Below are 144,179 nucleotides of genomic sequence, written 5' to 3'. Positions count from 1 at the left end.
TAGCCCGAAAGGGCTAGGACTTGTAATTATCCCTTCAAGTCAAGCCTAGAGGTAACAAAGGCATGGATGAGGGTTTCAGCAGCGGATGACCTGATGCGGGGGCAGAGACGGGCAATGTTACGATGTTAGTAATGTCGCAGATATGTGGTCGGAAGCTCATTTCAGGGTCAAATATGACACCAAGGTTGTGAACAGTGTGGTTCAGCCTCAGACAGATGTTAGGGAGAGGGATGGAGTCAGTGGCTAGGGAACGGAGTATGTGGCGGGGCCAGAAGACAATGGCTTCGGTCTTCCCAATATTTAATTGGAGAAAATTTCTGCTCATCCAGTACTGTATGTCGGACAAGCAGTCTGACAATTTAGAGACCGTGGAGGGGTCGCGAGAAGAGGTAGTGAGGTAGAGCTGGGTGTCGTCAGCATACATATGGAAACTGACGCTGTGTTTTCGGATGATGTCGCCAAGGGGCAGCATGTAGATAAGAAATAGGAAGGGGCCAAGGATAGATCCTTGGGGGACACCAGAGGTGACGATGCAGGAGCGGGAAGAGAAGCCTTTGCAGGTGATTCTCTGGCTACGATTAGATAGATAAGAATGGAACCAGGTGAGTGCAGTCTCTAAGGATAAGGGGTAAGCCATTTAGGACTGAGATGAGGAGGAATTTCTTCACCCAGAGAGTGGTGAACTTGTGGAATTCTCTACCACAGGAGGCAGTTGAGGCCAACTTATTAAATATATTCAAGAAGGAGTTAGATATATTTCTTAAGGCTAAAGGGATCAAGGGTTATGGGGAGAAAGCAGGGACAGGGTACTGAATTTGGATGATCAGCCATGATCTCATTAAATGGTGGAACAGGTTCGAGGGGCTGAATGGCCTACTCCTGCTCCTATCTTCTATGTTTCTATGTTTCACCCAGCTGGACGACGGTGGAGAGGCATTGGAGAAGGATGGAGTGTCAAAGGCCGCAGACAAGTCGAGAAGGATGAGGAGGGACAGTTTACCTTTGTCACAGTCACAAAGGATGTCCTTTGTGACTTTGATGAGAGCCGTTTCGGTACTGTGGCAATGTCGGAAACCTGATTGGAGGGATTCAAACATGGAGTTGTGGGAAAGATCGACACGGATTTGGGAGGCGACAGCACGTTCAAGGACTTTGGAGAGGAAAGGGAGGTTGGAGATGGGGCGGTAGTTTGCAAGGACGGAGGGGTCAAGTCTTGTTTTTTTGAGGAGAGGGGTGATGACGGCAGATTTCAGGGAGGGAGGGACAGTACCTGAGCAGAGAGAACCGTTAACAATGTCAGCTAACATGGGACCCAGAAAAGGAAGTTGGGTGGTCAGCAGTTTGGTGGGAATAGAGTCGAGGGAGCAGGAAGTGGATCTCATGGACAAGATGAGCGCAGAGAGGTCAGGAGGGGAGATCGGAGAGAAACTGGAGAAAGATGTGTGTTCAGGGCTAGGGCAGGGGGGATCCTTAGAGGAAGTTTGGCCAAGTGGGCTAGGGGAAGGAACAGAAGTGACAGAGGCAGCGGAACAGATGGTCTCAATCTTAGAAACAAAGAAGTCCATGAGCTCCTCACACTTGTCGGGGGTGAGAGTGGAGGTGACGGAGAGAGGGGTTTAAGTAGACAGCTAGCAGTAGAGAATAGAAGCCAGGGTTTATCTTTGCATTCCAGAATGATTCTGGAATCGTGAGCAATTTTGGCAGACAAGAACAGGACCCGATAATGCTTTATGTGGTCCAACCAGATCTGGCAGTAAATGGCTAAATCAGTTGTCCGCCATATCCGTTCAAGTCTGCGTCCCTTGGACTTAAGGGAGCGAAGATGAGGGCCATACCGGGGGAACAGCCAGGGTGAGAGAGAGTAATGGTTTTAATAGGGACTAGGGCATCAAAGGTGGTGGTGAGGGTGTGGTTGAGCAGATCGATAGCTGCAGAAAGGGGGATGTGGGTGGAGAGCGATACGAGAAAGTGGTCAGAGATGGCCTTATCTGCGATTGACACAATGGGAGTAGCGAGGCCTTGAGAGATGGCGAGGTCAAGAGGGTAGCCATGAATATGGGTTGGGGAGTTTATAGGGAGGGAGAGATGAAGGGAGGATAGGAGGCTAGTTAACTCAGAGGAGAGAGAGCATGATGAGTTGAGATGGAGGTTGAAATCACTGAGGATGAGAAGTCGCTCGGTGCGGAGGCTGAGGTAGGAAAGAAGTGAATATATCAAACCCATACACATAGACACACAAGCACATTTGCACACACACACAAGCACATTTGCGCACAAACCCACAAAGACACAAAGCCACATTTGCACACCCAGACACACACACGCAGACACACCTGCACATACCCACATGCACATCTGCACATACCCACAGACACGCACGCATATCTGCACACACATAAGTACATCTGCACACACCGACACACCCACACAACTGCACACAGATACACAAACACATCTGCACACATTCAGACACATAAGCACATCGACACACCCACACACAGAAGTGCATCTGCACACACCGACACATGCATAACTGCACACACAGACACACATGCACATCTGCACGCACAAGCAAACACATTTGACCACACACATATTTGACCACACATACACAAGTACATTTGCACACTCACCCACACAGATACAACGCCACATTTTCACACCCACGACAGACACACACACAGACAGATACACAAGCACATCTGCACACTCACACACCTGAACACTTTCCAGTACAGGTCACTGGACAGTGATCATGAGCAAGGACCCTTGCCGAATTTCCCCGCTCCCCGACCCAGGAGGCACTGAATGTAGCCCCACTACCGCCCACCCTGGTTGGGATCAACTAACTTAGCACAGGCGGGGATGGAGCCTGGGCCTTTTCTGCTCTGTATGGGGGGTGGCTCAGTACCACACCAGGTAAGATCAGCTAACTCAGCACAGGCCGGGGATGGAGCCTGGGTCTTTCCTGCTCTGTATGGGGGGTGGCTCAGTACCACACCAGGTAAGATCAGCTAACTCAGCACAGGCCGGGGATGGAGCCTGGGTCTTTCCTGCTCTGTATGGGGGGTGGCTCAGTACCACACCAGGTAAGATCAGCTAACTCAGCACAGGCCGGGGATGGAGCCTGGGTCTTTCCTGCTGTGAGAGCGTGGGGGGCTCAGTACCACCAGGTGAGATCGGCCTACTCCGCACAGGCCGGAACGGGAGTCTGGGCCATTTCTGCTGTATGTGTGTATGTGGGGGGCTCAATACCACCAGTTGAGATTGGCCAACTCCACACAGGCCGACTGGAGCCTGGGCCATTCCTGCTGTGTGTGTGTGTGTGTGTGTGTGTGTGTGTGTGTGTGGGTTTAGTACCACACTGGGTGAGATCGGCCAACCCCACACAGGCCGACTGCAGCCTGGGCCTTTCCTGCTCTGTGTGTGTGTGTGTGTGTGTGTGGGTTTAGTACCACACTGGGTGAGATCGGCCAACTCCACACAGGCCGACTGCAGCCTGGGCCTTTCCTGCTGTGTGTGTGTGTGTGGGTTTAGTACCACACTGGGTGAGATCGGCCAACTCCACACAGGCCGACTGCAGCCTGGGCCTTTCCTGCTCTGTGTGTGTGTGTGTGGGGGGGTTTAGTACCACACTGGGTGAGATCGGCCAACTCCACACAGGCCGACTGCAGCCTGGGCCTTTCCTGCTCTGTGTGTGTGTGTGTGTGTGTGTGTGTGGGGGTTTAGTACCACACTGGGTGAGATCGGCCAACTCCACGCAGGCCGACTGCAGCCTGGGCCTTTCCTGCTCTGTGTGTGTGTGTGTGTGTGTGTGTGTGTGTGTGTGTGTGTGTGTGTGTGTGTGGGTTTAGTACCACACTGGGTGAGATCGGCCAACTCCACACAGGCCGACTGCAGCCTGGGCCTTTCCTGCTCTGTGTGTGTGTGTGTGTGGGGGTTTAGTACCACACTGGGTGAGATCGGCCAACTCCACACAGGCCGACTGCAGCCTGGGCCTTTCCTGCTCTGTGTGTGTGTGTGTGTGGGGGTTTAGTACCACACTGGGTGAGATCGGCCAACTCCACACAGGCCGACTGCAGCCTGGGCCTTTCCTGCTCTGTGTGTGTGTGGGGGGGTTTAGTACCACACTGGGCGAGATCGGCCAACTCCACACAGGCCAACTGCAGCCTGGGCCTTTCCTGCTGTGTGTGTGTGGGGGGGTTTAGTACCACACTGGGCGAGATCGGCCAACTCCACACAGGCCAACTGCAGCCTGGGCCTTTCCTGCTGTGTGTGTGTGTGGGGGTTTAATACCACACTAGGTGAGATCGGCCAACTCCACACAGGCCGACTGCAGCCTGGGCCTTTCCTGCTCTGTGTGTGTGGGGCTCAGTACCACACTAGATGAGATCAGCTAACTCAGCACAAGCCCGGGATGGCGCCGAGGCCTTTCCTGCTGCATGCATCTGTGGGGTTCAGTACTGTTAAGTCTGTGTGTTCTAGTTGTAATTACTAACACAGACTACAAGATTAAAGTTCAACAGGTCTTTACTGGTTGGAGGTCAGGACTATACTAAATACAATATTACTACACAGTGCTTATATACCGGTGGGCACCACTGGTATTACGTATACAGCAGCCAGAGAAAGTAGTACATCTCTTAAGGTGGAACAGGCTTAAGTTCTCTTAAGGTGGAACAGGTTACATACACCACAATCCTCTCTTTTTAGCTTAACAGTCATATCCCCATTTAACATAACATAATAACATATATAACTTCAGGTATAAACAGTTCAAAGGTTCAGTCTCTCAGGAGGCCTGATTCGGTTTGGATAACGCCTTTCAGTGGTCTCTGATTCCTGTTGCTGAGGTGACTCCTCTAGTTGGTCTCCCATGCAATGGGTGTTACCATCATCAGGTACATTCCCTGCCGAGGTAGATGCTTCAGGTTCATTAAAGTCTTCCACAGTTGTCTCTGTCGCAACCATGGGTTCGACCCTTGCTCTCGATTCTACCAGTTGATCCGCATGACGCCTTATCACATTGTTACCAATATCTACTGTGTACATCAGAGGTCCTTGTCTGGCCCGAATTGTTCCGGACTGCCATTTTTCGTTTCCATAGCCCCTTGCCAACACTGGTTGTCCTACGTCGAAACTTCGAGTGGTCTTGTTATTAGTATGCCGGAACTGTTTGTTTTCCACTTCCCTCTGCACATTTGGTTTTAACAAGTCCAACCTGGACCGCAACCTCCTGTTATAAAACATCATGGCAGGCCTTTGGTTAGTCACTGCATGAGCGGCGTTTCGATATGCCATTAGGAAATTGTCCACCTTGTGCTGTAGCGGAATCTGATCATCGTTCATGGCCTTTATTGCCTTTTTGAATGTTTGGACAAATCTCTCGGCCAACCCGTTTGTCGCCGGATGATATGGGGCAGAGGTATAATGTTTCACCCCATTCTTCTTTAAGAATTTTTGGAATTCTTCCGACACGAACTGTGGTCCGTTGTCCGAACAGATCTGTTCTGGCAATCCGTTTCTTGCGAATATTGTTCTTAACACCGCAATTGTCTTTTCTGAAGTAATGGTATTCATCTTGATCACTTCTGGCCATTTGGAATGTGCGTCCACCGCAATTAGGAACATGGAGTCCATGAATGGACCAGCAAAGTCAATATGTACGCGTTGCCATGGGGCTGAAGGCCATTCCCATGGGTGTAGTGGTGCGATCGGAGGTGCATTTTGCACTTTTTGGCACCCAGCGCAGCTTTTCGTCAACTCCTCTATCTGTTGGCCAATACCCGGCCACCATACATAAGCCCTAGCAAGACTTTTCATCTTAACTCCCCCCAGATGACCTTCATGCAGTTCCTTTAGAACTCTTCCCCTTAACTTGGGAGGAATAATCACTCTTGTCCCGTACATCAAAGTACCATGGCAGACGGACAGCTGGTCTCGCCTTGCCGAGAATGCCGGTAACAGAGGATCACCACGTGTTGGCCATTCTTTCACTGTCACCTCGTAGACTCTGGACAGTATCGGGTCGTTCCTGGTTTCTCTTTCAATACTTGCATTGGTGACTGGTAAACACTCGATGATGGTCGAACGAAATAACTCAAAAGGGTCAACTTTCGTCGTTTCTTCTTCTTCAGGTAGTGGCAGGCGCGACAGCCCATCAGCATTGCCATGCTGCTTCGTACCTTTGAATTCTATTTGATATTGATGTGCCCCTAGGAAAAGGGACCACCTCTGGAGACGCCGTGCTGTCATCACTGAAACACACTTCTTAGGGTTAAAAATGGATACCAACGGCTGATGGTCTGTCAGAAGTGTGAATTTTTGACCCTGCAGGTAATGATTAAACTTCTTCACTCCCCATACAAGGCTGAGAGCCTCCCTATCGATCTGCGCATAGTTGCGCTCAGCGGAGGTCAATGATCTGGATGCAAACGCGACTGGCCTTTCCGTGCCATTTGGCAACTTGTGTGAGAGTACTGCCCCAATACCATATGGAGAAGCATCACAAGCCAACCGAATAGGCAGTGTCGGGTTGAAGTGAGCCAACACTTCCTCTGAGGTGATCAATTCTTTGCTTTTGCGAAATGCCTTCTTACAGTTTTCGCTCCATTCCCATGGTACCCCCTTCTGTAAAAGAGCGTTTAGCGGGTGCAGTACCGTGGATAGATTTGGTAGAAATTTATGGTAATAGTTAATCAATCCTAGAAACGACCTCAACTGAGAGACATTATCCGGAGCGGGAGCCTTTACAACTGCCTCTATCTTGTCAGGAGACTTATGAAGCCCCTCCCGGTCAATGCCATGACCACAGTACGAGATCCACTTCTGGAAGAACTCACATTTCTGCCGATTAACTCTAAGTCCATACTCTTTCAGTCTGTTGAGCACCAGTTCCAAGTTTGCGAGGTGTTCTTCATCACCATCACCTGTAATCAGAATATCGTCCAGGTAACATTGTGTGCCTGGAATTCCCTGTAATACCTGCTCCATGGCCCTCTGCCAAATTGCTGGAGCCGATGCCACTCCAAAAACCAGCCTATTGTACCGGTACAAACCTCGATGCGTGTTGATCGTGAGGTATTGGCGTGACTCTTCTTCAACCTCCATCTGCAAGTACGCCTGCGCCAGGTCTATCTTGGTGAAGTGTTTCCCGCCAGACAACGAAGCAAAAATATCCTCAATCCGCGGAAGCGGATACTGCACCGTGTGAAGCATCGGATTAACGGTGATTTTGAAATCTCCACAGATGCGAACCTTCCCTGGTTCTCCTGGCTTGTTGCTCGAAGGACGTTTCATAACGGGAACAATGGGCGTAGCCCACTCACTCCAATCTACCTTAGACAGTACACCTGAACGTTCTAGCGCTTCCAGTTCCGCTTCTACAGTAGGTCGTATTGCATAGGGTACCGGTCTGGCTTTAAAAAATTTTGGGTGTGCATGTTCATCAATCTTGATGTTTGCCGTAATTCCTCTCAGTGTTCCCAGTCCCTGCTGGAACACCTCTTTAGCATCATCCAATATTTTGGACAATCGTTTAGGTTTGACATCTGTTTCCCCGGAATCTACCGTTAGTGCCTTCAAGGAGTGCCAGTCCATATTCATTTTCCTAATCCACTCCCGTCCCAGTAGTGGTGGACCTCCTTCATGTAGCACATATAAGTCCATTACTTGGCTTTCTTCGCCCTTGTGGACCACTTTTACCTCTATCTTTCTGATGGGGTACACTCTTTGCCCCGTGTATGTTTTCAATATAATCTCCGTATCCCGTAGGGGAATATGTTGAAATAACCTTTTGTAATCTTTCTTATTCATGACCGTCAATGCCGATCCAGTGTCCAATTCCATCTTTACTTGGACTCCTGCTATCTGAAGGGTGACCCAAATTGTCTGGAGATCTGCATCCTTACCAACGTTGTGTACTCTTAAGCTACCCAGTTCATTACTGCTAGCGTCTGAATCTGACTTCTGTTCGGTCGAACTGTTCTTTGTCACCTTGTGTACCTTTATGTATTTTCCTTGCGGTGACTTTTTGTTGCTGGTCTTCTTTCCTGACCGGCATACTTTAGCTATGTGGCCAAGCCCGCCACACGTTCTGCATTCTTGGTTTTTAAACCAACACTGGTTCTGATCGTGTGTTGTCTTTCCACAACGATAACATTTTACAGTACTCAAACCCAATTTATTTGTACTGAGTTCCGGTGACCGTAGCTGCATTACTGCCGTGCTTCTCGCTGCGGCTTCGTGTGCTGCTGCCATAGTGATCGCTTTCTCAAGCGTCAGCTCATTCTCCTCGAGCAGTCGCTTTTGTGTATCTTCTTTTAATAAACCACACACAAATTTATCTCGTAGCGCCTCTGTCAGTCTCATTCCAAACTGACAGTACTTTGCTAGCTTACGCAATTCCATTAAATATTCAGCATTGCTTTCATCCTTCAGCTGCCTTCTGCTGTAAAATTTAAATCGTTCCGCTAGCATCTGCGGCGTGGGGTTTAGATGATTTTTCAGGACAGTAACAATCTCCTCGAACGTCTTATCCACCGGTTCATCTGGTGATAAAAGGTGTTTCAATTGCCCGTATGTCTTCGCACCCATTAAGTTTAATAATGTTAGTGCTTTCTCTTCATCTGGGATTTTATTTGCTTTACAATAATTTTGTATGCGTTCTACATACATGGCCCAATCTTCGATGTCGCTATCAAAGGTATTAATGTTCCCATGTTTAGGCATCGTTGCAATTTAATTTATTTTTATTTTTATCCAAGATGGTGGCTTCCCGCTCTTGTCTTCGTCCTCCGCCTACAAAATGGCGGTTTTCCCGCGCTTGGCGGTCTTCACCCGTCCCCCGACGCTGTCTCCGCTTCACCGCGGCTCTCGCGCCTTCAGTTGCCCCAGACGCTGCGCCTTTTTAGCCCGAATGCGGCCCGGCCCTTATCACCAGCCGCGATCGATGTCCCCACGCTGCGCCTTTCGACCCGAATGCGGCCCGGCCCTTATCTCCAGTCGCGATCGATCTCACCGCCCTTATTCCTCCGTCTTCCCTCCCCGTCTGTACAGCCAACGCGGCCGACTTTCTGGTCGCGTCGCTGCCCGGCTTACCCACCACCGAGGTAGAAAGAAGATAGCTGACAGCAGCTGATGGAGGCTTCGAGTTCAGGATGTCTTCTGCACTCTGGTTTCTCGATGTCTGCCGCGCGACGTGTCTTCCAGCAGGGTGATGAGGGTGGAAGCCTCTCTTCGACATCCGTTCTGTGGACGAAGCCGCCGTGGATATAAACTGCCGCAGGGTAAGAATCGGACTCGTCGCCACTGTTAAGTCTGTGTGTTCTAGTTGTAATTACTAACACAGACTACAAGATTAAAGTTCAACAGGTCTTTACTGGTTGGAGGTCAGGACTATACTAAATACAATATTACTACACAGTGCTTATATACTGGTGGCCACCACCGGTATTACGTATACAGCAGCCAGAGAAAGTAGTACATCTCTTAAGGTGGAACAGGCTTAAGTTCTCTTAAGGTGGAACAGGTTACATACACCACAAGTACCACACTGGTTGCGTTCAGCAAATTCCGCACAATCCGGGACTCACTCACTCACCGAATACTGCCCGACTGAGGGATCTGCTGGTGCCCATTCTCACCGGGTTAGCGCAATGTTACCAGAGCACTGAACTCCAGTGTCGTTGCTGTGCCGACAGTTATATTCGCCCCACGGTGTCGCAACACATCGATCGAGGCTCGACTTAGTCTCATCGCAGCGCACGTCATTTAACCAGATTGGGCCACTTGTCTGCCCAAAGGAGGCTCCGGTGGTGACCGAGATCGCCTTCCCACAGTTGAGCTGCCGGCACATGACCTCCACGTCGCGCAGGTCCCAGTAATCGCTGCAAACTGTTAACCAAACGGAACGGTGAAGGATCTCCACTCTCCCACGACACGCCATCACCATCTTCAAGTCTCACCAATTCCCCTCCTGGAACAGAACCAACACAAAGGTGCTCGTAACCTTCCACCCTTCAATTCCAACCTCCTCCTGTGTCAGCCGTGCCTCAGTGTCTCGCCTCGGGGTCAGGAGGTCATGGGCTCGAGATCCACTCCAGAGCCTTGAGCACAAAATCCAGGCCGACACTCCCGGTGCCAGTACTGAGGGAGCGCTGCACTGTCGGAGGGGCAGTACTGAGGGAGCGCTGCACTGTCGGAGGGGCAGTACTGAGGGAGTGCTGCACTGTCGGAGGGGCAGTACTGAGAGCACTGCACTGTTGGAGGGGCAGTACTGAGGGAGCGCTGTACTGTCAGAGGGACAGTACTGAGGGAGCGCTGCACTGTCAGAGGGACAGTACTGAGGGATCACTACACAGTTGGAGGGGCAGTACTGAGGGATCACTGCATTGTCGGAGGGGCAGTACTGAGGGATCACTGCACTGTCGGAGGGGCAGTACTGAGGGAGCGCTGCACTGTTGGAGGGGCAGTACTGAGGGAGCGCTGCACTGTTGGAGGGGCAGTACTGAGGGAGCACTGCACTGTCGGAGAGGCAGTACTGAGGAAGCGCTGCACTGATGAAGATGAGAATTGTAGGGCTGGAAGAGGTTACAAAGATAGGGAGAGTCAAGGGCCATGGAGGGATTCAAACAGAAGGATGGGACTTGTAGGGCTGGAGGCGGCTACAGAGATAGGGAGAGTTGAGGCCATGGAGGGATTTAGATTCAGATTCAGATTCAGATTAGATTTATTTGCCATATGTAACAAGTACAATGGAATGCTTGTTCCCCGTAGGGACGCGTCAGCTATACATACAGCGCCGCGTTCAGAGTCAATACAATGGCTTCCCGTGGCAGTGGGAGCACGATGTCCCTCAGCCGCTCCGTCCACCTCCTCACTGTTGCCGGCTCCACGTGTGGTGGCCTGCTTCTCCCGCTCTGGCCACCATGCCCGGCTCTCCTCCTCCCATCCGGACTGCGAGTTACCCGAAATGGAGCTGCCGGTCGGCGTGCTGCAGCTTGTCGTTGAGTCTGCTGCTGCTGCTCGTTGCGCTGCGCTCCTCTGCCCGACTCGCCGAACACATCGTCGGGATGTGAATGCTCCAATGCTCCAACACCAAGATGAGAATTGTAAGGCTGGAGAAGGTTATAGAGCCTGGGAGGCAAAAAAGTCATGAAGGGAATTTAACAGTAGGATGAGAATTGTAGGGTTGGAGCAGGTTACAGATATAGGAAGGGGGCAAGAGCCATGGATGGATTTGGGGACTAGGATGAGAATTTTTAAAAATCGAGGCATTGCTGGACCAGAAGCCAGCATAGGTACGCGAGCTCAAGGGGTGAGGGGTGAATTGGACTTGGTGCGAGAGGTGTGGAACAGCCAGTTGCATTATTACAAGAGTAATGAAAGCTACCAACTCACCTGATGCCATCCATAGATGCTTTATGTACACTGTAGGTTTTCTGAAATGGGAAATGCATGTGTTGTGGGATTATGGATAGCTAAATGCAGGGGATGGTTTGATTATGGAGAGTCAGAAAATTTTGCTCACCCAGAATTATGATACTTCAAGCAAGTTATAGTATCATCAGGGGGGACTGTAAGATTCGCAAAATTGAATATTGTATTATTAGGGTCGAATGGCAGAAGAGGCCATGATTTTAAAGACTTTTAAAAGAAGCCCAGAAAAAGGGGCATTCAAAATGGCCACCAGACCCCGTGACCAACTTATTGGGACATTTTAAAATTGTTCCTGCAGTCCTCAGACAGCTTTGTGGATTCAACCCACAGTAAGTTCTGGAAGCTGTTTCTGAGAAAACGAAACCAGACATGAACACATATACATATAGATTGGATGCAGATCCAACCAGATCGGCCTGTAGATAAAGGCCATCTAAATGTTTACACAGACAAAGGAAAATAGCTACACATACATGAGAAGAGCATCAAGGACCTGTTAAGGACATCAACAGGACATTAAAAACAATGAAGGTCATTCCAGACCAGAGATGGCCCTTTACCAGCCATCCCGAATGTACTTTAAATATAATAACTACCCCGTTGTGCAACCAGCCCGCCAAAATTAAAACAAAAGACTAACCTGATTTAGCGGGAGATAAGGTCTCGATTGAGAAGTATAACTGGGAGACACCCGGGGTAGAGAAGAAAAGAAAAGGGAAAAAGAAGACACGTAGCTTCTTGAACTTGACAGAGAGGTGCTGCTTTGAAGAGATCAGCGTGGCTCCATCATTGGAGAGGAAGAAGAAGAAAACAAGGCAGCCATCAAGAAGGTAGTCTGGATCCTGGCCCGGGGTAATCGTCGGGAGGTCATCGACCAACCCCGGACCGTTGAAGAGACAATAAAAACCTACAGAAGAAACCTTTTGAAATGGGGGCCAGCCCGAGGCTCCTCTAACCGGGATCGAGCAGATGATCCCCGACCCCGCCGACATCCAGGCCAGCCGGCGTCCAGCCGTCTCCGACCTCCACCTCAGGAGAGAGGTGTGGCGCAGCTGGCTGGGGCTCCACGAACCACATGGAGACAGGACGCCTGAAAGGATCAAAACGCAAGACTTCAAAACTCTATACGTTTCCAATTGGGCTGGTGAGCATGTTTCTGGCCCTTCACAATCAGATCTAGATAGGATTAAGGGGGTGGGCATTTTTGGTATAATTAACATGAGTTGTTGTCCCTCGAAGTTCCGTGTGTTTCCCTATTTCTTGATGACTCTTGTAAAGTATAATATGCCTGTATCCATTGTAGCTAGTACTGTATCGTTATGATTTGTTTTTCCCTCCCATGTACCCTCTTATTTGCTTGCATTTGATTTGTTTTTCCTTATGCAATAAAATTTCATTTCATTTTCATTAAACCTGGTCTATAAGAGTATTCTCTACATTGTAGTTCCTGCACCTAAGACCAGTGTCTAGAATCTAAGGGGCGCGTGGGTCGAACCACTCAGGGTTTTACTGTGCAAAAGTGAGAGAGAGAGAGAGAGAGAGGCCTCTGAGAGAGAGAAAAACCTCTGCGATCTGCGAATCTCTAGAGAGAGAAAACACCGTACAAGTTGTGTTACAGATATGTTTGGAAAGTCTTTGTTCGGGGCAGATTTCTTATGGACTGACCATTATTGTCAAGGCCCAGACAAAAATAATAGCCATTTGGGTGTGAAGTATTAGAGCTGTACCTGAAAAGGGTGGCGGAGCAGGCTCGAGGGGCCGTATGGCCTACTCCTGCGCTGTCGGAGGTGCCGTCTTTCGGATGATACGTTAAATCTAGGTCCCGTCTGCCCTCTCAGGTGGACATAAAAGATCGCATGGCACTATTTCGAAGAAGAGCTTGGAGTTTTCCCTGGTGTCCTGGCCAATATTTATCCCTCAACAAACATCACAAAAGGAGAGAATCTGTTCATTATCACATTGCTCTTTGTTGGAGCTTGCTGTGTGCAAGTTGGCTACCACATTTCCATCATTACAACAGTGACTGCACTTAAAACAAAACTTAATTGCCTGTGAAGCATTTTGGGATGACCTGAGCTCAGGAATGGCACCATATAAATTAATTTCTTGGTTGATCCATTGACTGCAAAACTCAGTGCATTGAGAAGAGAATGGGAGGGGCGAAAGCGGGAGCTGAAAATATACCATTGAAATACAGAATGTGTAAATAGGGGCGAAGGTTAATTGTTAATAATGGGCTGGAACTGAGCACGAGCCCCTGCTGTAAAAGGCGGACTGCAGACTCCACTCCCTGGTAACCAGTGACCAGAACAAGTCCTTTCAGTCTCACTGGATCTGGTGCTCGGATCTGCTGCACCTGAGCACCAATAAGCAGCTTCAGGCCAGAGTGGTGTTGAAAAGCACAAGAGATTAAGTTACTGTTCCAGCTGCTTCTCTCCTGGTTAATCAGTGCCCCGGGAGACTTTAGAACATGCTGCTTGTTGCTATACTAAACATTTACTGTGTGCCCACCGTCTCCTCTGGTAAGCAATTCAAACAGCTTATATCAGTGGGCAGTATTTCAGGGAACCCCGAGACTGACAGTATCACAAGATAGTGTCAAGCTGTCTCTGGGCTTGGAGCATTTCAATACCTTGAGTGTGTGAGCGATGCAGGGTAAGGATGATCCCTGTACTGGGGAGGGCACACTGTGAGAAGTTGTGTTACAGATATGTTTGGAAAGTCTTTGTTCGGGGCAGTTTTCTTATGGACTGACCATTATTGTCAAGGCCCAGACACAAATAATAGCCATTTGGGTGTGAAGTATTAGAGCTGTACCTGAAAAGGGAAGGGAAGGGACAGGGAAGAGGAGGGCAAGGAAGGGAAAGGAAAGGGTGGGGAATGGGAAAGAGTGGAGAATGGGAAAGGGTGGGGAATGGGAAAGGGTGGGGAATGGGAAAGGGAAGGGAAGACAAAGGGAAAGAGAAGGGAGTAAAAAACGTTACCAACACTTGCGCCTTTCCCTTGTCTGATATTGAAGTAAGATCCCATTTTTCCCTTTCACGTAACGGGCTAGATTGCCGTCTGAACTCCTGGACGTTAAGTATCACCTGGGCTGAGGGACAGAAAGGAAATCTGGTCGAAGGTGGTGGGGGGAGGTGGATTTCAATAGAAGGAAATGGCTCAGGTTCTGTTACTGACGTGTGATCCTCCTCTCCAGGTATTGCTCACCTGCGCTCCTCCCAGTTGATGCTGAACACTCAGGTGGTGGAGGTGAAAATCTGCCCCAATATTACTGGACCACAAACACGTTTGAACCTTACAGATATTGTGCTCTGGTCGATGTGTTCTTCCTCCTCCCTCACACCCCCATCCATTATCCTTGACAAGCCCCTTCGTCTCCTCCAGCTCCACAGAACTGACTTTAAGGTTTATTTCTTCACCTTGAAAGCCCTCCCTGGCCTCCACCCTTCCCACCTCTGCAATCTCCTCCCGTCTCATGTCCCTACATGCCGCTTCCAATCCTCCCACTCCAGCCTACATTTCCCCCTCCGCTGCCTCTGTACAACCACTGGTAGCCACTCCTTCAGTCTCTCATGCCCCAGCCCTCCGTAGCACTCTCCCTCAGCATGTCCACCTTCTCCCGTCCCTCCCTCCAGAAGGCTCCTGTAGCTCCTTCTGTCTGACTGTGTTATTTGCTCCGCTTAAACTCTCTTCCGGCTCTCCCTCCTGCTCACTGCTCTGAGGCATCTCTCTGTACATGGGGAGTGCTGTAGTAATGTACGCTGCTGTACACAGTCAAAGCTTCTCATAGGAACAGGAGGAGGAGGCCATTCAGCCCCTTGGGCCTGTTCCACCATTAAATTAGACCATGGCTGGCCTTTATCTTAACTCCATCTACCCGTCTTCGTTCCATAACTCTTCATACCCTTGCCTAACAAAAATCTACCAACCTCAGTTTTTAAATATTCAGTTGACCCCTTGGCCTCAACAATGTTTTTGGGGAGAGGTTTCCAGATTTCCACAACCCTTTGTGTGAAGAAGTGCTTCCTGACAACACCCCGGAACAGCCTGGCTCAAAATTCAAGATTATGTCCCCTTGTTCTGGACTCCCCCCACCAGAGGAAAGTTTCTCTCTATCTACCCTCTCAACTATCTGAATGACAGCACCCCTTAATTACTATACTTGAGGGAATACAAACCTCGTCTAAGCAACCTGTCCTCATATTTTAACTCGTTCAGCCCCGGTATCAAACTACTTCACAAAGTGAATGATGCTTCCTACATTATGCCACTGACTACTCTTCAAAAGTACTTCATTGGCTGTGAAGCTTTGGGGCGTCCTGAGGTTGTGAAAGGCGCTGTATAATGTAAATCCTTTCCGAACCTTCTTGTGCTACTTCAGCAGGGTGACACGGAAGTGGAAGCAGATTTGAGCTCTGCCCTCCGGACCCTCCTTCACCTCACAGAAACACCATGGACTTTGGCACTGTCCAATGTGCTGCTCGGACCCAAGAATCACTTTTATTTCTGAGCAAACACTGCCCGTTTATTATAGTCTCTGAGTGAGTCAAGGCCGACGTGAACTCTGTGTGTCCAATTATGGGGGAGAATTAGCTGCGACTCTTCAATACTTCAACTGGTGCCAGAGTCAAAAATACTGACTGTGTTGTTGATGTGACTGAATTAGCACCAAGCTGTGATGGGAGAATCACGGGTGAGGAATTTTCCAATGTGGGCTGCTGGTGTCCGCTCTGAGTGGAGGCAGAAAATCCTGGCCTCTGTTGTGTCCGTCAGTAATAAGACACAAAACTGCAGGAGAACGGTACAACAGGTGTTTACTCAACGTGGCTCACTCTGGAACTGAACTGTACAGGTTACTACTCAGTGCTATATACAGGTGTGGTCACTGCCGGTACTGCAGTATACATGAGCTGTAAAAAGTAGTTCCCCCCTTAAAGGTATATGCATTCTATATATACATTACAATTCCTCCCCTTTTAGATTAACAGTACCATAACACTCATTTAACAATTAAATATCAAACGAATTAAAATTAACACTTTTAACATACAACGTTATCTGAAAATAGTCCATTTATATATTCAGTCTTTGGGGAGGCTTCCTGATCCGTTCTGGATAACGCCTTTCCCGAGTGTCTCGCTCTTGGTGCGGAGGCTCATCAGCTTCCAATGCTACTGTTTCTGGGGTAGATGCTACCTGTATATCAGGTTCATCACCAGGTACGCGAGACCTGGGGTTGACTCGTTCCTGTGACTCTAGGATCTGGTCGACATGGCGTCTCACAATGTTCTCCCCAACATCCACTGTGTACATTAGTGGCCCCTGCCGTGTGCATATTGTTCCTGGTTGCCATTTCTCTGTTCGGTAGTCGCGGGCCAAGACTGGTTGCCCTACATTGAAGCTCCTTGTCGGCTTCTCATGGATGTGCTGGAATTGCTTACTCTCAACATCTCTTCGTACGTTTGGTCTGAGCAAATCCAGGCGAGATCTTAACCTTCGGTTAAAGAACATCATGGCCGGGACCTGATTGGTGACTGCATGTGTCGCATTCCGGTAGGCGAACAGGAAATTGTCCACCTAATGCTGCAGTGGAATGTTCTCATTGTACATAGCCTTCATTGCCTTCTTAAAGGTTTCTATGAACCTCTCAGCCAATCCATTTGTGGCTGGATGATGCGGGGCGGATGTGTAATGCCTTACCCTATTTTTCTTCATAAACCTCTGGAATTCTTCGGACACAAACTGTGGTCCGTTATCGGAGCAAATCTGTTCTGGCAAGCCGTTCCTGGCAAAAATGGTCCGTAGGACTACCATAGTTTTCTCCGTGGTGGTGGAGGACATTTTGATGACCTCAGGCCATTTCGAGTGCGCATCCACGGCTATTAAAAACATTGAGTCCATGAATGGACCAGCAAAATCAATATGCACCCGTTGCCATGGAGATGAGGGCCACTCCCATGGGTGTAGAGGGGCATGTGGTGGTGCATTTTGGACTTTCTGGCATCCTGAGCAGCTCTTGGTCAGGTCCTCGATTTGTTTATCGATTCCCGGCCACCACACATAAGCCCTGGCAAGGCTTTTCATTTTTACCCCTCCCAGATGACCCTCATGAAGATCATTGAGCACTCTATCCCTTAACTTGGGTGGAATTACCACTCGGGATCCACACATCAAGGTCCCCCGGCACACTGACAGCTGTTCTCTTCTTGGCGAGAATGCTGGCAACAGTGAGTCGCCATGTGCTGGCCATCCCTTCACCGTCAAATCATGTACCCGAGACAGTGTCGGGTCATTTTGTGTCTCCTTTTCTATACGAGCGTTAGTTACCGGTAGGTATTCAACTATAGTCGAATGAAATATTTCGACAGGATATACTGCTGGTGCTTCCTCCGCAGTAGGCAGTGGCAGGCGTGATAGCCCATCAGCATTTCCATGCTGTTTCGTGCCCTTATATTCAATCTCATAGTGGTGCGCCCCTAGAAAGAGTGACCATCTTTGTAGTCGTTGCGCAGTCATCACTGGAACGCCCTTCTTCGGATTAAAAATGGAGACAAGGGGCTGGTGGTCAGTCAGCAAGGTGAACTTCTGCCCGTGCAGATAGCGATTGAACTTTTTCACTCCCCACACTAGGCTGAGGGCCTCCCTGTCAATCTGGGTGTAGTTACGCTCGGCTGAGGTTAGTGATCGTGACGCAAAGGCTATTGGCCTCTCTGAGCCGTCCGAGAATTTGTGTGACAGCACCGCTCCAATGCTGTAGGGTGACGCATCACACGCCAACTGAATTGGTAGTGCTGGGTTGAAATGGGCCAATACCTCTTTCGATGTGATTAGTGTAAAATCTGTGTGTTATATTGCAAATTAGTACACAGACTACAAGAGTAAACTTAAACAGGACATTACTATTCGAAGGTCAGGGCGAATCTGCCCAATCACTCATTACACAGCACTTATATACCGGTGTGGTCACCACCGGTATTACAGTATACCGCAGCCAAGATAAAGTAGTGCAACACCTAAAATAGTTCTCTTAAAGGTGGACGGTTACATACAATAGTTCTCTTAAAGGTAGAATGGTTACATACACTACAATCCTCCCTTTTTAGCTTACAACATACTTATTCCCCATTAAACATAACATCATAACATATATCCAACTTCATGTAAAAACAGTTCACAGATGTAGTCTCTGCGGAAAACAGTTCACAGATTCAGTCTCTGCGGAAAACAGTTCACAGATTCAGTCTCTGTGGAAAACAGTTCACAGATTCAGTCTCTGTGGAGGCGCCTCCTGTGCTTCGTGACTCGGTCTGGACAATGCCTCGGTGGTATAGCAGTTCCCTGTGGTGTAGTCGGTTCACTTTGCTGGGGTGACTCATCCAATAGTCCTTCACTGGACTTAACAGCTTGAACTTCCGTCACTTCTGAACCAGCATTGCTGACTTCTAAAAGCTTGAGTACCTTGGGAAGTTTTTCTACTTCCAAACTGATTTGGTTCCGTTCGGAGGGACCACGTGCGTGATCTGGTAGGGGTGATAATGGTTCAGATGGGTCATCTTCTTCTGTTTCGTCTTTTCCTTTCCTGCTTCTTGGAGACTCTCTGTGCTCCGCTGCCAGCCGCATGCACAGTTCCTCCTCCTCTTTCTCCTGTTGCCTTAGCAGCGCCACCATCTCCCGGTGTTTCTTAGACTTTTTGTGATTCTTCAGGGTTTTTGCACTTCGGAAGATCTCCCCACAAGCTGGGCAGAACAGGTCATCGTTATATTCGGTGTCGTTCAACAGGACGTGGTAATAATCGGTGTCGTCCTGAGCTAGGCCAGCGAGAGGGTCTTTTATTTCCTCCATGCCCAGCTGGACGTTAGTCAGCTTTTGTTCCAATTCCAGACATCTCTCCTGAAGAGACTTCTTCATGTGTTCAGCTTCCTCCAGCTTTTTCTGGGCTTCCTGCAAGTCTTTTACTAATGACCTCATTCGTGATTTCAATACTTCAACTTCATTCGGAGATTGATTGATCATATTATTCAATCCCTCTACTGGAGCAGTTGTTTCAGCATTCTGTTGTTCAACATTGACGTGAGTCAGCGTACTTTTGGCATCCAAGGGTTGCTCTGCTGCCATCTTCTCAGTCTGTGTTGCAACCTCAGCTATTTCAATAACTTTTGAGAGCTCCAAACCCCTCTCCTTTGAAGATTTAAGCTCATGTTCAAATTGTTCCCATTTCAGAGTCTTGTCCCTCAGCATATGAAGGAGTTGGCTGACCGTTAACTCTTCTGACATCATCCATTTCCCAGTAGCTGCAGGGATGTTTATAACCTTGCCCTGGGGCTCCTTTGCTGTTTCTACTTCGCCATCATCCGCAGCCTCCACCATTCGAATTTCCACAAATGAATCGTCCGGTGATGCTGCACCCAACTTCAGTAGGAGCTCGGAATTCATGGTGACCAAATCAGCCTTTTCTGCCTGCAACCTGCTAACAAGCGCCTTCAGTTGCTGAACATCTTGCTCCACCAGATTAGAGCACGCACCTTCAGAAACCGAATCAGCTTTGATTCGTTTGGCCTCCTCGCGCAGACGGTTTGTGTGCTCCTGCTCCCTTTTCTCCATCAGCTGCTTCTGTTGTCTTTCCAGATTCTCCCACTCTGTGTCAAAGAACTTTTTCATTGCTTTCATCTCTTGCTCAAGACGGCAACTCAATTGTTCTAATTGCTGTTGTAATTTGAAATGGAGTTGAGTTTGAGCCCGGTGTTCCTCAGAATTGTGCATGTCTGTAAACTGGGCAGACTCAGAATTCTCTGTCAAACTATGTTGTTGTTGTTCAGTGGAATTCTGTTCTGAAACTTTGTTCTCCTCTGAAGCATAAGCATTTATGCACTCCTTCGTTTTTCCAACCTTAGTCAGCAAGTCCATTTTAGACTTGTCTTTCGCACCTGGGCTGGACTTATCGTCATCAGTTTCAGAGTCTGAGCTGATTGTCTTCACCAAGTTCTCACTCGTTATTGCTTTTAGGTAGTGCCATTCCATGTTTATTTCCCTGATCCACTCCCGTCCCAGAAGTGGTGGACCTCCCACAGGTAGTACATATAAGTCCATTCCTTGGTGTTCTTTGCCCTTGTCTCTCACCTTGACTTTTATCTTTCCGATGGGGTATACTTTATGCCCCGTGTATGTCTGCAATACGATCTTGGTATCTCTCAAGGGTATATGTGAGAATAGCCGGTTGTAATCCCTTCGATTTATGACTGATAGGGCTGATCCTGTGTCCAATTCCATTTTTACTTAGACTCCGGCTATTTTTAGCATGACCCAGATAGTTTGTAGGTCAGCTTCCTTACTCACATTGTGAATTCTCAGACTACCCAGTTCCTGGCCGTTTGGGTCTGAATCCGAATTCTTCTCAGCCACCTTGTGTACCTTGCTGTACTTTTCCTGCGGTGACTTTTTTTGTTGCTGGTCTTCTTTCCTGACCGGCATACTTTAGCTATGTGACCAAGCTTGCCACATTTTCTACATTCCTGGTTTTTAAACCAGCATTGGTTCTGGTCGTGTGTTGTCTTCCCACAACGATAACATTTCGTTGTACCCGAAGTCATTTGATCCACGCTGAGTACCGCTGCCTTCAGCTGCATTTCTGCAGTGCCTCTCGCTGCGGCTTCGTGCGATGCTGCAATAAGGACAGCCTTATCAAGTGTAAGATCGTTCTCTTCTAGCAGTCGATTTTGTGTTCCTTCCTTCGACAACCCGCACACGAACTTGTCTCTCAATTCCTCTGTCAGATTTTCCCCAAACTGACAGTATTTCGCTAATCTACGCAGTTCAACCAAGTATTCCGCGTTGCTTTCCTCTTTCCGTTGCGTCCTCGCATAAAATTTGAATCGTTCCGCCAACATCAGCGGTGTGGGGTTCAAATGATCCTTCAGGACAGCAACAATATTAGCGAAAGTCTGATCCACCGGTTTAGCTGGTGATAGAAGATGCTTCAATAGCCCGTATGTCTTCGCCCCCATTGAGTTTAGTAAGGTTAGAGCTTTATCATCATCTGCTATTTTATTGGCCTCACAATATATCTCGATGCCTTCTACATACGTGGCCCAATCTTCCACCTCGGAATTGAAGTCGTTGATGTTATCATGCTTAGGCATCTTCACTATCTTTCTGAGAAACAACAACGAATTTGTTCGTTACTTTTTTTTTCCAAAAATGGCAGTTTCCCGCGCTTGTCTTCTTTCCCGCCCACTTTCAAAATGGCGGTTTCCCGCTCCTGTCTTCTTCCCCGCCTACTGGCGGCTTCCCGCGTTTCTTCCCCTGGCGGGAGGGGTAAGCTTTGCTCTCGGGCGACGACCGCTGGCTTTCGGGGTTCGCAGCCTGCGCGCCGGCTTCAGTGCGTTCCTTGTTCCCTTTTCTCGGCAGGGCAACCGGCGCTGGGGACAACCCGTTGGCGGCGAACAGTTCCAGCCGCTGGGCGGAATCTCGCTCGGTCTCCCTCGCTCGGTCCCGTTCCCCCTCGCTCGGGCTCTGTCTCTCCCGCTCGCTCGGGCTCTGTCTCTCCCTCAGCGGCTTCCAATCGTGTCTCCCAGCCCTCTCGCAGTCCGGTCCTTTCCTCCCCCGGCTGCGGCTGAGTTCTCCGCGGTTTTATTTATTTATTTATTTATTTTCTTCCCGCGCCTTACGATCCCGGTCGCAGCGCCTCGCGGCCTTGGTAGCTGCCCGGCCTTTTTCGCCGGTCGCGGTCGAGCTGTCTCACGACGCTGTTGCGTCTCCCAGCCCGCTTGTAGCCCGGTCTCTCACACCGGCTGCGTTCCCGCTTGTAGCCCGGTCTCTCACACCGGCTGCGTTCCCGCTTGTACCGCAGCTTCCGTGCCCTACGCTGCCCCAGTCTCAGCGTCTCTGGCCCCGACTTCTGTCCGGCTCCTTTCCCCCGACCGTGGTCGAGTTCACCGCCCTTATCCTCCGTTTCTTTTTATTTCCCCCCTACTCACAGTCAACGTGGCCGACTTGCTTCTCGTGGCTGATCGGCTCACTCACCACCGTGACAGAAGGGACGATCACTGCCTGTTGCTGATGGAAGGCTTCGTGTCTGAATTCTTCCTTCTTCCTTGCTCTGCAGACTCGAGTCTTCTCTCAGCAGAACGACGAGGGCGGATGCCTCTTCTCAACGCTCGTTAACTGCTTCGGATGTATCGCTGCTGCAGGGTAAGATCGAACTCGTCGCCACTGTAAAATCTGTGTGTTATATTGCAAATTAGTACACAGACTACAAGAGTAAACTTTAACAGGACTTTACTATTCGAAGGTCAGGGCGAATCTGCCCAATCACTCATTACACAGCACTTATATACCGGTATTACAGTATACCGCAGCCAAGATAAAGTAGTGCAACACCTAAAATAGTTCTCTTAAAGGTGGACGGTTACATACAATAGTTCTCTTAAAGGTAGAACGGTTACATACACTACAATTAGTGTTTTGCTCTTCTGGAAAGCTCGTTTACATTCGTCACTCCATTTCCATGGCACCCCAGTTTGCAGCAGGGTGTTCAGTGGGTGTAGTATTGTAGACAAATTTGGCAAGAACTTATGGTAGTAGTTTACCAGCCCGAGGAACGACCTCAGTTGTGACACGTTTTCCGGTGCTGGAGCCTTGACTACTGCCTCAATCTTTTCTGGGGACTTATGTAACACCTCTTTATCGATAACGTGGCCACAATACGAGATCTGTTTTTTAAAAAACTCGCATTTGTGGCGGTTAGCTCGGAGCCCATATTCCTTCAATCTAGTGAGCACCTGCTCCAGGTTGGCGAGGTGATCACTGTCATTTTCGCCCGTGACCAGAATATCATCCAAATAGCAATGTGTCCCTGGGATCCCTTGCAGGACTTGTTCCATTCCCCTTTGCCAATAAGCCGGAGCTGATGCTACCCCGAATACCAGCCGGTTTTATTGGTAGAGACCTTTATGGGTGTTGATTGTGAGGTATTTTTTTGATGCTACTTCCACCTCCATTTGCAGATACGCCTGGGCCAGATCAATCTTAGTGAAGCGTTTCCCTCCTGATAGCGAGGCGAAAATATCTTCAATCCGCGGAAGTGGATATTGTACGGTGTGAAGGACTGGGTTCACTGTTACCTTAAAGTCCCCACAGATGCAAACCTTCCTTGGTTCCCCAGGCGTGCTGCTCAACGACTTTTTCATCACAGGGACGATGGGCGTAGCCCACTCGCCCCAGTCTACCTTGGACAGTACTCCTGAACGTTCCAAACTCTCCAGCTCTGCTTCGACGGCTGGGCGGATCGCATAAGGTACCGGTCTGGCCTTAAAACATTTTGGGCTTGCGTTTTCTTCGATTTTAATTGTTGCTGTCATGCCTTTTAGTGATCCGAGTCCTTGCTGGAACACTTCTTGCGCGTCGGTTAGGATCTTTGACAGTCGCCCAGGTGTGATGTTGTCATCCTTTTTGGCAGCCACAGTCAGTGCTTGTATGGAATGCCAATCTAGCTGTATTTTACGGATCCATTCACGTCCCAGTAATGGTGGTCCTCCATCTTGCAATACATACAGGTCTAGTTTTGGTGTTTCCTTACCGTTATATATAATGGTCACCCTTATTTTTCCTTTGGGGTAGACTTTGTGCCCCGTGTACATCTTCAAAATAATTTTTGTGTCTCTCAAGGGTATGTGTGAGAATAGCCGCTCGTAGTCCCATCGGTTTATGACTGTTAGGGCTGATCCTGTGTCCAATTCCATTTTTACCTGGACTCCTGCTATCTTGAGAGTGACCCAAATGGTTCGGTGATCCTCCGTTTTGATCACATTATGTAGTTTCAGACAACTCAGCTCCCTGCTTTCGGAGTCGATATCACTTTTTGTTCGTCTGAACTATTCTCCATCACCTTATGTACCTTCTTGTACTTTCCTTTTGGATATTTCTTATTGCTGGTTTTCTTTCCCGACCTGCAGACTCGTGCTATGTGTCCTACTTTTCCACACTGTCTGCACACTTTGTCTTTGACCCAGCAATCATTGTGGTCGTGTGTTGTTCTGCCGCAGCGATAGCACTTCTCTGTCTGTATGACATTTCATTTGTGCCATATTCTTACGGTCTCTGTTGTATCTCTGCAGCGCCCCATGCTGCTGCTTCATATGATACTGCAATGCTGAAAGCCTTGTCCAGCGTAAGGTCCTTTTCAGATAAAAGCCGTTTCTGGGTTCCTTCACTTTGAAGCCCACACACAAACTTGTCCCTTAAGGTGTCTGCCAGTCCTGTTCCAAACTGGCAGTGTTTCGATAGTTTGCGCAGTTCTGTTAAATGCTCAGCATTGCTTTCATCCTTATGCTGGTTCCGTTTGTGAAATTTGAATCTTTCTGCTATCAGCAGTGGTGTGGGGTTTAAATGTTCCTGTAGTATCATCACTATGTCTCCAAAACTCTTTTCCACTGGCTTTGCTGGGGTTACTAGATTTCGTAATAAGCCATATGTCTTTGCACCCATTAAGTTTAACAATACCAGCGCTTTCTTGTCATCTGGCACCTCATTTGCCTTGCAGTATACCTCTATTCGTTCGACATATGTAGTCCAATCTTCGACTTCATTGTCAAATGCGGTGATACTGCCACTCTTCAGCATTTTGGGTGTGGTTTAAAATGGCTTAAAATGGTGTCTCCCGCATTTTCCTTCCTCCCCCGCTGCTGCCAACGAGTTTTCCGTGGGCCTTCCTACGCTGCTGCCAACGCCGCTCTCGGCGGTCCTCGTGGCAATGGCGGTGCCTCGCGGGTTTCTGCGCGTCTCTCTCTCTCTCCTTGACGCTGCTCAGCCCCTGAACACCAGCTGCGCCCTGTGCGCTCTGCCCTCTCTCTCTCTCCCCCGTCGACGCTGCTCGGCCCTTTGCTGTGCCGCTCGGTCGGGCTCTAGCCTGCCGCTGTCCGGGAAGGGTCTGCGCACTACCTGTTGCCAGCCCGTTTCACTGGACCACCGCGACTGGAAAGCCAAGCCTGGCTCTCAACAGCCTCCCCCGCAATTCTCGAGTCTCTGCTGCTCTGATGGATGACTGGGCGGTTGCCCGTGGTCGACGCCCGTGTCTTTGGCCTTGACCTCCAATCTTCTGGTCTCCAGGAACGAATCCCTGGGAGGTGATGCAGAGTTGCAGGTAGGATCGAATTTTTCTCGTCGCCTATGTTGTGTCCATCAGTAATAAGACACAAGACTGCAGGAGAACAGTACAACAGGTGTTTACTCAACATGGCTCACTCTGGAACTGAACTGTACAGATTACTACTCAGTGCTATATACAGGTATGGTCACTGCCGGTACTGCAGTATACATGAGCTGTAAAAAGTAGTTCCCCCCTTAAAGGTATATACATTCTATATATACATTACAGCCTCCATATCCCAACATCCTTCTCCATTATAATAACCGCTCCAAATCGCTCCCTTTGCTCTTGTGGTGATGATGTTAATTTATGCCCTCCGGTTACTGACTCACCAAACAATGAGAAGCGTTGATTCTCTGTACTTTACCAAACCCCTGATAGTTTGGACCCCTCTATCAGATCCTCTCGGCCTTCTCTGTTCCAGTGAGAAGAATCCCGGTCTGTCCTCATAAAACAAGCCGCTCACACCCGGGAATTGTTGTGTCGGTACCTTTCTACCTAGACACAATTTAGGACTCAGAACTCAGAGATTCAAACATGAGTGCTTTATTGGAAGGAAAGGAAGTTCTGGCAAGTTCCGAACAAAGAGAGCTAAACTCAACCGAGAGAATACCCAACCATTTATCTCCTGTGACAGCGCCACCACAGGTGGGAGGAGAACACACAATAGAACACACAATACATAACATTTCCTCCCCTCTTGAATGGAAGGTCCACATTATTCCTCAATAGGTAAGTTACTTTCAATACACTCAACTAACCTAGGGTAGAGGTAGACTGTCTCAAACCCTGACTTTACCCTGGGGTTTATTCTGCCCCAGTCTTGTGGGTAAGTCACTAAGCCTACAGATCCAAGCGTCTTGGAGGCTGCCGCTCTCTGACAGGATACCGGCGGTCATCGCTGGCTTCCACAGCAGTAGGCATTGACACAGGCCTGGATGGAGAAGGTGCCTGTGTCAGTTGAAAATCAGGAGTTTGCACAGGTGGAACAGTCTCTTTGACTTCCTGTGTTGGAGAAGAGCACTGTGGCAAAGGATGCTGGTTTGCGGTATCATTCGGAAACAGTTCAGGCCAACCAGCCGTTGGAGCCTCTGTGGCTGTCTCTGCTCCTAGCCACAGTTTATCTGTGTGTCTTCTCCAGACGACGTCCTCAGCAGTCTCAACCGTGTAAGACACAGGGCCCGTCTGCGCGATCACCGTAGCAGGAACCCATTTCGGTCCAGTGTTGTAGTTTCGAGCTAGGACGTGCTGTCCCGAATGAATCCATCTCTCCTTGGCTCTTTTCTCTCTCTTTTCAACTTGAGCTTGTTGTTGACGATGGACAACCTGCTCTGCCCTTGGAGGTTTGAGTAAGTCAAAACTTGTCCGCAACTGCCTCTTCATCATGAGCGAAGTGGGGGAAGTTTTGGTTGTGGCATGCGGCTCGTTCCTGTAGGACAACAGGAAGCTGTTCAGACATTGGTGGGTTGAGCCCTGACCTTGCGATGCCTTCAAGGAGTGCTTCAAAGTTTGCACGAACCTTTCTGCCTGGCCGTTAGTAGAGGGATGATAGGGCGCAGACCTGATGTGTTGGACACCATTCACATGCAGGAAGGTTGCAAACTCCTGTGATACAAATTGTGGACCGTTGTCACTTACGAATTGTTCCGGTGAGCCATAACAGCTGAACATCTCACCAAGTTTCTCAATTGTTTTCTCTGCCGTGGTAGACCTCATCACAGCGACCTCCGGCCACTTGCTACGAGCGTCCACAACCACCATAAACATCTTCCCTTGGAAAGGACCGGCGAAGTCCACATGTACTCGCTGCCACACTTCTGCAGGCCAATCCCAGGGGTGTAGGGTTGCCAGCTGTGGAACATTCCGGACCCTTTGACATGGGGAACATGTTTTGGCTTTCTCCTCAATATTCCCATCGAGACCTGGCCACCAGAAGTAGCTTCTTGACATTTCCTTCATCCGAACCATCCCACTGTGGCTTGTATGAAGTTGTTGCAGTATAGGTTCCCTCAGAGGTGGCGGAATGATGACACGGCGTCCCCAAAGAAGACAACCTGCCTGGACGGAGAGCTCATTTCTTTTTGAAACGTAAGGTTTCAAACTAGGAGAATCTCCTATCGCTCTCCCTCGAATGACATCGTCCATTACCTCAGACAGGACTGGATCGTTGCGGGTGTACCTTCGCACCTGAACTGCAGTGACAGGTGCTCCCTCCACTTGTCTAAAGTAGAAGATGTCTATCTGACGAGGCTCTGGGGGAGTAACAGGCAAGGGTAGCCTCGAGAGACCGTCTGCGTTGCCGTGCAAGTCTGATTTGCGATATTTGATGTCGTATGTGTGTCCTGACAACAGTAAAGCCCACCTTTGCATCCTGCTTGCAACGAGAGACGGAATTCCGGTGTGGGACCCGAAGATTGAAGTCAATGGACGGTGGTCTGTCAGGAGTGTGAACCTTCTCCCAAACAGGTACTGATGAAATTTTTGAATTCCAAAAACGATTCCCAAGGCCTCGCGCTCGATCTGCGCTTAGTTACTCTTGGCCTTGTTCAAGGTGCGTGATGCGAAGGCGATAGGTTTCTCTTCACCCGAAGGCATGATGTGGGATATGACTGCTCCCACACCATATGGTGATGCATCACATGCTAGCTGCACGGGTAGCTTTGGGTCGAAGTGTGTCAGGACCTCCGAATTCAGCAATGCTTTCTTTGCTTGGGTGAAAGCTTCGTTGCACAGTTCAATCCATTTCCATGTTTTGCCTTGACATAGCAACTGATGTAACGGCTTCAGCAATGTTGCTAAGTCTGGAATAAACTTCCCATAGTAGTTAAGTAGCCCCAGAAATGAACGTAACTGGCTCACATTCTGGGGTGCTGGGGCCTCCACGATCGCCTTGACCTTTGGCGGCGCCTTATGCAGGCCAGTAGCATCAATCACATGCCCCAGGCACTCAACTGAAGACTGAAAGAATTCACATTTGTCTTTACAAACTCTAAGTCCGTACTCTTTCAGTTGTTGTAGTGTCGCATCCAAGTTCAGAAGATGATCCTCCTCATTTGTTCCAGTGACAAGGATGTCGTCCAGGTAGCACTGGACTCCTGGCAGTCCACTCAAAATCTGATCCATTGCCCTTTGGAATAGAGCAGGGGCCGACGTAATTCCAAACGGAAGGCGGCAGTATCTGTATAGCCCCTTGTGTGTCACAATTGTCAGCAGCTCCTCTGATTTGTCATCGACATGCATTTGTAGATAAGCCTGGCATAAGTCTATTTTGCTGAACTTTTGCCCTCCGGCCAGGCCCGTAAAAAGATCATCAATGAGGGGAAGAGGGTACTGTTCCACCGACAGCACCAGGTTAATAGTCACTTTAAAATCCCCGCAGATTCGAACAGATCCATCCTTTTTCAGGACAGGAACAATGGGTGTGGCCCATTTGCTCACGCTCACAGGCTCCAGGACTCCAGTCTCGACTAAGGCCTCCAAGTTAGCCTCAACTTTTGACCTAATTGCATAGGGTACAGGTCGGGCTTTGTGAAACTGCGGCTTGCTGTCAGGTTTAATGTCCAGTCTCACGCTGATCTTTTTCATGCTTCCAAGTTCCCCATTGAAGAGTTCTGCATGTTTGTTTAACACTGCAGTCAGACCTGACTCCCCTTTTGACATCATGCGGACTGCAGGCCAGTCCAGCGTGATTTTCTCTAGCCACGCACGTCCCCGTAGCGATGGGTAATTTCCCTTTACCACATATAGTGGCAGTTTTGCAGTCTGTCCGTTCAATTTAACTGTCACCTCAATGACGCCTCTCATGGCCACAGGTTTGCCGGTATACATCTTTAGCACAATGTTTGTTGGCTGAAGGGTAAGATGCTTTAGCATTTTGTTGTAGACAGTGTCTGAAACAAGAGACACAGCCGCGCCTGTGTCCACCTCCATCCGCACTGATTGTCCCTCCACCAGTGGTGACACCCAGTAGCCATTTGAACCACCTGCAACCGTCAGTATATGCACCTCTTCCTCCTCAGAGGTGTCGCTCCCCTCTGTTTTGCTTGTTCCATCATACTGCACTGAATGAACACTCTTTTTCCTCTCTTGTCAAAATACAGACATTTTGCTTCCATGCTTCCCAGCTCTGTCTGTTCTTTTTTTACCTCTACAGGCGCGTTCAATGTGACCCTTGTTAAGTCTGTGTGTTATATTGAGAATTACTACACAGACCACAAGAGTAAACTTTAACAGGTCTGTAAGAGCCATAAAAGCTTAAGAAAATACTTTAAAATAGTGGTTAAATGGCATAATACAGTTAATTTACCTGACCGACTTATCGTATTAAGAAACCCCCTATTTTCTTGCTCCAGTAGTATAGTCCGAGACACCCCCTTCATTCTTGCCACAATGGAACAGTCCCTAAGCCACACATGGGTGCAGCCATTTTACAGTTTAAACTGCACGTGGTTGAAGGAGGCAGAAGCTGTGAGGTTTGGAGCAGTACAGTTTTTGACCGTGTTCGTTTATACGTGTTTGCTTTGTAATTCCGTTTGTTAAGTGTTATAGTAAACAGTTTAAAAGACAAAGCTACGTTTGGGAACGTTTTATTTCGACACGCGTCTACTCGTTGTTAAAAACCCCACAGCTCCGTGGCTGCCTGTTTGGAAACTAAGAAGCGCCACTACATTAGTCAAAAACTTGTTCCCTAAGAAGGAAGGGACGGAATCGTTGGCGAACGTATACCCGAATGGTCACGGAGCCAGACGACAATATAAGAAAGCGAAGGTACAGTGACTGCTACTTGCTTTGTTCATTCTATTGAGAAGCTAAATAAGAGCTGCGGGTAAAATGGCCGAGGCCTTACGGAGCCAGGAGCTTCCATCAGCCAGAAAGATTGCTGGCCAAAAGAGGGAAATAAAGCTCACCCCAAAGGCAATGGAAGAGGTGTTACATAGAAGCATAGGTGCAAGGAAGGCTAAATTAGCTCAGGTAACTGGAAAAATGAAGATAATCGATCATCTCATGGAAGATAATGCTAATATTAAGAAAGCTGAAGACATGATGTATTACGATTTCTCCAAGCTGCATGAAGAATTTAATGTACTCAATGAAGATGTATTAGCACTTCTGCCTGAAGAAGAGGGAAACGCTGATCAGCACAACTGGTTTGATCTTAAATCAACCAGCATTAAGGACTATATCAAGGCCACGGAACAGTGGATGTTAAAGATTCGTCAAGACGCTGATACAGCAGAGACAGATAAAGTTGACGATGAAGTCGGACCAGACGATAGCATTTCAGAGACTTCCGCCAGACCGAGCAAAAATCGAAAAGAAGGTAGTTCTGTTTCTGGACGCAGGTCAGTCGCTTCTACCACAAGCTCGTCGCGACACATGAGAGCGGAGGCCGAACGGGCGGCGTTGATGGCGCGCGCAGCATCTTTAGCGGAGAAGCAAGCTCTTGAACGGGAAGAGGCCCAACTGCAGGCCCAACGGGCCCAGGTGCAGGCAAAGAAAGAACAGCTGGAGATAAAAACAGCTATTGAGGTCTCAGACGCCAGGTTGAGTGCGTACGAAGATTATGAAGGCTCACGGGACGGCGGGAGCCACTGCCAGTCAACGTCGTCACATAGAGTTGGATCCAGGGCACCTTCAAGAGTTACAACAGAGCCCGAAGGCAATCCCCTGGCATTACGGCGTGGAAGAGTGGCCTCTCCACTAACAGGAGCACGTGATGCTACCCCAGACGTCAGATGGTCTAGACTAGACCCTGCTGATGACCACTAGAGGCCTGAAGACACAGGGAGAAGCCTATACCGAGTGATGCAACGTCAGAACGAAATTACAGAGATGCTTGTAAAACAACAGAATCTGTTTCGACTCCCTCAAAGAGACATACCAGTGTTCCAAGGCGACCCACTCAAGTATAAGCCCTTCATCAGATCCTTTGAACAAGCCATTGACTCCAAAACAGAGAGCAGCAGTGATAAGTTGTACTACCTGGGACAGTACACCAGTGGTAAGCCACAAGACCTGGTCAGAAGCTGTGAACACATGAGACCGGACCGGGGATACATAGAAGCCAGGAAGTTGCTGCAGGAGCACTATGGTAACGAGCTGAAGATAGCCACTGCATATATCGAAAAGGCTACCAAGTGGCCACAGATCAGATCGGAGGACGGAGAGGCATTGAACGCATATGTTCTTTTCCTCATAGGATGTCGCAACACCATGGAGGATGTTGAATTCATGGAAGAGATGGACAATCCTATGATTATGAGAATCATCATCTCTAAGCTTCCTTACAGGATGAGAGAACAATGGAGAAGAACAGCCTTTGAGATAATGGAGAGACGGAAAAGTAGAGCCAGGTTTGCAGACTTAGTGAACTTCATAGACAAACAGGCTAAAATTGCTAGGGACCCATTGTTTGGAAACATCCAAGATGTCAGCCCGACCACCGATGGAAGAGTGAAAGCCAAGCCTGTTGAATCAAAGACTCTCAGGAAAGGTGGTTCCAGGGGAAGCAGCTTTGCAACTATCGTCACCCAGGCCGAGGAAGAAAGGCCCCAGAACTCATCTCCCAAAAAGAGCAGCACAGTGATGTCTGCTAATGCCTTTCAGAAGCCATGCTTATTCTGCCAGAAGAATCATACATTGGATTTCTGCAGCGACATCAAAGCACAGCCACACAAGGACAGAATCGAATTCCTGAAGTGCAACGGCCTATGCTTTGGATGTCCCTCTCAGGGGCACCTGAGTAGAAACTGTAAGCAAAGAACAACATGCAGAGAGTGCACTCGGAAACATCCCAGTCTGCTGCATATCCATAAAGAAGAACAAGTCTCTAAGAAGAGTGAAGAAAACAATACCGACGAGAAGGTTGTTTCAAATGCTCTGGTGTCGCTAGAACCAGAGACTTGTGGACTCACTGGGGCCGGTGACAGTGACTGTATTCTTGCCATCGTACCAGTAAAGATCAAGTCTAAGAGGAGCGAAAAGCTTGTGGAGACTTACGCCTTCATGGATCCAGGTAGCTCAGCAACGTTCTGCACAGAATCACTCATGCGACAGCTGAACGTTAGAGGCAGAAGAACAGAAATCCTATTACGCACCATGGGTCATGAGAAGTCAATGCAAAGTTATATCCTGTCAGACCTAGAAGTGTGTGGACTTGAAGAGAAGGACTTCATAGACCTGCCTAATGTTTTCACACAGAGGGAGATTCCTGTTAGAATAGGGAACCTAGCCCTGCAGAAGGATGTGGATAGATGGCCTTACCTAGAAAAGGTGCGTCTCCCATACATTGAAGCAGAAATTGGCCTATTAATTGGAACCAATGCCTACAAAACTATGGAGCCATGGCAGGTGATAAACAGGAAGGATGACGGACCCTACGCCGTCAGGACAGCCCTTGGATGGGTAGTCAATGGACCGGTAAGGAGAGATGATGGCCACAAGTCGAACAAGGAGGAACGACAAAACGTCAGTTAATCGCATCTCTATCGCAAGCATTGAAGAGCTGTTGATACAGCAGTTCAACGCAGACTTCTCAGAACGCAGCTGTGAGGAAAAGACAGAGATGTCACAAGAAGACCATCAGTTCATGGGTTTGATGACAAGGTCTACACAGTTCATTGATGGCCACTATCACATTGGTTTGCCACTGAGAAGACAGACCGCGAAGATGCCGAACAATCGCTGCATAGCAGAGCAACGCGCCATCAGTCTAAAGAGAAAGCTGAACAAGAACCCTGACTTTCACGAAGACTACAAAGACTTCATGAGAAACATCATAGCGAAAGGCTATGCTGTAAAGGTGCCCGAGGAACAGTTGAACAGAGACGATGGAAGGGTCTGGTACATTCCTCATCATGGGGTGTATCACCCAAAGAAGAAAAAGATCCGTGTAGTGTTTGACTGCGCCGCCTCATTCAGAGGAACTTCACTGAATGACCAGCTGCTTCAAGGTCCTGATCTTACTAATACCCTCATTGGCGTCTTGACTAGGTTTAGACAAGAGCTCGTTGCCACGATGGCAGACATAGAATCAATGTTCTACCAAGTTAGAATCCCTGATGAAGATGCTGATCTTCTGCGCTTCCTTTGGTGGCCAGATGACGACGTTAGTCAAGCGATGGTGGAATGTAGAATGGCCGTACACTTGTTCGGAGCCACATCATCTCCCAGCTGTGCAAGCTACGCTCTCAGAAAAACTGCAGAAGATGGCAAAGGCAAAGCACCATCAGAGGCTGTGGAGACAATCTTCAGAAACTTTTATGTCGACGACTGTCTGAAGTCCGTGTCAACAGAAGACGATGCCATCGCACTGTCAAGAGACCTTAGAACTCTGTGTTCGAATGGAGGATTCCATCTGACTAAGTGGATAAGCAACAGCAGAGCAGTTCTAGCTTCTATCCCAGAAAAGGAAAGAGCCACTGAAGTCAAAGATCTGGACCTGAGCCACGATGTCCTTCCTATCGAGAGAGCTCTTGGTGTACAATGGTGCATCGAGTCAGACACGTTCAACTTCAGGATAATGGTGAACGAAAGACCATCCACAAGACGAGGGATTCTCTCCGTGGTCAGTTCCATCTACGACCCTCTTGGATTCCTGGCACCACTCATTCTGCCGGTGAAGCTGATGCTACGAGAGCTGTGTAGAGACAAGAGAGGATGGGATGAAGTTTTCCCAGAAGGTCAAGCTCAGAGATGGCACAGATGGTTGACAGATTTGCAACAACTTTCTAGCTTCAACGTCAGTAGATGCATCAAGCCCGCGAGTTTTGGAGTTACAAAGACGGCTCAACTACATCATTTCTCGGACGCCAGTGAGGACGGCTATGGCACGGCTACTTACCTCTTGCTGACAAATCAACAGGGCCAGAAACATTGTGCCTTCCTCATGGGGAAATCCAGGGTGGCTCCGCTGAAGCAGGTCACCATCCCGAGACTGGAATTGACGGCAGCGGTTGTTGCAGTTAAAGTTGACCAGGTGATGCGGAAAGAGTTACAGCTCCCATTAGAAGAATCTGTCTTCTGGACGGATAGCACGACGGTGCTGAAGTATATAGAGAATGAGAAGATACGCTTCAAGACCTTCGTAGCAAACAGAATCTCATCCATTAGAGAAGCTACACAACCATCTCAATGGAGGTACGTAAACACCTCATTAAACCCAGCAGATCAAGCCTCACGAGGATTGAAGGCTGAAAACTTCATGAGGAGTGAAACTTGGATACAAGGCCCAAGTTATCTGCTGGAAACAGAGAGATCATGGCCAGAAAGACCAGATATGCCAAGTCAGATTGCTGAAGATGACGTCGAAGTCAAGAGATCAGTCACAGTAAATCTCATAAATACGAAAGAGAACTTTGACACAGTGAACAAGCTTGTTAACCATTTCTCAGGATGGCACCAGTTGAGGAAAGCAGTTGCATGGTTTCTAAGGTTGAAAGAGTTGCTGCTACACCTGAGCGGTAAGAGAAAAGAGCACCGAGCCACTATCAGTCAGTCTGAAAGTAACTCTGATAAGCAGAGAATGCTTCTACAGCAGTATACGCATCATCACAAGACCACATTGGGCAAGAATTCATTGACCGTGGAGGATTTGGCCAAGGCTGAGAAGGAGATAGTTCGCTTCAGTCAAAGACAAAGATACCCAGAAGAAATCGAAGCTCTACAGCGAAATACCCCAATCAAGAAAGGTAGTCATATCTACAAGCTGGACCCTACACTGCAAGATGGAGTACTGAGGGTGGGAGGGAGGCTAAACAAATCTGCTATGCCAGTGGAGGCCAAGCATCCTGCTATCCTTTCGAAGGACCTCCGGGTTGCTACCCTCATTCTTCAGCATATACACCAGAGTATTGGACACAGTGGGAGGAATCACGTGCTTGCGAAGCTAAGACAAAGATACTGGATTCCAGGAGCTAATTCCGTAATAAGAAAAATACTCTCTGAATGCATTGTTTGCAGATGGTTACACGCTAGAGCTGGGGAGCAGAAAATGGCAGACCTGCCTGAAGACCGTTTGTTACCAGACAAGCCCCCATTTACAAACGTAGGGGTGGACTATTTCGGGCCTTTCGAGGTAAAGCGAGGACGGAGCCTTGTCAAGAGATATGGTGTGCTTTTCACTTGTTTGACCATCAGAGCTGTTCATATTGAGGTGGCACACACGCTTGACACTGATTCCTGTATTAACACCTTGCGGCGCTTTGTCTGTAGAAGAGGACAGGTGTCCATTATGCGTTCTGATAATGGCACTAATTTCGTCGGAGCGGAGAGAGAACTACGGGAAGCTATTGAAGGTTGGAATCAGCTTAAAATACAGGAAGCCATGATGCAAACAGGAATTAAGTGGATCTTCAATCCTCCGGCTGCATCCCACCACAGAGGTGTCTGGGAAAGACAGATACGCACCGTAAGAAAACTACTCAGTTCTGTACTGAAGCAGCAAGCGCTTGACGACGAGGGACTCCAAACCGTTCTGTGCGAGGTCGAAGCCATCATTAATGACCGACCGATAACTAAGACATCAGATGATCCCAATGACCTCGAAGCCCTGACTCCGAACCACCTGTTGTTGTTGAAAACACAGCCAGCCATGCCCCCGGGAGTCTTCAAAAAGGAAGATCTGTATGCCCATCGGAAGTGGAGGCAAGTTCAGTATATGTCAGACCTTTTCTGGACCAGATGGACAAGAGAATACTTATCTCTGCTACAGGAGCGTCAAAAATGGTCCAAAATAAAGAGGAACTTCATTGTCGGAGACATTGTCTTAATTGTGGATGATTCAGCCCCTAGAAATTCTTGGTTGATGGGAAAAATAATTAAGACCATGCCAGACTCCAGAGGCGTCGTTCGTCGCGTTTGTTTGCAAACCAAGACCAGTACCCTGGAAAGACCGATCACAAAGCTCTGCCTGCTACAAGAAGCAGCGTGAAAGGTTCCCAAACGAAAAAAGTGGACACTTATATTGTAAATATGTTGAACTCATTAGTTTATGACTCTTAATGTTTGAGTAATTGATATGCTTCATGTGCCTAGTCAATTAGGGGCCGGAATGTAAGAGCCATAAAAGCTTAAGAAAATACTTTAAAATAGTGGTTAAATGGCATAATACAGTTAATTTACCTGACCGACTTATCGTATTAAGAAACCCCCTATTTTCTTGCTCCAGTAGTATAGTCTGAGACACCCCCTTCATTCTTGCCACAATGGAACAGTCCCTAAGCCACACATGGGTGCAGCCATTTTACAGTTTAAACTGCACGTGGTTGAAGGAGGCAGAAGCTGTGAGGTTTGGAGCAGTACAGTTTTTGACCGTATTCGTTTATACGTGTTTGCTTTGTAATTCCGTTTGTTAAGTGTTATAGTAAACAGTTTAAAAGACAAAGCTACGTTTGGGAACGTTTTATTTCGACACGCGTCTACTCGTTGTTAAAAACCCCACAGCTCAGTGGCTGCCTGTTTGGAAACTAAGAAGCGCCACTACAAGGTCTTTACTAGTTGAAGGTCAGGGCGGAACTGCCCAAGAAATTATTACACAGCACTTATATACCGGTGTGGTCACCACCGGTATTACAGTATACAGCAGCCAAGATAAAGTAGTGCAACCCTTAAAATAGTTCTCTTAGAGGTGGAACGGTTACATACACTACAATCCTCCCTTTTTAGCTTAACAGTATATATTCCCCATTAAACATAACATCATAACATATATACAACTTTATGTAAAACAGTTCACAGATTCAGTCTCTCTGGAGGCTTCCTGACTCGGTCCGGATAACGCCTCGGTGGTGTAGTAGTTTTCGGTGGTGTAGTAGGTTCTTTTGGCAAGGTCGATTCGGCTTGAATGCCAGTGTCGGGTTCATCTGATTCCAGTATCACCGGATCGGAGGTAGATACTATGGGTATCTCTGCTTCATCATTAGGCGTATAGAGTTGTGGAGTAGGTTGTCCCTTTTCGGATGACTCTATGATCTGGTCAACATGGCGCCTTATTATGCTTTCACCAATGTCCACGGTATACATCAGCGGTCCTAGTCGTTTGCAAATAGTTCCAGGCTGCCATTTCTCGGTACGGTAGTCCCGGGCCAAAACTTGTTGACCTATCTGGAAGGTTCTAGTTGGCCTTTCATTCATGCCTTGAAATTGCCGGTTCTCTACGTCCCTTCTGATGTTTGGCTTGATCAAATCCAGCCGGCATCTTAGTCTTCTATTGAAAAACATCATGGCGGGAGTTTGGTTTGTAACCGCATGTGTTGCATTCCTGTACGCCAACAAGAAGTTATCTACCTTATGTTGTAGATTTATGTCTTCATTACCCATGGCCTTTATGGCCTTCTTGAAGGTCTGGACAAACCTTTCAGCTAATCCATTGGTGGCAGGATGGTATGGGGCGGACGTGTAGTGCTTAACCCCATTGTTTTTTAAGAACTTCCTGAATTCTTCGGACACAAATTGCGGTCCATTATCAGAACAGATCTGTTCCGGCAGCCCATTCCTGGCAAATATGGTCCTTAATACTGTGATGTTTTTTTCCGTGGTGGTGGAGGACATCTTTATTACTTCCGTCCACTTGGAGTGTGCATCCACTGCGATTAAGAACATTGAGTCCATAAATGGACCAACAAAGTCGATATGTACCCTTTGCCATGGAGATGAGGGCCACTCCCATGGATGTAGAGGAGCTTGTGGTGGGGCGTTTTGGACCTTCTGGCATCCTAGACAGCTCTTGGTTATTTCTTCGATGTCTCCATCGATACCTGGCCACCACACAAATGCTCTGGCTAGGTTCTTCATTTTCACTCCACCCAGATGCCCCTCGTGAAGCTCCTTTAGCACTTTATGCTGGAGTTTGGGTGGAATCACCACTCTGGATCCACACATCAAAGTTCCTCGGCACACTGACAGCTGTTCTCTTCTTTGCGAGAATGCTGGCAACAGTGGTTCGCCATGTGCTGGCCATCCCTTCACCGTTAAATCGTAGACTCGTGAGAGAGTCGGGCCATTTCTTGTTTCCTTTTCGATCGTAGAATTTGTTAGCGGTAGACATTCCACTATGGTTGAGTGGAACATCTCCACTGGGTCCACTGTAGGCGCCTCTTCTACCATTGGCAACGGTAGGCGCGATAAACCGTCAGCATTCCCATGTTGTTTTGATCCTTTGTATTCTATGTCATATTGGTGTGCCCCTAGGAAGAGGGACCACCTCTGTAGCCTTTGCGCTGTCATAATGGAAACGCCCTTTTTAGGGTTGAATATGGATACCAACGGCTGGTGGTCTGTCAGCAGTGTAAACTTCCGGCCCTGCAGGTAATGGTTAAACTTCTTTACTCCCCACACCAGGCTGAGAGCCTCCCTATCTATCTGAGCATAGTTGCGCTCAGCGGAGGTCAATGATCGGGATGCAAATGCGACTGGCCTTTCCGAGCCATTTGGCAACTTGTGTGAGAGTACTGCTCCAATACCATAAGGAGAAGCATCACAAGCTAAACGAATAGGTAGCATTGGGTTGAAGTGAGCCAACACTTCCTCTGAGGTGATCAATGCCTTGCTTCTGTGAAAGGCCTTCTTACAGTCCTCGCTCCACTTCCATGGTACTTCTTTCTGCAAAAGAGCATTCAGCGGGTGCAGCACCGTGGATAGATTTGGCAGAAACTTATGGTAATAGTTAATCAACCCTAGGAACGACCTCAACTGGGATACATTTTCCGGAGCGGGAGCCTTCACAACAGCTTCGATCTCGTCAGGTGACTTGTGCAGCCCCTCCTGGTCAATGACATGACCACAGTACGAGATCTGTTTCTGAAAGAACTCACATTTCTGGCGATTAACTCGAAGGCCATATTCCTTCAACCTGGTGAGCACCAGTTTCAAATTTGCAAGGTGTTCCTCATCGTCATCTCCTGTAATCAGGATACCGTCCAAGTAACATTGAGTGCTTGGAATTCCCTGTAATACCTGCTCCATGGCCCTCTGCCAAATTGCTGGAGCCGAAGCCACTCCAAAAACCAGTCTATTATATCGATACAAGCCTCTGTGCGTGTTGATTGTGAGATACTGGCGCGACTCTTCCTCAACTTCCATCTGTAAGTACGCTTGCGCCAGGTCTATCTTGGTGAAGTGTTTCCCGCCAGACAATGAAGCAAAGATATCCTCAATCCGCGGAAGCGGATATTGCACCGTGTGAAGCACCGGATTAACTGTGATCTTGAAGTCTCCACAGATGCGGACCTTCCCCGGTTCCCCTGGCTTGTTACTTGATGAACGCTTCATGACGGGAACAATGGGTGTGGCCCACTCACTCCAGTCCACCTTAGACAGTACTCCCGGACGTTCAAGCCCTTCCAACTCAGCTTCCACAGCAGGTCGTATCGCATAAGGTACCGGTCTGGCTTTGAAAAATTTTGGGTTTGCGTGTTCTGCAATCTTGATTTTTGCCTTAATTCCTCTCAGTGTTCCCAGTCCCTGTTGGAACACCTCTTTAGCTTCATCCAATATTCTGGACAATCGTTCAGGTTTGACATCTTTGTTTCCGGAATCTACCGTTATTGCGTTTAGGGAGTGCCAGTCCATATTTATTTTTCTGATCCACTCCCGTGCCAGAAGTGGTGGACCTCCCTCAGGTAGTACATATAAGTCCATTCCTTGGTGTTCTTTGCCCTTGTGTATCACCTTGACTTTTATCTTTCTGGTGGGGTATACTTTTTGCCCCGTGTATGTCTGCAATACTATCTCCGTATCCCGTAGGGGAATATGTTTGAATAACTTTTTGTAATCTTGCTTATTCATGACCGTCAGCACCGATCCGGTGTCCAATTCCATCTTCACTTGGACTCCTGCTATCTGCAGTGTGACCCAGATAGTTTGTCGGTCAGCTTCCTTACTCACGTTGTGAATTCTCAGACTACCCAGTTCCTTGCTGTTGGAGTCTGAATCCAAATTCTGTTCATCCGAACTCTTCTCAGCCACCTTATGTACCTTTCTGCACTTTTCCTGTGGTGACTTTTTGTTGCTGGTCTTCTTTCCTGACCGGCATACTTTAGCTATGTGACCAAGCTTGCCACATTTTCTACATTCCTGGTTTTTAAACCAGCATTGTTTCTGATCGTGTGTTGTCTTCCCACAACGATAACATTTCATTGTACCCGAAGCCATTTGATCTACGCTGAGTACCGCTGCCTTCAGCTGCATTTCCGCGGTGCCTCTCGCTGCGGCTTCGTGCGATGCTGCAATAGTGACAGCCTTATCAAGTGTAAGATCATTCTCTTCAAGCAACCGCTTTTGTGTTCCTTCTTTCGACAATCCACACACGAATTTGTCTCTCAGTGCCTCTGTCAGGCTTTCCCCAAACTGACAGTATTTCGCTAGCTTACGCAGTTCAATTAAATACTCCGCGTTGCTTTCCGCTTTCAGTTGCGTTCTCGCTTAAAATTTAAATCGTTCCGCTAACATCAGCGGTGTGGGGTTCAAATGATTCTTCAGGACAGCAACAATATTAGTGAAAGTCTGATCCGCCGGTTTAGCTGGTGATAGAAGATGCTTCAATAGCCCGTATGTCTTCGCACCCATTGAGTTTAGTAAGGTTAGTGCTTTATCTTCATCTGATATTTTATTTGCCTTACAATATATCTCTATGCGTCCTACATACGTGGCCCAATCTTCAACATCGGGATCAAAATCGTTGATGTTACCACGCTTAGGCATCCTCGCGATCTTCTTGAGAAACAAAAGAATTATTTTTCTTTTTTTTTCTTTTACAAAATGGCGGTTTCCCGCGCTTGTCTTCTTCCCCCGCCTCCGAAAATGGTGGCTTCCCGCATTTACCTTTCTCCCCCGCTGGCTGTAATGGCGGTTGCCGTATTGCTGCGTTCGCCCTCCCCAGCGGTTTTCAATCGTGCCTCCCAGCCCCTCTTGCAGTCCGGTCCTTTCCCCCCGGCTGCGGCTGAGTTCTCCGCGGTTTTTTTTAAATTTTATTTTCTCCCGCGCCTTACGCTGACCCGGTCGCTGCGCCTCGCGGCCTCGGTAGCTGCCCAGCCTTTTTCACCGGTCGCGGTCGAGCTCTCGCTCGACGCTGTTGTGTCTCCCAGCCCGCCTGCAGCCCGGTCTTTCGCACCGGCTGCGTTTACAATCACCGCGGCTCCCGTGCCTTACGCTGCCCCAGTCTCAGCGCCTCTGGCCCCGACTTCTGTCCGGCTCTTTTCCCCGGCCGTGGTCGAGTTCTCCGCCCTTATATACTCCGTTTTTCCCTCCCCTACTTCACAGTCAACGGTTCCGACTGGCTTCTCGTCGCTGATCGGCTTACCCACCACCGTGATAGAAGGGATGATCACTGCCTGTTGCTGATGGAAGGCTTCGTGTCAGAATTCTTCCCTTGCTCTGCAGACCTGAGTCTTCTCTCAGCAGAATGATGAGGGCGGATGCCTCCTCTCGACGCCCGTTAAACTGCCTTGGATGTATCTCTGCCGCAGGGTAAGATCGTACTCATCGCCACTGTTAAGTCTGTGTGTTATATTGAGAATTACTACACAGGCCACAAGAGTAAACTTTAACAGGTCTTTACTAGTTGAAGGTCAGGGCGGAACTGCCCAAGAAATTATTACACAGCACTTATATACCGGTGTGGTCTCCACCGGTATTACAGTATACAGCAGCCAAGATAAAGTAGTGCAACCCTTAAAATAGTTCTCTTAAAGGTGGAACGGTTACATACACTACAACCCTTTTTGCCACAATTTCGGCATTCCAGCTCCGTACACCGGCAGTCATTAGTGTGATGGCCCGTTTTCCCACAGCGGTAACATGTGCCATTCCGCACACCTTTAGGCTCAGACGACACCTTGTAAACTCTCCCTGTTGAACTCAACTGGTGAGCCTCCTTTTCCGCCATCTCCATGGAGACACTAACTTCAATGGCCTTTTCAAGAGTAAGGTTGTCCTCAGTAAGAAGGCGCTTCAGTGTGGCTGCATTTTGCAGACCACACACAAGTCTGTCTCTAATGGTGTCATTCAGCACCTCCTTGAACTGGCAGTGTTCCGACAACCTTTTTAAAGCAGCAATAAACATCATCACTGATTCCCCCTCCTCTTGATTCCGTTTGTGAAATCTAAATCTGTCAGCAATAACCAGAGGTTTTGGTGAAAAATGTGCTCCAAGAATTTCCACTAGTTGCTTATATGTTTTAGTTCCTGGCTTTTCTGGCTGCACGAGGCTGCGAAGTAAATTGAAAGTCTTCGGCCCGATTACACTCAAAAAGGTAGGCACGACCTTTTCATTTGCCAGCGCATTCGCCAATACAAAATAGTCAAAACGTTCCGTATATGCGCTCCATTGCTCCACATTTTCATCAAAATCACCGATGTTTCCTAATATAGTAGCCATCTCACGTTTCAAATTAAATTTTCTGTTTACTCACTGCACCCGTAATGTAAGCAGATTCATCCGCTCCTCGTTGCCACTTGTTGTGTCGGTACCTTTCTACCTAGACACAATTTAGGACTCAGAACTCAGAGATTCAAACATGAAGTGCTTTATTGGAAGGAAAGGATGTTCTGGCAAGTTCCGAACAAAGGGAGCTAAACTTAACCGAGAGAATACCCAACCATTTATCTCCTGTGACAGCGCCACCACAGGTGGGAGGAGAACACACAATAGAACACACAATACATAACAGGAATCAGCCGAGCAAATCTCTTCCGCACCTTCTCCATGACCTTGACATCCCTCTTAACAAACAGTGTCCCTCATTGGACACAATATTCTAACTGTGATCTTTGGAATTCTCTACCCGAGAGAGCTGTGGATGCTCAGTCGATGAGTATATTCAAGACTGAGATCGATAGGTTGTTGGGCGCTAAGGGAATCAAGGGTTAGGGCGGGAAAGTGGAGTTGAGATAGAAGATCAGCTCTGATCTTATTGAATGGCGGAGCAGGCTCGAGGGGCCGTATGGCCTACTCCTGCGCTGTCGGAGGTGCCGTCTTTTGGATGAGACGTTAAACCTAGGTCCCGTCTGCCCTCTCAGGTGGACATAAAAGATCGCATGGCACTATTTTGAAGAAGAGCTTGGAGTTTTCCCCGGTGTCCTGGCCAATATTTATCCCTCAACCAACATCACTAAAGCAGAGAATCTGTTCATTATCACATTGCTCTTTGTGGGAGCTTGCTGTGTGCAAGTTGGCTACCACGTTTCCATCATTACAACAGTGACTGCACTTAAAACAAAACTTAATTGCCTGTGAAGCATTTTGGGATGACCTGTGGTCAGGAATGGCACCATATAAATTCATTTCTTGGTTGATCCATTGACTGCAAAAATCAGTGCATTGAGAAGAGAATGGGCGGGGTGAAAGGGGGAGCTGAAAATATACCATTGAAATACAGAAGGTGTAAATAGGGGCGCAGGTTAAGTGTTAATCACTGGCTGGGCCTGGGTACGAGCCCCTGCTGTAAAAGGCGGACTGCAGACTCCACTCCCTGGTAACCAGTGACCAGAACAAGTCCTTTCAGTCTCACTGGATCTGGTTCTCGGATCTGCTGCACCTGAGCACCAATAAGCAGCTTCAGGCCAGAGTGGTGTTGAAAAGCACAAGAGATTAAGTTACTGTTCCAGCTGCTTCTCTCCTGGTTAATCAGTGCCCCAGGAGGCTTTAGAACATGCTGCTTGTTGCTTTACTGAACGCTTACTGTGTGCTCACAGTCTCCTCTGGTAAGCAATTCAAACAGCTTATATCAGTGGGCAGTATTTGAGGGGACCCCGAGACTGATAGTATCACAAGATAGTGTTGAGCTGTCCCTGGGCTTGGAGCATTTCAATGCCTTGGGTGTGTGAGCGATTCAGAGTAAGGATGAGCCCTGTACTGGGGAGGGCACACTTGTAGTGTCCGCATATCAATAACACATGGACTGCAGGAGAATGGTAATAACAGGTGTTTACTGAACAGAGGGTATGCTGGAACTGAAAGTACAGAAGCCTGCTACGGCTTAATATACAGGTGTGGTCACTGCCGGTACTACAGTATAAAAGCAGTTCTCTCTTAAAGGTACATACACAACAATTCCTCCCCTTTTAGATAAACAGTACATAACATTCATTTAACAATTAAATAATAACTAATTACAATTACAATTTTCTTTGTACTATATACATCAGCTGAAAGTAATCATTTATAAATTCAGTCTTTGAGGAGGCTTCCTGATCCTGTCTGGATAGCGCCTTTCTCGAGTATCCTGTTCTTGCGGCGGAGTCGATTCTGGCTCATTGTCATTGGTTGGTTCGTCAGCTTCCAATACCACTGATTCTGAGGTAGACGCAATCTGTACTTCGGGTTCATCACCAGGTGCGCATGCTCGTGGTATGGGTTTGACTTGTTCCTGTGACTCTAGAATCTGGTCAGCATGGCGTCTCACGATGCTCTCTCCAATGTCCATTGTGTACATTAGTGGTCCCTGCCGTGTGCATATCGTTCCTGGCTGCCATTTTTCTGTTCGGTAGTCGCGGGCCAAGACTTGTTGCCCTATCTTGAAGCTCCTGGTTGGCTTCTCATTGATGCGCTGGAATTGCTTATTCTCAACATCTCGTCTTATGTTTGGTTTGAGCAAATCCAGGTGACATCTTAACCTTCGGTTAAAGAACATCATGGCTGGAGCTTGGTTGGTGACTGCATGTGTCGCATTCCGGTAAGCAAACAAGAAATTATCCACCTTGTGTTGCAGTGGTATGTGGTCGTTATACATCACCTTTATTGCTTTTTTAAAGGTTTGAACAAACCTCTCAGCCAATCCATTTGTGGCTGGATGATATGGGGCGGATGTGTAATGCTTTACCCCATTATTCCTCAAAAACCTCCGGAATTCCTCGGACACAAACTGTGGTCCATTGTCAGAGCAAATCTGTTCGGGCAAGCCATTCCTGGCGAAGATGGTCCGTAGGACTGCAATAGTTTTCTCCGTGTTGCTGGAGGATTTTATGATTACCTCTGGCCATTTCGAATGTGCATCCACGGCGATTAAAAACATTGAGCCCATAAATGGACCAGCAAAATCAATGTGTACCTGTTGCCAAGGAGATGAGGGCCACTCCCATGGGTGTAGCGGGGCCTGTGGTGGAGCGTTTTGGACTTTCTGGCATCCTGTGCATCTCTTGGTCATTTCCTCGATTTCATTATCGATTTCCGGCCACCACACAAACGCCCTGGCTAGGCTCTTCATTTTTACCCCTCCCAGATGACCCTCATGAAGCTCATTGAGCGCACTATCTCTCAACTTGGGTGGAATTACCACTCGGGATCCACACATCAAGGTCCCCCGGCACACTGACAGCTGTTCTCTCCTTGGCGAGAATGCTGGCAACAGTGAGTCGCCATGTGCTGGCCATCCCTTCACCGTCAAATCATAGACCCGAGAGAGTGTCGGGTCATTTCGGGTTTCCTTCTCTATACTTGAGTTTGTAACAGGTAGACATTCGACTGTGGTCGAATGGAATATCTCAGCAGGTTCCACTGCAGGTGCTTCCTCCACCGTAGGCAGCGGCAGGCGTGACAGCCCATCAGTGTTTCCATGCTGTTTCGTGCCCTTATACTCTATGTCGTATTGATGTGCCCCTAGAAAAAGGTACCATCTTTGCAGCCGTTGTGCCATCATCACCGGAACGCCGTTCTTGGGGTTACAAATGGAGACAAGAGGCTGGTGATCAGTCAGTAAGGTGAATTTCTGCCCGTGCAGATAGTGATTGAACTTCTTCACCCCCCACACCAGGCTGAGGGCCTCCCTGTCAATCTGGGCATAGTTACGCTCGGCTGAGGTTAACGAGCGTGACGCAAAGGCTATTGGCCTCTCTGAACCGTCAAGGAATTTGTGCGACAGCACCGCTCCAATGCTGTAGGGAGACGCATCACATGCCAACCGAATCGGTAGTGTTGGATTGTGGTGGGCCAATACTTCTTTTGAAGTGATTAGGCAATTACATTTCTGAAAGGCACGCTTACACTCATCACTCCATTTCCATGCTACTCCAGTTTGCAGCAGGGCGTTCAGTGGGTGCAGAATTGTAGACAAATTTGGCAAGAACTTATGGTAGTAGTTCACCAACCCGAGGAACGACCTCAGTTGCGACACATTTTCCGGTGCTGGAGCCTTGACTACTGCCTCAATCTTGTCTGGGGACTTATGTAACCCCTCTTCATCAATCACGTGGCCACAATACGAGATTTGTTTCCTGAAAAACTCGCATTTGGGGCGGTTGGCTCATAGCCCATATTCTTGTAATCTAGTGAGCACCTGCTCCAGGTTGGCAAGGTGTTCACTGTCTTTTTCGCCCATAACCAGGATGTCGTCCAAATAACACTGGGTACCCGGGATCCCTTGCAGGACTTGTTCCATCTCCCTCTGCCAAATAGCCGGAGCTGATGCTACCCCGAATACCAGTTGGTTGTACTGGTAAAGACCTTTGTGAGTGTTTATTGTGAGGTATTTTCTAGATGCTTCTTCTACCTCCATTTGTAGATACGATTGGGCCAGATTAATCTTCATAAAGCGTTTCCCTCCAGATAGTGAGGCGAAAATATCTTCTGTCCGCGGAAGTGGATATTGTACTGTGTGAAGGATTGGGTTCACAGTTACCTTAAAGTCCCCACAGATGCGAACCTTCCTCGGTTCCCCAGGCGTGCTGCTCAAGTATTTCTTCATTACAGGAACGATGGCTGTGGCCCACTCACTCCAGTCCACCTTGGACAGCACACCCGAATGCTCCAGACTCTCCAGCTCTGCTTCGACGGCTGGGCGGATCGCATACGGTAACGGTCTGGCCTTAAAAAATTTTGGGTTTGCGTTGTCTTCAATTTTTATCATTGCCGTTATGCCTTTTAGAGTCCCAAGCCCTTGCTGGAACACCTCTTTCGCGTCAGTTAGAATTTTTGACAGTCGTCCAGGTGTGACGTTGTCATCCTTTTTGTCAGCCACAGTTGGCGCCTGAATGGAATGCCAATCCAATTGTATTTTTTGGATCCATTCACGTCCCAATATTGGTGGTCCTCCATCTTGTAATATATATAGATACAGTTTCTGTGTTTCCTTGCCATTGTATTTAACGGGCACCCTTATTTTTCCTCTGGGGTAGACTTTTTGCCCCGTATATGTCTTCAAGACAATGGACGTGTCCTTCAAGGTTATGTGTGAGAATAGCCACTTGTAGTCTCGTCGATTGTCTGTCTGTGTGGAGTTTGCACATTCTCCCCGTGTTTGCGTGGGTTTCCTCTGGGTGCTCCGGTTTCCTCCCACAGTCCAAAGATGTGCGGGTTAGGTTGATTGGCTATGATAAATTGACCCTTAGTGTTAGGGGGATTAAATACGTGGGGTTACGGGGATAGGGTGGGATATGTGTTGGTGTAGGGGTTACGGGGATCGGGTGGGATATGTGTCGGTGCAGGCTCAATGGGCCGAAATGGCCTCTATCTGCACTGTGGGGTTTCTGTGATTTCTGTGATTTCTGTGATTCATGACTGTTAGGGCTGATCCTGTTTCCAATTCCATCCTTACTTGGGACCCTGCTATCATGAGGGTGACCCAAATGGTTCGGTGATCCTCCTTTGCGATCACGTTGTGTAACTTTAGACAACTTAGTCTCCTGCTCCCGGAGTCATTATCACTCTCCTGATCTTCTGAACTACTGTCCGTCATCTTTTGTACTTTCTTGTACTTTTCCTTAGTAGTTCTTTTAGTGTTGGTTTTCTTTCCCGACCTGCAGACTCGTGCTATGTGTCCCACTTTTCCACATTGCCTGCATACTTTGTCCTTAAACCAGCAATCCTTCTGGTCATGGGTTGTTCTGCCGCAGCGATAGCACTTTTCTGCTCCATATGCCATTTCATTGGTGCCATATTCTTGCGGTTTCTGTTGTATTTCCGCAGCTCCCCGTGCTGCTGCTTCGTAGGATACTGCAACGCTGAAAGCCTTTTCTAGCGTAAAGTCCTTTTCCGAAAGTAGTCGTTTCTGGGTTCCTTCACTCTGGAGCCCGCAGACAAACTTATCCCTTAAGGTATCTGTCAGTCCTGCTCTGAACTGGCAGTGTTTCGATAACTTGCATAGTTCCGTAAGATAGTCAGCATTACTCTCGTCTTTGTGCTGGTTTCTTTCATGGAACTTGAATCTTTCTGCTATCAGCAGCGGTGTAGGGTTTAGATGTTCCTTTAAGATATTGACAATCTCTTCAAAGCTTTTCTCCATTGGTTTAGCTGGGGTAATTAAATTCTGCAATAGGCCGTACGTTCTCGCGCCCATCAAATTCAATAATACCGACGCCTTCTTTTCATCGGCCACCTCATTTGCCTTGCAGTACACTTCAATTCTTTCCACATACGTGGTCCAGTCTTCTATTTCGTTGTCGAAAGCAGTGATGCTGCCACTCTTCGGCATCTTGGACGGTTTAAAATGGCACCTCCCGTGCTTTTCCTTCTTCCCCAATGGATTAAAATGGCGCCTCCCGCGCTTTTCCTTCTTCCCACTGCTGCCAATGCTGCTCCTAGCGTTCTAACTAGTAATGACGGCGCCCCGCGGCTTTCTGCGCGTCTCTCTTTTGTTAATTAATTTTCTTAGTTTTATTCTTCTTCGACGCTGTCCACTGCGTGTCTCTTTTCCTTCCCCTTATTTATTTTCTTTAACGCTGCCCGACTCTTGAGCACCGGCCGCACCCTGTGCGCTCCACCCTCTCTCTCTCTTTTTCTTCCCGATGACGCTGCTCGGCCCCCTTGCAGAGCTGCTTGATCGAGCTCTAGCCCGCCGCAGTCCGGGAAGGGTCAGCGCACTACCTGCTACCAGCCCGATTTGCTGGGACACCTTGATTGGAGAACCAAGCCCAGCTCTCCACAGCTTCCCCTGCGATTCTCTGAACTCCGATGGACCACTGGGCGGTTGCCCACGGTCGACGCCCATTGCTCTGGCTTTGACCTCCAAGAAGCCTCTTTTCAGGGATGGATCCCCGTGAGGTGATGCAGTACTGCAGGTGAGTTTGAACCTGCTCGTCGCCACTGTAGTGTCCGCGTATCAATAACACACGGACTGCAGGAGAACGGTAATAACAGGTGTTTACTGAACAGAGGTTATGCTGGAGCTGATAGTACAGAAGCCTGCTACGGCTTAATATACAGGTGTGGTCACTGCCGGTACTACAGTATAAAAGCAGTTCTCTCTTAAAGGTACATACACAACAACACTGTGAGAAGTTGTGTTACAGATATGTTTGGAAAGTCTTTGTTCGGGGCAGATTTCTTATGGACTGACCATTATTGTCAAGGCCCAGACACACATAAAAGCCATTTGGGTGTGAAGTATTAGAGCTGTACCTGAAAAGGGAAGGGAAGGGATAGGGAAGGGGAGGGGAAAGAAGGGAAAGGAAAGGGTGGGGAATGGGAAAGGCTGGGGAATGGGAAAGGGTGGGGAATGGGAAAGGGAAGGGAGGACAAAGGGAAAGAGAAGGGAGTAAAAAACGTTATCAACACTTGAGCCTTTCCCTTGGCTGATATTGAAGTAAGATTCCATTTTTCCCTTTCACGTAACGGGCTAGATTGCCGTCTGAGCTCCTGGACGTTAAGTATCACCTGGGCTGAGGGACAGAAAGGAAATCTGGTCGGGGAAGGTGGTGGGGGGAGGTGGATTTCAATAGAAGGAAATGGCTCAGGTTCTGTTACTGACGTGTGATCCTCCTCTCCAGGTTTTGCTCACCTGCGCTCCTCCCAGTTGATGTTGAACACTCAGGTGGTGGAGGTGAAAATCTGCCCCAATATTACTGGACCACAAACACGTTTGAACCTTACAGATATTGTGCTCTGGTCGATGTGTTCTTCCTCCTCCCTCACACCCCCATCCATTGTCCTTGCCAAACCCCTTCGGCTCCTCCAGCTCCACAGAACAGACTTTAAGGTTTATTTCTTCACCTTGAAAGCACTCCCTGGCCTCCACCCTTCCCACCTCTGCAATCTCCTCCCGTCTCATGTCCCTACATGCCGCTTCCAATCCTCCCACTCCAGCCTACATTTCCCCCTCCGCTGCCTCTGTACCACCACTGGTAGCCACTCCTTCAGTCTCTCATGACCCAGCCTTCCGTAGCACTCTCCCTCAGCATGTCCACCTTCTCCCGTCCCTCCCTCCAGAAGGCTCCTGTAGCTCCTTCTGTCAGACTGTGTTATTTGCTCCGCTTAAATTCTTTTCCGGCTCTCCCTCCTGCTCACTGCTCTGAGGCATCTCTCTGTACATGGGGAGTGCTGTAGTAATGTACGCTGCTGTACACAGTCAAAGCATCTCATAGGAGCAGGAGGAGGAGGCCATTCAGCCCCTTGGACCTATTCCACCATTAAATTAGACCATGGCTGGCCTTTATCTTAACTCCATCTACCCGTCTTCGTTCCATAACTCTTCATACCCTTGCCTAACAAAAATCTACCAACCTCAGTTTTTAAATGTTCAGTTGACCCCTTGGCCTCAATAATGTTTTTGGGGAGAGGTTTCCAGATTTCCACAACCCTTTGTGTGAAGAAGTGCTTCCTGACAGCACCCCGGAACAGCCTGGCTCTAAATTCAAGATTATGTCCCCTTGTTCTGGACTCCCCCCACCAGAGGAAAGTTCCTCTCTATCTACCCTCTCAACTATCTGAATGACAGCACCCCTTAATTACTATACCTGAGGGAATACAAACCTCGTCTAAGCAACCTGTCCTCATATTTTAACTCGTTCAGCCCCGGTATCAAACTACTTCACAAAGTGAATGATGTTTCCTACATTACGCCAGTGACTACTCTTCAAAAGTACTTCATTGGCTGTGAAGCTTTGGGACGTCCTGAGGTTGTGAAAGGCGCTGTATAATGTAAATCCTTCCCGAACCTTCTTGTGCTACTTCAGCAGGGTGACACTGAAGTGGAAGCAGATTTGAGCTCTGCCCTCCGGTCCCACCTTCACCTCACAGAAACACCATGGACTTTGGCACTGTCCAATGTGCTGCTCGGACCCAAGAATGACTTTTATTTCTGAGCAAACACTGCCCGTTTATTATAGTCTCTGAGTGAGTCAAGGCCGAAGTGAACTCTGTGTGTCCGATTATGGGGGAGAATTAGCTGCGACTCTTCAATACTTCAACTGGTGCCAGGGTCAAAAATACTGACTGTGTTGTTGATGTGACTGATTTAGCACCAAGCTGTGATGGGAGAATCACGGGTGAGGAATTTTCCAATGTGGGCTGCTGGTGTCCGCTCCGAGTGGAGGCAGAAAATCCCGGCCTCCATATCCCAACATCCCTCTCCATTATAATAACCGCTCCAAATCGCTCCCTTTGCTCTTGTGGTGATGATGTTAATTTATGCCCTCCGGTTACTGACTCACCAAACAATGAGAAGCGTTGATTCTCTGTACTTTACCAAACCCCTGATCGTTTGGGCCCCTCTTTCAGATCCCCTTGACCTTCTCTGTTCCAGTGAGAAATATCCCGGCCTGTCCTCATAAAACAAGCCGCTCACACCCGGGAATCAGCCGAGCAAATCTCTTCCGCACCTTCTCCATGACCTTGACATCCCTCTTAACAAACGGTGTCCCTCATTGGACACAATATTCTAACTGTGATCTTTGGAATTCTCTACCCGAGAGAGCTGTGGATGCTCAGTCGATGAGTATATTCAAGACTGCGATCGATAGGTTGTTGGGCGCTAAGGGAATCAAGGGTTAGGGCGGGAAAGTGGAGTTGAGGTAGAAGACCAGCTCTGATCTTATTGAATGGTGGAGCAGGCTCGAGGGGCCGTATGGCCTACTCCTGCACTGTCGGAGGTGCCGTCTTTCGGATGAGACGTTAAACCTAGGTCCCGTCTGCCCTCTCAGGTGGACATAAAAGATCGCATGGCACTATTTCGAAGAGGAGCTTGGAGTTTTCCCTGGTGTCCTGGTCAATATTTTTCCTCAACCAACATCGCTAAAGCAGATAATCTGTTCATTATCACATTGCTCTTTGAGGGAGCTTGCTGTGTGCAAGTTGGCTACCACATTCCCATCATTACAACAGTGACTGCACTTAAAACAAAACTTAATTGCCTGTGAAGCATTTTGGGATGACCTGAGCTCAGGAATGGCACCATATAAATTCATTTCTTGGTTGATCCATTGACTGCAAAAATCAGTGCATTGAGAAGAGAATGGGAGGGGCGAAAGCGGGAGCTGAAAATATACCATTGAAATACAGAAGGTGTAAATAGGGGCGAAGGTTAATTGTTAATAATGGGCTGGACCTGAGTACGAGCCCCTGCTGTAAAAGGCGGACTGCAGACTCCACTCCCTGGTAACCAGTGACCAGAACAAGTCCTTTCTGTCTCACTGGATCTGGTGCTCGGATCTGCTGCACCTGAGCACCAATAAGCAACTTCAGGCCAGAGTGGTGTTGAAAAGCACAAGAGATTAAGTTACTGTTCCAGCTGCTTCTCTCCTGGTTAATCAGTGCCCCGGGAGACTTTAGAACATGCTGCTTCTTGCTTTAATGAACGTTTACTGTGTGCCCACCGTCTCCTCCGGTAAGCAATTCAAACAGCTTATATCAGTGGGCAGTATTTGAGGGAACCCCGAGACTGACAGTATCACAAGATAGTGTTGAGCTGTCCCTGGGCTTGGAGTATTGCAATGCCTTGGGTGTGTGAGCGATTCAGAGTAAGGATGATCCCTGTACTGGGGAGCGCACACTGTGAGAAGTTGTGTTACAGATATGTTTGGAAAGTCTTTGTTCGGGGCAGATTTCTCATGGACTGATCATTATTGTCAAGGCCCAGACACAAATAATAGCTATTTGGGTGTGAAGTATTAGAGCTGTACCTGAAAAGGGAAGGGAAGGGACAGGGAAGAGGAGGGGAAGGAAGGGAAAGGAAAGGGTGGGGAATGGGAAAGGGTGGGGAATGGGAAAGGGTGGGGAATGGGAAAGGGTGGGGATTGGGAAAGGGTGGGGAATGGGAAAGGGAAGGGAAGACAAAGGGATGGAGAAGGGAGTAAAAACGTTACCAACACTTGAGCCTTTCCCTTGTCTGATATTGAAGTAAGATCCCATTTTTCCCTTTCACGTAACGGGCTAGATTGCCGTCTGAACTCCTGGATGTTAAGTATCACCTGGGCTGAGGGACAGAAAGGAAATCTGGTCGGAGGTGGTGGGGGGAGGTGGATTTCAATAGAAGGAAATGGCTCAGGTTCTGTTACTGACGTGTGATCCTCCTCTCCAGGTATTGCTCACCTGCGCTCCTCCCAGTTGATGCTGAACACTCAGGTGGTGGAGGTTAAAATCTGCCCCAATATTACTGGACCACAAACACGTTTGAACCTTACAGATATTGTGCTCTGGTCGATGTGTTCTTCCTCCTCCCTCACATCCCCATCCATTGTCCTTGCCAAACCCCTTCGGCTCCTCCAGCTCCACAGAACTGACTTTAAGGTTTATTTCTTCACCTTGAAAGCCCTCCCTGGCCTCCACCCTTCCCACCTCTGCAATCTCCTCCCATCTCATGTCCCTACATGCCGCTTCCAATCCTCCCACTCCAGCCTACATTTCCCCCTCCGCTGCCTCTGTACCACCACTGTTAGCCACTCCTTCAGTCTCTCATGACCCAGCCCTCCGTAGCACTCTCCCTCAGCATGTCCACCTTCTCCCGTCCCTCCCTCCAGAAGGCTCCTGTAGCTCCTTCTGCCTGACTGTGTTATTTGCTCTGCTTAAACTCTCTTCCGGCTCTCCCTCCTGCTCACTGCTCTGAGGCATCTCTCTGTACATGGGGAGTGCTGTAGTAATGTACGCTGCTGTACACAGTCAAAGCATCTCATAGGAACAGGAGGAGGAGGCCATTCAGCCCCTTGGGCCTGTTCCACCATTAAATTAGACCATGGCTGGCCTTTATCTTAACTCCATCGACCCGTCTTCGTTCCATAACTCTTCATACCCTTGCCTAACAAAAATCTACCAACCTCAGTTTTTAAATGTTCAGTTGACCCCTTGGCCTCAACAATGTTTTTGGGGAGAGGTTTCCAGATTTCCACAACCCTTTGTGTGAAGAAGTGCTTCCTGACAGCACCCCGGAACAGCCTGGCTCTAAATTCAAGATTATGTCCCCTTGTTCTGGACTCCCCCCACCAGAGGAAAGTTTCTCTCTATCTACCCTCTCAACTATCTGAATGACAGCACCCCTTAATTACTATACCTGAGGGAATACAAACCTCGTCTAAGCAACCTGTCCTCATATTTTAACTCGTTCAGCCCCGGTGTCAAACTACTTCACATAGTGAATGATGTTTCCTACATTACGCCAGTGACTACTCTTCAAAAGTACTTCATTGGCTGTGAAGCTTTGAGACGTCCTGAGGTTGCGAAAGGCGCTGTATAATGTAAATCCTTTCCGAACCTTCTTGTGCTACTTCAGCAGGGTGACACTGAAGTGGAAGCAGATTCGAACTCTGCCCTTCGGTCCCACCTTCACCTCACAGAAACACCATGGACTTTGGCACTGTCCAATGTGCTGCTCGGACCCAAGAATGACCTTTATTTCTCAGCAAGCACTGCCCGTTTATTATAGACTCTTGAATGAGTCAAGGCCGACGTGAACTCTGTTGGGCCGATTTTTCTGGAGCCATCACGCGGGCTTTCAGGCGTGTGGGGGGGGGAAATTGCAAAAATAGGGGTCGCGACCACCCCCCCGCGGCTGATTCCCCGCCCCGTCCAATTTTCACCCAGACGTTTCTGTCCAACCTGAATCAGTCCCGCACGCAGCAGACGGAAGTGATCTTCAGGCACCTTAATCACCAATAATTGGCATATATAATGCCATTTTAAGGGGCCCTTGCTATTTTCAGCCTTTTCCCACGTTAAACACGCCTGGTGGGAACCCCGCTGATGAAACCTGGCGTTAACAATATCGGATTGCTGACTATCAGCTGCAGGTCAATCAGGAAAGAAGAGATTTAATCAGACATCATTTGTAGGTTGCAGGACCTTGTTGTTTCAGGCTTGGGGCAACTTGTTCCAGGCTTAGGCACAGCTGTGGAAGGTTGGAGCCTCACACACTTCTCCAGTGTGAGCTCCTGGTAAGCCCCTCTCGCCACCCTCACTCAGCGCTTCCTCAACTGAGGCACCTACCAGAAGCATGGGAGGCCTTTTTTTCCTTCCCCTCTTGGCATTAGAGGGCCTCCAGCCCCATTCGCGAAATGACACATGCCACAACTGAAGAAGTTGCCATCAGAAATTTTATTTACAATAACCAGCTGATGGCATTTTTCAAATAAACACAACATTTCACCCAAGTGACTACCCTTGTGACTATTAGTGCTTTATTTTCCTCTTACGCGTACTCCCACGTAGTGCTTCCCCTGTGGCTTCAGCAGATGTGGAGGCCCCTTGCTCACTTTCCTGCTGCTCCTGTCTCAACACCTTTGGTGGGCGTCCTCTGGGATGGCGAGCCTGTGACGTTTCGCCAGCAGTCTGCTGCTCCTGCGGCTGTGCAGGGTTTGAGACCTCTATCTCCGTTGGGTGTGGACTCCGGCAGGGCTCTGACCGAGGGCTCTGCAGTGGCATGGAATTGTGAGCACTTGGAGAGGAGCCCCCACTTCCTTGAGGTTTGCCACCAACCTCCCTCTCATGGGTCAGGTCCCCCTCAGTGCCTGCAAGTGGCTTGAGAGCAGCTTGCTGCACATCAGGTGGGTCATGGGGACCCGTTTCTACAATGGCAGTCCTACTCAGAGGGCCTGCCATGAAGGTCTGGTTTCTCTGTTCAATAGCTGACCATCGCTCCCCCAGAGATGTCAGTCTATTCTGAACACTCACCATGTTTTCAACACTCTGGCAACTTAGCTCCTCCATGGCAACTTAGCTCCTCCATGGCCATAGCCATCTTCTCCTCTACTGTAGCCATCCTTTTCACGGAAGTTGCCCTCCTTTCCGTGGTGATGCGTTCATGCACCAATGACTCCACAAAGGCTCTGCTCATGTTTGCTATGGACTTCTCCATTCGCTCCACACTCGCAGCGACCCTGGAGACAAAACTTGCCAGAGACTCCTGCATCTGTGCATGGAGATCCATCACCTCTTCTCTTGCAGATGGACCCAGAGGCAGAGGGTCAACATGCAGCTGAGCTGAGCTGAGCTGGCAGAGTCTTGCGCCCTCCGACGAGGACTCTCCGCTGCTGTCCCTGTCTCCACCATCTGCTGATGCTCACTTGTGAGCTGTGATACACCAGGTGACAACACTACTCTATCTCGCAAAGGTCCCACCGAGGTGTGAGTGTCCGCGCTGGTGCTGGGTGCGCTGAATTCTGCTGACGCTGCACCCTCATAGGTTGGAGCTTCTTCTGAGGAGTCTGGCTGCTCAGCCTCTTCCTCCTCCGCAGTGGCGACGGGGGCTCTGGATGGTCCTGTGGGGGAGTAAAGGAAAGAGTTAGAGATGTGATGCCAAGGTTACATGCGCATTGGATTTTGCAGATGTTCATAAGTCCAAATGATGTAGCTTCAGAATCATAACAGCGACTCATGCTATGTCAATGAGAGAGATGGAAAACTATTCTGTCACCAGCTTGCGGGACTGCCCTGTCTCTCCTTCCCCAGCTTCCGCAGCCACATCAGCCCCGACAATTTCCAGCACTCCTTCCTCCCAGGGGGTCAGGGGGGCTATTGAGGGTGGGCCTCCTCCAGTCCTGGCTCGCTCTCTGTTGTTGTGAGCTCTCTTTTCCTGCAATGAGGGAGACAAGTGGAGTTTGAGTGAGAATGAAGGAGTGAGTGCAGAGATTGCATAGCATAGATACTTAGAGGAAGACAAAGATGGTGTGAGGCTGCAAGAACAAGGGCCCTCCCTGTGTGTTGTCAGTTGTGTTCAAAGCATCAGAATGAGAGGGAGTGTGAGGGCTGCATGGTGGAATAGTTATGTGAATGTGAGCATAGAGAGAGAGGGAATGGGTAAGAGTGCATGGATGTGACTGTGAAGTGGGATGTGGAGGAAGAGAGTGCTAAAGCTGAGTGCTGTTGGGGAAAGGCAATGGGGATCAGGTTGAGGGTGATGGAAACTTCATACTTACTTTTCCTGTACGGTGAAGGTCATGGAATTGTTTCCGACACTGTATCCAGGTTCTTCTGGTGACTCCCAGCGAGTTGACATCTGCTGACACCTGCATTCATGCAGCCTTGGTCTCAGTGGGAGGCCTCTTCCTCCCTGACCTAGGGAAGAGGACCTCCCTGTGGGCCCTCACCCCATCCAATAATGCCTGCAGCTCAGGATCTGGCACTGGCCACAGCTGCTGCAGGCTCCTCTGCCATCCTGTATGGTTCGTTGGGAAGCCTGCAGAGGTTGCAATGCTTGCTGTGGACCTTAAAAGCACCACGAATGATGACATCATACTGTGCGACTTTCTGACTGGAAATAGTCAATTAGCAAGGGTTCCCACACGCTGGAAATGAATTGGCCAATTGAGGGAAAATTGCATCAATCTGGCAGACCCATTTATATTCGTGTGGGAACCCCGACATTCGGGGAACCCGACAATTCCCCACACCTGCAGGAAAATCGGCCCGTGTGTCCGATTATGGGGGAGAATTAGCTGCGACTCTTCAATACTTCAACTGGTGTCAGAGGCAAAAATACTGACTGTGTTGTAGATATGACTGAATTAGACTAAATGGGCATATCTTGAGGAGGCTGAAGGGATGTAATCTGTCACCCCCGATCCTCTCTAACTTCTACCGCTGCACTATAGAGAGCATCCTGACAAACTGTATCACGGTATGGTACGGCAGCTGTAGCTCCCATGACCGGAAAGCCCTGCAGCGGGTAGTCAAAACTGCCCAACGCATTACCGGCACCCGGCTACCGACCATAGAACATATATATCAGAAACGCTGCCTACGGAGGGCACGGTCCATCATCAAAGACCCTACCCACCCCAGCCACAGTCTGTTCGCCCTCCTACCATCTGGAAGACGCTACAGATGCATTCGCACCCGTACGACCAGATTTAGGAACAGCTTCTTTCCCAGGGCTGTCATCCTACTGAACTCCACAAATAAACACTAAAGCCTGCACATCTGCCGATGCACTTTATTATGGTCATATTTATGCTAATATATATGTACAAATGTATGTTGAAATGTTTAAGTGTCCTAATCCAAATTGTACACTCTCGGGAGCCGCAAGCCTACATTTCGTTGTACTGCACTTGTGCACTAACAATGACAATAAAGTTGATTTGATTTGATTTTGATCGGAGGATTCCACTGCACCAAGCTGTGATGGGAGAATCACGGGTGAGGAATTTTCCAATGTGGGCTGCTGGTGTCTGCTCCAAGTGGAGGCAGAAAATCCCGGCCTCCATAGCCCAACATCCCTCTCCATTATAATAACCGCTCCAAATCGCTCCCTTTGCTCTTGTGGTGATGATGTTAATTTATGCCCTCCGGTTACTGACTCACCAAACAATGAGAAGCGTTGATTCTCTGTACTTTACCAAACCCCTGATAGTTTGGGCCCCTCTATCAGATCCCCTTGACCTTCTCTGTTCCAGTGAGAAGAATCCCGGTCTGTCCTCATAAAACAAGCCGCTCACACCCGGTAATCAGCCGAGCAAATCTCTTCCACACCTTCTCCATGACCTTGACATCCCTCTTAAGAAACGGTGTCCCTCATTGGACACAATATTCCAACTGTGATCTTTGGAATTCTCTACCCGAGAGAGCTGTGGATGCTCAGTCGATGAGTATATTCAAGACTGAGATCGATAGGTTTTTGGGCGGGAAAGTGGAGTTGAGGTAGAAGATCAGCCATGATCTTATTGAATGGTGGAGCAGGTTCGAGGGGCCGTTTGGCCTACTCCTGCTCCTATTTCTTATGTTTTTATGTTCTAACGAGGTTTAGCATTAACCGGTGTTATTTCCACATTGAGTTACTTTACAATCGCCGGCATATTTGAGACTGGCATCTGCTTGTGATCCAGCAGATTTTCACACTCTTGCATTTTACTACCTACTGAACCATGGCCTGGCTGAGCTGCCCGAGTACAGTTTGGTGGCGATGCTAGATGACTATCAGATAGCGTATTTCGACAGCACCCTGCCGCGGACTGTGCCCAGGCAGCAGTGGATGGCCGACTCCTTCCAGAGGGATCACTGGGACGCGATGACTATCACAATGGCCGGCTTCCATGGCCTCGTCAGAGGAAACGCTGAGATGTTTTACCGACAGCACCATGGTGCTTCAAGTAAGTGTCCTCACAGAGACCCTGTGACAGTAGGAAGGGATTAGTATCAGTACAGAGCTTTATGCTGTCTCTCAGAAACGGCCCGAACCATTTCACACCCAATAACTGACTAGGAATTTGCTGGTCATTGTCGCTTTCTAGGAGTAGCACGGCAGCCATTTGGTGCACAGCAGATAGCAATGAGTTGAGTGATTTGTTCAACTGCTGTTGTTGGTGTGCATTGAGGGAGAATTGTTGGCCATGAAATTGGGACCAATCGCTGGTGGGTTTTATTAGTGTTTAACTGAACAGACAGATGGGGCCTTGAATTAAGGTCGCATCTAAAAGACGGCATCTCCGACAGTGCAGCACTCCCTCAGTACTGCCCCTCCAACAGTGCCGCACTCTCTCAGTACTGCCCCTCCTACAGTGCGGCACTCCCTCAGTAATGCCCCTCCAACAGTGCAGCGCTCCCTCAGCACTGTCCCTCCGACAGTGCAGCACTCCCTCAGTCCTGCCCCTCGGACAGTGCAGCACTTCCTCAGTACTGCCCCTCCAACAGTGCAGCGCTCCCTCAGCACTGTCCCTCTGACAGTGCAGCACTCCCTCAGTACTGCCCCTCGGACAGTGCAGCACTTCCTCAGTACTGCCCCTCCAACAGTGCAGCGCTCCCTCAGTACTGCCCCTCCAACAGAGCAGATCTCCTTCAGTACTGCCCCTCCGACAGAGCAGATCTCCTTCAGTACTAACCCTCCGACAGTGTAGAGCTCCCTCAGTACTGCCCCTCCAAAACTGCAGCACTCCCTCAGTACTGCCCCCCAACAGTGCAGCACTCGCTCAGCACTGCCCCTCCGACAGTGCAGCACTCTCTCAATGCCACCCCTCCGACAGTGCAGCACTCCCTCAGCACTGCCCCTCCAACAGTGCAGCATTCCCTCAGTACTGCCCCTCTGACAGTGCAGCACTCCCTCAGTACTGCCCCTCCAACAGTGCCGCACTCTCTCAGTACTGCCCCTCCTACAGTGTGGCACTCCCTCAGTAATGCCCCTCCAACAGTGCAGCGCTCCCTCAGCACTGTCCCTCCGACAGTGCAGCACTCCCTCAGTCCTGCCCCTCGGACAGTGCAGCACTTCCTCAGTACTGCCCCTCCAAAACTGCAGCACTCCCTCAGTACTGCCCCCCAACAATGCAGCATTCGCTCAGCACTGCCCCTCCGACAGTGCAGCACTCTCTCAATGCCACCCCTCCGACAGTGCAGCACTCCCTCAGCACTGCCCCTCCAACAGTGCAGCATTCCCTCAGTACTGCCCCTCTGACAGTGCAGCACTCCCTCAGTACTGCCCCTCCAACAGTGCCGCACTCTCTCAGTACTGCCCCTCCTACAGTGTGGCACTCCCTCAGTAATGCCCCTCCAACAGTGCAGCGCTCCCTCAGCACTGTCCCTCCGACAGTGCAGCACTCCCTCAGTCCTGCCCCTCGGACAGTGCAGCACTTCCTCAGTACTGCCCCTCCAACAGTGCAGTGCGCCCTCAGTACTGCCCCTCCAACAGAGCAGATCTCCTTCAGTACTGCCCCTCCGACAGAGCAGATCTCCTTCAGTACTACCCCTCCGACAGTGTAGAGCTCCTTCAGTACTGCCCCTCCAAAACTGCAGCACTCCCTCATTACTGCCCCTCCGACAGTGCAGCACTCGCTCAGCACTGCCCCTCTGACAGTGCAGCACTCTCTCAATGCCACCCCTCTGACAGTGCAGCACTCCCTCAGTACTGCTCCTCCGACAGAGCAGCATTCCCTCAGTACTGCCCCTCCGACAGTGCAGCACTCCCTCAGTACTGTCCCTCTGACAGTGCAGTCAATTTTGGAAAACAAAATCTCTGGAAAATTCCTCTGTGTCCCCAGCAGGGAACTGAGGAAGGTGCAGGAGACAACAGTGGGTGTCATCACTGCTGCCCGTTAACCCCACACACCCTCTATAACTCAAGATATCGGCCAGCTCCCTTTCCAACACTTGCAGCCAATCCACACTCACTGCACATCCTGGCAACTTGTTCGCGAGATCCATGACTCTCTGTGAAAAGATGTTCCTCCTGGCACCTGACCTACTGCTAAGGTTAAAGTTCAGCAGAGCGGGTCATGAATGGAACCTCAACGTAACACAACTGGCTCACAACCCAGGAACTGGAGGAGGCCATTCAGCCCCTCGAGTCTGCTCCTCCATTCACCGAGATCATGGCTGATCTGTACCTCAACTCCATTTCCCCGCCTTTGCTCCATATCCTCGATACCCTCACCGAACACAAATCGATCGATCTCAGCCTTGAAAGCTCCAATTGACCCCCAGCACCCACAGACTTTTGGAGAGAGAGCTCCAGATTTCTACCACCCTCGATGTGAAAAAGTGCTTCCTGATTTCACTCCTGGGTGGCCAAGCTCTAACTTTAAGATAATGCCACCCTGCTCTTGATACCCCCACCAGAGGATATTGTTTCTTTGAAACTCCCTCCCTAATCCTCTCCGCCTCGCCGCCTCTCTTTCCTCCTTTAAGATGCTCCTGAAAACCTACCTCTTTGACCAAGCTTTTGGTCACCTGCCCTAATATCTACTCATGTAGCTCAGTGTCAAATGTTGTTTGATAATCGCTCCTGTGAAGCGCCTTGGGACAATTTACTGCGTTAAAGGCGCTGTATAAATACAAGTTATTGGACCTAGCTGATCGAATCCTTTTCACATTGTAAATTGATTTGAGTATTAATTTCCCCCCCAGGTGTTTTCTTTGTCCAGGGAATGTGTGGCTGTGAAGTGAACGGTGGTAATTCCACGGATGGGTTTATAAAGTTGGGATATGAGCAGGAGGATGCTTATGTTTTTGACAAGGACACAACGAGTTGGATGGCGCTGAACCCAGAGTTCCAGGCGTTAGCAGACCAGTGGAATGCCAACACCTTCATGAACAAGTACTTCAAGGCTCTGTTGGAGAAGGACTGCATCGAATGGCTGCTGATATACCTCGAGTGTGGGCGAGGAGCACTACTGAGGATAGGTGCGTTGTGGGAACGGCGACTGGAGGGGGGGGGGGAGCGCTCCCGATGGCTCGGGTGGTACAGACCAGGTTTTTATTCCCGGGTCTGTCCTGAGCCAGCTGTTCTTGGACAGGGTAGCAGTAAAGTGGCGCTGCAACTGGCTTCAGTACCCCTTGCTTCGGGGCAGGCGGGCGGGGCAGGGGAGGGGGTGGGGGTAGGAATTCAGGCAGGTGACCTAAATCCAATTACTTACCCTGTCACCTTGGCTGGAAAGTGCGTGCACGTTGACATCGGGCGATAGGATTAGAGTAAGCTGTAATACCCCCTTGGTTGAATAGCTTCCTCACTGTGTAGGCTCACCCGTGAACACTGGGTACTTGTGTGCGGTACAAGAGTGTGGCTTTACATAGAATTACGTAGAATGTGCTATTCGGCTCAACTGGTCTACGCCAGAGATTATGCTTCACACAAGCCTCCTCCCACCCCAATTCAGCGTATCCTTCTATTTCTTTCTCCCTCATGTGTTTATCCAGCTTCCCCTTAAAAGTATCTCTGTTATTTGCCTCAACCACTCCCTGTGGTAGCGAGTTCCACACTCTCACCACTCTCTGAGTAAAGAAGTTTCTCCTGAATTCCCGATTGGATTTATTAGTGACTGTCTTATATTGACGGCCCCTAGTTCTGGTCTTGCCCACTGGTGGAAACATCTTCTCCACGTCGACCCTATCAAACCCATTCCTAATTTTAATGCCCTCTATTAGGTCACCCCTCAGCCCTCTCTTTCCTTGTGCTGTATCTCCGCATCAGTCACCTGCCTTCAGCGGAGAAAGTTGATGGTGGGTGGGGAAAAAGATAAAAGAACAAATGGAGAGCTTCTCACGAATACAAAAGAAAAATACTGCTGATGCTGTAACTCTGAACTAAAAGGAGAAAAGGCTGGAAATACTCAGCAGCATCTGTGTAGAGAGAAAGAGATTTAACGTTTCAGGTCGCTGACCTTTCATCACAACTCGTCACTGATTTCAGTTTTTGTTTCACTCTCTCAGCCGCCCCTGAGGCGCTGATTGGGGATCGGAGTGACAGGGAGCGAGTGCTGAGGCTCTCCTGCCTTGTGACGGGCTTTTACCCACGGCCTATCGATGTGACGTGGCTGAGGAACGGCGAGGAGGTCCCCGACGTTGAATCCAGCGATGTGCTGCCCAACCAGGATGCGACGTTTCAGGTGATGAAAACGATTGAGCTAAGTGGAGACGACGGGGAGAGATACTCCTGTCGCATCGAGCACGCCAGCCTCCTGCAGGGGGTCGACGTACCCTGGGGTAAGTGGCAGGTGGAGAGGGCCGCGTGCTTCTCCCCCCCCCCCCACCCCCTGTGCCTCGGGATGCTCACTCAGTCCGCCCACTTGGAGCAGGAATTCCCTGGGTCCGAGGTAGCTGGTCTCACCTGTCATGGTCACACATGCTGCCATTATTTTTTTTAAAGGCGAGAGACTAGCAAATGTTGGTGTTCAGAAGGATTTGGGGGTCCTTGTACACAAATCACAGAAAGTTAGCATGCAGGTATAGCAAGCAATTAGGAAGGCAAATGGTATGTTGGAATTATTGCAAGGGGATTGGAGTATAAGAAACCTTGCTGCAATTATATAGGGCTTTGGTGAGACCACACCTGGAGTACTGTGTACAGTTTTGGTTTCCTTACCTGAGAAGGATATACTTGCCTGAGAGCGGGTGAAACAAAGGTTCCCTAGATTGATTCCTGGGATGAGAGGGCTGTCCTATGATGAGAGACTGTGTAGAATGGGCCGATACTCTCTGGAGTTTAGAAGAATGAGAGGTGATCTCATTGAAACATACAAGATTCTGAGAGGGATTGACAGGGTCGATGCTGAGAGGTTGTTTCCCCTGGCTGGAGTGTCTAGAACTAGGGGGCATAGTCTCAGGATAAGGGGTGGGCCATTTAAGACCGAGATGAGGAGGAATTTCTTCACTCAGAGGGTTGTGAATCTTTGGAGTTCTCTGCCCCAGAGGGCTGTGGATGCTGAGTCTTCGAGTGTATTCAAGGCTGAGATCGATAGATTTTTGGGCACTAAGGGATTCAAGGGATACGGAGATCGGGCGGGAAAGTGGAGTTGATGTAAATGTTCAGCCATGATCTTATTGAATGGCGGAGCAGGCTCGAGGGGCCTACTCCTGCTGCGATTTCTTATGTTCTTATGATTTGCTTGGGTGCTACAATGTAGACCATGTCCAGCTGTTTCACCTGGTCCACAACAGCAGAACGAGAGGACATGGCCTGTGCTTGAAGAGGGAATAAATTCAAAAGAGTCCTGCGGAAACAATATTTGAGTGAGCGAGCGATCAGTCTGTGGAAGAGGCTCCCCAGGGAGATGGTGGAATCTGATAGTGTTGATTCCTTCAAATGCAAATTGGAGAGATTTCATTCAAAAAATAACATTTTTGGGATACAGTGTGTGACTAATTTGAGACATGAGATGTGGTGAGTGTAGCAGGCTTGGGAAGGACAAGTGGGAGAGAAATTCGGTATCGCCCCATTTGGGGTGCACTTATCGGCCGGGCGCAAAGTTTAGCGCCTGGCAATAATTATCGCCTCTGACTGCAAACTTGGCTTCTAACGCCCCTAGAGGTGATTGGAGCGCTAAATCAGGCGCTACACATCTCTCTTAAGGCGCTAACGCTGAGGAGCAAGGCGCTACCTCAGAGCGCTGGCGAAGTTCATGTGATGTCAGTCAGCAATGGAACACAGACACAATGGCGCCGGCCAGTTCTTAAAGGGGAGGGTCGATCTTGCTCTCCATCCACATCCTGCTCATTGCAGCCTTGAATCTCGGCCTGGAGAGACCTGTTCATCAAATCTGCTGGAAAGAACAATGGAGAGGCCCAGGGAAAGAGCTCAGAGTGCAGCCCCCATAGTCTCTTCTAAATCGATACAAGGAAGGTCAAATCAAAATGAACCTGCAAAGTGCTGCTCAGTACCCAAAACTCCTTCACACAGCGTTGAATCTCTCCAGAAGTCTCTCTCACTCTTTCTCTCTCTCTCAGAATGTGTGCTGCAAAAATGTCGCTGACAAAAAAAGGCAGGAAGCGGTCGCCTTTAAATAGCGCTCATTTAGTCCCTTCCCAACTGCAAAACGCTCCCCTCTACCTGCCGTTGCTAGCGGCAGGTGGAAAGACAGGGGGCGCCACTCAATATCTGGTCCAGGGCGCTACCGGGGCGTTGCATGCTCAACTGACATCACGATCTGCAGGCGCAGGAGATCGTGGCGGTAGTGTTTAGCGCCGCCGCAAAATGTCTGGTCAATTTCACGAGCGGCGTAAACATCGCCGCGCCTGGGTGCTAGTTGCTTTGCGCCCCGTTAGTGCCCTAGGGAGCTAACGGGAGGTGCAAAGCAACCGAATTTTTCCCCCCACTGACTTTAAGACCTATGGTTCTCAAAGCTCTCCACCACAGGGATTTTCCTCACCTCATGTCTGGCTGTTAAAGAAAGAAATAAACAATTGCATTCATATATCGCCTTTCACAGTCTCAGGAGTTCACTTCTGAAGTGTAGTCACTGTTATAATGTAGGCAACACTGCAGCCAATTTAATGCGTAGCAAGATGCCACAAACAGCAATGACATAATGATCAGATAATTTGTTTTAGTGATATTGGTTGAGGAATGAGTATTGGCCACGACATGGGGAGAACTCTCAAGCTCCTTTTAGAAATAGTGCCATGGGATATTTTATGTCCACCTGAGAGGGCAGACGGCCTCAGTTTAACGTCTCATCCGAAAGTTCTCATCACCGACAGTGCAGCGCACACTCAATACTGCCTCTCCGACAGTGCAGCGCTCCCTCAGTACTGCCTCTCCGACAGTGCAGCGCTCCCTCAGTACTGCACCTCCGATAGTGCAGCGCTCCCTCAGTACTGCCCCTCCGACAGTGCAGCGCTCCCTCAGTACTGCCCCTCCGACAGTGCAGCGCTCCCTCAGTACTGCCTCTCCGACAGTGCAGCACTCCCTCAGTACTGCCCCTCCGACAGTGCAGCGCTCCCCCAGTACTGCCTCTCCGACAGTGCAGCGTTCCCTCAGTACTGCACCTCCGACAGTGCAGCGCTCCCTCAGTACTGCCCCTCCGACAGTGCAGCGCTCCCTCAGTACTGCCTCTCCAACAGTGCAGTGCTCACTCAGTACTGCCCCTCCGACAGTGCAGCGTTCCCTCAGTACTGCACCTCCGACAGTGCAGCGCTCCCTCAATACTGCACCTCCGACAGTGCAGCGCTCCCTCAGTACGGCCCCTCCAACAGTGCAGCCCTCCCTCAGTACTGCCCCTCCGACAGTGCAGTACTCCCTCAGCACTGACCCTCCGAGAGTGCAGCCCTCCCTCAGTACCGCCCCTCCGACAGTGCAGCGCCCCCTCAGTACCGCCCCTCCGACAGTGCAGCGTCCCCTCAGTACTGCCCCTCCGACAGTGCAGCGCCCCCTCAGTACTGCCCCTCCGACAGTGCAGCGCCCCCTCAGTACTGCCCCTCCGACAGTGCAGCGCCCCCTCAGTACAGCCCCTCCAACAGTGCAGCGCCCCCTCAGTGCCGCCCCTCCGACAGTGCCGCACTCCCTCAGTACCGCCCATCCGACAGTGCAGCGCCCCCTCAGTACCGCCCCTCCGACAGTGCCGCACTCCCTCAGTACCGCCCCTCCGACAGTGCAGCACCCCCTCAGTACCGCCCCTCCGACAGTGCCGCACTCCCTCAGTACCGCCCCTCCGACAGTGCAGCGCCCCCTCAGTACCGCCCCTCCGACAGTGCCGCACTCCCTCAGTACTGCCCATCCGACAGTGCAGCATTGTAGGCCACTTGGATAAGTCACTGGAGGGCGGCCAGCACCTTTGAATCACTTCACAACAGGGAGTCAGTGCCTTCAGATTATATTTGGCCAATCAGGTGACTGACACCAAACCTCGTCTCCAAAGTAAGTGACTGAGAAATCCACACGGGGTGAGTATCTGTGCCAAATATGGAGTCTGCAGTCTTTCCCTGCAAGGACAGCTGTCACTTACCCAAGTCCAGAGAGATTTGGTGCTGGTTACATAGAATGACATAGAATGTACAGCACAGAAACAGGCCATTCGGCCCAACTGGTCTCTGCCGGTGTTTATGTTCCACACGAGCCTCCTCCCACTCTCAGCCTATCAACATATCCTTCTATTCCCTTCTCGCTCATGTGTTTATCCTACTTCCCCTTAAATGCATCTATGCGATTCGCCTCAACCGCTCCATGTGGTAGCGAGTTCCACATTCTCACCACTCTCTGGGTAAAGACGTTTCTCCTGAATTCCTTGTTGGATTTATTAGTGACTATCTTATATTCATGGCCTCAAGTTCTGGACTCCCCCACAAGTGGAAACATCTTATCTACTTCTACCCTATCAAAACCCTTCAAAATTTTAAAGACCTCTATCAGGTCACCCCTCAGTCTTCTCTTTCATAGAGAAAAGAGCCCCAGCCTGTTCAGCCTTTCCTGATTGGTATAACCTCTCAGTTCTGATATCATTCTAGTAAATCTTTTTTTGCACCTTCTCCAGTGCCTCTATAATATATAGAAACATAGAAACATAGAAGATAGGAGCAGGAGTAGGCCATTCAGCCCCTCGAGCCTGCTCCGCCATTCAATGCGATCATGGCTGATCATCCAAATTCAGTACCCGGTCCCTGCTTTCTCCCCATATCCCTTGATCCCTTTAGCCTTAAGAAATATATCCAACTCCTTCTTGAATATATTTAATGAATTGGCATCTATTGCCTTCTGTGGTAGAGAATTCCACAGGTTCACCACTCTCTGGGTGAAGAAATTCCTCCTCATTTCTGTCCTAAATGGCTTACCCCTTATCCTTAGACTGTGACCCCTGGTTCTGGACTCCCCCGCCATCAGGAACATCCTTCCTGCATCTAGTCTGTCCAGTCCTGTCAGAATTTTATAAGTTTCAATGAGATCCCCTCTCATTCTTCTAAACTCCAGCGAGTAAAAGCCCAATCGACCCAATCTCCCCATATGCGTCATTCCTGCTATCCCAGGTATCAGCCTGGTGAATCTTCGCTGAAGTCCTTCCTTGGCAAGAACATCCTTCCTCAGATAAGGTGACCAAAACTGCACACAATACTCAAGATGTGGTCTCACCAAGGCCCTGTACAACTGCAGCAAGACATCCTTGTTCCTGTACTCAAACCCCCTCGCTACGAAGGCCAACATACCATTTGCCTTCTTAACCGCCTGCTGCACCTGCATGCTTACCTTCAACGACTGGTGCACAAGGACACCCAGGTCTCGTTGCACTTCCCCTTCTCCCAATCTATTGCCATTCAGATAATAATCTGCCTTCCTGTTTTTGCCACCTCACATTTATCCACGTTATATTGCATCTGCCATGCTTCTGCCCAATCACCCAACCTGTCCAAATCATCCTGGAGTTTCTCGGTATCCTCCTCACAGCACACATGCCCAGCCAGCTTTGTGTCATCTGCAAGTTTGGAGATATTACATCTAGTTCCCTTGTCTAGATCATTAATATATATTGTGAATAGCTGGGGTCCAAGGACCGATCCCTGCGGTACCCCACTAGTCACTGCCTGCCACTCGGAAAAAGACCCGTTTATTCCAACTCTTTGCTTTCTGTCTGCCAACCAGTTCTCTATCCAAGTCAATACCTTGCCCCCAATCCCATGTGCCTTAACTTTACATGCTAATCTCTTATGCGGGACCTTATCGAAGGCCTTCTGAAAGTCCAAATACACCACATCCACTGGTTCTCCCTTATCTATTTTACCAGTTACATCCTCAAAAAATTCCAGTAGATTAGTCAAGCACGATTTACCTTTTGTAAATCCATGTTGACTTTGTCCGATCCTGTCACTGTTTTCCAAGTGCTCTGCTATTACATCTTTTATAATGGACTCTAGCATTTTCCCCACTACTGATGTCAGGCTTACCGGTCTGTAATTCCCCGTTTTCTCTCTACCACCTTTTTTGAATAGTGGGGTAACATTAGCTACCCTCCAATCCATGGGTACTGTTCCAGATTCCATCGAATGTTGGAAGATGACCAGCAATGCATCTACTATTTCTAGGGCCACTTCCTTAAGTACCCTAGGATGTAGCTTATCAGGCCCTGGGGATTTATCTGCCTTCAATCCCATCAATTTCCCTAACACCATTTCCCTACAAATACTGATTTCTTTCAGTTCCTCCCTTTCATCAGACCCTATGTTCCTCGACATCTCTGGGAGGTTATTTGTGTCCTCCTTTGTGAAGACAGAACCAAAATATGTATTTAATTTTTATAACATGAGACCAGAAGTGTGGTTGACAGAGCTAAGGCTTAGGGAGCCCCAGGTCTGTGCAGGAACACTGGTGGAGTTTAACCAGCTAAAGCCACACAGTCTACCAACATTGAGCACTGGTAAGCTTCCTATTGCTTGGCCAGCCAGGGCAATCTCACCAGTTAAGCTCTTGGTCTGATTGGGAAGAATGGCCACACCCCTGTGACAGGTCTACTCTTGGATCAGTGACCAGGATGGCTGGTCGATAACCAACAGAGCCTGGAGCGCGATGGACACCCTGGTTCAGTTATCGGGTTACCGAGTCTGCCACTTGGTAACCAGCTTCCACCACTAGGAGCCACCTCGACCCAAAGAGGCTCCACAGACCTCAAACCGAGCCATAGTCACTAGCTGATGGTTAGACAACTGATTAACCTGGCCATGAGCTCTTGGGAGGTGAGGATTGAAGCAATTTGGTGAGCTGAACAGATGGATGTAAAAGACCCATGACACTATTCGAAAAAGAGCAGGGGTGTTCTCCCTGGTGTCCTGGGCCCATGTTTATCCCTCAGCCAACAGCACTAAAACAGATTATCTGCTCATTATTACATTGCTGTTTGTGCGATCTTGCTGTGCGCAAAATTAGCTGCTGTGTTTCCTACATTACAAGAGGGACTGCACTTCAAAAGTACTTCATTGATTGTAAAGTGCTTTGGGATGTCCTGAGGTCATGAAAGGCTCCATATAAATGCAAACCTTTCTTTCTCCTTTCCTTCTTTCAAAAGCTTATTCTTACCTCCCTTGTAAATGTTTCACTGTGTTACACTGAGGATAAGCCCTATCAATTGCCCATATAGCACAATTAGTAAGTGGACTGCCCAATCTGGAACTAAGGCATACAGACCAGAGGGTCCCAGGTTCAACCCCGGGCCTGCCCTGAGTCGGGGGTTTGAACTGGCCAGCCAGCCTTGTTCTTAAATAGAGAATATACAACAGGGCATGTTAGAATGGTGGCACAGAGAGGGTTACTCCACAGAAGGAGGCCATTTGGCCCATTGTGTCCGTGCTCCTTGTTCTGCATCAATCCCACACTAATCCCACTGCCCCACTCTCTCCATAGCCCTGTATCAATCCCAAACTAATCCCACTGCCCTGCTTTCTCCCCATTGCCCTGTATCAATCCCACTGCCCCACTCTCTCCATAGCCCTGCATTAATCCCACACTAATTCCACTGCCCCACTCTCTCCATAGCCCTGCATCAATCCCACACTAATCCCACTGCCCCACTCTCTCCATAGCCCTGTATCAATCCCACACTAATCCCACTGCCCCACTGTCTCCCCATAGTCCTGTATCAAGCCCACACTAATCCCACTGCCCCGCTCTCTCTATTGCCCTGTATCAATCCCAAACTAATCCCACTGCCCCATTCTCCCCATAGTCCTGTATCAATTGCAAACTAATCCTACTGTTACATTCTCCCCATACTCCTGTATTAATCCCACTGCCTCGCTCTCTCCCCATAGTCCTGTATCAATCCCACACTAATCCCACTGCCCCACTCTCTCCGTAGTCCTTCATCAATCCCACTGCCTCGCTCTCTCCATAGTCCTGTATCAATTGCAAACTAAGCCTACTACTACATTCTCCCCATAGTCCTGTATTAACATAGAAACATAGGAGCAGGAGTAGGCCATTCGGCCCCTCGAGCCTGCTCCGCCATTCAATGCGATCATGGCTGATCATCCAAATTCAGTACCCGGTCCCTGCTTTCTCCCCATACCCCTTGATCCCTTTAGCCTTAAGAAATATATCCAACTCCTTCTTAAATATATTTAATGAATTGGCCTCTACTGCCTTCTGTGGTAGAGAATTCCACAGGTTCACCACTCTCTGGGTGAAGAAATTCCTCCTCATCTCTGTCCTAAATGGCCTACCCCTTATCCTTAGACTGTGACCCCTGGTTCTGGACTCCCGACCATCGGGAACATCCTTCCTGCATCTAGCCTGTCCAGTCCTGTCAGAATTTTATAAGTTTCAATAAGATCCCCTCTCATTCTTCTAAACTCCAGCGAGTACAAGCCCAATCGTCCCAATCTCTCCTCATACCTCATTCCTGCCATCCCAGGTATCAGCCTAGTGAATCATCGCTGAACTCCTTCTGTAGTGTATGTAACCGTCTACCTTTAAGAGACTATGGCCTAGAAATTCAGTGCCCTTAGCGCCGATTTTGCGGCGCTAGAGGGCCTAGCGCTGCAATTGGCGCCGGCGCCGAAATTGCCTGGGGCCCTTCCGCCGCGGTAGACCGGTAGCGCTGCGCCGGCACCGATGACGTCATTGGTGTGCGCAGCGTCCCGGTTGCCATGCCAACGGGCCCCAGCGCCGAAATTCAGTTGCGGCCGCCTCGCCCGTGGCAGCCGCAACTAAGACTCTGGCAACAGAGTCTTACATGACTTTGCGCCGGCGCATTAAAGGCCCCACGGCGGCCGGCCGCTTTCCCGCCGGCCGCCTGGCCGCAGCTCCCTCCCCGGACTTCCCCCCCCCGGAACAGAAGCAAGCCCGGCACTTGTCCGAGGTGCCGGGCTCATTTTTAAAAAGATTTTCGCGGGCCGCGGCCGGGTGCAGGCAGCTCCTCCTTAAGGGAAGGAGGAGGCCTGCACTTCCCGAACCTGCCGCACCGCAGCGGGCGCCGCAGCGCCGGAATAGCGCCGATATTCAGCGCGTAGCGCCAGTTTTCAGGCGCAAACAGCTCTCAGCAGCGCCGGCAGCCGTTTGGGCGCAGAACTATTGAATTTTGGGCCCGACCAGCGCGACTTAGCTCCGGCACTAACTTCCGGCGCTAAAGCCCTGGCTGCGCCAAAACTCAATTTCTAGGCCTATGTATGTAACCGTTCACCTTTAAGAGAACTATTTTAGGTGTGGCACTACTTGTTTGGCTTCTGTATACGGTAATACCGACGGTGACCACACCGGTATATAAGTGCTGTGGCATGACTTATTGGGCAGATTCGCCCTGACCTTCGAATAGTAAAGTCCTGTTGTATGTTACTCCTGAAGTCTGTGTCGTAATTAACTGCACAACCCACAGACTTTACAGTGGCGACGAGTCCGATCGTACCCTGCGGCAACAATATTTTCAAGCAACGAAAGAGCGTCGAAAAGAGGCAACCGCCCTCGTCATTCGGCTGGGAGAAAACTCAAGGCTGCAGCAATAGAAAGGAGGAAGACTTTAGCGACAAAAACTTCCATCAGCAACAGGCACTGACTGTCCCTTCTGCCACGGTGACTGTGAGTAAGGGAAAGTGAAAAGAATAGCCGGAGGATAAGGGCTGGGCACTCGACCACGGTCGAGGGGGAAAAGGAGCCGGACAAAAAGTCGGGTCCAACGGCGTCGTGAGAGACCGCGACCGGCGGGAAAAGCCGGGCGGTGACCGAAGCCACGAAGCGCTGCGACCGGGAGTGTAGGCGCGGGAAGAGAGAAACTCAGCCGCAGCCGGGGAGAGAAGCACCGGACTGCGAGAGGGCTGGGAGGCGCGATTGGGGTCCGAGCGAGCGGGAGAGGCAGAGCCGACCAAGAGAGACTGCGCGAGAGCCAGTCCAGCGGCTGAACTGTACTCCGTCAACGGGGTGCAACCAGCACCAGTAGAGCCGAGCGAGCGGGAGAGAGGCAGAGCCGAGCAAGGGGAACTGTGCGAGAGCCAGTCCAGCGGCTGAACTGTCCTCCGTCAACGGGGTGTGCCCAGCGCCGGTAGAGCCGAGCGAGCGGGAGAGAGACAGAGCCGAGCAAGGGGAACTGTGCGAGAGCCAGCCCAGCGGCTGAACCTGTTCGCTGTCAACTGGGTACCCAGAGCCGGTCGCCCTGCCATAAAATAAAAAAATAAAAAGGGAAAGCCTTGAAGCCGACGCGCAGGCTGTGAACCTGAAAGCCAGCGGCCGTCGCCCGTGGGGAAAGTGTACCCCTCCCGCCAGGGAAGAAACGCGGGAAGCCGCCATTAGGCGGGGAAGAAGACAGAAGCGGGAAACCGCCATTGAAGTGGGCGGGGAGAGAAGATAAGAGCGAGAAACCACCATTTTCGCGGGAAAACCGCCATCTTAGAAAAAAAAAAGAAATAATAATTTAAAGAAATACTTGTGTTGTTCCCAAAGAGAGGAAGATGCCTAAGCGTGGTAACATCAATGATTTTAATTCCGAGGTAGAAGACTGGGCCACGTACGTGGAATGCATTGAGATCTATTGTGAGGCCAGTAAAATAGAAGAAGATGACAAAGCTATAACCTTGCTGAACTCGATGGGCGCAAAGACATACGGGCTCTTGAAGCATCTACTAGCACCAGCTAAACCAGCGGATCAGACTTTCGATGATATTGTGGCTGTCCTGAAGGACCACTTGAACCCTACACCGTTGATGTTGGCTGAACGATTCAAATTCTATGCGAGAACGCAATGGAAAGACGAAAGCAACGCAGAATACTTGGTTGAACTGCGGAGGCTAGCGAAAGACTGTCAGTTTAGGGACAACCTGGAAGAGGCACTGAGAGACAAATTCGTGTGCGGAATGTTGAAGGAAGAAACACAAAAACGACTGCTTGAAGAGAACGATCTTCCACTTGATAAGGCTGTCCTTATCGCAGCATCAAGCGAAGCCGCAGTGAAAGGAACTGCGGAAATGCAACTAAAGGCAGCGGCACTCAGGGTACAACAAATTACTTCGGGTACAACGAAATGCTATCGTTGTGGAAAGACAACACACGACCAGAACCAATGCTGGTTTAAAAACCAAGAATGTAGGAAATGTGGCAAGCTTGGTCACATAGCTAAGGTATGCCGGTCAGGAAAGGAGACCAACAATAATGAGTCACCATAAAAGTGGTACAGAAAGGTACATGAGGTGACTAGGAAGAGTCCGGAGGAACAGAAGTCGGGCTCACACTCCAACTGCAAAGGACTGGATAGTTTGAGAATTCACAATGTGAGTAATGAAGCTGACCGACAAACTATCTGGATCACACTACAGATTGCAAAAGTCCAAGTGAAAATGGAAGTGGACACCGGATCGGCGCTGACGGTCATGAATAAGCATGACTATAAAAAGTTATTCAAGCATATTCCACTACGGGATACGGAACTAGTACTACAGACATACACGGGGCACAAAGTATTCCCCATCGGAAAGATAGAAGTCAAGGTGAGATACAAGGATAAAGATTACCAAAGGATGGACCTGTATGTGCTGCCCAAGGGAGGTCCACCACTTCTGGGACGGGAGTGGATCCGGAAAATAAAGATAGACTGGCATTCACTAAACACCATGACGGTGGATTCCGGAAAGGAAGATGTCAAGCCTGAACGGTTGTCCAGAATATTGGACGAAGCTAAAGAGGTATTCCGGCAAGGACTGGGAACACTGCGAGGAATTAAAGCAAAGGTTAAGATTGCAGAACATGCAAGCCCAAAATTTTTCAAAGCCAGATCGGTACCTTATGCGATACGACCAGCTGTGGAGGCAGAACTGGAAGAACTTGAACGATCAGGGGTACTGTCAAAAGTGGACTGGAGTGAGTGGGCCACACCCATTGTTCCCGTCATGAAGTCTTCACCAAGTAATAAGCCAGGGGGACCGGGGAAGGTCCGCATCTGCGGAGACTTCAAGATCACAGTGAATCCGGTGCTTCACACGGTACAATACCCGCTTCCGCGGATTGAAGATATCTTTGCTTCGTTGGCTGGAGGGAAACACTTCACCAAGATAGGCCTGGCTCAGGCATACTTACAAATGGAAGTCGAGGAAGAGTCATGCCAGTACCTCACCATCAACACACACAGAGGATTGTATCGTTATAATAGACTGGTTTTTGGGGTAGCTTCGGCTCCAGCAATTTGGCAGAGGGCCATGGAGCAGGTATTACAAGGAATTCCAAGCACGCAGTGCTACTTAGACGATATCCTAATTACGGGAGAAGACGAGGAAGAACACCTCACAAATTTGAAACTGGTGCTCACCAGGTTGAAGGAATATGGCCTTCGAGTTAATCGCAAGAAGTGTGAGTTTTTCCAAAAACGGATCTCGTACTGCGGTCATGTCATTGACCGAGAGGGGCTGCACAAGTCACCTGACAAGATAGAAGCTGTCGTGAAGGCCCCCGCTCCAGAAAACGTATCACAGTTAAGATCATTCTTGGGGTTGATTAATTATTATCACAAGTTTCTGCCAAATCTATCCACGGTGCTGCATCCGCTGAATGCTCTGTTGCGGAAAGAAATACCATGGAAGTGGAGTGAGGAATGTAAAAAGGCTTTTCGCAGAAGCAAGGAGTTGATTACCTCTGAAGAAGTGTTGGCTCATTTCAACCCAACGTTACCCCTTCGTCTAGCTTGTGACGCTTCCCCTTATGGAATTGGAGCAGTACTTTCACACAAGTTACCAAATGGCTCGGAAAGGCCAGTGGCATTCGCGTCCCGATCATTGACCTCCGCGGAGCGAAATTATGCTCAAATAGATAGGGAGGCCCTCAGCCTTGTGTGGGGCGTGAAGAAATTCAAACATTACCTGCAAGGTAAGAAGTTCACATTACTGACAGACCACCAGCCGTTGGTGTCCATATTCAACCCAAACAAGGCCGTTTCCACCATGACAGCACAAAGGTTACAAAGGTGGTCCGTGTTACTTGGGGCACACCAATATGACATCGAATACAAAAGGCCCAAACAGCATGGAAATGCTGATGGATTATCGCGCTTGCCATTGCCGATAGTAGAAGAAGCGACTACATTGGACCCGGTAGAGATGTTCCACTCATCCATAGTGGAGTGTCTACCAATAACAAATTCGATGATCAAAAATGAAACAAGAAATGACCCGACTCTTTCACGAGTCTATGATTTAACGGTGGAGGGATGGCCAGCACAGGGCGAACCAACACTGCAAGCATTTTCACAGAGGAAAGAACAGCTGTCAGTGTGTAGAGGAACCCTGATGTGTGGATCTAGAGTGGTGATTCCACCCAAACTTCAAAAGAAGGTGTTAAAGGAGCTGCACGAGGGACATCTGGGTGGAGTGAAGATGAAGAACCTAGCAAGAGCGTTTGCATGGTGGCCAGGCATCGATGTAGACATCGAAGAAATCACTAAGAACTGCCTAGGATGTCAGAAGGTTCAGAACGCGCCACCACAGGCTCCGCTGCATCCATGGGAGTGGCCCTCATCTCCTTGGCAAAGGGTACACATCGACTTTGCTGGTCCATTTATGGACTCAATGTTCCTAATAGCGGTGGATGCACACTCCAAGTGGCCGGAGGTAATAAAGATGACCACCACCACCACGGAGAAAACCATCACAGTGTTAAGGACTATGTTTGCTAGGAATGGCCTGCCGGAACAGATCTGTTCTGATAATGGACCACAATTTGTGTCCGATGAATTCAAGAAATTCTTAAAGAGCAATGGGGTTAAGCACTACACGTCAGCCCCATACCATCCCGCCTCCAATGGATTGGCTGAAAGGTTTGTCCAGACCTTCAAGAAGGCCATCAAGGCCATGGGTAATGAAGACATTAATCTACAACATAAGGTGGATAGCTTCTTGTTGGCGTACAGGAATGCAACACATGCGGTCACAAATCAAACTCCCGCCATGATGTTTTTTAATAGACGACTAAGATGCCGGCTGGATTTGCTCAAGCCAAACGTCAGAAGGGACGTAGAGAACCGGCAATTCCAGGGCATGAATGAAAGGGCCACTAGATCTTTTCAGATAGGTCAACAAGTTTTGGCCCGGGACTACCGTACCGAGAAATGGCAGCCTGGAACTATTGGAAAAAGGCTAGGGCCGTTGATGTATACGGTGGATCTTGGGGACAGTATAATAAGGCGCCATGTTGACCAGATCATAGGGTCAGCCACAACTGGCCAACCTACTTCACCACCTTACCCGGTTACTGTTGAAACCGAGATACCCAGAACACCTACCTCCGATCTGGTAATACTGGAATCAGAGGAACCTGACACTGTCTTTCAAGCTGAATCGACTTTGTCAGAAGCACCTACTACCCCGCCAGGAATGACGACACCACTGAGGCGTTATCCGGACAGAGTCCGGAAACATCCAGAGAGACTGAATCTGTGAACTGTCTTGCATAAAGTTGTATATATGTTATACTGTATGTTTAATGGGAAATACGTATGCTGTAAGCTAAAAAGGGAGGATTGTAGTGTATGTAACCGTCTACCTTTAAGAGACTATGTATGTAACCGTTCACCTTTAAGAGAACTATTTTAGGTGTGGCACTACTTGTTTGGCTTCTGTATACGGTAATACCGACGGTGACCACACCGGTATATAAGTGCTGTGGCATGACTTATTGGGCAGATTCGCCCTGACCTTCGAATAGTAAAGTCCTGTTGTATGTTACTCCTGAAGTCTGTGTCGTAATTAACTGCACAAACCACAGACTTTACACCTTCCATGGCAAGAACATCCTTCCTCAGATAAGGTGACCAAAACTGCACACAATACTCAAGATGTGGTCTCACCAAGGCCCTGTACAACTGCAGCAAGACATCCTTGTTCCTGTACTCAAACCCTCTCGCTACGAAGGCCAACATACCATTTGCCTTCTTAACCACCTGCTGCACCTGCATGCTTACCTTCAGCGACTGGTGCACAAGGACAACCAGGTCTCGTTGCACTTCCCCTTCTCCCAATCTATTGCCATTCAGATAATAACCTGCCTTCCTGTTTTTGCCACCAAAGTGGATAACCTCACATTTATCCACGTTATATTGCATCTGCCATGCTTTTGCCCAATCACCCAACCTATCCAAATCATCCTGGAGTTTCTCGGCATCCTCCTCACAGCACACACGCCCACCCAGCTTTGTGTCTTCTGCAAATTTGGAGATATTACATCTAGTTCTCTTGTCCAGATCATTAATTAATGTATATATATACGGCCTCTGGAGGAAGAGGCAAAACGGCGAGACCGGTATTAATCCCACTGCCTTGCTCTCTCCCCATAGTCCCCATAGTCCTGTATCAATCCCACACTAATCCCACTGTCCCGCTCTCTCCATAGCCTTGTATCAAACCCACACTAATCCCACTGCCCCACTCTCTCCATAACCCTGTATCAATCCCACACTAATCCCACTGTCCCGCTCTCTCCATAGCCTTGTATCAAACCCGCACTAATCCCACTGCCCCACTCTCTCCATAACCCTGTATCAATCCCAAGCTAAACTGAGTTTGTGAAAGGCGCTACATAACTCTAAGACTTTCTTTATTTACTATCAGGCATGTACAGTGCTAGTTTGCATTTAATGAAATACATAATGAAATCATTAGGAAATTGTTATTGATCAGTATCATTTTAAACTACGTGTCAGCAGAGAGGGCGTCACACGGAAGCACGAAGGTCGGGATTATGATTGGAGCAGCAGCCGTCTCATTCACTCTTCTCGGCATCATCACTGGAATTGGCCTCTGGAGGAAGAGGCAAAATGGCGAGACCAGCAATAACCAGCAGAGACCAGCAGAGACTGGCAAAGACCAGCAGTGACCAGCAAATAACAACAGAGATCTGCAGCAACCAAGAGAGACCAGCAGTGACCAACAAAGACCAGCAGGTTCCTAACTGCAGTCTGACAATTTCCATTTTCAGTAGTTAATTCCGCGAATGATTTATTTTCTTCCATTCTCCTCACATATTCTCCTGAAGTTCTGAACTATTAATTGCGGTATGTGCCAGGACCCTCTAGAACAAACCATGTGCTCCTTTTTCAAATGTTTGATGGGACAGTATAGAGAGAGCTTTACTCTGTATCTAACCCGTGCTGTACCTGCCCTGGGAGTGTTTGATGGGACAGTGTAGAGGGAGCTTTACTCTGTATCTAACCCGTGCTGTACCTGCCCTGGGAGTGTCTGATGGGCAGTGTAGAGGGGGACGTACACTGTCTCTAATCAGTGCTGTACCTGCCCTGGGAGTGTTTGATGGGACAGTGTAGAGGGAGCTTTACTCTGTATCTAACCCGTGCTGTACCTGCCCTGGGAGTGTTTGATGGAACAGTGTAGAGGGAGCTTTACTCTGTATCTAACCCGTGCTGTACCTGCCATGGGAGTGTTTCATGGGACAATGTAGAGGGAGCTTTACTCTGTATCTAACCCATGCTGTACCTGCCCTGGGAGTGTTTCATGGGACAGTGTAGAGGGAGCTTTACTCTGTATCTAACCCGTGCTGTACCTGCCTTGGGAGTGTTTGATGGGACAGTGTGGAGGGAGCTTTACTCTGTAACTAACACATGCTGTACCTGCCCTGGGAGTGTTTGATGGGACAGTGTAGAGGGAGCTTTACTCTGTATCTAACCCGTGCTGTATCTGCCCTGGGAGTGTTTGATGGAACAGTGCAGAGGGAGCTTTACTCTGTATCTAACCCGTGCTGTACCTGCCCTGGGAGTGTTTGATGGAACAGTGTAGAGGGAGCTTTACTCTGTATCTAACCCGTGCTGTACCTGCCCTGGGAGTGTTTGATGGGACAGTGTAGAGGGAGCTTTACTCTGTATCTAACCCATGCTGTACCTGACCTGGGAGTGTTTGAAGGGACAATGTAGAGGGAGCTTTACTCTGTATCTAACCCGTGCTGTACCTGCCCTGGGAGTGTCTGATGGGCAGTGTAGAGGGAGATGTACACTGTCTCTAATCAGTGCTGTACCTGCCCTGGGAGTGTTTGATGGGACAGTGTAGAGGGAGCTTTACTCTGTATCTAACACGTGCTGTACCTGCCCTGGGAGTGTTTGATGGAACAGTGTAGAGGGAGCTTTACTCTGTATCTAACCCGTGCTGTACCTGCCCTGGGAGTGTTTGATGGGACAATGTAGAGGGAGCTTTACTCTGTATCTAACCCATGCTGTACCTGCCCTGGGAGTGTTTGATGGGACAGTGTAGAGGGAGCTTTACTCTGTATCTAACCCGTGCTGTACCTGCCTTGGGAGTGTTTGATGGGACAGTGTGGAGGGAGCTTTACTCTGTATCTAACCCATGCTATACCAGCCCTGGGAGTGTTTGATGGGACAGTGTAGAGGGAGCTTTACTCTGTATCTAACCCGTGCTGTATCTGCCCTGGGAGTGTTTGATGGAACAGTGTAGAGGGAGCTTTACTCTGTATCTAATCAGTGCTGTACCTGCCCTGGGAGTGTTTGATGGGACAGTGTAGAGGGTGCTTTACTCTGTATCTAACCCGTGCTGTACCTGCCCTGGGAGTGTTTGATGGAACAGTGTAGAGGGAGCTTTACTCTGTATCTAACCCGTGCTGTACCTGCCCTGGGAGTGTTTGATGGAACAGTGTAGAGGGAGCTTTACTCTCTATCTAACCCATGTTGTACCTGCCCTGGGAGTGTTTGATGGAACAGTGTAGAGGGAGCTTTACTCTGTATCTAACCCGTGCTGTACCTGACCTGGGAGTGTTTGATGGGACAGTGTAGAGGGAGCTTTACTCTGTATCTAACCCGTGCTGTACCTGCCCTGGGAGTGTTTGATGGGACAGTGTAGAGGGAGCTTTACTCTGTATCTAACCCATGCTGTACCTGACCTGGGAGTGTTTGATGGGACAATGTAGAGGGAGCTTTACTCTGTATCGAACCCGTGCTGTACCTGCCCTGGGAGTGTTTGATGGGACAGTGTAGAGGGAGCTTTACTCTGTACCTAACCCATGCTGTATCTGCACTGGGAGTGTTTGATGGAACAGTGTAGAGGGAGCTTTACTCTGTATCTAACCCGTGCTGTACCTGACCTGGGAGTGTTTAATGGAACAGTGTAGAGGGAGCTTTACTCTGTATCTAACCCGTGCTGTACCTGCCCTGGGAGTGTTTGATGGGACAGTGTAGAGGGAGCTTTACTCTGTATCTAACCCATGCTGTACCTGACCTGGGACTGTTTGATGGGACAATGTAGAGGGAGCTTTACTTTGTATCGAACCCGTGCTGTACCTGCCCTGGGAGTGTTTGATGGGACAGTGTAGAGGCAGCTTTACTTTGTATCTAACCCGTGCTGTACCTGCCCTGGGAGTGTTTGATGGGGCAGGGTAGAGGGAGCTTTACTCTGTACCTAACCCATGCTGTACCTGGTCTGGGAGTGTTTGATGGGACAGTGTAGAGGGAGCTTTACTCTGTATCAATCCCGTGCTGTACCTGCCCTGGGAGTGTTTGATGGGACAGTGTAGAGGGAGCTTTACTCTGTATCTAACCCATGCTGTACCTGGTCTGGGGGTGTTTGATGGGACAGTGTAGAGGGAGCTTTACTCTGTATCGAACCTGTGCCGTACCTGCCCTGGGAGTGTTTGATGGGACAGTGTACAGGGAGCTTTACTCTGTACCTAACCCATGCTGTACCTGGTCTGGGAGTGTTTGATGGGACAGTGTAGAGGGAGCTTTACTCTGTATCTAACCCGTGCTGTACCTGCCCTGGGAGTGTCTGATGGGCAGTGTTGAGGGAGCTTTACTCTGTATCTAACCCGTGCTGTACCTGCCCTGGGAGTGTTTGATGGGACAGTGTAGAGGGAGCTTTACTCTCTATCTAACCCGTGCTGTACCTGACCTGGGAGTGTTTGATGGGACAGTGTAGAGGGAGCTTTACTCTGTATCTAACCTGTGCTGTACCTGCCCTGGGAGTGTTTGATGGGATAGTGTAGAGGGAGCTTTACTCTGTATCTAACCCGTGCTGTACCTGCCCTGGGAGTGTTTGATGGGACAGTGTAGATGGAGCTTTACTCTGTATGTAACCCGTGCTGTACCTGACCTGGGAGTGTTTGATGGGACAGTGTAGAGGGAGCTTTACTCTGTATCTAACCCGTGCTGTACCTGACCTGGGAGTGTTTGATGGGACAGTGTAGAGGGAGCTTTACTCTGTATGTAACCCGTGCTGTACCTGACCTGGGAGTGTTTGATGGGCCAGTGTAGAGGGAGCTTTACTCTGTATGTAACCCGTGCTGTACCTGCCCTGGGAGTGTTTGATGGGACAGTGTAGAAGGAGTAAACAGAAGTCAGGAGGAACTGAGCAGTGGGAGTGACATTGTTGGCTTTCCATGTGTGGAAATGTCTACTGAGATCCATTCTCTGTGGGCAGCGTCTGTCTCTTTGACTCTGACTGTGCTTAGGGTGGGAAACCTGCTGCTTACAACATTTTCCAATCAGAGTTTTGCCCTTCTACTAGAATATCTTTCTTGAATTCTTGATCATCCGCTCAGTGGGAATAAGATGCCCTATAAACTTATCTAGAAATGGAGAAGCAGGAGCTGTTAGCTACAGCGAGACAGAGCTGGAGACTGGCTGTTGTTTGTATGGGAGGAATGCCTCTGCTTAGTTATAATCTCCCAGTGCTCCAGCTGAACGTCTAGAGTGGAGTTCAATCCTCAGTAAGCTGAAGACCCAATTGGAGCTGTTTCACCATTACCCCTGGAGACTCCTGCCCTTAGCTCCCTCCTCTTCTTCATCTACGTGCTGACCCCCTTCGATGACATCACCCGCACTGGGTTAGTTTCCACGTGTATGCTGGGGACACCCAGCTCTATCTGCCCACCAGCTTGCTCAGCCCCATGACCACATGGTGCTTTCTGACTGCCCGTCTGACGCCAAGTCACCACACTTTAGGAAGGATGTGAAGGCACTTGAGAGGGTGCAGAGGAGATTTACCAGAATGGTTCTGGGGATTGGGGGATCTTAGCTACAAGGACAGGTTGGAGAAGCTGGATTTGTTTTCATTAGAGCAAAGGAGGTTGAGGGGTGATTTGATAGAGGCGTACAAGATAATGACGGGTTTGATTAGGCTAGACAGGGAAAGGCTGTTCCCACTAATTGATGGTACAAGGACTAGGGGGCACAGATTTAAGGTTTTGGGCAAGAGATACAGGGGAGACGTGAGGAAAAACTTTTTTACACAGCGAGTGGTGATGACCTGGAACTCGCTGCCGACGGAAGTGGTGGAAGCGGAGACACTCAGGCCTAGAAAGTAGCGCCCCGGAAGACATCGCGGCCGCCCACCGCAAATTCAGTTTGCGCACCCCAGAGGGAAGCACGGCGCTACTCGAGGCGCCCCGCATCCCTCTCGGGGCACTGCAACTGAAGTTCGCAGCGCAACGTGCCGTAGTGCCACACGCTGCGGCACGGCGCGCTGCAGTACTGCAGGCCTTCCTCCCCTTCTTAAAGGGGAGGGGCCTGCTGCAGCACGCTCGAAGAGCGCGAGTGCCGGCAAAAGAGCCCGGCACCAAGGCGAAGTGCTGGGCTCTTGGGACACAGCCGGCACTCTGCGGGGTGGGTGGGGGGGTGCTTAGCAGGCCGGAGACGGTGGCGCGGAGAGATGCTGGCAGGCGACCAGCAAAAAAAATTGCTGTCCCGCACCTCAGCGCCTCTACCGCCGCAGGTAGGCCCCCCTGAGCCGGTCGCAAATTGCGACCGGCGTTAAAGCAGGGGGCGCTACCAAATTTCGCGATCGGGGTGGTAGCAGGGCGCTGCGCACACTGATGACATCATCGGTAGCGGCGCAGCGCTAACAGCTAGCGCCGCCATTAGCGTCCCGCTAAATTTAGCGGGAGCCATGGCCAGTGGCGTAAAACCCACTAAGTGCCCTCTTTGGGCACTAACGGGTGGTGCAGCCCACTGAATTTCTAGGCCTCAATGTTTTCAAGGGGAGACTGGATAGGCACATGAGGGAAATAAATTTGCAGGGTTAAAGGGATAGAGCGGGGAATGGGACTGACTGGATTGCTCTACAGAGAGCCAGCACGGACTCGATGGGCAGAATGGCCTCCTTCTGTGCCGATATGACTCTATGAATCTAAGTCATGAGTGAGACAAAACTTCCTTCAACTTGGAGCTGGGGAAGTCCGAGACCATCGTTTTCACCAGATGCCATTTTCGGAGTGTGACCCTCGTACTGGAGACTGATGGTGCCAACAAAGAAGGGGGCCATGGGTTGATGGTGGGCGGCATGTTGATGCTTACGCAGGCTGATGCGTGATAGACATTGCCTACCACAAGCCTCACATAACTCCCATCTCCCGGGGAGAGTTCTCCTGTTGATCCTCTGATGTTGCCTCTCGTGTCTTGCCTCCACAGTGGCACGGCCTTGTAACTCAAAGCCCTTCAGCACTCCTCTCCACCCAGCACACCATTGTCATCTGTCGATGGCCAGGGTTCCCCAAGAGTCAACGGCCATGCTGTACTCTTCCAGTGAGTCATCAGTGTGTCCCTGTAGCGCCTTCGTTCCCGCCCCTTACTGACTTCCACCAGCACTCCATAAAGCATCTGGTTTGGTAACCGTCCATCGCCCGTCCGAACCACCTGTCCAGCCCCACAGAGCTGAGCATTGATTATCACAGCCTCAGTGCTGGTGCCGCACCCTTGAAATCAGCGGGAATGTAAATTGAGTGCTTTCAATAACGCCCGGGGCGGCAAGTTGGGAATCTGCCCGTGTTTCCGCATATCATTTCTTTCTTCCAGTTGAGCGAGTTCAGACTGTTGCTGCATGAGGTGGTTTGTGTCTTTTTAAACAGAAAATGGCTGCTTAACAGACAAAGGGGTAGAGATTGCTCTTGCGCATCCCCGATTATCATCGCCCCACCATTGCCGGCTGTGCCTTCAGCTGCCACAGTCCCAAGCTCTGGAATTCCCTCCCTCAACCCCTCCAATTCGTGACCTCTCTCTCCTCCTATAAGACGCTCCTTAAAACCTACCTCTTTGTTGAAGTTTTTGGTCGCCTGTCCTAATTTCTCCTGATGTGGCTCGGTGTCAAATTTCAGTTTGATAACGCTCCTGTGAAGCACTTTGGGATGTTTTACTGCGTTAAAGGCACTGTATAAATACAAGCTGTTGTTGTGACCTGGAGACTCCCCCTGGGATTTCAGGACCCTGATGTTCTGGGGCCAAATAGTGTCATGTGACACCAACCTTCTGACCCCCCTCCCTTGACAATACAGCTCCTTAATCCCCATGCATTTCACACCTTGTACAGTTCACCTGCAGCTGTTGTGCGGAAATTGTGTCTCCACCCAGTTTAACTCCTGAATGAGGTGGTTTTGCTGTTTGGCAAGTTGTGGCGTGCTTGGGGTTCAACCAGCTGCTAATCCACGGGATTGGGAGACTGGTGTCGAGCGATACCATTCTGATTGAGAACGTCAGCTACTGATGTACCAGATATTGGTTACTGATTACTCAGCACTTTGCTAAAACTTAACACCGAGCTGTCTCAACTGGCTAGGTGGCTTGATGAGCACTCCTGTGAAACGCCTTGGGACGTTTTATTACTTTAATGGCACCATATAAATACAAGTTGATGATGTTGTTGTTGTACGATATCTTGTAAACTCACGCCGCTCAATTTCAGATTTAACACTGACGAAAGCATCAATTTTGAGTTTGCCATTGACCATTGCGATGCTGTGTGTGTGATCCTGTATTCAACTCTCGCCATTGCTGCACGGGCGCATTTTCTGGTGAAGTTTATAAAATAGCTAATTAATGTAACATTCATCACTCCCGGTGAGAGTTTACTCTGCATACCTCCTATCTCCTACCTTGAGTGCGGGAAGCATTATGCTAAAGAGGTTCCGGAGTTCATGCTGAAATACGCAGCTCTCCTGGTCAGTTTCACCACTGGTCAGTTTCACCTTCAATCAGCTTTACCTTCGGCCAGTTTCACCTTCGGTCAGGTTCCCCACTGGTCAGTTTCACCTTCGATCAATTTCACCTTTGGTCAGTTTCACCTTTGTTCAGTTTTGCCACTGGTCAGTTTCACCTTCGATCACTGTTGATCAGCTGGCTGATGTCTTCACCGCCATCTTCAATCTGTCATTGGCCCAGGCAGTAGTCCCTACATGCTTCAAGACCGCTACCATTATTCCTGTGCCAAAACAAACGGCTGTGATGTGCCTGAACAACTATCGACCTGTCGCACTCACACCCATCATAATGAAGTGTTTCGAGAGACTGGTCTTAGCCCACATCAAAGCCAGTGTTCCTGCCTCCCTTGACCAACACCAGTTTGCCTATCGTGCAAGCAGATCAACGGAGGATGCAATTACAACTGCTCTACACTCGGCCCTGAATCACCTAGATGGTGAGACCTACATCAGAATGCTGTTTATAGACTACAGCTCAACATTCAACACTATCGTCCCCAACAAGCTGGCCACCAAACTCCAAACTCTTGGCCTGAACACTTCCCTCTGCAACTGGACCCTGGACTTCCTAACAAACAGACCCCAGTCTGTCAAATTAGGTAACCACACCTCCCCCCCGACCCTGAACACGGGGGCCCCACAAGGATGTGTGCTGAGCCCCCTCCTCTACTCCCTCTTCACCCACGACTGTGTGGCTGTTCATGGTTCCAACACCATCATCAAGTTTGCGGATGACACCACGGTAGTAGGCCAGATCACCAACAACGATGAGTCAGCCTACAGGGAGGAGGTCCAGCATCTCGTGAAGTGGTGCGCCGATAACAGCCTGGCCCTTAACACCAAGAAAACAAAAGAAATCATTGTGGACTTCAGGAAGTCCAAAGGCGGTAGTCACACCCCCATCCACATCAATGGGGCTGTGGTGGAAAGGGTGGACAGCTTTAAGTTCCTCGGAGCCCACATCACGGAAGACCTCTCCTGGTCCCTCAACACCTCCTCTCTGGTGAAGAAGGCCCAGCAGCGCCTATATTTCTTAAGGAGGCTGAAGGGATGTAATCTGTCACCCCTGATCCTCTCTAACTTTTACCGCTGCACTATAGAGAGCATCCTGACAAAATGTATCACAGTATGGTATGGCAGCTGTAGCTACTATGACCGGAAAGCCCTGCAGCGGGTAGTCAAAACTGCCCAACGCATTACCGGCACCCGGCTACCGACCATAGAGCACATATACCAGAAACGCTGTCTACGGAGGTCACGGTCCATCATCAAAGACCCTACCCACCCCAGCCACAGTCTGTTTGCCCTCCTACCATCTGGGAGACGCTACAGATGCATTCGCACCCGTACGACCAGATTTAGGAACAGCTTCTTTCCCAGGGCTGTCACCCTACTGAACTCCACAAATAAACTCTAAAGCCTGCACATCTGCCAATGCACTTTATTATGGTCATATTTATGTTAATATACTACAAGCCAAATGTATGTTGAATGTTTAAATGTCTTAATCCAAATGTACACTCTCGGGAGCCGCAAGCCTACATTTCGTTGTACTGCACTTGTGCACTAACAATGACAATAAAAGTTGATTTGATTTGATTTTGATTTTGAATTTCACCTTCGGCCAGTTTCACCTTCGGTCAGGTTCACCACTGGTCAGTTTCATCTTCGGTCAGGTTCACCTTCGGTCAGTTTCACCTTTGGTCAGTTACACCTTCGATCAATTTCACTTCTGGTCAGTTTCACCTTCGGTCAGGTTCACCTCGGGTCAGTTTCACCTTCGGTCAGTTTCACCACCGATCAATTTCACCTTCGGCCAGTTTCACCATCGGTCAGGTTCACCTTCGGTCAGGTTCACCTCTGGTCAGGTTCACCTTTGGTCAGGTTCACCACTGGTCAGTTTCACCTTCGATCAATTTCACCTTCGGTCAGTTTCATCTTCGGTCAGGTTCACCTCTGGTCAGTTTGACCTTTGGCCATTTTCACCTTTGGCCAGTTTTAACTCTGGCCAGTTTTAACTCTGGCCAGTTTTACCTTCAGCCAGTTTCACCTCTACAGCAGGTAAATGTTTGTGAACAGCAATCACAGGAGTTCTGAAGGTCACGGGGCGGGGGCAGGAGGGGGTAAGGTGGGGTGACTAAAGGCGAAAGGGCTGCCTGAAAAGAGATTGACAGGTAATCGCAGAGGTGAGAACATCTGCTTGAACTGCCCGAAAGAGCTGGCCCACTTAATACGGTTTAAGCGGCGCTTTTGCAATCGACGCCTATGGCAATGGGAAATGGTCAGCAATATTTGCCCGACATAGGCCGATACACGGAGCTGGTGCGAGGGGTGGGGACTGTACCTGTGGAATCACATCACAAGTGCGGGGGAGAGGAGAAATCTGGGAAAAAATGACCACCGCAATTTGCATTGAAATAGCACCTATAATATAGAAAACAGACATCTCCTGGCACTTTACGGAGCAAGAAAGGTATGACACTGAGCCTTTGACGCAAGGCAAGGTGATGAACACATCGGTTACAGAGATGCGTTTTGAAAAGGCTTAACAATAACTCAATATTGGATATTGCCTCATGTGCAGTTAACAGGTTACAGGAGGCGATTGAATGAAACACAGCAGTTTGGTGTTTATCAGTGTTTATTGCATATTAAAATGTTTATTCACGGTAATGCTTATTTCATGGTATTCTATGTTTTACTGAATCTAAATAGTTCTATAAGGCATGCTAATGTTTGTACAGATATAGAATGTCGAGGGGCTGCTGTAATGGACCAAATCTTGCTGGAATGCGCCGTTAGTTAGACTTTTTCCAGCACACTTCAGCTCGAGTATAATTTGCGCCATAACTTGCTGGAAGTGCAAGCAGGTAATGGCGCGGGGAGGGCAACAGGGCATCTGGGATTTTAGTGAACGATGTCTTATCTCCTGAACCAATGAGATTTAAGGGTTGAGAAAGAGACAGAGGAACGACAGAGAAGGAAATGGGGTGAATTAGAGTCAAATCAAGTGCAGAGAGAGAAATAAAAAAGAGGGAAAGAAAGATTGGATTAAGAGAGAGAAAAAGAGACAGAAAGGAAAAGTAGGATAAACATTTAAAAATTAAAAACATTTTTAATTTTAAAAATCTCTAGGAAGAATTTACTACATGCAGGAATGAGACTCAACAGTTTCAATAGTTTCCTTTCTGGGCCGGAGAGCTTGATCGGCATTTGAGCATTAACAATTATCACGTGGTTAAAAAGATACTTATGTTGTTAAATTCCAGCCCTAACTTTCTGCGGTGCGCTTAACGGGCAATTAATGTTCAAATCCAGCAAGTCATTAAAAAATAACGGGGAGGCTAAGGGCGAGATACCGTTTGTGTGAAGCAAACTGCAGGGCGGAGTAAATCGACCCGCAAATTCTGGAGATCCGCAACTGACGGCGTATCTCTTAATCCCCTGGGCTTGCTGGTTGATTTGCACATTAGTAACGGCATGTGTCATGAACTCGCCTGTTATATCCGAGTAGTAAGGTCCAATTAATTGATATAAGTGAGACTTCAGGAACTCAAAACTTTACTTTTAATTTACACAGAATAAGGAGAGAACAGAGCTCTTACAAGCTACAGGCATGCACTTCTAATTCTACTGCACGATGCATCCAAGATGGATGATCCTATGAGTCATTCCCACAATGCAACATTACCTTAAAACACTGGTAAATGAACCTTTAACATTTGTCTCCCTCTGGTGGATAACTTAAGCATTACATCCGAGATTACTATATTGCTATTATTCTTTGAGCAAGATTTGGCCTAATTAACTCATCACAGTTTTAAATGGCACAGTTTGAGAGGTTCCACGTTTCTCTTACTTTTGTTCATCGAGGGGTTAAAGAAAGGGAACAGTTTGCCTTTGAAGGTGTCGGTGAAAGTGTAGAGATGGGACATGTCATCTGAGTTGTAAAATGACACCTGTCCTCCCTCGTAGTCCAGGTAGACTCCAATCTTCCTGGGCTTGGCGGTTAGCTTGAGGACAGTGGAGGGGGAAGTCAGGGCCCCATAGGTGTGCTCGTACCTCTGACATATGGTCCAGTACCCAATCGAGGGCATCAGCGTGATCTGCCCCTTCCTACTGGCTGTCTCCTGGGCCAGCCCCAAGTCCCAGTCGGTCTTGTTGGCCACCACCACCTCCCAGTAGTGTTTCCCTGAGGTGAACCCCTGGCTGCTCAGGACACAGGTGCAGGGCTCGAACCTCTCTCGGCCGTTCGGCAGATTTCTCCTCCGGTCACCGATGTGCACCGCGGTCAGGTCCTCGGACAGTACGAGCCTGGGCTGCGCGGTTCTGGGATCCAGGGTGAGCGAGGCCGGCACTTTTAACAACAAACAGGGAGAACATTATAAGCATGCAATGAATATAAGATAGTCACCAAGAAATCCAATCGGAGATTTAGAGGAAACTTCTTTACCCAGAGAGTGGTGAGAATATGGAACTCGCTACCACAGGGAGTGGTTGAAGCGAATAGTATAGATGCATTTAATGGGAGGCTGGACAAGCATATGAGGGAGAAGGGAATAGAGGGTTATGCTGATAGAGTTAGATGAGGAAAGACGGGAGGAGGCTTGAGTAGAGCATAAATGTCGGCATGTACTAGTTGGGCCGAATGGCCTGTTTTTGTGCTGTATATTCTAAGTAATATAACTGGAGCATGAAAATACTGAAATCCATGGCGATATATCAAGAAGGTGTTAAAGGCTTTGCATACAATAAGCACATCCTTCTTGTGACACATTTCACCTCACATTTTGTTGCTGACACCCCTCTTGTTACAAAATGACTCACCCTCCACAATGTCGCAGGGGCATTTTAAATTTTTTATCAATATTTTCTCTTCTCCCGATACAAGGGTATTGATTCCCTTCTCCGTTCTGGTTCCATGGAGCCCTAGTGCCTTCAGTATCATTCCCACATGGCCGACCTTCATATATCAGCCTGCACAGGGAGTGTTGGCAAGCTATTATTTGACTGCAGGAGGTGTCACAGCTCAGCCTTGAAGTGGGCCTCACCTGGTGTCCATACTGGTGAGTGATCAGGACCAGGAACCGAGGCTCAATGTCTGTCTCTCCCCAGCCTGAGACTGATTCGAGCTGAGACCAGACACAGACCGCAGAGTGGTTATACATGCCGCAGCACAGAGAGGGTCCAGGAAGCAAATCAAATGAATTGGGGCATATTTTCCTCTGTGTGTAAAGATACAGAAAGATTCTTCTATTAATAACTGGGGAGGCTTCTAAGAAAATTTGTCTTTCAAATACCGGACCCGAGTTCAAAACAATGCAGGGGTATTCGATATTCAGGAAAGATAGGCAAAAAGGAAAGGGAGGTGGGGTAGCATTGCTGGTTAAAGAAGGGATTAACACAATTGTAATGAAGGATATTAGCTCTGATGATGTGGAATCTGTTGGGTAGAATTGAGAAATACCAAGGGGAAAAAAACATTAGTGGGAGTGGTATATAGACCTCCAAACAGTAAGGCGGAGGTTGGGGATGGCATTAAAAGGGAAATTAAAGAAGTGTGCAATAAGGGCACAGCAGTCATCATGGGTGACTTTAATCTACATATAGATTGGGCCAACCAAATTAGTAACAATACTGTGGAGGAGGAATTCCTGGAGTGTTTACGGGATGGTTTCCTGGACCAATATGTTGAGGAACCAACCAGAGATCAGGCCATCTTAGACTGGGTATTATGTAACGAGAAAGGATTAATTAGCAATCTTGTTTTACGAGGCCCCTTGGGTCGGAGCGATGATAATATGATCGAATTCTTCATTAACATGGAGAATGAAGTAGTTGACTCAGAGACTAGGGTCCTCAATTTAAATAAAGGAAACTACGATGGTCTGAGGAGCGAGTTGGGTAGGATTGATTGGGGAATGGCACTCAAAGGGTTGACGGTGGATAGGCAATGGCAAACATTCAAAGACCGAATGGATGAGCTACAGAATTTGTTCATCCCAGTTTGGCATAAAAATAAAACAAAAAAGGTGACTCAACCGTGGCTAACAAGGGAAATTAGGGATAGCATAAGATCCAAGGAGAGGACATATAAATTGGCCAGAAAAAGCAATAATTCTGAGGATTGGGAGCAGTTTAGGATTCAACAAAGGAGGACAAAGGGATTAATTAAGAAAGGGAAAATAGAATATGACAGTAAGCTTGCAGGGAACATAAAAACAGACTGTAAAAGCTTTTATAGATATGTGAAGAGAAAAAGATTGGTGAAGTCAAGCGTAGGTCCCTTGCAGTCAGAATCAGGGGAATTTATAATGGGGAACAAAGAAATGGCAGACCAACTAAATACATATTTTGGTTCTGTCTTCACAAAGGAGGACACAAATAACCTCCCAGAGATGCTGGGGAACATAGGGTCTGAAGAAAGGGTGGAACTGAAAGAAATCAGTATTGTAGGGAAATGGTGTTAGGAAAATTGATGGGAGCGAAGGCCGATAAATCCCCAGGGCCTGATAATCTACATCCCATGGTACTTAAGGAAGTGGCCCTAGAAATAATAGATGCATTGCTGGTCATCTTTCAGAACTCGATAGACTCTGGAACAGTACCCATGGATTGGAGGGTAGCTAATGTTACTGCACTATTCAAAAAAGGTGGTAGAGAAAAAGCGGGGAATTATAGACCGGTAAGCCTGACATCGGTAGTGGGGAAAATGCTAGAGTCCATTATAAAAGATGTCATAGCAGAGCACTTGGAAAGCAGTGACAGGATCGGAGAGAGTCAACATGGATTTACAAAAGGTAAATCATGCTTGACTAATCTCCTGGAATTTTTTGAGGATGTAACTGGTAAAATAGATAGGGGAGAACCAGTGGATGTGGTGTATTTGGACTTTCAGAAGGCTTTCGATAAGGTCCCACATAAGAGATTAGCGTGCAAAATTAAGGCACATGGGATTGGGGGCAAGGTATTGACTTGGATAGAGAACTGGTTGGCGGACAGAAAGCAAAGAGTTGGAATAAACGGGTCATTTTCCGAGTGGCAGGCAGTGACTAGTGGGGTACCGCAAGGATCGGTCCTAGGACCCCAGCTGTTCACAATATATATTAATGATCTGAACGAGGGAATTGGATGTAATATCTCCAAATTTGCAGACGACACAAAGCTGGGTGGGAGGGTATGCTGTGAGGAGGATGTCGTGAAACTCCAGTACGACTTGGACAGGTTGGGTTATTGGGCAGAAACATGGCAAATGCACTATAATGTGGATAAATGTGAGGTTATCCACTTTGGTGGCAAAAAGAGGAAGGCAGATTATTATTTGAATGGCAATAGATTGGGAGAAGGGGAAGTGCAAAGAGACCTGGGTGTTATTGTGCACCAGTCACTGAATATAAGCATGCAGGTGCAGCAGGCGGTTAAGAAGGCAAATGGTATGTTGGCCTTCGTAGCAAGAGGGTTCGAGTACAGGAACAAGGATGTCTTGCTACAGTTGTCCAGGGCCTTGGTGAGACTGCACCTTGAGTACTGTGTGCAGTTTTGGTCGCCTTACCTGAGGAAGGACGTTCTTGCCATGGAAGGAGTGCAGCGAAGATTCACCAGGCTGATACCTGGGATGGCAGGAATGACGTATGAGGAGAGATTGTGTTGATTGGGCTTATACTTACTGGAGGTTAGAAGATTGAGAGGGGATCTCATCGAAACCTATAAAATTCTGTCAGGCCTGGACAGACTAGATGCAGGAAGGATGTTTCTGATGGCCGGGGAGTCCAGAACCGTGGATTGGCGGTTAGGATCAGGTCAGCCATGATCTTATTGAATGGCGGAGCAGGCTCGAGGGGCCGATTGGCCTACTCCTGCTCCTATTTCTTATGTTCTTATGTTCTTATGTTCTTAACCAGGGGTCATTGTCTAAGGATAAGGGGTAAGCCATTTAGGACTGAAATGAGGCGGAATTTCTTCACCCAGAGAGTGGTGAACCTGTGGAATTCTCTGCCACAGAGGGCGGTGGAGGCCAGTTCATTAAATATATTCAAGAAAGAGTTGGATATATTTCTTAAGGCTAAAGGGATCAAGGGATATGGGGAGAAGGCAGGGACAGGGTACTGAATTTGAATGATCAGCCATGATCTCATTGAATGGCGGAGCAGGCTCGAAGGGCTGAATGGCCTACTCCTGCTCCTATCTTTGATGTTTCTATGTGTCTATGAATGGTCTGTAAAGGTTTGACATCAGGTGAGTTCAGGGCCGTCTCAATGCAGTCGTTGCTAAATGTGGGCCCACAGCACAAAAATTGCTCTGAAATTGAATAGGGAATAGGAATTCATTGGGGAATGGGAATCGGTAGGGTCTGAATGGGGAATGGGAATCGGTAGGGTCTGAATGGGGAATGGGATTCAGTATCGGGATTGAGCTTTGATGCTGGTGTGTGTGATTGAGCTTTGATGCTGGTGTGTGTGATTGAGCTTTGATCCTGGTGTGCATGATTGAGGTTTGATCCTGGTGTGTGTGAGCTTTGCTGCTGGTGTGTGTGATTGAGCTTTGATCCTGGTGTGTGATTGAGCTTTGATGCTGGTGTGTGATTGTGCTTTGATCCTGGTGTGTGTGATTGAGCTTTGATCCTGGTGTGTGTGATTGAGCTTTGATCCTGGTGTGTGTGATTGAGCTTTGATCCTGGTGTGTGTGATTGAGCTTTGATCCTGGTGTGTGTGATTGAGCTTTGATGCTGGTGTGTGTGATTGAGCTTTGATCCTGGTGTGTGTGATTGAGCTTTGATCCTGGTGTGTGATTGAGCTTTGATGCTGGTGTGTGTGATTGAGCTTTGATCCTGGTGTGTGTGATTGAGCTTTGATCCAGGGCTGTGTGATTGAGCTTTGATCCTGGTGTGTGTGATTGAGCTTTGATCCTGGTGTGTGTGATTGAGCTTTGATCCTGGTGTGTGATTGAGCTTTGATGCTGGTGTGTGTGATTGAGGTTTGATGCTGGTGTGTGTGATTGAGCTTTGATCCTGGTGTGTGTGATTGAGCTTTGATGCTGGTGTGTGTGATTGAGCTTTGATCCTGGTGTGTGTGATTGAGCTTTGATCCTGGTGTGTGTGATTGAGGTTTGATGCTGGTGTGTGTGATTGAGCTTTGATCCTGGTGTGTGTGATTGAGGTTTGATGCTGGTGTGTGTGATTGAGGTTTGATGCTGGTGTGTGTGATTGAGGTTTGATGCTGGTGTGTGTGATTGTGCTTTGATCCTGGTGTGTGTGATTGTGCTTTGCTGCTGGTGTGTGATTGAGCTTTGATCCTGATGTGTGTGATTGAGCTTTGATCCAGGGATGTGTGATTGAGCTTTGATCCTGGTGTGTGTGATTGAGCTTTGACACTGGTGTGTGTGATTGAGGTTTGATCCTGATGTGTGTGATTGAGGTTTGATGCTGGTGTGTGTGATTGAGGTTTGATGCTGGTGTGTGATTGAGCTTTGACACTGGTGTGTGTGATTGAGGTTTGATACTGGTGTGTGTGATTGAGGTTTGATGCTGGTGTGTGTGATTGAGCTTTGATCCTGGTGTGTGTGATTGAGCTTTGATCCTGGTGTGTGTGATTGAGCTTTGATCCTGGTGTGTGTGATTGAGGTTTGATGCTGGTGTGTGTGATTGAGCTTTGATCCTGGTGTGTGTGATTGAGGTTTGATGCTGGTGTGTGTGATTGAGGTTTGATGCTGGTGTGTGTGATTGAGGTTTGATGCTGGTGTGTGTGATTGTGCTTTGATCCTGGTGTGTGTGATTGTGCTTTGCTGCTGGTGTGTGATTGAGCTTTGATCCTGGTGTGTGTGATTGTGCTTTGCTGCTGGTGTGTGATTGAGCTTTGATCCTGATGTGTGTGATTGAGCTTTGATCCAGGGATGTGTGATTGAGCTTTGATCCTGGTGTGTGTGATTGAGCTTTGACACTGGTGTGTGTGATTGAGGTTTGATCCTGATGTGTGTGATTGAGGTTTGATGCTGGTGTGTGTGATTGAGGTTTGATGCTGGTGTGTGATTGAGCTTTGATCCTGGTGTGTGATTGAGCTTTGATCCAGGGATGTGTGATTGAGCTTTGATCCTGGTGTGTGTGATTGAGGTTTGATGCTGGTGTGTGATTGAGCTTTGATCCTGGTGTGTGATTGAGCTTTGATCCAGGGATGTGTGATTGAGCTTTGATCCTGGTGTGTGATTGAGCTTTGATCCAGGGATGTGTGATTGAGCTTTGATCCTGGTGTGTGTGATTGAGCTTTGACACTGGTGTGTGTGATTGAGTTTTGATCCTGATGTGTGTGATTGAGCTTTGATCCTGGTGTGTGTGATTGAGGTTTGATGCTGGTGTGTGATTGAGCTTTGACACTGGTGTGTGTGATTGAGGTTTGATACTGGTGTGTGTGATTGAGGTTTGATGCTGGTGTGTGTGATTGAGCTTTGATACTGGTGTGTGATTGAGCTTTGATCCTGGTGTGTGCATTTCTAGATGGTTTGTGGCATTGAAAAGTGGAGTGGAATGTTCAGAGTCCCTGCTCCACTGACGAGCCTCACCGGCAGTGTCAGATTATCAGAAAATGTCTGGTCCACTGCTCGCCCTTGTCCATTCATTAATGTCAATGGAGCAAGAGTTGTGGGCAGTGCACCCTACCTCGTTCCCATTAACTGCACGCTGCGTGCAAGGCCATGCCAATGGCTGAGGGCTTCGAAAAACTGAGCTCAACAGGTCTGTGTTCCTTCTGAGCTTCAGGTCTCTCAGCTGTTTGAGACTGGACCAAGGGTTCGGAATTCCCGGGTTTGAATCCCAACAGTGTCCACTCAACATTTCAACTGTCTGAGGTGTGTGAAGTGAATATCACATCGCAGGGCGTAGGGAGAAATCTGGAGACTGCTCACAGTACTTCCCATTGCCACTGTAGCTGCGCCAGACACTCCCGGCTCCTCTATGAATACTGAAACAATAGATATTTGTGTCTAATGGACATTGTGGCTGATTCAAACAGATCAAGGATGGAACATGAAACTTTCCTGGTCTGTGGGGCACGACTTCCTATTTATTAAAGTCACGGCACCATCAGGGCAGCTACAGACAGCACCGGTAACATCATGGTGAATCTGTGGAATTCTCTACCACAGAAGGCGGTGGAGGCCAATTCATTAAATATATTCAAGAAGGAGTTGGATATATTTCTTAAGGCTAAAGGGATCAAGGGTAATGGGGAGAAGGCAGGGATGGGGTACTGAGTTTGGATGATCAGCCATGATCTCATTAAATGGCGGAGCAGGCTCGAGGAGCCGAATGGCCTACTCCTGCTCCTATCTTCTATGTTTCTATAAAAAGCTCACATGGTCAATCTATCGCTGTTTACCATGAGAGAGGATTACGGTAAATCTATCGGTGCTCACCGGGAGAGAGGATTACAGTAAATCTATCGTAGCGCACCGGGAGAGATGATTATGATAAATCTATCGGAGCACACCAGGAGAGAGGATTACGATAAATCTATCAGTGCTTACCGGGAGAGAGGATTACGGTATATCTATCAGTGCTCACTGGGAGAGAGGATTACAGTAAATCTATCGATGTTTACCGGGAGAGAGGATTACAGTAAATCTATCGGTGCTCACCAGGAGTGAGGATTATGGTAAGTCTATCGATGTTTACCGGGAGAGATGACTATGACAAATCTATTGGTGCTCACCAGGAGAGAGGATTACAGTAAATCTATCGATGTTTACCGGGAGAGTGGATTACAGTAAATCTATCGGTGCTCACCAGGAGTGAGGATTATGGTAAACCTATCGCAGCGCACCGGGAGACATGATGATGATAAATCTATCGGCGCTCACCAGGAGAGATGATTACGGTAAATCTATCAGAGCACACCAGGATAGAGGATTACGGTAAATCTATCGGTGCTCACCGGAAGAGATGATTACGGTAAATCTATCAGAGCACACCGGGATAGAGGATTATGGTAAATCTATCGGTGTTTACCGGGATAGAGGATTACGGTAAATCTATTGGTGCTCACCAGGAGTGAGGATTACGGTAAATCTATCGTAGCGCACCGGGAGAGATGACTATGATAAATCAATCGGTGCTCACCAGGAGGGATGATTACGGTAAATCTATCAGAGCACACCAGGATAGAGGATTACGGTAAATCTATCGGTGCTCACCAGGAGAGATGATTACGGTAAATCTATCAGAGCACACCAGGATAGAGGATTACGGTAAATCTATCAGTGCTCACCGGAAGAGATGACTACGGTAAATCTATCAGAGCACACCGGGATAGAGGATTATGGTAAATCTATCGGTGTTTACCGGGATAGAGGATTACGGTAAATCTATTGATGCTCACCAGGAGTGAGGATTACGGTAAATCTATCATAGCGCACCGGGAGAGATGACTATGACAAATCTATTGGTGCTCACCAGGAGAGATGATTACGGTAAATCTATCAGAGCACACCAGGATAGAGGATTACGGTAAATCTATCGGTGCTCACCGGAAGAGATGATTACGGTAAATCTATCAGAGCACACCGGGATAGAGGATTATGGTAAATCTATTGGTGTTTACCGGGATAGAGGATTACGGTAAATCTATTGGTGCTCACCGGGAGAGATGATTACGGTAAATCTATCAGAGCGCACCATGACAGATGATTATGGTAAATCTATTGGAGCGCACCAGGAGTGAGGATTACGGTAAATCTATCTGTGCTCACTGGGAGAGAGGATTACAGTAAATCTATCGATGTTTACCGGGAGAGAGGATTACAGTAAATCGATCGATGTTTACCAGGAGAGAGGATTACAGTAAATCTATCAGTGCTCACCAGGAGTGAGGATTACGGTAAATCTATCATAGCGCACCGGGAGAGATGATTACCGTAAATCTATCAGAGCACACCGGGAGTGATGATTATGGTAAATCTATCAGAGCGCACCAGGAGAGATGATTATGGTAAATCTATCGGTATTTACCGGGATAGAGGATTACGGTAAATCTATCGATGTTTACCGGGAGAGAGGATTACAGTAAATCTATCGATGTTTACCAGGAGAGAGGATTACAGTAAATCTATCGGTGCTCACCAGGAGTGAGGATTACGGTAAATCTATCGTAGCGCACCGGGAGAGATGATTATGATAAATCTATCGGTGCTCACCAGGAGAGATGATTACAGTAAATCTATCAGAGCACACCAGGATAGAGGATTATGGTAAATCTATTGGTGTTTACCGGGATAGAGGATTACGGTAAATCTATTGGTGCTCACCGGGAGAGATGATTACGGTAAATCTATCAGAGCGCACCATGACAGATGATTATGGTAAATCTATTGGAGCGCACCAGGAGTGAGGATTACGGTAAATCTATCTGTGCTCACTGGGAGAGAGGATTACAGTAAATCTATCGATGTTTACCGGGAGAGAGGATTACAGTAAATCGATCGATGTTTACCAGGAGAGAGGATTACAGTAAATCTATCAGTGCTCACCAGGAGTGAGGATTACGGTAAATCTATCATAGCGCACCGGGAGAGATGATTACCGTAAATCTATCAGAGCACACCGGGAGTGATGATTATGGTAAATCTATCAGAGCGCACCAGGAGAGATGATTATGGTAAATCTATCGGTATTTACCGGGATAGAGGATTACGGTAAATCTATCGATGTTTACCGGGAGAGAGGATTACAGTAAATCTATCGATGTTTACCAGGAGAGAGGATTACAGTAAATCTATCGGTGCTCACCAGGAGTGAGGATTACGGTAAATCTATCGTAGCGCACCGGGAGAGATGATTATGATAAATCTATCGGTGCTCACCAGGAGAGATGATTACAGTAAATCTATCAGAGCACACCAGGATAGAGGATTACGGTAAATCTATCGGTGTTTACCGGGATAGAGGATTACGGTAAATCTATCGGTGCTCACCGGGAGAGATGATTATGGTAAATCTATCAGAGCACACCGGGAGAGATGATTATGGTAAATCTATCAGAGTGCACCGGGAGAGATGATTATGGTAAATCTATCAGAGCACACCGGGAGAGATGATTACGGTAAATCTATCAGAGCGCACCGGGAGAGATGATTACGGTAAATCTATCGGAGCGCACCCTGACAGATGATTACAGTAAATCTATCGGTGCTCACCGGGAGAGATGATTACGGTAAATCTATCAGAGCGCACCGGGAGAGATGATTACGGTATATCTATCGGTGCTCACTAGGAGAGAGGATTACGGTAAATCTATTGATGCTCATCGGGAGAGAGGATTACAGTAAATCTATCGGAGTGCACCAGGAGAGAGGATTACGGTAAATCTATCGGAGCTCACCGGGAGAGATGATTACGGTAAGTCTATCGGTGCTCACCGGGAGAGACGATTATGATAAATCGATCGGTGATCACTGGGAGAGGGGATTATGGTAAATCTATCGATGTTTACCGGGAGAGAGGATTACATTAAATCTATCGGTGCTCACCAGGAGTGAGGATTATGGTAAATCTATCGGTGCTCACTGGGAGAGGTGATTATGGTAAATCTATCAGTGCTCACCGGGAGAGAGGATTATGGTAAATCCATCGGTGCTCACCAGAAGAGAAGATTATGGTAAATCTATCAGTGATCACCGGGAGAGATGATTATGGTAAATCTATTGGTGCTCACCGGGGGAGAGGATTACAGTAAAGCTATCGGTGCTCACCAGGAGCGAGGATTATGGTAAATCTATCAGTGCTCACTGGGAGAGTGGATTGTGGTAAATCTATCGGTGCTCACCAGGAGCGAGGATTATGGTAAATCTATCAGTGCTCACTGGGAGAGTGGATTGTGGTAAATCTATCGATGCTCACCAGGAGAGAGGATTATGGTAAATCTATCGGTGCTCACTGGGAGAGAGGATTGTGGTAAACCTATTGGTGCTCACCAGGAGAGAGGATTACGATATATCTATCGATGTTTACCGGGAGAGGGGATTACGGGAAATCTATCGGTGTTTACCGGGAGGGAGGATTGTGGTAAATGTATCAGTGCTCCCTGGGAGAGAGGATTATGGTAAATCTATTGGTGTTTACCAGGAGAGATGATTACGGTAAAACTATAGGAGCTCACTGGGAAAGAGGATTGCGGTAAGTCTATCGGTGTTTACTGGGAGAGAGGATTACAGTAAATCTATCGGTGTTTACTGGGAGAAAGTATTATGGTAAAATTATCAGTGCTCACCGGGATAGAGGATTATGGTAAAACTATCAGTGCTCACCGGGAGAGAGTATTACGGTAAATCTATTGGTGCTCACCAGGATAGAGGATTATGGTAAAACTATCGGTGCTCACCGGGAGAGAGTATTAGGGTAAATCTATTGGTGTTTACCGGGAGAGAGGATTACAGTAAATCTTTTGGTGCTTACCGGGAGAGAGGATTTGTTGCATTTCTTTCCAGGCTGTGTATTGTAAGGGTCCCCTAAACACACCCAACTCCAGACTGCTGCTCACCACACAATCTCTGTCGTTTACACTCTTTTCCTGGAACCTGTGGAAGTGGTTCATTAACAGGTTTGTCTGAATCATTAAATGGAGGGTTTAAAAATAAATAGATGGTGTATGAATGTGCAAGACATGGTTTAAAATGCACACTCACCTCTGCTTCAGTCCATTCAGCTCCTGCGTACAATCAATAAAACAACAGTTAACAATTAGTGAACCATTTTACCACACACAATCTGCCTTTTGCATTGAAGTGAAAATCACATCTCCCCGATGGCCAATAGTTCCAGGCATCACCCGGTGTCGTACACAGCCACAATGACCCAGAGAGCTCATCACCCTGCTCAGTCAGCTGATCTCTGCTGAGAGAGCAATGGGGCTCAGTGCCCTGGGCTGCAGAGAGGTTGATTAAAGGATGAGGCTCAGCTGTGATAGCTTCCCGATTCTCACATACGAAAAGTGGCCACCTGCGCAACGTACTGGCGGGCTGCCTATACTATGAGGGAGGGGGAAGATGAAGCCAATTATGCACATAGACATGTTTGTTCTATTGTAGAAAGGGCGGTATTGCACCGGCTGCCTGTTATATGCTCCGCCCAATATTCAGTTGTCTTGCAGTCAATGGAATGGAGTATCAGGCGGGAAGTAGAAAAGGCGGCAGATCTGATAGCGGCCATTTTGTGCTAAGGCCCCAAGACCCATTTCGACCCCACAGAATGATCACAAGAGAGACTTGGTTTAACTGCCTCCACCTCTGTAGCGACTTCAAATCAGCTGCTCATGTGATAAACAGACTGACCTGTATCAAAAATAACCGGCACTTACCTACCACTCTGTAATGATCAGTAACATGTCATTCTAGAATGGTGCACTAGGTGGAGCTGTATGTTTAGTAAGGGGCTACCCACAAGGCAGTAGTCAAGATGGATGCCTGTACACTAGTCCACATGGCTGAATAAATGACTAGCTCAAGCTAGCTGTTCATAATGAAAACGTCTATTTATTTATGAACATAACATGGTACCAGGATTGGTAATATCTGCTGAATATTGTGAAACGCGACATGGAGAATTTGAAGCCACCGGAGGGTTTGAAACTCACGGGGAATGTCGACTGCAATTGGCGGACTTTCAAACAACAATTCAAACTCTACATTGCTGCCATCGGGTTCGGTATGAAGCCAGATGCAAGGAAAATAGCGTTACTGCTCACGGTTGCAGGCCCGCAGGCGATAGAGGTATTTAGTACGTTTGTATTTGATCAAGAGGAGGACAGAGAAAAAATGGACGATGTGCTAAAGAAGTTTGATACACATTGTTCTCCCAAAAAGAACGAGACCTATGAGAGGTACGTGTTCCGTTCACGGACACAGCAGCAAAATGAGACTTTTGATAGCTTTGTGACCGATCTGAAACTGAAAGCACAGACATGTAATTTCTCTGAACTGAAATCATCCATGATTCATGACCAGATTGTGTTTGGTATTCATGATAAAAAAAAGGTCAGGAAACGTTTGTTGAGAGAAACCGAACTAACATTGGAGGATGCTGTGAAAATATGCCATGCCAATGAGCTAGCTCAGCAGCACGCAAAGACTTTCAGTGAAATTAATAATGATGCGACTGTAATGAGTGACTGTGCTGCTGTCGGTGCCGTGTCCTACAAGGGGAAGAAACGTGGGCAGAACAGAAATGCAAAGCAATCGGAGGATGGAACTTTTAATTGTAAATGCTGTGGTTACCAGCACCAGTCAAGACAATGCCCAGCGTTTGGGAAAATGTGCACAAAATGTAATGGAAAGAATCACTTTGCCAAACAATGCTTTTCAAAAGTAAAAACAAAGAAAGGGCAAAAAGTCAATGTGATTGAGGACACTGATTTAAGCGAGACATTTTTTGTAGGAATGGTGTCATGTGACAATATAGAAAAGGATACACCTGCGTGACTGGCTCAAGAAAGAACTGGACAGAATGACCACACTAGGAGTCATCAGGAAAGTTGAAGAGCCAACAGACTGGGTTAACTCCATGATATGTGTAAAGAAAAAGAACAATGATCTAAGAGTATGCATGGATCCAAAGGACTTCAATGCAAACATAAAACGTGAACACTACCAGATTCCCAAGCGAGAAGAAATCACCAGTGAAATGTCAGCTGCCAGATACTTCACAAAGCTCGATGCCTCACAAGGATTTTGGCAACTAAAACTGGATGAAGAGAGCACCAAATACTGTACCTTCAACACGCCATTTGGCAGGTATTGTTTCCTCAGAATGCCTTTCAGGATAATATCTGCATCTGAAATCTTTCATAGACCAATGGAACACATAATTGAAGGTCTGGAAGGAGTTCGGGTCTATGTTGATGACATCATCATCTGGGGCTCCACACTGAAAGAACACAATGAGAGACTGACTAAAGTGCTACAGAGCATACGCCGGAATGGACTGAAGCTCAACAAAGCCAAGTGTCAGTTTGGCGTCCAGGAAGTCACTTTCCTAGGAGATAATCTATCTGGTAAAGGAATAGAGCCAGATATGGAAAAAGTAAACGCCATACTTAAAATGCCCCGACCCACTGACAAAAAAGGAGTGCTACGCATCAGGGGGATGATAAACTTCATTGGAAAGTTCATTCCTAACTTGTCAGCCAAGACAGCCTGTCTGCAAGACCTGCTACATAAAACAAATGAGTTCGCATGGACAGAAAGACATGAACAAGAGTGGATGAACCTCAAATAGTGCTGACAACCACACCTGTACTCACCTTCTTTGAACCAACAAAGAGAATCAAAGTGTCAATGGATGCATGAAAAGATGGCCTTGGCGTGGTCTTGCTACAAGCAGAGGGTGAAGATTGGAAGCCTGTTGCCTATGCCTCCAGGTCTATGACTGATTCTGAGTGTCGATACGCCCAGATTGAAAAGGAATGTCTAGGCTTGGTAGTTGGACTAGAAAAGTTCCATGGCTACATATATGGACTTCCCACCTTCACAGTTGAGACAGACCACTGCCCACTGGTTGCCATCATAAAAAAAAAATCTGAATGAGATGTCTCCAAGGATTCAACGACTCATGCTGAAGCTGCAAAGATATGACTTTGAACTGATCTACACACCAGGCAAACACATAGGGCTAGATTTTCAGTTGCTTGCGCCAGCAGTTAGCGCCTTAAGAGAAGTGATTTTCGGGCGCTATGCGTGTAGCGCCCGGGCGCAGCGCAGTTTGCACCCCGCCCCAAATTAAGTTGCCCGTTAGCGCCGGCGCAAAGTTTAGCGGCCGCCCGGATGCGCGCGCAGAAAATGACGTCACATCCTCGTGCAACGCCCTTTGGCCGCCCCGAATCCAAACTTCAGTCGGACCGCCCCATTGTGCGGCTGGCATCCAGAGCGTTTGTAAAATGGAACGCAACACACCCTGGGGAGCGCAAATTAAAGGGCACCCCTCCTGCACTATAAAAGGCAGTCTGCATGTGTTGTGTGGAAGGATCCAGTGTGTTGTTGTGAACGGTGTATTTATATTTCCGGCCACCACCACCACCACCACCACCTCCTCCTCCTCCTCCTCCTCCTCCTCCTCCTGCCTTTGAAAAAAACACATGCACCCTTCCCCTTTAAGAGCTCACTGGCACCAGAGTGTCTGCCGTGCGCTGCGCCCGAGCTCGGGTGTTGCGCTCTGCACCGCCGGCTTAGCGCCTAAAGATAGTAGTGGAACGCCTCTTTTAGCATTCCACCAACCTCTTAGGGCGAAGCCACTGAATTTCTGGCAACGGGGCACTACTTTGGGGTGGACGCTAACTTCGGGCGGGCGCTAAGGTTAGCGCCCCAAAACTGTCTATACTGAAAATCTAGCCCACAGTGTTTTAAAAGCAACTTTTTTTTTAAGTCGCAGAATACGAGAAAAAGAAATGAAAAGTTTGGAATCAAGATGGCGGCGACTCACCTCGGTTCAGAACGATAAGGCCCGCCCACACACGCACCAATTGGACGACCGTCGGGTCGCTCGACCGTACGATTGGTCGACCTCGATGTCACTCAATGCTAATGAGCAGATAATGAGCGGAATTTTGAGCGTTTTTCAGATACCGCGGGCACAATTTTTGTCTCACCGAAACGTAAATATGCTTACGACCGTTCTGGAATCGTAAGCTTTCTTTGGATGTAACACACGTGTAGGTACGCTCTATACCTTTCGATTGTATAGCCGGACAGAGAGACAGAAAGACAGACAGAGAGACATACCGTTTTATATATATAGATAGATAAATAGATGAACTGGCCTCCACCGCCCTCTGTGGCAGAGAATTCCACAGGTTCACCACTCTCTGGGTGAAGAAATTCCTCCTCATTTCAGTCCTAAATGGCTTACCCCTTATCCTTAGACTATGACCCCTGGTTCGGGACTCCCCGGCCATCATAAACATCCTTCCTGCATCTAGTCTGTCCAGGCCTGACAGAATTTTATAGGTTTCGATGAGATCCCCTCTCAATCTTCTAAACTCCAGTGAGTATAAGCCCAATCGACACAATCTCTCCTCATACATCATTCCTGCCATCCCAGGTATCAGCCTGGTGAATCTTCACTGCACTCCTTCAATGGCAAGAACGTCCTTCCTCAGGTAAGGCGACCAAAACTGCACACAATACTCAAGGTGCGGTCTCACCAAGGCCCTGTACAACTGTAGCAAGACATCCTTGTTCCTGTACTCGAACCCTCTTGCTACGAAGGCCAACATAGCATTTGCCTTCTTAACTGCCTGCTGCACCTGCATGCTTACCTTCAGCGACTGGTGTACAAGAACACCCAGGTCTCTCTGCACTTCCCCTTCTCCCAATCTATTGCCATTCAAATAATAATCTGCCTTCCTCTTTTTGCCACCAAAGTGGATAACCTCACATTTATCCACATTATAGTGCATTTGCCATGTTTCTGCCCAATCACCCAATCTGTCCAAATCGTACTGGAGTTTCTCGACATCCTCCTCACAGCTTACCCTCCCACCCAGCTTTGTGTCATCTGCAAATTTGGAGATATTACATCCAATTCCCTCGTCCAGATCATTAATATATATTGTGAACAGCTGGGGTCCTAGGACCGATCCTTGCGGTACCCCACTAGTCACTGCCTGCCACTCGGAAAACGACCCATTTATTCCAACTCTCTGCCTTCTGTCCGCCAACCAGTTCTCTATCCAAGTCAATACCTTGCCCCCAATCCCATGTGCCTTAATTTTGCACGCTAATCTCTTATGTGGGACCTTATCGAAAGCCTTCTGAAAGTCCAAATACACCACATCCACTGGTTCTCCCTTATCTATTTTACCAGTTACATCCTCAAAAAATTCCAGTAGATTAGTCAAGCATGATTTACCTTTTGTAAATCCATGTTGACTTTGTCCGATCCTGTCACTGCTTACCAAGTGCTCTGCTATTATATCTTTTATAATAGATTCTAGCATTTTCCCTACTACCGATATCAGGCTTACCGGTCTATAATTCCCCGCTTTTTCTCTACCACGTTTTTTGAATAGTGGGGTAACATTAGCTACCCTCCAATCCATGGGTACTGTTCCAGAGTCTATCGAGTTCTGGAAGATGACCAGCAATGCATCTACTATTTCTAGGGCCACTTCCTTAAGTACCCTGGGATGTAGATTATCAGGCCCTGGGGATTTATCGGCCTTCAGTCCCATCAATTTTCCTAACACCATTTCCCTACAAATACTGATTTCTTTCAGTTCCACCTTTTCATCAGGCCCTATGTTCCCCGGCATCTCTGGGAGGTTATTTGTGTCCTCCTTTTTGAAGACAGAGCCAAAGTATGAATTTAGTTGGGGATGCCATTTCTTTGTTTCCCATTATAAATTCCCCTGATTCTAACTGCAAGGAACCTACGCTTGACTTCACCAATCTTTTTCTCTTCACATATCTATAAAAGCTTTTACAGTCAGTTTTTATGTTCCCTGATAGCTTACTCTCATATTCTATTTTCCCTTTCTTAATTAATCCCTTTGTCCTCCTTTGTTGAATCCTAAACTGCTCCCAATCCTCAGGATTATTGCTTTTTCTGGCCAATTTATATGTCGTCTCCTTGGATCTTATGCTATCCCTAATTTCCCTTGTTAGCCACGGTTGAGTCACCTTTTTTGTTTTATTTTTATGCCAAACTGGGATGAACAAATTCTGTAGCTCATCCATTCGGTCTTTGAATGTTTGCCATTGCCTATCCACCGTCAACCCTTTGAGTGCCATTCCCCAATCAATCCTACCCAACTCGCTCCTCAGACCATCGTAGTTTCCTTTATTTAAATTGAGGACCCTAGTCTCTGAGTCAACTACTTCATTCTCCATCTTAATGAAGAATTCGATCGTATTATGATCGCTCAGACCCAAGGGGCCTCGTACAGCAAGATTGCTAATTAATCCTTTCTCGTTACATAATACCCAGTCTAAGATGGCCTGATCTCTGGTTGGTTCCTCGACATATTGGTCCAGGAAGCCATCCCGTAAACACTCCAGGAATTCCTCCTCCACAGTATTGTTACTAATTTGGTTGGCCCAATCTATATGTAGATTAAAGTCACCCATGATGACTGCTGTGCCCTTATTGCATGCTTCTTTAATTTCCCTTTTTATGCCATCCCCAACCTCCGCCTTACTGTTGGGAGGTCTATATACCACTCCCACTAATGTTCTTTTCCCCTTAGTATTTCTCAATTCTACCCATACAGATTTCACATCATCAGAGCTAATATCCTTCATTACAATTGTATTAATCCCTTCTTTAACCAGTAATGCTACCCCACCTCCCTTTCCTTTTTGCCTATCTTTCCTGAATATCGAATACCCCTGGATGTTGAGTTCCCAGTCTTGGCCAACCTTGAGCCACATTTCCGTAATCCCAACCAAATCATATTCGTTTACCTCTATTTGTGCAGCCAATTTGTCCACCTTATTACAAATGCTCCTCGCATTAAGACACAAAGCCTTCAGGCTTGTTTTTTTAACGCTCTTAGACCTATTCGAATTATTATTTACTGTGGCCACGTTTGATTTAAACCGTTGATTTCTCTGACTGCCACTTTTGTTTTTCTCCTTCCTATCTTTTGCTTTTATCCCTGTTTCCCTTTCCTCTGTCTCCCTGCTCAGGTTCCCAGCCCCCTGCCATTTTAGTTTAAACCCCCCCGAACAGTGCTAGCAAACCTCCCCGCAAGGATATTTGTCCCGCTCTGGTTCAGATGCAACCCGTCCGCCTTGTACAAGTCCCACCTTCCCCAGAAGCAGGCCCAGTGATCCAGGAAACTAAAGCCCTCCCTCCTGCACCAACTCTTTAGCCGCGCATTCATCTGCTCTATCCTTCTATTCCTATACTAACTAGCACGTGGCACCGGGAGTATTCCAGAGATTACAACCTTTGAGGTCCTGCTCTTTAATCTGCTACCTAGCTCCCTAAATTCTTGCTGCAGGACCTCATCTCTCTTCCTACCCATGTCATTGGTCCCAATGTGAACCACGACCTCTGACTGTTCACCCTCCCCCTTCAGAATGCCCTGCAGCCGTTCAGTGACATCCTTGACCCTGGCACCAGGGAGGCAACAAACCATCCTCGAGTCACGTCTACGGCCACAGAAACGCCTATCTGTTCCCCTTACGATAGAATCCCCTACCACTATTGCTCTCCCACACTTTTTCCTCCCTTCCTGAGCAGCAGAAGCACCCCTGGTGCTGGGAAGTTGGCGGCTGCTGCTGCCTTCCTCTGGTAAGTCATCCCCCTCAACAGTATCCAAATCGGTATACCTGTTTGAGAGGGGGATGGCCACAGGGGTCCCCTGCACTACCTGCCTGCCTCTACTGCTCTGCCTGATGGTCACCCATTTCCCTTCTGCCTGTGCCGCCCTTACCTGCGGTGTGACCTCCTCATCAAACATGTTATCCACGACCCTCTCAGCATTGTGAATGCTCCAATGCAGCGAGTGTCTCACCTCCTGACTCCCCAAAGCCTTTCCACCATCTACAAGTCACAAGTAAGGAGTGTGATGGAATACTCTCCACCTGCCTGGATGAGTGCAGCTCCAACAACACTCAAGAAGCTCGACACCATCCAGGACAAAGCAGCCCGTTTGTTTGGCACCCCATCCACCACCTTAAACATTCACTCCCTCCACCACCGGTGTACCGTGGCTACAGTGGGAACCATCTACAAGATGCACTGCAGCAACTCGCCAAGGCTTCTTCGGCAGCACCTCCCAAACCCGCGACCTCTTCCACCTAGAAGGACAAGGGCAGCAGGCGCATGGGAACACCACCACCTCCAAGTTCCCCTCCAAGTCACACACCATCCTGACTTGGAAATATATCGCCATTCCTTCATCGTCGCTGTCAAAATCCTGGAACTCCCTCCCTAACAGTACTGTGGGAGTACCTTCGCCACACGGACTGCAGCAGTTCAAGAAGGTGGCTCACCACCACCTTCTCAAGGGCAATTAGGGATGGGCAATAAATGCTGGGCTTGCCAGCAGCGCCCACATCCCGCGAACGAATGAAAAAAGTCTCATTTACAATGAGCAATGGCGCGGGAGATCTGCCAATTTATATAAAACGTTGGACAGCATCTGTCACACCGATGTCACAAAGAAACGTAAAATGAGAGAGAATCCTGTAATTTTTCTGAATCTGAGACAAGTCTCAGAGGTTGTGGCGGGCCTCTGTCAATCTAGAAAAACTTGCTACAACAACCATTATTTCATATTTATCTCACGACATCTTGCCGGAAAAATATAAATGATTGAAGGCAAGTTTAATTAACGGAAATTCGGCCCCAGCAGGCTGAAGGAAAATAGGGCTATTATGTGACACCTTGGTAAAGACCACACAGAGAAGAATGGATCGCCATAGCAACTTGCCACACAACCTGGCTCCAGATCGGTTGGTGGCTTATTTAATTTGGCTGCAGGAAAGACACTGAAAGAAGACAAATGGAGTGTCAATCATTCCTGGGTTTGTACTTGAAGAAGCAACCACAGCTGGCAAGAAACCCCCTCTCAGAGGTGTAGTTCAAAATAAGAACATAAATAGGAGCAGGAGTAGGACATTCGGCCCCTCGAGCCTGCTCCGCCATTCAATAAGATCATGGCTGATCTTCTGCCTCATCTCCACTTTCCTGCACTATCCCCATATCCCTTGATTCCCTTAATATTCAAAAATCTATCGATCTCTGTCTTGAATATACTCAACCACTGAGCCTCTGGTGTAGAGAATTCCAAAGATTCACCACCCTCTGAGTGAAGATATTTCTCCTCATCTCAGTCCTAAATGGCAGTCCCCTTATTCTGAGACTATAACTCCTGGTTCTAGACTCCCAGCCAGGGGAAACATCCTCCCTGCATCTACCCTGTCAAGCCCTGTTAGAATTTTGTATGTTTCAATGAGATTACCTCGAATTCTTCTAAACTCTAGAGAATATAGGCCTAGAATACTCAATCTCTCCTCATAGAACAATCCCCCCATCCCAGGAACCAGTCTGGTGAACCTTCGTTGCACTCCCCCTATGGCAAGTATATCCTTCCTTAGGTAAGGAGACCAAAACTGTACACAATACTCCAGGTGTGGTCTCACCAGGGCCCGATATAATTGCAGTACGACGTCTTTAGTTTATACTCAAATCCTCTTGTAATACAGGCCAATATACCATTTGCTTTCCTAGTTGCTTGCTGTACCTGCATGTTAACTTTCAATGATTCGTGTACAAGGACACCCAGGTCCCTCTGAACACCAACATTTCCCAATCTCTCACCATTTAAAAAATACTCTGCTTTTCTATTTTTGCTACCAAAGTGGATAACTTCACATTTCTCCACATTATATTCCATTTGCCATGTTCTTGCCCATTCACTTAGCCTGTCTATATCCCCTTGAAGCCTCTTTGCATCCTCCTCACAACTTGAATGGGAAAAGACGACAAACCCAACCATGTAAAGGAAGGGTTCGCTTCCTTGCTGCTCCGAGCTACCTCACTGCATTCTGCATGGATGCAGCCTTACAGATTACGTCTGGGACGGCCAACGTGACTACAAGAGAAAACCGTGTGGTGAATCACGACTCAACAACACCAGCAGCTTTCACTTATATAGCACCTTTACGTAGTAAAACATCCCAAGGTGCTTACCAGGAGCGTAATCAGGCAATATTTGACACCGAGCCACATAAGCAGATATTAGGACAGATGACCAAAAGCTTGGTCAAAGGGGTAGGTTTTTAGGATCGTCTTAAATGAGAAGAGCGAGGTAGAGAGGCGGCGTTTAGGGAGCGAATTCCAGAGTATACCTCAGGCAGCAGAAAGCCAATGGTGGAGCGATTAAAACAGGGGATGTGCAAGAGGCCAGAAATGGAGGAGTGCAGAGTTCTTGCAGGGTTGTAGGGCTGGAGGAGATTACAGAGATAGGGAGGGGCGAGGCCTTGGAGGGATTTGAAAACAAGGATGGGAATTTTAGAATCGAGGCTTTGCTGAACTGAGAGCCAATGTAGGTCAGCGAGCACAGGGGTTGAGGGGCGAATGGGACTTGGTGCGAGTTAGGACAAGGGCAGCAGAGTTTTGGATGAGCTCAAGTTTATGGAGGGTGGAACGTGGGAGGCCGGCTAGAAGAGCATCGGAGTAGTCGAGTCTAGAGGTAACAAAGGCATGGATGAGGGTTTCAGTAACAGGTGTGCTGAGGAACGGGCGGAGTTGGGCGATGTTACTGAGGTGGAAATGGGCGGTCTTAGTGATGGCACAGATATGTGGTTGGAAGCTCACCTCGGGGTCAAATAGGACACCAAGATTGCAAACGGTCTGGTTCAGCATCAGACATTTGCCAGGGAGAGGGATGGAGTCGATGTCAAGCAAGATATCTAGAGGGTCTCGACAAGTCTGAGAAAAACCGTAAGTGCATATAAAATGTCGTTTAGGCATTTGTCTAAGATAGACTTTTGTTTTCCAAAAGGGTATGCATTTTGGGAAGTCAGAAGGTGCATTTTTAAAATCGGTATTAAAGCAATTCTAAATCGTGCATGAAACAAAGATGTTGTTTGATTCTAGTGTTGATTTTCCAGTATTTAATAAGTGATTGTACTCATTACAAAGTCATTGTTTGTGCCTGAAGTTTCATTAGGGTAAAGAGCTCGTTAAGTTCAATACATAATTAAAATGTTTGGCGATAAGAAGGCATTTCCCCAAATTAAAGAATAACACATTGTACCTTTTGGGGGAAAAATTCGGTTGCTTTGTGCCTCCCGTTAGCACCCTAAGAGGGCAGTAATGGGGCGCAAAGCAACTAGCGCCCAGGGGGAACGATGTTTGCGCCGCTCGCGATATTGACCAGACATTTTGCGGCGGCGCTAAACACTACCGCCACGATCTCCTGCGCCCGCAGATTGTGCCTTCAGTCGAGCGTGCAACGCCCTGGTAGCGCCCCGGACCGGATATTGAGTGGCGCCCCCTGCCTTACCGCCTGCCACTAGCAACGACAGGTTGAGGGGAGCGTTTTGTAGTCGGGAAGGGACTGGGGGAGCGCAATTTAAAGGCAACCACTTCCTGCCTTTTTTTGTTGCTGACATTTATGCACCACGCATTCTGAGACAGAGAGAGAGAGAGAGGCTTCTGGAGAGATTCAACGCTGTGTGAAGGAGTTTTGGGTACTGAGCAGCACTTTGTAGGTTCATTTTGATTTGACCTTCCTTGCATCGATTTAAAAGAGACTATGGGGGCTGCACTCTGAGCTCTTTCCCTGGGCCTCTCCATTGTTCTTTCCAGCAGATTTGATGAACAGGTCTCTCCAGGCCGAGATTCAAGGCTGCAATGAGCAGGATGTGGATGGAGAGCAAGATCGACCCTCCCCTTTAAGAACTGGCCGGCGCCAGTGTGTCTGTGTTCCATTGCTGACTGACATCACATGAGCTTCGCCAGCGCTCTGAGGTAGCGCCTCACTCCTCGGTGTTAGCGCCTTAAGAGAGGTGTGTAGCGCCTGATTTAGTGCGCCAATCACTTCCAGGGGCGATAGAAGCCAAGTTCACAGTCGGTGGCGATAATTAGCGCCAGGCGCTAAACTTTGCGCCTGGCCAATAATTGCACCCCAAACGGGGTGATACCGAATTTCTCCCCCTAAAACCTTCGGATCACTCTCTCACAGGAGTCACCCGAGAAACCTTCTCAAAGGCACAGAGTCAGGTTGGTAACGAAACATTGCTGGTGTCACGCTGTACACAAAAGTGATAGCACTGGGTTCAATTGTTTACATCTACACCACCCAGAAATCTTCATTAGTGACAAGTGTGTGACACAAGTCTCACACGTGTTATATACACAGATTACATACATTTTATTATAGTTAGTGGGAAATGTGCAGGTAGTGTGATGATTTGAAGAATTATATTCAAGTCCTTTTCAGTTCTGTACAGTTCGTAGTAAGAGGGGACGTTTTAATTGTGAAATAGGTTTATGTTTCACGAAAAAGGCATCTCAGTGACTTCTACAAGAGGTTTAATCTCATTTTTCTTTTATGAATGAGTGCAGAAAAGAAATTCAGCCTGAGATCTGGAATCGTAGTTTGATCCCGTTTGTCACACAGAAAATATAACAAACTGGGTTCTGGCATCGTAGCCTGTTATCACAGAGAATTCGCTGTTTGCAATTTGTGTAACAATTTATGGTGTTATTGATTATTTATGTATATAAATACAGACATAGGAACGTCAGCGTATGAAGTTTCATCTGTCAAAAATTACTGACAGATGAATTGTCATCATTTGACAGCTCTGTGAAGCTGTCAAACACTGACATTCTCTGTAGTTTGATGAGTTATTGTATTCAAGACCTCATCAAACCTCTTTCTTTTGCAGAAATTAGATGGTTGCTGCATTGGAGAATGCGAGACTCTCCGCATCCCCACCGATTGAAGCCTGCAGGGAGAGACTAAGGTAAGTAAACTTTTTCGAACACTTTCCACTTACCTCACCTACTCACCTCTCCACACTTGCACCCATCACCTACCTCCACAGCGCTCTTTTTCACCCCGCAGACCCACTACTTGTCTCGGTGACCCTGGCAGGTTTCGGAGCCTTCGGGAAGCCCGCACTTGTGTAGGTAAAATGGGGATAGTCCTATTTTCTGCCTGTTAACTACCTGTTAACAGGCAGTTCAGTGGCTGTAATCCCTTCCCACCTCCAAGGAGATGGGACTCGGCCCGGGACGGCTACCCGCCTCCCGGCAAGATGGCACGGAGGCGGGTTGGGCACCTGCCCCAGGATTCTGCCATTTTCCCGGCAGTCCCGCCTCCACACCCGCCTCCGCAGGGCTGGCAAAATCCAGCCCTAAGTTTCTAAAATATTGAAATGGTTCACTGGACCTGATGTCAATGATAAGGAAAATCAGACGGAATTTATAATAGGCGGTAGAGCCACTATCGCCCGTTCTGTGCCCCACTCGGAGTTGAATTTTACCCTGTGTCTCTGGGGGTAATTTTCACTTTAAGCGATGGTGTGAAACTGGCGATAGCGAGTCTGCAGCCCGTTTTATCTCTCTCCCGATTTTTAATTTCCATTCACATCATCGTCACCTCTGTGACAAACATACAAACACAATGCTTGGATAAACACATATGATTGAGACTTACCACTTGTTGCTCTTGATCAGGATCTTGCTGAAAGGCAGGCAGGGAATGCATCAGTGCTATGGTAACAAAGGCTGTCATGGAAATGTCGCTTTCTAGTTCACCAATTCCACCCTAAAATAAATAAATCAAAAGACCAACAGTGAGGTAATTAGTTTGGGCAAGACGTCGCTCTCACTATTCGATAAAAAAAAAAATTTGCGTCACCAGTGCGCTACTGTTACATAGAAACATAGAAGATAGGAGCAGGAGTAGGCCATTCGGTGCCTCAAGCCTGCTCCGCCATTTGATGAGATCATGGCTGATCATCCAAACTCAGTACCCTGTCCCTGCTTTCTCCCCATATCCCTTGATACCTTTAGCTCTAAGAAATATATCGAACTCCTTCTTGAATATATTTAAAGACTTGGCCTCAACCGCCTTCTGTGGTAGAGAATTCCATAGGTTCACCACTCTCTGGGTGAAGAAATTCTTCATCTCTGTCCTAAATGGTTTACCCCTTATCCTTAGACTATGACCCCTGGTTCTGGACTCTCCTTCCATCAGGAACATTCTACCTGCACCTAGTTTGTCCAGACCTGTCAGAATTTTATAAGTTTCGATGAGATCCCGTCTCATTCTTCTAAACTCCAGCGAGTATAAGCCCAATCGACCCAATCTCTCCTCATACGTCATTCCTGCCATCCCAGGGATCAGCCTTGTGAATCTTCGCAGAATTCCTTCCATGGCAGTTGTTCTTCTGGCAAATGAATTGCACACTGGGTTGGCAGCGCACATTTTTCCACTGCGGAGAAATGAATTTTCTCCTTTCGTGGCCAATGTGATGTTTCGCTTCAGGGCAACTCATGTGCTCAGTGCCTGGGAAACGTCAATGAAGTGGACATGTTAGCATCCCAGCCATGATCACATTTATTCTTGTGATATCTGAGTGGTAAGGTGAGAAACTGAGAGAAGCGAGATATTAGGAACAAAACCCAACTGTTTATTTACATGGTGTAGCAGAGAGACATAGCTCTTACCAGCTGGATGCAAGGCACATAATTCTTACTGCATGAGCCAAGATGGAGGATCCACCTCTGAGTCATACCCATAATGCAATGCCACATTACCATATTAACTGGTGTACCAGGACATTGAATACATGACCCATTACCTTAAATACTGGTGAATGTGAACCGTTAATATTTGGCTCCATCTGGTGGATAACTTAAACATTACATCCCAGATTACTATATCCCTCCCCTCTTAAGTTGAACATTAATTTCTAAGCAACATCCTTAAAAAGTCCCATAAGGAAACTCCTTTAATGATAGTCCATACTGAACGAATCTAGCAGGTCGTTATCAATCTCTCTGGTGGCTTGTGAGCCCTTGGTGAATGTCTTACAGTCAAGTCCCTGCTTGGTTGTGGTAGAGCCACCTGCTGCTCCTGAGCAGTACTCAGAGTATCTGACTCTGCTACGATGGTTTCCTCTTGACGAAGGAGTCCAGGTGTAAATGGCTCTGTTCGTAGTGGTGGTACCACCGAAGCATTTGGATAACTGGGGGCCAACTTGTCCTCCGACATCTCCTCTGGAACCTCCATTTTGATTTCCCCTTGCCTGGTCAGTATCTGATCTACATGTCTGCGTACTACCTGACCAGTTCCCACCATGACCGTATATGATACTGGACCGGTCATGGAGTCTATGATGCCAGGAATCCATTTTGGACAATAACTGAAATTCCTGGTAAGGACCACATCTCCTTCTCCAAAACTGCAGCTCTTTGTCCTTCTGTCATGGCTCTCCTTTTGTTTGATTTGTCGGTTTTCCGCCTTCCTTTTTAGATCTGGGTGGACCAGGTCAAGAGTGGAGTGTAGTCGACGTCCTAACAACAGCTCAGCAGGAGACAGTCCTGTGGTAGATTGAGGTGTTATTCTGTAGCTGAACAGAACTTGTGACACCTTGGCTGCCAAACTCCCTTCCGCACTTTTTTTCATCATCTCCTTAAATGTTTGTACGGCTCTCTCCGCAAGTCCTTTTGAAGATGGATGATATGGAGCTGAGGTCATGTGCACTATGCTATTGTTTCTCATGAACTCTTTTGTCTCTCTACTCACAAAACACGTGGCATTGTCACTTACTACGATCTCCGGTAGCCCTTGATTACTAAAACTCCTACACAGGCAGTCTATAGTAATAGCAGATGAAGCAGAATTTACAGGATAAACATCCATCCATTTGGAATGGGCATCAATGATTATGAGGAACATCTTTCCCATGAATGGACCCGCATAATCTGCATGTAATCTTCTCCATGGTTTATCCGGCCACTCCCAGGGGTGGAGAGGAGCCGCTGCTGGTGCCTTCCTGTGTACTTGACAAGTGCTGCATGTCTTGACTAGATTTTCTATCTCCACATCTAGCTTTGGCCACCACAAGTAACTCCTTGCCAAGGCTTTCATATGCGAAACTCCAGGATGGCACTGATGTAGTTGCCCTAGGATAGACTGTCGTGCTGGCTGTGGAATAATCACTCGTGCTCCCCACAACACGCAACCATCCTGCACACCCAGCTCCGTCTTCCTGACACTGTAAGGTGTGAAATCAGTCCCTTCCGGATGCTGTGGCCAACCCCTCATCACATATTCTCGGACTCTAGACAGTATGGATCTTTACAGGTCCATGTCCTTACTTGTTCTGCGGTCACAATTGCCGTGTCCGTGTCCTCCAACATCAAAACTCTGTCCTCTGGAGCTGCACGGATAGGTGTACCTGGCAATGGAAGACGGCTCAAGGCATTTGCGTTCCCATGATACTTGCCCGCCTTGTAAACAATGACATTGTGGCGGTACCACTGGTTGTCCCTTACATTGAGACACATAATTCCCTTTAACTTACCTTAATGTATGTTTAACTTACCTTTTAACACAACCAGCAGGCTGAAGGGCTGGTGCGTCGTCGGCGGAGAAGGAGTCGTCGGTGTTCACGAGGGATGTGTCCTCGTGCGCGAGGAGTGCGTCCTCGTGTTTTGCGGGGGTGAGTCCTCGTGGTATCCCCGCGGGGCGTGCTCCGATTTTGTGGGCCCGAACATGCTGTACCCCGCGCTTGGAGAGATGTATACTTGCTGTCGCTGTGGATGTAGAGGCGGACGATCCGTGTGGCGGTAGAAGAGTCGAATACGGAGACCGTGAGCACGTGCGTGGTCTGTGCCGCATCGATGTTCTCGGCGAACAGGGCTTCTTCCTTCATAAAGCACGAGGGAGACCGTGGCTCCCTAGATTGCGGTAGCGACAGCAGAATAGCTGATGCTTCCATAGCGTGCTTCGTTTGTGAAAGACGTTCACAAACCCACCAATTGTAGCGCTGGTGGATGACGGTTGCCGTTGGTCATGCTCTACCTCTGTGAAATCATTCGTGAAAAATGGGCTCACCTCCAAGCTGTGCTTCCATTGCGAAGACGTTCGCAAAGACGGGGTCGCTTGTGGTGGAATCGGTGTTAGGCGGTTGCTGTTCCGTGGTTGTTCGTCGGTTGCGCGTTGGTCGTCTTGTGGGAAGACGAGGGTCAGGCTGCGCGTTGCTACCATGACAATCGTTCACGGATACGGGTTCACCAATTGTAGCGTTGGAATTGATGAACTCCTGTACTCACGTCGTTGGGTCATCAATGTAGCGGTTCATGTAGATCGCCACTAAATAAGAGAGTTTGACTTCGGCGAACTATAAATAAGTTGTTTATTTACAGGAACAGGCTAATTACAGCAGGTAAGATAGTAGGTAAGATGGCTGACTGTAGGAGCACCGTGGTGTAGGTCTTGTCCCAGCGGGGACTCCACGAGGACTGAGTTCACAGTCCTGTGGGGAGCGTGATGACGGCATCGCATTTGTGTTGTGGCGTCATCACGTTGTTCGCATTTCCCGCGCTTAGGACGTCACGTGACGTGCGTCGTTGCGTCGCTGGCCATTGAGGCCGAAGTCGGGAGGCCGGGCTGTGCCGGTGCTTGCCGCGGGAGCGGAAGATCGCGTCACTCCCGTCGGCTGGCCATTGAGGCCGAAGATGCTAGGCCGGGCTATGCCGGTGCTTGCCGCGGGAGCGGAAGATCGCGTCGCTCCCGTCGGCTGGCCGTTGAGGCCGAAGACGCTAGTCCGGGCTGTGCTGGCGCACGCACATCACGTTGTACGTGACGTCAGCGCACTAGGGCGCGTCTTAAAGGGGCAATGGCCCCAACAGGTAAGTTAAAAGGGCAACGGCCCCAAAAGGAAAGTTAAACATACATTAAGGTAAGTTAAAGGGAATTATGTGTCTCAATGTAAGGGACAACCAGTGGTACCACCACAACATACTCATATGCCCTCAACGTCACTGCCCACCTCTGGATCCGGGGTGACACCATTTGTGGCACTGCTTTCATTTCATTAAAAAGAGATAGAAGAGGTTTATGATCGGTGCATATGGTGAATTTCCTGCCATATATGTACTTGTGAAACCTCTGTAACCCAAACATTACTGCTAACCCCTCTTTATCTAACTGGGAATAGTTTTTTTCTGCTGGTGTCAGAATTCGAGACATAAACCCTATTGGTCTTTCTGTGCCATCTTCCAAGCTGTGTGAAAGAACCGCCCCCACCCCGTAAGGTGAAGCATCACAAGAGAGAATTATGTTTTTCTCTGCATTGTAGTGAACCAGCACATCCGAGGACAGCATCAGTTTCTTTGACTGTTCAAATGAATCCCTCTGTTCCACTTCCCACTGCCACTGTGTCTCCTTGTGTAGAAGTTTGAACATAAGAACATAAGAAATAGGAGCAGGAGTAGGCCAATCGGCCCCTCGAGCCTGCTCCGCCATTCAATAAGATCATGGTTGATCTGATCCTAAACGCCAATCTCTATCACAGAGCTATCTCCTGAAACTAACAGAATTAGACACACGAACTAGGAGCAGGATCAGGCTACATGGCCCCTGGGCCCACTCCGCTACCCACAGGGCCATGACTGATCCAAACCTAAACTCATGTCCAAATTCCTGCCCGCTCCCCGTAACCCTTAATTCCCTTTACTTCTAGGAAACTGTCTATTTCTGTTTTAAATTTATGTAATGATGTAGCTACTACAGCCTTTTGGGGCAGCATATTCCATGGACCTACCACCCTCTGAGTGAAGTAGTTCCTCCTCATCTCAGTTTTGAAAAAGCAGCCCCTTATTCTATGCCCCCTAGTTCTAGCTTCACCCATCATCAGGAACATCCTCCCCGCATCCACCCGATCCAACCCCTTCACAATCTTATATGTTTCAATAAGATCGCCTCTCATTCTTCTGAACTCCAATGAGTAGAGTCCCAATCTACTCAACCTCTCCTCATATGTCCATCCCCTCATCCCCGGGATTAACCGAGTGAACCTTCTTTGTACTGACTCGAGAGCAAGTATGTCTTTTCTTAAATATGGACACCAAAACTGTATGCAGTATTCCAGGTGCAGTCTCACCTTGTACAACTGAAGCAATACCTCCCTGTATTTATATTCTATCCCCCTAGCAATGAAAGCCAACATTCCATTGGCCTTCTTAATCACTTGCTGCACCTGCATACTAACCTTTTGAGTTTCGTGCACCAGGACCCCCAGATCCCTTTGTACTTCAGTACTTTCCAGTTTCTTGCCATTAAGATAATAACTTGCTCTACGATTTTTCCTGCCCAAGTGCATAACCTCACACTTTCCAGTATTGTATTCCATCTGCCAAATCTCTGCCCACTTACTGAGCCTGTCTATGTCCCCTTGCAGGTTTTTTATGTCCTGCTCACTCACTACTTTCCCTCCCATCTTAGTATCATCTGCAAACTTTGATATGTTACACTCGGTCCCCTACTCCAAATCGTTAATATAGATTGTCAAGAGTTGGGGACCCAGCACGGACCCCTGCGGAACACCACTAGTTACTGATTGCCAGTCTGAGAATGAACCACTTATCCCAACTCTCTGCCTTCTGTTAGATAGCCAATTCTCTATCCATGCCAGAATATTACCCCCAATCCCGTGATTTTTTATCTTAAGCAATAATATTTTGTGTGGCGCCTTGTCAAATGCCTTTTGGAAGTCTAAATACACTACGTCCACTGGTTCCCCTTTATCCACCCTATATGTTACTTCCTCAAAGAACTCCAGCAAATTTGTCAAGCATGATTTCCCCTTCATAAAACCATGCTGACTTTGTCCTATTAAATTATGATTATCCAAATGTCCTGTTACTGTCTCCTTAATAATGGACTCCAAAATTTTACCTACCACAGATGTTAGGCTAACCGGTCTATAGTTTCCAGCCTTCTGTCTACTGCCCTTTTTAAATAAGGGTGTTACATTAGCAGTTTTCCAGTCTGCCGGGACCTTTGCTGAATCCAGGGAGTTTTGGAAAATTATTACCAATGCATCCACAATCCCGACCGCCACTTCCCTCAAGACCCTAGGATGTAAGCCATCAGGTCCAGGTGATTTATCCGCCTTGAGTCCCATTATTTTACCGAGTACCACTTCCTTAGTGATTTTGATCGTGTTTAGCTCCTCCCCCCCCATAGCCCCCTGTTTGTCCAGTGTTGGGATATTCTTAGTGTCCTCTATTGTAAAGACTGATACAAAATATTCATTCAGTGTTTTTGCCATCTCCATATTTCCCACCATTAATTTCACGGTCCCATCCTCTAAGGGACCAACATAAACTTTAGCCACCCTTTTTCTTTTTATATAACTATAAAAACTCTTACTATCTGTTTTTATATTTTTTGCTAATTTACTTTCATAATCTTCCCTTTCTTAATCAATCTTTTTGTTATTTGTTGCTGTCTTTTAAAGTTTTCCCAATCCTCTATCCTCCCACTAGATTTGGCTACCTTATATGCCCTTGTTTTTAGTTGAATACTATCCTTAATGTCTTTACTTAGCCACGGATGGCTGTCTTTTCTTTTACACCCTTTTCTTCTCAGTGGAATATATATTTTTTGGAAGTTGTAAAATAACTCCTTAAATGTACACCACTGATCATGTATCGTCTTACCCTTTAATCTATTTTCCCAATCCACTCTACTCAATTCCACTCTCATACCTTCATAGTCTCCTTTATTCAAGCTTAGCATGCTTGTTTGAGATCCAACCTTCTCACCCTCAAATTGAATATGGAATTCAATCATGTTATGGTCACTCATTCCAAGGGGATCCTTTACAAGGACATTTTTAATTAATCCTGTCTCGTTACACAGGACCAGATCTAAGGTTGCTTTCCCCCTGGTCGGTTCAGTTACATACTGCTCAAGAAACCCATCCCTAATACACTCAATGAACTCATCCTCAAGGCAGCCCTGCCCAATTTGATTTGTCCAATTAATATGATAGTTAAAATCCCCCATAATTATAGATGTTCCCTTATTACAAGCCTCAACTATTTCCTGATTGATACTCCATCCAACAGAGTTGCAACTGTTCGGAGGCCTGTAGACTACGCCCACTAATGTTTTTTTCCCCTTATTATTCCTTACCTCCACCCAAACTGTTTCATTATCCTGATCTTTTGACCCAATATCATTTCTCTGTATTACAGTGATTCCTTCCTTTATTAACATAGCCACCCCTCCTCCCCTTCCTTCCTGCCTGTCCTTCCTGATCGTTAAATAACCTGGTATGTTTAATTCCCAGGCATTGTCACCCTGCAGCCATGTTTCTGTAATGGCCACAAGATCATACCCATATGTGGTTATTTGTGCCATTAACTCGTCTATTTTGTTATGAATGCTACGTGCATTCAGATAGGGAACTTTCAAATATGTTTTGTGACACTTAGTTCCTGCTTTTGCCCTTTTTATTACTTTACCTTTTACTCCATACCTTCTGCCCCTTCCTGACATGCTCTGGTTTTTAATTTCCCCACTGCTACCTAAGTCTATGACCTTCTCTGTTGTCATTTTTATTATTTGCTCTATAGGAACCTCCCCCCCACTATTTAGTTTAAAGCCCTCTCTACAGCCCTAGTTATATGATCCGCCAGGACTCTAGTCCCAGCACTGGCCAAGTGAAGCCCGTCCAAATGGAACAGCTCCCTCCTGCCCCAGTACTGGTGCCAGTGTCCCAGGAAGCAAAACCCATTTCTCCCAAACCAGTCTTTGAGCCACGCATTTAACTCTCTAATTTTATTTGTCCTAGCCAAATTCGCTCATGGCTCAGGTAATAATGAGATTATTACCCTTGAGGTGCTAACACTGTTGCAAAGTTTGGTAAAAATCTGTTATAATATTTTAGCAGTCCCAGGTAAGCTTTTAACTCAGTCACATTGATAGGAGCTGGGGCCTCCTGCAGTGCTTGTACCTTCTCCTTGATTGGATGGAGCCCGGTGGCATCCACTCTGTGTCCCAGGAACACGGCCTCATTCCCCAGGAAAGTGCACTTACTCCTCTTGAGCCGGAACCCAGCCTTATCCAATCTTTGTAGTACCTCTCTCAGAGTGCTCAGATGCTCCTGGTCGGTTCTTCCCGTTACCAGAATGTCATCCAGATAGATTGAAACATGTGGGATCCCTTGCAGTACACCCTCGATAGTCCTCTGGAAAATAGCTGGACTAGATGAGACACCGAATGGTAAGCGGTTATAGGTAAACAAACCCTTGTGTGTATTTATGGTTACATACTTCTTGGATTCCTCATCTAGTGTAATCTGCAAGTATGCATGACTCATATCCAGCTTTGTGAATTTCTTCCATCCAGCCAGGTTTGCAAAGAGATCCTCTATTTTGGGAATAGGATACTGTTCTAGTTTAGACACCCTATTGACTGTCAATTTATAATCTCCACAGAGTCTTACCGAAGTGTCCGGTTTTAAAACAGGTAAAATGGGAGCTGCCCATTCTGAACATTTCACGGGTTCCAGTATATTCTCTCTCAAAAGACGATCAAGCTCAACCTCTACCTTTGGTTTCATGGCATACGGCACAGGTCGTTGTTTAAAAAACCTTGGCAGTGCCTCCTTGTCTACATAAATCTTAGCTGGGGGTCCATTAAATGTGCCAAGTTCTTCCTTGAACACGTTCTCATGTTCAATCAACACTTCTTGCAACGACAACTGTTTGCCTCCCTCTATTTGATTTATTGCTCCCCAATCTAATTTAACTTCTTATATCCAGCCCCGACCTAACAGGTTTGGTCCGGAACCCAATACTACAACTACAGGTAGCTGTTCCACGGTGTCCCTGTGTTGCACAGTTACAGTAGCTGTACCCAATGTCACCACTCGTTCACCGGTATATGTTTTAAGCTGTATAGAGCAAGACTTTAACTCTGGAACTTTTGCACGGTTCCACAATTTTGAGTACTCCTCCCTGTTCATTATGGTCACACCGCATCCTGTATCCACTTCAAAGTTGACCTTAGAGTCATTTACTGTCAGCTGCAAAGTGATAGGATCCACTTTTGGAATGTTCTCTACCATGCTATGCATTATGAGCACGTCGTCTTCTTTCTCAGCTTCTCCGCTGATGTGATGTGCTCCCTGTTTTTTCACTTCTCTGCCTAGGTTTTGCTTTCCTCCTCCTTTTGGTTTGTATTCCTCCACAGTTGTTTTTGCCCTGCATGCGCGTTTTATATGTCCTTTTTTCCCACACTTGTGGCACTTTTCCTCCAGGAACCTGCATTCCCTCACCAGGTGATCACCATTGCATCTATAACATGCCTTCACATGCTCACGTTGTGGTTTCTGACGCATGTTTAACTTGTGCACAATAACCTGACCTCCAACTTGCTTTGTAGTTGCCCAGCCTGAACCTTGTAGTTCTTTTACATCTCGGTTCGCTGTCTCTATGACTTGAGCAAGTTCCAACGCTTTTTCATATGTAAGCCCAGTCTCGGACAATAATCTCCGCTGCATTCAAGCATCCATTATCCCACAAACTAGCCTATCTCTCAGCATGTCTTTCAGGTTGTTGCCGTAATTGCAATCGTGTGCCAATTTTCTCAACACCGCTACATAATCCAATACAGTCTCTCCCGGTTTTCTGTTCCATGAATTAAATTTGAAACGCTGTACAATCTCACTCGGTCTGGGATTGAAATGGTCCTTTAACAAGGCCACTAAGTCAGCAAATGCTCTGTCTCCAGGCTTTGCAGGACTGCATAAGTTTCTCATTAAACTATACGCCTGACTTCCCATGGAAGTGAGCAAAATAGCTCACCTTTTTCTGACATCATCTATATCATTTGCCTCAAAGAAATGCATCAACACCTCGCAGTATTCATCCCAGGTCTGCGTCTGAACATCAAAAGGAGAGATCTTTCCTACCGTAGCAGCCATGATCCGGTATTCAGTGCTCTTTTTTTTTTCTTTCTCCGTCAAGATGTGATCTGTTGATCCTCGTCGCCAATATGTGATATCCGAGTGGTAAGGTCAGAAACTGAGAGAAGCGAGATTTTAGAAACAAAACCCAACTGTTTATTTACACGGTGTAGCAGAGACATATAGCTCTTACCAGCTGGATGCAAGGCACATAATTCTTACTGCACGAGCCAAGATGGAGGATCCACCTCTGAGTCATACCCATAATGCAATGCCACATTACCGTATTAACTGGTGTACCAGGACATTGAATACATGACCCATTATCTTAAATACTGGTGAATGTGAACCCTTAATATTTGGCTCCATCTGGTGGATAACTTAAACATTACATCCCAGATTACTATATCCTGCTTCTCTTTCTGAGTCAGAGTTTGAGTTGGATTTGTGCAGATATTCTGCGAGAGCGATCCAGGCAGCAAGTTAGATTCGTGAACCGAATTTTGATTCAGGCCAGCAAAAAGGGTGGGAGGGGCGGCAGCCAGAATGAAGATGATTGAAGCGGTGAGATTGAAGCAGCAAGTAATTAGGAAAGCTAACAGAATGTTATCGTTTATTGCGAGGGTATTGAATACAAAGGTAAGGAGGTTATGCTTCAGTTATACAGGGCATTGGTGAGACCACATCTGGAGTACTGTGTACAGTATTGGTCTCCTTATTTAAGGAAGGATGTAAATGCATTGGAAGCAGTTCAGAGAAGGTTTACTAGACTAATACCTGGAATGGGCAGGTTGTCTTATGAGGAAAGGTTGGGCAGGCTAGGCTTGTATCCACTGGAGTTTAGAAGAGTAAGAGGTGACTTGATTGAAACATATAAGATCCTGAGGGGTCTGGACAGGGTGGATGTGGAGAGGATGTTTCCTCTTGTGGGAGAATCTAGAACTAGGGGTCACTGTTTAAAAATAAGGGATCGCCCATTTAAGACAGAGATGAGGAGAAATTTTTTCTCCCAGAGGGTCGTGAGTCTTTGGAACTCTCTTCCTCAGAGGGAGGTGGAAGCAGAGTCTTTGAATATTTTTAAGGCAGAGGTAGATAGATTCTTGATCAGCAAGGGGGTGAAAAGTTATCGGGGGTAGGCGGGAATGTGGAGCAATCAGATCAGCCATGATCTTATTGAATGGCGGAGCAGGCTCGAGGTGCCGAGTGGCCGACTCCTGCTCCTAATTCATATGTTCGTATGTTTGGTGCAGAAATAAGGAAACGTTGACCACCTAGAACGCATAGAATTTGGACAGCGAAATGACAAGTGGCACCAAACGGCCGCCATACTCCTCTGGGGTTCATGACCTGGAAGCTTTAGAAGAACATTTGGGGGCAATTTCAAGCTCACCCACCGCTCAGTAAATTGACGGGATTGCGTGCAGCACTCGCTTTACAATTTTACTCTCTATTGAAGTCAAGGGATAGGAGCAGTATTGCGTGAGGGGTGTAAAACTGTCGTTCCGCCTGGAGAGCTGGGTTGCAATTATGCTTCAACATCTGACTCATTTCGAAAACACAGCGTCAGTTTCCACATGTACGCTGACGACACCCAGCTCTACCTCACTACCTCTTCTCTCGACCCCTCCACGGTCTCTAAACTGTCGGACTGCCTTGTCCGGCATCCAGTTCTGGATGAGCAGAAATTTTCTCCGATTGAATAGTGGGAAGGCCGAAGCCATTGTTTTCGGTCCCCGCCACAAACTCCGTTCCCTAGCCACCGACTCCATCCCTCTCCTTAAGTTCTGTCTGAGGCTGAACCACACTGTTCACAACCTTGGTGTCATATTTTTGACCCTGAAATGAGCTTCCAACCACATATCCGCAGCATAACAAAGACCGCCTATTCCCACCTCCGTAACATCGCCCGACTCCGCCCTTGCCTCAGTACATCCGCTGCTGAAACCCTCATCCATGCCTTTGTTACCTCTAGACTTGACTATTCCAACGCACTCCTGGCTGGCCTCCCACATTCCACCCTACGTAAACTTGAGGTCATCCAAAACTCAGCTGCCCGTGTCCTAACTCGCACCAATCCCGTTCGCCCATCACCCCCTGTGCTCGCTGACCTACATTGGCTCCTGGTTAAGCAGCGCATTGATTTCAAAATTCTCATCCTTGTTTTCAATTCCCTCCATGGCCTCACCCCTCCCTATCTCTGTAATCTCCTCCAACCCCAGAACCCCCTGAGATATCTGCACTCCTCTAATTCTGCCCTCTTGAGCACCCCTGATTATAATCGCTCAACCATTGGTGGCCGTGCCATCAGCTGCCAAGGCCCTAAGCTCTGGAATTCCCTCCCTAAACCTCTTCGCCTCTCTACCTCTCTTTCCTCCTTTTAAGACACTCCTTAAAACCTACCTCTTTGACCAAGCTTCGGGTCACCTGCCCTAATTTCTCCTTATGTGGCTCGGTATCAAACTTTTTATCTTATAACACTCCTGTGCAGCGCCTTGGGACGTTTTACTATGTTAAAGGTGCTATATAAATACAAGTTGTTGTTGTTGATCGAAGCTAAACTATGGGCGCGAAATTAGGTTACGCCCCATTTGGGGGCGGTAACCAAGTTAAGGCCAGATATTTAGTGCCTGGCGCAGAAGTACCACACCTGCCGCTAAATTCGGCTTACCGCCCCGCACAGGAAGTGGAGCACAATCTCGGGCACTCCACTTCCTGGTGGGGCGGTAACCGAGACTCCACGGAGCGCTGCCACGTGTCAGCGCCCCTCCCCTTCAGCTAACACGGAGGGCCGCTGCGCACTCTGCAGGCTCTCCGATGGCTCCACACTAGGCCACCAGGGCGGCGCAGTGCCGGGCTGCGCGATGGCGACCAGGACTACGCCACGGCCCACCTGGAGGTCGGCCAAAAAAAGAGAATGGTAGCATAGGTCGCGGCTGCACCTCCCTTTAAATACCACCCTGTGAGTGGAGGTCGGCCCGGTTCGCGACCCGCGAGGCTGGCACTGACATCGCCTGCAGCAGCCTCGCAGGGTGCAGTCAAATTTCTGCCACCAGTCGGTAAAGGGCCACGACAGGGCACTAAGGGCTTGTGGCGCACAGCGATGGACTTTCTATATTTAGCCTGATTCCCTGGTGTATTCTCGACCTGACATCTGTCATACGCGCTCTTTTTCTGCTTCATCTTACTCTCTATCTCTTTCGTCATCCAGGGAGCTCTGACTTCTGTTGTCCTCACTTTTCCCCTAGTGGGAATGTACCTCGGCTGTTCCTGAACTATTTCCTCTTTAAAGGCAGCCCATTGTTCCATTACAGTTTTGCATGCCAGATCCGTTTTCAACCCCCTGAAATTGGCCTTCCTCCAATTATATATTCTTACTCTAGATTGCTCCCTGTCCTTTTTCGTAGCTAATCTAAACCTTATGATACTATGATCACTGGTCCCTAAATGTTCACCTACTGACACTTGCTCTACTTGACCTACCTCATTCCCAGAACCAGATCCAGCAATGCCTCCTTCCTCGTTGGGCCGAAAACGTACTGATCAAGAACGTTCCCCTGAACACACCTCAGAAATTCTTCCCCCTCTCTGCCCTTAACACTATTACTATCCCAGTCTATACTAGGAGAGTTGAAGTTCCCCATTATCACTACTCTATAGTTCTTGCATCTCTCTGTAATTTTTCTGCAAATTTGCTCCTCCATATTTTTCCCACTAGTTGGTGGCCTGTAGAATACACCCAGTAGTATAATGGCCCCTCTATTATTTCTTAACTCTAGCCATATAGATTCTGTCCTTGACCCTTCCAGGACATCCTCTCTCTCCAGCACTGTACAATTCTCCTTAACCAATACTGCCACACCACCTCTTATCTTTCCTTCCTTATCTTTCCTGAACACTTTATATCCAGGAACATTTAATACCCAATCCTGCCCTTTTGTAAGCCAGGTCTCCGTCATTGCCACAACATCATAAGGCAAGTATATCCTTCCTTAGATAAGGAGACCAAAACTGTGCACCGTGCTCCAGGTGTGGTCTCACCAAGGCCCTGTACAATTGTAGTAAGACTTCCTTACTCTGATACTCCAACCCCCCTGCAATAAAGGCCAACATGCCATTTGCCTTCCTAATTGCTTGCTGTACCTAAATGCTAACTCTCTGTGTTTCCTGTACGAGGACACCTAAATCTCTCTGAACACCAACATTTAATAGTTCCTCAACATTTAAAATATATTCTGCTTTCTATTCTTCCTACCAAAGTGAATAACCTCCCATTTCTCTACATTTCCCACATTACAACAGTGACTACGCTCCAAAGGTACTTCATTGGCTGTAAAGTGCTTTGACACGTCCTGTGGCCGTGAAAGGTGCTATAGAAATGCAAGTCTTTCTTTTTCTTTTATTATGCTCCATCTGCTACCTTATTGCCCACAAGCTTAGCCTGTCTAATTCCTGTGCTACCGCCCAAGTTAACAGGGCGATCACCTCAACAAGGAGGGAAACGCATGCAAAGAGGCCGGGAGATGTTGATTAATGCAAACGTTTACATAACCTGCATTTTTCTGTCAATCACAGGATGAGGATCATAAAAGTCTCCAGTTGCCAGCTGACCATTCACCAAATACAAGGCGGATTGCTGAATGTGCTCTTCTGTAACCTGGATTTGACTCCGGACTATTGAGAGTATCTTCACAATAAATGCGGTTAACCTGAAATGTGAAGCAATAAATGCATCCTAAAGATAGATCGGTAATGAGCATGCACCCTGCCTTGTTCAAGTATTGTCATTTACAGTTAAACCCAAACCCACAATTTTCATTATTTAAATGGTGATCGATTAGGAAACGTTGATGTAGAAAGGGACCTGGGTGTCCTTGTACACCAGTCACTGAAAGCAAACATGCAGGTGCAGCAAGCAGTTAGGAAGGCAAATGGTATGTTGACCGTCATTGCAAGAGGATTTGAGTACAGGAGCAAGGATAGCTTATGCAGTTTTGGTCTCCTTACCTAAGAAAGGATATACTTGCCATAGAGGGAGTGCAGCGAAGGTTCACCAGACTGATTCCTGGGATGGCAGGACTGTCGTATGAGGAGAGATTGGGTTGACTAGGCCTGTATTCACTAGAGTTTAGAAGAATGAGAGGGGATCTCATTGAAACGTATAAAATTCTGACAGGGCTAGAGAGACTGGATGCAGGTAGGATGTTTCCCCTGGCTGGGGGGTCTAGAACCAGGGGTCACAGTCTCAGGATACGGGGTAGGACATTGAGCTGAGGAGAAATGTCTTCACTCAGTGAGTGGTGAACCTGTGGAATTCTCTACCACAGAAGACTGTGGAGGCCAAGTCACTGAATATATTTAAGAAGGAGATAGATAGATTTCTAGACACAGAAGGAATCAAGGGATATGAGGAAACATTGAAACATAGAAAAATAGGAGCAGGAGTAGGCCATTTGGCCCTTCGAGCCTGCTCTGCCATTCAATATGATCATGGCTGATCCTCTATCTCAATACCATATTCCCTCTCTTTCCCCATACCCCTTGATGCCTTTTGTGTCTAGAGAGAGCGGGAATATGGTATTGAGATAGAGGATCATGTTGAATGGCGGAGCAGGCTTGAAGGGCCGAATGGCCTACTCCTGCTCCTATTTTTCTATGTTTCTAACTCTGCTAAATTGCTCTACGCAAACAATCCCAGCGGGCAGTGGATTTATATTTTTTGAAAACGATTTTTAATGCGATTAATCTGCGGGCAAGTTCGCTCAGATGACAATCATCATAAACAAAGCTTGCGATAATATAATGCATTTGAACAGCAATGCTAATTAGCTTTAGTTGAAACATACACAAACCAGTGTAAATCAGTGATAATACCATTTGCGTTCCCCTTTCATCATATATATAAATCAATTCCAGCAGATGCTCTACTGTATTCAGCTAGTGTCTACCCTATGTTTCCCTCGGTGGCATATGAAATTTTTACCTTACTTAAGGATAAACAGGAGCACACTACGACCATATTATAGAATCATAGAATGGTTACAGCATGGAAGGAGGCCATTCGGCCCATTGAGCCCATGCCAGCTCTCTGCAGGAGCACTTCAGCTAGTCTCACCCCCCCGCCCTTTCCCCGTAGTCCTGCCATTTTTTTCCATCAGATAATTATCCAACTCCCTTTTGAAAGCCACGATTGAATCTGCATCCACCACCCTCTCAGGCAGTGAATTCCAGATCCTAACCACTCGCTGAGTAAAAAAGTTTTTCCTCATGTCGCCTTTGGTTCTTCTGCCAATCACCTTAAATCTGTGTCCTCTGGTTCTCAACCCTTCCACCAATGGGAACAGTCTCTCTCTATCTACTCTGTCCAGACCTCTCATGATTTTGAACACCTCTATCAGATCTCCTTGCAACCTTCTCTGCTCCAAGGAGAACAACCCCAGCTTTTCCAGTCTATCCAAGTAACTGAAGTCCCTCATCCCTGGAACCATTCTTGTAAATCTTTTCTGCACCCTCTCCAAGGCCTTGTGGTGAACCACAAATGAATGGGGAAACGCACAAAAGAGAAATTGTATGGGGAAGCATGATAAAAGCAAACCAGTTCAAACTGACCATGTGCTGCTGGGGCGATGTAAATATATTCCGTAAGATCCGTCCGGCTTTTTATACTCCAGTATCGTTTTGTACCCTGCAAATAAAATGGCAGGTTTGATGCGTGCGCTCAGTGTACAAGAGTGACATTAATTTTTTTCATTTTCCTATAAAAAGAAAGACTTGCATTTATATAGCGCCTTTCGCGACCACTGGACGTCTCAATGCGCTTTACAGCCAATGAACGTTTTTTGAAGTGTCATCACTGTTGTAATGTGGGAAATGCGGCAGCCAATTTGCGCACAGCAAGATCCCACAAACAACAATGTGAAAATGAGCAGATAATCTGTTTCTGTTATGTTGGTTGAGGGATAAACATAGAAACATAGAAAAATAGGAGCAGGAAAAGGCCATTCGGCCCTTCGAGCCTGCTCCGCCGTTCAATATGATCATGGCTGATCCTCTATCTCAATACCATATTCCCGCTCTCTCCCCATACCCATTGATCCCTTTAGCCTTAAGAAATATATCTAACTCCTTCTTGAATATATTTAATAAGTTGGCCTCAACTGCCTTCTGTGGTAGAGAATTCCACAAGTTCACCACTCTCTGGATGAAGAAATTCCTCCTCATCTCAGTCCTAAATTTCTTACCCCTTATCCTTAGACTGTGACTCCTGGTTCTGGATTCCCCGCCATTGGGAACATCCTTCCTGCATCTAGTCTGTCTAGTCCTATTAGAATTTTATAAGTTTCAATTAGATCCCCTCTCATTCTTCTAAACTCTAGCGAAGATAAGCCTAATCGACTCAATCTCTCCTCATACGTCATTCCTGCCATCCCAGGTATCAGTCTGGTGAATCTTCGCTGCACTCCCTCCATGGCAAGCACATCCTTCCTCAGATAAGGCGACCAAAACTGCACACAATACTCAAGGTGTGGTCTCACCAAGGCCCTGTACAACTGCAGCAAGACATCCTTGTTCCTGTACTCAAACCCTCTCACTATGAATGCCAACATGCCATTTGCCTTCTTAACTGCCTGCTGCACCTGCATGCTTACCTTCAGCGACTGGTGCACAAGGACACCTAGGTCTCGTTGCACTTCCCCTTCTCCCAGTCTATTGCCATTCAGATAATAATCTGCCTTCCTGTTTTTGCCACCAAAGTGGATAACCTCGCATTTATCCACATTATACTGCATCTGCCATGCATCTGCCCAATCACCCAACCTGTCCAAATCATACTGGAGTTTCTCTGCATCCTCTTCACAGCACACACGCCCACCCAGCTTTGTGTCATCTGCAAACTTGGAGATATTACATCTAGTTCCCTTGTCTAGATCATTAATATACATTGTGAATAGCTGGGGTCCTAGCACTGATCCTTGCGGTACCCCACTAGTCACTGCCTGCCACTCGGAAAAAGACCCGTTTATTCCAACTCTTTGCTTCCTGTCTGCCAACCAGTTCTCTATCCAAGACAGTACCTTACCTCCAATCCCATGTGCTTTAACGTTGCACACCAATCTCTTATGCGGGGCCTTATCGAAAGCCTTCTGAAAGTCCAAATACACCACATCCACTGGTTCTCCCTTATCTATTCTACCAGTTACATCCTCAAATAATTCCAGTAGATTAGTCAAGCATGATTTACCTTTTGTAAATCCATGTTGACTTTGTCCAATCCTGTCACTATTTTCCAAGTGCTCTGCTATTACATCTTTTATAATGGACTCTAGCATTTCCGCCACTACCGATGTCAGGCTTACCGGTCTATAATTCCCCGTTTTCTCTCTACCACCTTTTTTAAATAGTGGGGTTACATTAGCTACCCTCCAATCCATGGGAACTGTTCCAGAGTCTATAGAATTTTGAAATTATCACATGGTTTGTCACATGGTTGATTATGGGCATGCTCAGTTAGCTCTGGCCTGGTAAAGCCAGCACATGGGCGAGAAATTCATCCTGTCTCTGTCCTTCATTTGTTCCACCCACAGGTGTTACATTTTTGGCGACGAGGATGGGATTGTAAAGCCATTTTTAGGGACGATGGAAGGACGCAGTGTTCAACCTGCGAGTGGGAAAGGTACACAGGTAGTGTGCTGAGTCACTGTTCGACGGGATCGGGACAATCATGGCCGCGCCTACGGGATTCAGCGGAAGCCTCGGCGTGCTTGACCGAGCTCGCGAATCATCCCATTCTTACACTGAGCGGATGGAGATTTTTTTTTTTTTAAGGCCAGTAACGTCATTGAGACTGAAGACGCAGATGAGAGTGTTCAAGCTCAAAATAGAGTAATTCGCGAACGGAAAAAAAGCTATTTTTCTAACGGAGGTTGGGCCAGATGTCTATGGAATGTTGATAAACCTACTCGCGCCAGGGAAAGCAAAGGATGCGTCGTTTGAAGGCATTGTCGAGAAACTCGAGGACCATTTCGACCCAAAGCCATTAGAAATAGCAGAGAGCGAAAAGTTTAGTACCAGAAACCAAAAACAAAGTAAAACCATCAGTGAGTACATTGTAGCTCTTAAAAACCTGTCTTTGCATTGTGACTTCGGCACATTTTTGGATTGTGTGCTGCGAGATAAGTTTGTGTGTGGACTGATGGATGAGCGCACACAGTCCAAGTTACTGAACTCTCTGAACTTCTAACATTTGACATAGCATGCAAAATTGCCCTATCTATGGAGATGGTGTCTAAGAATGCTGGGGAGCTCCGTCCAACTCAAGTGACTAGTGCAGCTGAGATCTAGAGTCACAAAGCCACCGCTGTAATGATCATGTCATTCTAGAATAGTACACTAGGTGGAGCTATAGAGCTGTATTGCTGTGTATATAGTTGAATGTGTTTAAGACTACACTACCCACGATGCACTAGGCTACCCAGAAAGCAGTAGTCAAGATGGCTGCCTCTACAAGTCCACATGGCATGAATAAATGTCTAGCTCTAAGTTAGCTATTCATAATAAGAATGTCTAGTTATTAATGAACATAACAACCGCCAAATCTAAAGTTGTGTGACCGGGTCAAAGGCATGTCGGTGAGAGCAGTTCAATGAATTGTTAGCGCTGCAATGGAAATCACTCACCACAGTCCTGTCAATACAGAAATGCGAAGTGTTTTCACTGCCAGAAGCAAGGCCATATTTCAACAGCTTGCAGAGCTAGATCGAAAGCAGGAAGTAAGAACCATTCTAGTGGCAAAGCAAAGCAGTGACAACAAAGGGAGGAGTTCACAATATTGAAGTGAACCCACCTGATATTGAAGAACTAGGCACCTACAGTATCTATGCCACTAGCGACAATGCTAGCAGTCGTGAGAAAGAATTCCGTACAAAACTTTTGATCAATGACCAATATGTGTATCATGAGTAAGGGCACATGAGAGTAAGTTTAATCAAATACTGCTTACAAAGAGTACCATAGAGTTAAAAAGCTACTCTGGAGAAATCCTAGAGAAATGTGAACAAATGGGCAGTCAGTAAAGCTGCCTATTATTGTAGTGAGCTCCAACAGGCTAACCTTCATGGGCAAAGACTGGTTGAGAAAGTTAAAACTAGACCGGAAATATATCTTCAGTGTAGATGCTTCAAAGAAGCGACTCGATGCAATGCTGAACAAGTCTAAAAGCATGTTCTCAGACAGTTATGAGAGTATCACTCGGTATGACGTGCATATCCGCATCAAGTCCAACGCGAAGCCTGTCTATTGGAAGGCAAGGCCGGTCCCCTATGCGTTGAAAAGTCAGGTGGAGGAAGAGCTAGTGAAGCTGAGAGAGAATGGAGTGCTAGTGTAAAGTGACAAAAGTGAATGGGCTACCCCGATTGTGGTAGTGCCCAAAGCAGACAAAACTGTACGCTTGTGCGGTGACTACAAAGTTACTATCAACCAAGCAGTTGACGATGAACAGTACCCGTTACCTACATCGCAAGATTTGTATGCAGCACTCTCAGGGTCAAAGGTGTTCTCCAAGTTTGACCTGTCACACGTTTACGCTTAGCTGAATGTTGACAAAGAGAGTCAACAGTATCTCACCATCAACACACACAAGGGACTGTATTCACACACCAAGCTGTCATATGGTGTAAAGTCCTCCCCCAAAATCTTCCGGGCTACGATGGATAAGATTTTGCAAGGAGTTCCAAATTGCTTATGCAATCAAGGCGATGTGCTGATCGCAACAAACAGCGAGGAAGAAAATCTAGAAGTGTTAGATTTAGTGCTTCAAAGGTTGAATGCACACAATGTCAAATTGAAAAGGAGCAAATGCGCTTTTGTGCTACCCAAGGTTGTGTACATTGGTGTGAAAGTTGATGCAAATGGCTTGCAACCAGTGAAGGAAAAGGTTAATCAATGCTCCAAAGCCACAGAACATGTCTGAGTTAAGGTCTTTCCTTGGAATGGTCCAGTACTACGCACGTTTCTTACCCGAGTTAGCGACCATGTTAGCTCCATTGCATGAGCTCCTCAAGCAGGATGTCCAGTGGAAGTGGATGAAAGCACAACAGGAAGCTTACAACGCTTGTAAGAGAAGTCTCTCTAGCGATGCTCTACTTGTGCACTATGACACAGAGCGTGAGCTTACGTTATCGTGTGATGCTTCCAGCTACGGTGTGGGAGCTGTCATAAGCCACGCAATAGTTGATGGCCAAGAGAAATCAATCGTGTTCATATGACAAACCCTCACAAAGAGCGAAAGAATACGCGCAAATTGAAAAGGAAGCACTCGCCAAAATGTTTGGAATCAAGAAATTCCAACAGTTCCTGATCGGCAGAAAGTTTACCCTGACAATCGATCACAAACCGCTCCTAGCAATATTGGGACCCAAATCTGCCATCCCTGCAATAGCCGCATCAAGATTGCATTGTTGGGCAGTGTTGTTGTCACAATATGACTACACGACTGAATATCGCACTTCAAAGCAAAACGCAATCGCAGATGCCTTGTCTAGGTTGCCACATGAGGACTCATGTGTTGGGAGTGAAGGTGAGATTTTCACGCTAGGTGCAGTTGACAAAGACTTTCCCGTGAATGCAAATGAGATTGCAGATGAGACTCAAAAGGACTCAGTACAGAAAAGAGTGTATGAAAACACCTTGAATGGATCAACTGATCAGTGTGTGGACACAGAGTTGAAGCCATTCCATAACCATCGTACTGAATTGTCTGGTGAGCAAGGTTGTATCAAGTGGGGAAATAGAGTGGTGGTACCTCCTTCTGTAAGGAGATCAGGAAGGCTCCGCAAACCTGTTATTAAACTGGATTTGTAGTTCATTTGTAGGATTTGTAGTTCATTTAAAAGAAACAAAAAGCCAGGAGTTTTTGTTATGTGGTACATGTAATGCTGGGAAAGGTGGGACCATAGTTTTACATAGAAACATAGAAGATAGGAGCAGGAGTAGACCATTCGGCCCTTCGAGCCTGCTCCGCCATTCAACGAGATCATGGCTGATCATCCAAATTCAGTACCCTGTCCCTGCCTTCTCCCCATATCCCTTGATCCCTTTAGCCTCAAGAAATATATCCAACTCTTTCTTGAATATATTTAATGAACTGGACTCCACCGCCCTCTGTGGCAGAGAATTCCACAGGTTCACCACTCTCTGGGTGAAGAAATTCCTCCTCATTTCAGTCCTAAATGGCTTACCCCTTATCCTTAGACGATGACCCCTGGTTCTGGACTCCCCGGCCATCAGAAACATCCTTTCTGCATCTAGTCTGTCCAGAACTGACAGAATTTTATAGGTTTCGATGAGATCCCTTCACAATCTTCTAAACTTCATTCCTGCCATCCCAGGTATCAGCCTGGTGAATCTTCGCTGCACTCCCTCCATGGCAAGAACGTCCTTCCTCAGGTAAGGTGACCAAAACTGCACACAATACTCAAGGTGCGGTCTCACCAAGGCCCTGTACAACTGCAGCAAGACATCCTTGTTCTTGTACTCGAACCCTCTTGCTACGAAGGCCAACATACCATTTGCCTTCTTAACCGCCTGCTGCACCTGCATGCTTACCTTCAGTGACTGGTGCACAAGAACACCCAGGTCTCTTTGCACTTCCCCTTCTCCCAATCTATTGCCATTCAAATAATAATCTGCCTTCCTGTTTTTGCCACCAAAGTGGATAACCTCACATTTATCCACATTATAGTGCATTTGTCATGTTTCTGCCCAATCACCCAACCTGTCCAAATCGTACTGGAGTTTCACGACATCCTCCTCACAGCATACCCTCCCACACAGCTTTGTGTCGTCTGCAAATTTGGAGATATTACATCCAATTCCCTCATCCAGATCATTAATATATATTGTGAACAGCTGGGGTCCTAGGACCGATCCTTGCGGTACCCCACTAGTCACTGCCTGCCACTCGGAAAACGACCCGTTTATTCCAACTCTGCTTTCTGTCCGCCAACCAGTTCTCTATCCAAGTCAATACCTTGCCCCCAATCCCATGTGCCTTAATTTTGCACACTAACCTCTTATGCGGGACCTTATCGAAAGCCTTCTGAAAGTCCAAATACACCACATCCACTGGTTCTCCCTTATCTATTTTACCAGTTACATCCTCAAAAAATTCCAGTAGATTAGTCAAGCATGATTTACCTTTTGTAAATCCATGTTAACTTTGTCCAATCCTGTCACTGCTTTCCAAGTGCTCTGCTATTACATCTTTTATAATGGACTCTAGCATTTTCCCCACTACCGATGTCAGGCTTACCGGTCTATAATTCCCCGCTTTTTCTCTGCCACCTTTTTTGAATAGTGGGGTAACATTAGCTACCCTCCAATCCATGGGTACTGTTCCAGAGTCTATTGAGTTCTGGAAGATGACCAGCAATGCATCTACTATTTCTAGGGCCACTTCCTTAAGTACCCTGGGATGCAGATTATCAGGCCCTGGGGATTTATCGGCCTTCAGTCCCATCAATTTTCCTAACACCATTTCCCTACAAATACTGATTTCTTTAAGTTCCACCCTTTCATCAGACCCTATGTTCCGTGGTATTTCTGGGAGGTTATTTGTGTCCTCCGTTGTGAAGACAGAACCAAAATATGCATTTAGTTGGTCGGCCATTTCTTTGTTCCCCATTATAAATTCCCCCGATTCTGACTGCAAGGGACCTACGCTTGACTTCACCAATCTTTTTCTCTTTACATATCTATAAAAGCTTTTACAGTCAGTTTTTATGTTCCCTGCAAGCTTACTCTCATATTCTATTTTCCCTTTCTTAATTAATCCCTTTGTCCTCCTTTGTTGAATCCTAAACTGCTCCCAATCCTCAGGATTATTGCTTTTTCTGGCCAATTTGTATGTCCTCCCCTTGGAACTTATGCTATCCCTAATTTCCCTTGTTAGCCACGGTTGAGTCACCTTTTTTGTTTTATTTTTATGCCAAACTGGGATGAACAACTTCTGTAGTTCATCCATTCGGTCATTGAATGTTTGCCATTGCCTACCCACCGTCAACCTTTTGAGTGCCATTCCCCAATCAATCCTACCCAACTCACACCTCAGACCATCGTAGTTTCCTTTATTTAAATTGAGGACCCTAGTCTCTGAGTCAACTACTTCATTCTCCATCCTAATGAAGAATTCGATCATATTATGATCGCTCCGACCCAAGGGGCCTCGTACAACAAGATTGCTAATTAATCCTTTCTCGTTACATAATACCCAGTCTAAGATGGCCTGATCTCTTGTTGGTTCCTTGACATATTGGTCCAGGAAACCATCCCGTAAACACTCTAGGAATTCCTCCTCCACAGTTTTGTTGTATTTGAGAGGGGAATACATACATTGGGCTGGATTTTATGAATGGAGATGTGCTGGAGGCGGGACTGCTGCTTGTCAGGTCTCTGCCCTGCCTCCATCATGTTCTGGCCAACCAGCGGGATTTTCCCCTGATTGACCTTGCGGGCTCAGCAGGCCAATTAGGGGGAAGTCACTGACAGAGCACGTCAACGTCTGACGTGCCATCTGTCAAGACTTCTTGAAAGAAGAAATGTCAGCATTTGACAGCTCTTTGAAGCTGTCAAACACTGCCATTCTGTGTAGTTTGATGAGACCTTGTGTTCAGGACTCATCAAACCTTTCAACTTTGCAGAAATCACCTGGCTGTTGTTTCGGAGGATCCACAGCCAGTCTGTGAAATCTACAATGGAGATGTCGGGGACTCCGGAGCCTCAGCGGCTGAAGGCTGTAGGGAGAAACAAAGGTAAGTGAACATTTTCTAACACTTAACACTCACCTCACATACTTACCACTCCACACTTGCACCAATCATTCACCTCTACATCTCACCTTCAGGCCCCTCCGACCCATGCAGACCTCCTACTCAACTCCTCCAAGCCGGCAGGGTTCTCCGAGGTTGGGAAGCCTTCACCTGAAAAGGTAAAATGGGACTAATCCTTTTTTCTGCCTGTTACTAATTGTTAACAGGCAGTTAAAAGGATTTAATCCCTTTCCCGCCTCCAGGAGATGGGACCCGGGGCAGGACGGCTTCCCGCCTCCTGGCAAAAGGGCACGGAGGCGGGATGGGGGCGGGTTTGCCATCGGCCCCCACTTTCTGCAACTTTACCAGCAGTCCCGCCTCCATACCCGCCTACTCGGGGCTGACAAAATCCAGCCCTCTGTCTTTCAAAGGGAAAGCAGTGTAATGTAATATCACATGGTTTGTCACATGGTTTAGTATGAGCATGCTCAGTTCGCTCCAGCCAAGTAAAGCCAGCACATGGACGAGCAACTCATCCTGTCTCTGTCTTTCATTTGTTCTACCCTCGTGTATTAAAAGGGGGGTTTAAGGCAAATGTATCGCCACAGATAAGGAGGGTGATGGAATGTGCGACCATGTCTGTGATGCCTGGAATATGTCAGCCTGGTTACTTGTGTTTATAGGGAATGAGATTGAGCACAAGAGCGCAACGTACCCATGGCCTGGCCTGCTGAGTATTTCCAGCATTTCCTGTTGTTATTTCATGGGAACAAGATGATTGGATGAGATTAAAAACGACTAAGTGCATTTTTTTCTGGGTCCGTGTTTGCGATTCTGCTCTTACTTGTATATATTCATGGAATGTAGTGATCTAAAAGTAAAAATGGGATAGAAGTGCGAGTGAATCACTGTATAGTACTCATACGGGAATCGGGAGTGATGTGTCTCAATAAAGATCCGCTCCTGCATTGTTGCAACGATGTGTGTGGGCATAATCTGTTGTTTATGGCAACGCGATGAATTCCAAGGAGAAAGCATTCCAACACTAATCAGTATAGCAACTGCGAGATGACATGCATAGCAGCAAAGATGGTTAGAAGGGAGGTGTAATGTATGTACCTTTAAGGGGGGAACTACTTTCTACAGCTCATGTATACTGTAGTACTGGCAGTGACCACATCTGTCTATAACGCTGAGTAGTAATCTGTTGTTTCAGTTGCAGTTTGAACCACGTTGAGTAAACACCTGTTGTACCGTTCTCTGCAGTCCTATTCTTTTATTACACGGACGTAACAGTGGCGACGAGCAAGTTCGAACCTACCTGCAACTCTGCATCACCTCCCAGGGATTTGCTCCTGGAGAACAGTGGAAGAAGGTCGAGTCCAGAAGCACGGGCGTCAACCACGGGCAACCGACCAGTCATCCAGCGGAGATTTGAGCATCGCAGGGGAGGCTGTCGAGAGCCAGGCTTGGCTTTCCAGTCATGGTGGTCCAGCGAAATGGGCTGGCAACAGGTACTGCGCAGACCCTTCCCGGACAGTGACGGGCTAGAGCCCGACCGAGCGGCACAGAAAACGGCCGAGCAGCGTTGATGGGGGAGAGAGAGAGGGCAGAGCGCACAGGTCACAGCTGGTGTTCAGGACCGAGCGGCGTCAATGGGGGAGAGAGGCGAGAGAGAGCAGAGCACAGCCGGTGTTCAAGGGCCGAGCAGCGTCAACGGGGGAGAGAGGCGTGCAGGAAAACGCGAGGCGCTGCCATTGCCACGAGGACCGCAGAGAGCGGCGTTGGCAGCAGCGCAGGAGCAGCGCACAAAACCCACAGGGCGTCGCCATTTGCCACGAGGACCGCCGAGAGCGGCGTTGGCAGCAGCGCAGGAGACGCCATTTTAAGCTGCAGCGGGGAAGAAAGGAAAGCGCGGGAGACGCCATTTTAAGCCAGTCGAACCACACCCAAAAATGCCGAAGAGTGGCAGTATCACAGCGTTCGACAATGAGGTCGAAGATTGGGCGACATATGTCGAACGCATAGAGGTATATTGCAAGGTGAATGAAGTGCCAGATGACAAGAAAGTGCTGGTATTGTTGAATTCAATGGGTGCAAAAACATATGGCTTACTATGAAACCTAGTAACCCCAGAGAAGCCAGTAGAAAAGGATTTTGAAAACATAGTGTCAATCCTACAGGACCACTTAAACCCCACACCGCTGCTGGTAGCAGAAAGATTTAAGTTTCACAAAAGGAACCAGCATAAAGATGAAAGTAATGCTGAGTATTTAACGGAACTGCACAAGCTATCGAAACACTGCCAGTTTGGAACGGGACTAGCAGATGCTTTAAGTGACAAGTTTGTGTGTGGGCTTCAAAGTGAAGGAACCCAGAAACGGCTTCTATCAGAAAAGGATCTTACGCTGGACAAAGCTTTCAGCATTGCAGTATCACACGAAGCAGCAGCACGGGGCGCTGCAGAGATACAATGGAGACCACAAGAATATGGCACAAATGAAATGTCATACGGAACAGTGAAGCGCTATCGCTGCGGCAGAACAACACACGACCAGAATGATTGCTGGTTCAAGGACAAAGTGTGCAGACAGTGTGGAAAAGTAGGACACATAGCACGAGTCTGCAGGTCGGGAAAGAAAACCAGCAATAAGAAACCGACCAAAGGGAAGTACAAGAAGGTACGTAAGATAACGGAGAATAGTTCAGATGAACAAAAGAGTGATAATGACTCCGAAAGCAGGGAACTGAGTTGTCTGAAACTACATAATGTGATCACAATGGAGGATCACCGAACCATTTGGGGCACTCTCAAAATAGCAGGAGTCCAGGTAAAGATGGAATTGGACACAGGATCAGCTCTAACAGTCATAAACCGACGGGACTACGAGCGGCTATTCTCACACATACACTTGAGAGACAAAAAAATTATTTTGAAGATGTACACGGGTCAAAAAGTCTACCCCAAAGGAAAAATAAGGGTGACCGTTATATATAACGGTAAGGAAACACCAAAACTAGACCTGTATGTATTGCAAGATGGAGGACCACCATTACTGGGACGTGAATGGATCCGGAAAATACAACTGGATTGGCATTCCATACAGGCACTGATTGTGGCTGACAAAAAGGATGATGACGTCACACCTGGGCGACTGTCAA

General features: G+C 47.9%; 2 protein-coding genes and 1 long non-coding RNA gene across 3 annotated transcripts; 1 reads left to right on the top strand and 2 right to left on the bottom strand.

The window, feature by feature from the left end:
• Nucleotides 1-53,063: 53,063 nt before the first annotated feature.
• On the top strand, nucleotides 53,064-79,674 carry LOC147082032 (major histocompatibility complex class I-related protein 1-like). The gene is made up of 5 exons (XM_085980521.1): nucleotides 53,064-53,115; nucleotides 59,546-59,806; nucleotides 62,550-62,825; nucleotides 63,852-64,124; nucleotides 79,505-79,674. The coding sequence occupies exons 1-5, from the start codon at nucleotides 53,064-53,066 to the stop codon at nucleotides 79,672-79,674; spliced, it is 1,032 nt and encodes a 343-aa protein (XP_085836647.1).
• A 10,919-nt stretch (nucleotides 79,675-90,593) lies between these two features.
• On the bottom strand, nucleotides 90,594-102,534 carry LOC147082031 (zinc-binding protein A33-like). The gene is made up of 3 exons (XM_085980520.1): nucleotides 102,448-102,534; nucleotides 102,218-102,339; nucleotides 90,594-91,138 (listed from the first exon to the last, which is right to left on the bottom strand). Exons 2-3 carry the CDS (start codon nucleotides 102,237-102,239, stop codon nucleotides 90,594-90,596), a joined length of 567 nt encoding a protein of 188 aa, XP_085836646.1. The 5' UTR covers nucleotides 102,240-102,339; nucleotides 102,448-102,534.
• A 13,409-nt stretch (nucleotides 102,535-115,943) lies between these two features.
• On the bottom strand, nucleotides 115,944-132,901 carry LOC147082030 (uncharacterized). Its single transcript, XR_015076335.1, has 3 exons — nucleotides 132,823-132,901; nucleotides 130,766-130,922; nucleotides 115,944-116,048 (listed from the first exon to the last, which is right to left on the bottom strand). It is a non-coding gene; the product is annotated as an uncharacterized LOC147082030 (long non-coding RNA).
• Nucleotides 132,902-144,179: the final 11,278 nt, after the last annotated feature.

Source organism: Somniosus microcephalus, unplaced genomic scaffold (assembly GCF_052327205.1).
Source record: "Somniosus microcephalus isolate GS21.2 unplaced genomic scaffold, FLI_Smic_1.0 scaffold229, whole genome shotgun sequence".
NCBI classification, from domain to species: Eukaryota; Metazoa; Chordata; class Chondrichthyes; order Squaliformes; family Somniosidae; genus Somniosus; species Somniosus microcephalus.
This window is presented reverse-complemented; position numbering and strand designations above follow the sequence as displayed.

What these genes read in the sequence shown, in the direction of transcription:
- LOC147082031 (XM_085980520.1), bottom strand. Translation starts at nt 102,239, where the DNA reads ATGCAACAAATCCTCTCTCCCG. An exon ending in GCAACAAATCCTCTCTCCCG is followed by an intron (nt 91,139 to 102,217) that starts GTAAGCACCAAA and finishes TGTTGTTAAAAG; the next exon opens with TGCCGGCCTCGCTCACCCTG.
- LOC147082032 (XM_085980521.1), top strand. Translation starts at nt 53,064, where the DNA reads ATGCTGCTTCTTGCTTTAATGAACGTTTACTGTGTGCCCACCGTCTCC. An exon ending in TGTGCCCACCGTCTCCTCCG is followed by an intron (nt 53,116 to 59,545) that starts GTAAGCAATTCA and finishes GTGATCCAGCAG; the next exon opens with ATTTTCACACTCTTGCATTT. An exon ending in ACAGCACCATGGTGCTTCAA is followed by an intron (nt 59,807 to 62,549) that starts GTAAGTGTCCTC and finishes TTTCCCCCCCAG; the next exon opens with GTGTTTTCTTTGTCCAGGGA.